A 142987-nucleotide genomic window follows, 5' to 3' on the forward strand; every position below is an offset into this window, starting at 1 on the left:
TTAGAAAATCATACACTTTCTCCAAATCCAGTTTGACCCCCATAGCTCCAGTCCGTCCTTTCATTTTGTTAAACCTTGTAATCATTTCATGAGCAATAAGAATGTTGTCCTTATAGCCCTACAAGGAGCAAAAGCCGCTTGGTTTTGAGAAATGCAAAAATCCAACAAAGGTTTTAACCATTTAATGATGATCTTAGTAATAATTTTATAACTAGCATTATACAAACTAATAGGTCTATAATTACAAACCAGCTCCGGGTTATCAATTTTTGGAATAAAGGCTATATTAGTATGATTTATAAGACATAACGTAGATCTTTGGAACTAAGGCTATATTAGTATGATTTATTAGACGTAACGTAGATTCATTTTGGAAATTTCTTTTTAATTATGCACATAACTAAATCCTTAAGTAATTCCCAACACTCTCGGAAGAAACTAGCATTGAGGCCGTCAGGACCCGAAGCTTTAAGAGCACCAATACCATTAACAGCCTCCCAGATTACATCATCTGAAACAGGGCTCACCAGACTAGCATTTTGATCACTAGAAATACAAGGTTGTATAATATCTGCTAGGTCACAGTGCTCATCAGTGGAAGGGGGCTATCGCAGGAGAACCGTTTTTTAAATCAAACACAAAAAGCTCCCGTAGCCCCTCTCCAACAGACTACCAAAAGCCATTCCCGTCTTTAACCCTTGAAATTTCATTCCTTTTCTTTCGAATAGATGCCATAGTTTGAAAGAAGCAAGAGTTTTGTATCCAAGCTGAAGCCAATTTACCCTAGCTCTTTGAGCCCAAATAATTTCCTCAGAGATCAAAACATGATTAAACTCCTCCCTTAGGCACTTTGATGTGGTCATATATTCATATATTTTCTTTGAATTTTGTATATTCAAAAGGGTTAAATGCTAAATTATATTGTTTTATTTTATAGGCATTCAATATCAGAGTTACATGAAAAATAAATGAAAAACGAGCTTTTCGGGTGCTAGAGTAATTCCAGTGGAGCTAGAGTCTAACTAAATGTGCCAATACATGTGCATTACAACAAGAATTTGAGATTGCAATAGTTTTGGATATTAAAGTGACATCGGAATTCTATTCAATGGATTTTAAGAGAGAACTTAATTTCTAGCTTTTATTATTTTCGTTTATTATTCTTTTATTTAATAAGGACTTAAAGTCCATGTGTTAGTCTTTTAATGGATTTTTCATTGGAATTTAGTAGGTTTTGGTTGGATTTCTAAGCCTTGCCGTGGGTTGTAAGGTTTTCTTATGTTTGATTTATGGGAGTTAGTCAGCCACCAAAACCAAAAATCATCATATATTGGAGGAGAAGGTTGCGGGAAGGAGGAAGAAAGCTCGATTCTTTTTTCTTTTCTAGGGCTACGATGTAGCCTGATCATGAATTCTTAATAGTCTTATGGCATTGTTATTATCATGTTTCTCTTCTTTATTGAGTATCTTTTGCTATTAGTATTGTGCTTGATTTTTATTCGGTACTTGATCACCATCCAAGTTTTAGTTAAGTTGAGTTGATGCAACTTAGGGTAGATGCCATACTTAATTTGGGTTTAGCTTCTTGCAATTGGTACCATACACACCTATTTGTAGATGCCATGCAATTAGGGTTTATGTGATTTTCCAACAATTTCCATAGAGCTTAATGAGTTCTTACTTGTTTAGATTCATCTAGATGCCATAGAGGGAGGATAGTTTTGATACAACCAGATGTCATGGCCGTTGAATAATTTAGGGAAAATCGATCATCAATATTGGGAAATTGTTTGAGTATAAGATATTAAGGGAATTAAGTAAAATTGGTTTTGGTGAATTCGGATGCCTAGGTCTTCTTTTCTTATGTTTTCCATTTAATATTACTACATTTTACTTTTTACTTTTATTTAATTTCAGTTTATTTCAAAATATCATATATTTTCCATTAAAGGTTCTTCATAATAATTTGTTTCAATTTCGTTAATAAGATTTTTAGAATCAATTCAATCTCTTTGGGATGATATCCGTGCTTATTTGCTATATTATCATATGATTCGTATACTTACGAGCACTAAAATTTGAGACTTGATGAAGTTAATTTTGGGCATCTAATTTTTGCCATGAGTTTATGGTGCTGTTGTCGGGGATCGAGTTTGATTCTATTACTCACTTATTGGATAGTTACATTTTTCTGTTGGTTTAGCTTTAATGTCAATTCTTAGTTTTTTTTTTTTTTTTTAATAATAAATCATTTCCTAAGTCTCTTGTTTAGCTTACTCATTGTTTTGTGTTTTTTAACATAAGTGGAGCCACTTTACCTTGTTGCCAATACAAATTTCAAGTTTGGAGGTGGATTGCTATCTATATCTTCACTTGCCCGTCTCCTTTAAACCCGGGAAGTACCATTGTCCTTGAGTTTTTACCTTTTTTCTTTTTTGTGTTGTTTGTCGTTTGCGTCTCCTGCCATTGAGAACAATACGTGATTTTATTTGGGAGTGAATATTTTGTTGTGTTTTACGGAGTCACAAGGAGGAGCAACATCAAACATTTTGAAATTGTGAAATGCTTCCGAGTTTTAAGCCCATACTTTTTCTTTTTTCTTTTTTTTTTTTTTCTTTTTTGCCTGATTCAATTTGGCATGGCATGTGTTTTCAATCATTGGAGTCTCAAATTAGTTCTGGTTGAATTAATTTTTTTCTATCTTCGGTTTATTTATTTTTTTATGTTTGTTGCATTTGTCATTTAATTAATTATCTAACTAAAAAATGAAAATACATAAAAATAAAAATAAAAATTTGAAAATCCAAAAACGTTTCTTTAGCCAAGCCAAATTGTGAAAACATATGTAATGATGGTTGTTTTACATGCTGTGAAGAAATGACAATCATATTTGGCTAGAAACCATTTCATAATCAAAATAGGTCATCACAGTTTGAAGTCTTTCCTTCAAAACAGAGCCCATACACCTTTTCAACAAAAGTGGGTGTCCAAGTTGCTGGGTTTTGATTATGAGATTGTGTACAAAAAAGATCTGAAAATCAAGGGGCAAATGCTCTTTCAAGAATCCGTTTTTTCTGCTATCCCACCTACTTCCCTATATCATCTAGGAACTTTACTCAATGGAAGGTGAAATTTGTAGCATCTCTTATCCTTACTTCTTTGGTTGGATGAATTTCGTAGACACATTGAAAATGATGAATGGATTGTTGAGAAAACTAAATGCGTTATCAGAATCAGAGTATGTCCCCCTTGCTAATTTGCAATATCAAGTTGATAATGGCTTTCTAAAAGATAAAGGAATGATAGTTCTTAGCCCTACTAGTCTTTGGAGAGAAAAAAAAATCTTCCATGAGCATCATAGTACACCTTTTGCAGGTCATATTGAATTTTTAAAAGACTTATAAAAGAATTTTTCGATCTTTTTATTGGCAAGGCGTAAAAAATGATATCAAGGAAATGGTGGCTGCTTGTGGTCCATATCAACAAAATAAATATGAAACACTTGCCCCTGCAAGATTATTGAATCCTTTTCTAATTCCACAAAGGGTATGGTCAGACATCTATATGGATTTTATTGTAGGGTTGCTCCCTTGTAAAGGCAAGACTACCATATTTGTGGTGGTTGATATGCTTTTGAAATATGACCATTTTATGCATCTTTCTCACCCTTACACAACATTGGCAGTGGCTCAAACTTTTGCGAACAATGTCTTCAAACTACATGGAATGCCCACTTCAATAATAAGTGATAGAGATCCTTTTTTCTCAGTGCTTTTTGGAAGGAGTTTTTCAAAGTACAAGAATCCAATCTTTGTTATAGTTTCGGCTATCATCTTTAGACAGATGGGCAGACTGAAGTTGTAAATAGATGTGTAGAGACTTATTTGAGATGTTTCTGCAGTTTACAGCCAAAACAATGGTTGAATTGCTTTCTTGCGATGAGTAGAGCTATAACACAGCCTATTACTCTGGCTCTAAGATGACTCCTGATGAAGTTGTTTATGGGCAATCACCACCACATATTCTAGTTTATGAAGCGAGGACAACTAAAGTTGATTTGGTTGATAAAAGCTTGCAAGACAGAAATCGAGTGTTGTGTCTCTTAAAGTCAAATTGAAGTTGCACAATCCAAAATGAATAGGTTGGTGCCTTATCAACAACGATCTTTAGCTTCCCACCCTTTTAATAAATTGCAACCAAGGTAATATCGCCCTTTTGAATACTTGCAACAGTTGTTTATGTTGCTTACAGGTTGAAATTACCTTCCAATTCAAAGATTCATCCAGTTTTCTATGTATCTTGGCTTAAAAAGCAATTGAGAAATTTGTGGTTCCTATTGTGCCTTTACCAGTAGTTGAAGATGAAGAGTTGGTAGAGGCAACCCTATTGGCTATTTTGAATAAAAGAGTGATGAAGCATGGAAGTGCACAAGTGCCAAAATTGTTGGTTCAGTGGAAAGGACATTCTATTGTAGATGTTACTTAAGATGGAGAGATGTTGTTCTAGAATGCAAAATGACGAACTACGAATGGCTTGATCCCTTCACAGGGTACGTAGGTAGTCTAACGAGACGGTTAGATGCAGCCATAAAAATAAACCCAAATTTAATATTTTGCAGGATTTCTTTTAACGAAAGAAATTTATTATGGTTAATAGCGTAGAGATTAACCATGACTTTATTTTGGCCTATTACAGGATTTAGCTTCCTAATCAGAAATATCAAGATGTTACAGTAAGTGAATGCCTCAAACGAGATGAGAGGGTGTTTTGTGGTTTAGAACTATTTGACCCAGTCCATGTTGTTATTCAGGAATATTCATGTAAATCACCATATTAATATCCCCATGGAGAAACACTAACCACATTCATAATGATGCAATCAATCACAGGGCGTTTGAAAGAAACCTTGCACCATAAAGTGTGCATTACATCATACTATTTCATTCATCTCTTTACGCTTCCTTTCCCATTTGTAACATAATAGGGTTACCTTAGGCAGTGTAGGAATTACAAGTCCAAACACACTTTGGTAAAGAATTTAACCTGGATTTGATTTATGTTGTCACTAATCAACTGAACACGGTTCGAAATCGTCGCTTTTCATTTATGTCAGTGGCTACCAAATAAGTGAAAACATCATCGATGATAATCTCATTCCAATTCCATTATCTCATCCAAACTAGTATACTAGACCAAGAACTTCAAGTCTCGGAAGTAATCTGGATTAATCTCATGAGATGGAAATGATCTGAGATAATGATCGAGTATGGATTCATATTGTGACATGACTTTCCTTTTCTAAGGAAGTGAATCCTATGAATTGAGTGATTTTTCGTGCTTCAGGTCGAAATAAATTGATTGGCTATCTGTTAGGGTACAAGGTCATCTAACAGGGGTGGCCAAACCGTCTAATAAGGGCAGCACACCCTTCGGGGATGTTGACTCGATGTTCATTAAGTATGTTTATCCTTGCAGGCATATTTTCAGCTAGTATATGATCTCGTCACTTTAGCTAGATCAGAGGAATGCGTTTGGAGCAACATCCTGAAAGCTAGAATACTCACACTTACTTATCACACTTGTGTGGTATGAGGATCGAGATGAGACATAGTGGGCAACGTCCCTACAAATTTGCACTGTTCTACAGGAATGTTGACGTTCTTATCTCCCCATAATAGAGGGAAGACTATCTCATCGTAGTGACAATCCGCAAAAATAAGCGGTAAAGAGACCGCATGCATGGGCTCTAAGAGAGTTAGTGTGGAGAATCGTAATCGAAAAATATTCACATCCCTCTTGGAGGACCCATATTGGTACGTCGCGGTGGAGCAACTTAGCACATGGAATGCATACCCAAATGTGTAAGTACGAAACGTCGAGTTCGTACCCAGTAACCAATTGTAACGTTGAATAGGATTGGGTGGCAATAGGCCTCAAGATGGACCAACATAATTGCATACAAAATTGCATAGCCTGAGGTAAAAATCGAAAGCTTGGTGCGTTTACCAAGGTATGGGTGATCGTTTAAATTGTGCTTTATGATCACTTTGCGAGGCTGGGGTGAACATGAGAATTCGATGTTCAATTATAAACCCAAAAGAAATGCAATACTTATAAAAAAAAAAAACCTTTGATATAAACTCTCCGGCATTGTCCAGTCTTTCTGATTTTATGGGATAATTAGGGTGATGAACCCTTAAAATTGGCCAGGGGGTTTAGTCATGATGTGTGTGGATAAACATGTGATCAGTTTGTCGATTCATTAACCAAAACGATAAGTATTTATATGGTCTGCAGTTTGGTTAGTTTAGTCCACATATATTCCCTTGAATCCACTGTGAAAAGAGGGTCTTTTTGTATCTTTGCTAGGGATGATGTAGAAAATCAATTTCCCCAACGAGCAGCTTTGGCAAAGTGTGCTTATAAGCACAACATCATTACTTCAGGCAAGGAGATGCGTCGTGGCATCGTTGTTCGACCTAAGTGTCCCAAAAGGTCATGCTATAGCAAGTAAACTGCTCAAATCACCCGGATCTAGGCTGGCCACACGTGGTGTATCCCAATCAAGAGGTAGCCCATTGGCCCTAATTTAAAGCTTTAGGCTCAGTTTTTGAGCTGGTGCAAAGATATTTCACTCTATTTTCTTCAGTAGTTTCATTTATGGTCATTGTCATCTCGAATATCCTTAAAACTCAACGACGTTCTTCCGGAACGAGGAGAATATAAAGCATCTTACATGGTAATTTAGTCTTATTCATACAACGATGAGCATGCCAATGCTCTTAATCAGGTTGGATAAAACTGAAATCATTGCTAGAGATGTGATTTAGGTATAAAGTTAGTGTCTGTAGTATTGCATTCATCTAGACAACTAACTTTCTCACATTCGTACCATCACATCTTTAATTGAATTTGGTCACATGTATTAAGAAACATGATTCAATTAACTCATATTCGAAGACAATATCGATAAGATTATCCATAACTAAAACAAACACCAAACTAGAATCCAAGAATATAGAAAAATGTTCACAAAGTAAATGGTTTACTAAGGGGATTTGGCCAACATGGCCATTCATGTCAAAATTTTGTTCTTCCAATGGTTTTTGGTGGAGCAAAATTAGTCTCACAAGTTGACTACAAGAATGGTACTCTTCAAAGACATTGGCACTGGCACGAGTAGGTGTATAACCAATGATACTTCTATCTTGGGGAATAATATCCCTTATTTTTGAAATTTTAGGTCTTAGGTGCCAAGATTTCACTTCGGGCATGATGTCACAACTTGGCAAGCCCTAATTCTACCATACGTTGTAAAAACAAACTTGAAATTGGATTGTGAGAAAGATAGACCCAGACTTAGGTTCGGTAGGCTCTAGTCGAAACTGGAAGGGTTTATTCAATAGGCTTTTGCTGAAGTAGAGGAATGCCTTTCGGTGCACCTCTATCAAAGGAGAACCTTGCCTCCATTTTATCCTTGTCGAAGCAGGGCACCACCATTCGTTGGACTAGCCGAAACTGGGTCTATACCGTTTGGTATTTCTCAACCGTATTACTGGGGGTACCTTTCTCTCACAAGTGTGGTAGTAATCAGATCCGAGAATTTGGTAAACTTTTGCTTTCTACACTACTACTTCAGGAGCGAGTTAGAATCATGGAAGGACGAGAAAAGTATTCTTCAGTCAAAATTCGATCAAATTTATATCGTACTCATTCATGGACATAATCATGGTGTGCTTTAGGAAATCCAAGAGCCATGGAATCCTCATTCGGGAGGTATTTCTATTTGTAATGCTTCAAGCATAAGTCTTCGAATGAAGATTATGGTGGAGGCTTATTCAACTCTTCCATGCCATTGTTGGGTTCAATGATTTCTTAGCTTCTTGATAGTCAAGTGGAGATTCACGTCTTGTACGGTTTCGATCAAGAAACGTCCAAATTAGTGAAATCGAATTTGTTTTGGTTCGACAATCCACTTATTGGAATGAACAAGATTGTGATTGCTGCTACGAAAATAAGATATCCATAAGCATCAAAGTTAGAACATTTGGGTTCTAAGACATGGTTTACATGAAAAATTCGAGTTTTCATGGGTGTATTGTTTTATGAAAACTTTGGGTTCCAAAGGCACTAAATTCAAAACTACAGGTTCGAGTTTAGTTATGAACTTCCGATTCATAAAAATGAGGCACCTGTAAGAACACATAATACAATATACAACGAAGTGTAGGTTGCTGTAGGAACTCAAGTGTGAGTGCTTCAGGACTACGAAAGGAAGTCAGCGTTCAAAGAAAAGAAATAAAATATTGAATCGTTAATGTCCAAAAGTGGGTTTCAGGCTAATAATTTTGAAAGTCTAATCAGATTAATGGACTGCTGCTCACTTTTAATTAATTCAATAGATCGAGACCATTTGGGGTCGATCGTAGAAACACAAATAAAATTTGTCTAGGCCCATATATGATTTAATGTTGGCTATAGGCCACACAAGAAAAATAAGGCCCAAATTGGGCTCGGGTTGAATGAATAACAAACCCAAATAAAGTTGGGTTGCGGGCTAAGGCAAGGAAATAACCTAATACTAATTTTTGGGTTGTAACAGACAACAGCCCAGCACCAAGCTGGCTACGAGCTGAATATAAATGCGAAAAATCCCAAATTTCCCTTCTTCTTCTTTTTTTCTGAATTCTAGTGGTAAAAATCCTAATTGCTTTTAAATTAATTTCAGTGCCTTGACTCACAAATTCCACATAACATAATTGTGTATTGCATGAACAAATAAATAATACACACACACACACACACACAGTTCTAAAAATCCCCACCTAGGCACTAGACGGCTGGCCACTGCCCCGATTAATGCCTAGGCGTTTGAAAATTAAGAAATGGTGCCTAGACTTGATGAGGCACCCACCTAGCGCACCTAGACCCGCCTAAGCACTCGCTTAGGCTGCGATTTACTTAGACAGAAAATAGATAACTTTCATTTTGTATTTTATTTTTTTCAACAAATTGTAAGAGAATTGCTAAATAGTTAAGTGAACACATCCTCATGTTTTCATTATGTTCCAATACTTCATAATATATATGTCATTCTATTTTGTAGTTTATGATGAAATTATATATATTTTAAGTATAAACAATAGATTTACTTAAATTCACCTAATCCACCTAGGTGCCCGCCTAGCCGCCTATCGTCTTTTAGAATCTTGCAGACATACATACATACATACATACATACATATATATATATATATATATATATATATTGACAAATATATGAACACATATGCAATATATATAATTGAAAGTAAAATATAAATATAGGGGATTCATGTATCATAGAGAATGTTTTCATGCTTCAAGGTTGATTCAAATATCTTAATTTATTTTAAAACAACTTGATTGACAGAAAATAATTGAGCCTTTAATTGTGTAGAAGAGCCTCCCCCACGATCCTTTAGTTCCTTAACTTCTGGCAAGAGCGTGCTGATAACGTATTATAGCCCTAATTTACTGAACTATAATAAGGATAGAGAGAAAGGGGGTGCAACACAGTAAAGAGAAAGAAGGAGATGTGTGTAATTGTGAGGTGTATTACCTCGCTCCATTGTGCCTTTATTTATAGTAGCAGGGAAGGTAAATTCCTTACCCTAATAGGATTACAACTTTAATAGGATAATTTCTAAATAAAACTAATGAAAAGAGATTCAAATCTTTACATTTTAATGAAAAATCATACACTAACTTTATTTAATGATAAGGACAAAAAAATAAACAAAATAAAAAAACATAAAAAAAAATCCAAATCGTGCTGACAGCTGAGCGCACGTCCCTCACCCTCCAACCAAAATCCCCCCAAAACTCCCATCAAACAACTTCACATCCCCAAAACCACCCCCCAGCTCAACTCTCTCTCTCTCTCTCTAGGGAAAAAAAAAATCTGAGAAACAAAGATGTCGAGTTGCTGTGAGATTCTAATTGCAATTTTGCTCCCTCCGCTGGGCGTTTATCTCCGGCACGGCTGTTGCACCATAGGTCCCCTTTCTTTCTCCTCCGTCTTCTTCATCTTCTGTTGGCAGATTTGATATATTAAATGGTGAAAAATTGAAATTTTGCATTGGTGGTGGGCCCAACTACTCCTAACCAACCATCAGCAAATTGCCTCTGTTTTCTTATATGGCAGACAAATTTTTGTTTGTTTTTCATTTCAATGCCTCAATTCTTGGCTATGATTTTTTATGCATTGGACATGGACATGTGAAGAGGAGAAATTTGTGTACACAGTACAAATACATCATCACGCTTATGTTTGCGACCAAAGGATAAATATATGTGTATATTTTTATGAACCGTGTCGTTAAATTTTATAAACAGTGTAGAAAGTTTCATAAACAGTGTCGTAAGTTTTCATAAACAGTAAGTTCATAAATAGTGTCTTAAGTTTCATAAATAGTGGAGAAAGTTTCATAAACAGTTTATGTGAGGATTTGCATGGGTCCTCACGTCAAATTTTATTTTAATATTTTTTTTAATATTATAATTATGTCATTTTCATTAAATTTAAGTTCTTTTGTCCTTTTTATTAAAATTTAAGGGGTTTTCATTAAAATTTAAGTCTTTTTAATTAAATAAAGTTATAGCATGGTTTTTTTTATTAAAATAAACTTAGTTCAAGTCATTTTCATGAAAGTTCTCTAATATCTAACCCTAGAGAATCTTCTAAAGATATCCCAATTATAGTAGGATTTACACAATCACAATCATAATCTAATAGGACTGCAACATTATTGTATTATTATTCTATATAAATATAAAAATTTTAAATTTTGATTTATTTTTATAGTATACTATAGGCAAAGAGTGAGATTAAAAAATTATAAAACATCAAAACTAAAAATAACAAGTAATTTAAAAATACTAGACACATTAAAAAGAATATAATAATTAATTTACAAGTGCGAAAAATGTGAAAAAATATGCAAACGCTCGTGATCGCATCCTCTACACTTTGAGGATGGGCACATCATCCTTTGAATTTTTAAAGCCATACAAACCCTCATGAATAGTATTTTTAAGCGAGTTCAGAATAAACCAATATTCCTTAGTGATTAATGAAAGTTGAAGGGTTTTCTTGTCAAAAACACGCAAGGTTTCCTCAACCTTGAAACCCAACTCCTTTGATTTTGCATATCTTTAAACATTTGATATTTTGTAGCAATGTACTAATGTTTTTTCATTAGACTCTTATTTTGGGGTATGTAATACTTAAAAGACAAATGTTGTTTTTTTGTTTTAAAGTAATATTTATGTGACAAATTATTATGTTTTCAAATTTTTGGGGGTCAAATTATGTTTTCAATTATATTATTTATTGATTTCCTTAACAGATAACGGGTCGGGTCATATTACCTAATAATATTAACGGGTCAATTTCGAGTCGGGTCAAATTATCCGTTTACTTCAACGGGTGTTACAAGACACGAACCATTAACATATCGGGTATGTTACAAAAACGACACGAACATTAAAAACATGACACGAATGTCAGGTCTAAGTTTTCCTTGCAATTAGAGTCAAGGTCGATTGAGGTCTTATCAGGACTTAGAACTTGCAAACCACTACATTACGGCTTAAACTTGCTGATTCTAGAAACAGCTAATTAAAAGGACACACTTGCAATGCAATATTAATTAGGGAAAACTAATGATAAGGGCTTGAAAACTTTGAATGTTAACCAAAAACTATGTAATAACTTTATTTAATGGTTAGGACAAAGCCCAATATTAACTCAGTCCAATTAAAATTGCCCAAACATTGAATTTCCAATTTTACCCTTATATCCTTTAACACTTGGCGTGCCCAACCCCATTTAACATTTCTCTTTCTTTTAAGATCTCTCTGCTATTCTTTACCTCCATAACCTCAAATCCTTCCATACTCAGCGTGCCCACACTCGTACACACGCATACAGAGTTAAAGAGATGGTATGCTTCTAAAAATTTTCCTTACTTGCTATCAATGGTATACTTTTGAAATTTTTTCTTGTAAATTTCAATTCTTTCTGGGAATTTGACTTATGATTTTTCTTTTGGGTCACTTGGGTTGAGTGGCATGAGTAATTTTGTACCTTTAATTACTTCTTTCCCTGATCTGGGGGCTTTATTTATCATTCATACTTTTGTAGAGCTTTAAGAGGAAGTGAGTGAGTGATTGAGTGAGGAGAGAGATAGCTTTGGTAGTGGAGAAGGAAGATTACTACTGCTACTAGTTGATTTTGCTTGATTTGGTGAAGAGAAAATGATGGGTTTTGTGGTGGTGGTGGAGGAGGAGAAGAAGGAAGGTGGGGCTTCTCAGTTTTGACTTTTGACCACAGAAAAAAAAAGATAAAATGAAGTAGGAAAATTGGGGGAGGAGGAAGGAAAAAAAGATCCCCTTTGGATCTTTATCAATTAATTCCAAATCAGAAAAGGGCTTAACAAGCATGACAGTAACAAAATAATTCACACTATTTCTGAATTGAACCAAAATAATTTATATCATTTTTTAAGTGAAAAATAAACACTATTTATGAATCTACAACAAAAATTTCACATTATTTGTGAAACTGAATCAAAATCAACACATTATTTCTAGAACTACAGAGAATAACCCACACTATTTCTGAAATTGAACTAAAATATCACACACGATTTCTGGAACTACAACAAAATAACGACATACTATTTCTGAAGCTAACTCACACTATTTTTGAAACTTAACCAAAATAATCCACATTATTTCTGGAACTACAACAAAATAACCCACGCTATTTCTAAAACTATAACAAAATAACCACACTATTTCTGAAACTTAACCAAAATAATCCACACAAATTCTGGAATTACAGCAAAATAACAACACTATTTCTGAAACTTAACCAAAATAATCCACATTATTTCTGGAACTTAAACAAAATAACTCAGACTATGTCTGGAACTACAGAAAAATAACCACACTATTTTTTAAACTTAACCAAAATAATCCACATTATGTCTGGAACTACAGTAAAATAACCCACACTATTTTTGGGAAAACAACAAAATAACCGCACTATTGCTGAAACTTAAGCAAAATAACCCACATTATTTCTAAAACTAAACCAAAATAATTCATACTATTTCTGAAACTACATCAAAATAACTCACACTACTTATGATCGGTCACTAAAATGCGTCGGGGGTTGAATTCCATCTTGCTTGTGAAATCGGGCCCAATTATCTCAAAAGTGGTCCATGCACTCCTCAAGAAATTTTTCTAGGTGACGGGTACATTTATTGAGCTTGAGTTCCCCTCTAGTTAAATGATGCCACATTTCTATATAGGAGCTAGTAGGTAGAAATATTGCTAAAATATTTAGTTTGGGTGGTTATTGTTACTTTATTAGCAAGGATGGTAAGTTAAAGAAATATAGGTGTCATTTGTGCAATTTTTAAAAAAATCTAACTAAATAAGACCCTACGCATAGAGGATTTAAAATGGCCCTTGGCCTAACAGTAATTTGAAAGTAAGAAATCAACAAGGATATGAGATTCGTACCTCTATGTTTCAGTTTTGCTTTGAGAATTTTCTGTGTTTCTTCTGCAAATGGCAATTTTGCTTTGAGAAATTCCTCATTTGTTTTGCCAATGTATGGTTTGAAAATGAGAATCCAAATTCAAATGGAATTTAATTTGACCTTTTAAGTTTTGTGAAATGGGATTTGTGATTGTGGAATTGTACGATTGCAAGTGGTCTAATATCCTAATTGATAAGGTGTTGAATTTCCACGCATATGTTCGAAAATTTCATTTTTCTAAATTATTATAGTAACTCACACCCTTTCTTTAATAATCATAATTTAAAAAAAAAATAAAAAATAAAAAATTGCACGACTTGCATGCTCTGTGCCTTAATGGTGGTTATGAAAACAGTTGTATGACTTGAATGCTCTGCCTTAATGGCAGTTAAAGAAATTGTACTACTTTGAAGTTACCGTTTGATGAAAGCGGCTGGTGCTCCGCCTTAATGGTGGTGAGATATATACGGTACATCTCAATATTTGTGAATTGGCTAAGGGATTGGTTTAGGCTCTGTTAGGGGTAATTATGAAGAAAAAAAAAATTTATTGCAAATTGGGCTTCACTTCAGCCCATGTTTTTAATGTTCGTAGAGCTATTTTATGAATAGTTTTTTTTTTTAATGATTAAATATCAAGCTTTTTGATTAAATAAAAGTTTATGATGGTTTTTTGTTAAGAAAAAGTTGGTCCAAACTTTTTTTTATTAGAGCTCCCTATTAATTAACTAGGATAGTTGATATTCAAACATATAACAAAAAAGGTAAGATACCTAAATCACTGATTCATTGTGCATGCTTTGTTTTAGAAAGCAGTATAATTTAAACTGTAAGATGAACGATGAACATATACTTGAATCAACATATAAGAGCCTAAAGAGGAAATGATGTTGATTCATCAGGCTTAGATGATAAAACAAACTCTAGTTGAAGAATCTAAATGAAAAATGATGTGATATCCAAGTGGTAACTGCGATAATGTTTATATATATCTTAACAGATCTTTTTTTGTAGGTTAAATGACTTGCTGAGTATCCTCCTTTGGACTTTCTTAACTAGGGAAATTGTGTAGCTAGTGTTGCATGGATGATGAGTCCTTAAACGTCCACTTTTCCACTTAACACATAAGGAAAGTATGTAAAAATATAGCTTTCTTAATTAGGGAAATTGTGAAGCTATAGTTGCTTGGATGATTAGTTATTAACTTGTTACAAGTACTTTGTTACATAATGCACACCATTACATGTGCAGCCAAAGACGTGATTTTTTTTAAAGCAAAACTAACTTTTTATCGATGATCAAGCAATACAATACAAAACAGCCCAGATGATATCCGGTAGCTGATCAAACAAGAAGAAAATAAGAACTCAAATAAACTGACAACTTGGTCAACTGATGTGCCATGACCTTATTGCATCGTAAGTCTTATTGTAAACACTAGCAGATATATATGCCTTGTAGCAAGGAAGCACATACATGTTTCAATCATGGGCAGAAGATAACCTTGTAGTTAGTTCTACCAGGACATGTAAATGTACTGGTTTGGTCATCCTTAGGATAACTATAAGCATCCGAGCACCGACTCTTAAAAAACTTAGAGATGTCTGTAGGGCCACAATTTCCAAAATTGCAACAATATTGATCAGTCTTGAACACAGTGCAAGGGTTGTTGCACCCTCTTGGAGCCCTTAGTTGGTTAGGGCACTGCCCATTAATATCAGCCATGCACCTAATCCCCCTAGTGCACCCACCAGACGTGGGACTAAAGTCCATAGGTGCATTAAACCCATCAACAAGAGAGATGTCAAAGAAATCCAAGTTGTTAAATTGATTAAGGGCATATTCAGCTAGGGTGTTTGGTGGTTAACCGTAGCCTTGGCATTAGAGGAGACCCCCACAATCACCAGTTTGGCATTTGCCATGTTTTGCTCCATCGAAGTTGCATCATGTCCGGCCCCAAATGTGAGCCCCTTTGGTACTGGCACTCACATCTAAGGCCTAGGATCGGCCTTTGTCGAGTTGGCGGCTACCGCCTGGCACAACAGCTGCCCATACAGTGTAGGCACAGTTGTTTTGGATGTCAAATCAAGTTGCATTGGTTGATGCAAAGAAGAGAATGGCACATAGGATGGAGAAAACTAAGAGGCTTTTAAGGAGGCTCATTGTGGGTGCTAAGCGATACCAAAATTTGTAGATTGGTTTTTTGTATGGTTGTGTTTTGAATTCTAAGGTGGCTCATGAAGTTATATAGAGTGCATTAGTAGTACATATGTGACATCAGTTTATTAGCTCAACATTTCTGCCCAGGCCCACTGCTTCAAGTTTCCACAAGAAAAATGTGAGACTTTTCCAATAAATGATAAATATCTCCAATTTACTCTTTCTATACTATATCTTTTTAGTATTACTTTTTATTGAATAAATCAAAGAAGAAGTTATGTATAAAAATTTATAAAAATGTGTACGAAAAAAAAAAAAGGTGAATTTTTGCTCACTATTTCACAAGTGGTGGTAATCGTTTCCATCATACTTATTATTATTGGATGAGTTTTAATATTTAGACTTATATCTATTTATTACATAAATTTCGAAATTTATATTCATATAACGGTAAAATTGTGACCATCACCATCACTTAAGGGCAGTGCGAAAAATATTTCTTTTGTTTTGGTAAACTAAATCAGTGAAACACGAGTTCTTAATTGTGCAATAATTGCTTAGATGAAAATGCTTCTACAGTAATGAGGAATGACTAGAAACAGATTTTTCCAAAATCAAATCTTAAAATGTAGCCAAACTTACCCAATTTGTAATCAATTGGAATATATACGCCTATTCTTTACATATTACAGAGAATTTAATTAAAAATATTAATCATAGGGTTGTAAGTTCAAAGTATTAGTTTGAATTACAATATTTTTATGTGAAGGTGTTTGGGAATCAGCTTTACCTAGTTGTTGAGGATTGTACTGATTAGAATTTGTGGTTTCTTAACTTATTATTAATTATAGGGTTGTAAGTTCAAAGTATTAGTTTGAATTACAATATTTTTATATGAAGGTGTTTGGGAATCAGCTTTACCTAGTTGTTAAAGATTGTACTGATTAGAATTGGTGGTTTCTTAACTTTCAGCCATCGTTGAGAATCCAGTCACCCTCTTCTTAATTAGTTCTCGACTTGGAGTAATGGGGTTTAGTTATACATTACTAGGCATACAATATTGAGTGGTGTGAAGCTTTCGATTGGTGTGCTCTGGCCACAAAGGTCTGGAGTAGATTGCCTTCCACCTAGGCAGACAACATTGGTGATGGTTAGGCTCAACAAGAAGCCTTTTGCCACGATCGACTTCAGAATGATCGACCTGGTTAGCCGCCTTAGCCACAGCTGGAGGGTTATTAATGGGGGGTTTATTTGGTCGAGGGCAAATCATTAGCGGGATTTCTTCGTTGTCTTCATCATGAAATGAGAGTTGTTAGTATTCGGAATCTAGTCAAAGAAAAAGTTGCCAGTAACATGATTATACCTTTTCCTCCAGAATGATCGTCGTAGCTGTCTTTGGGTCAGGGATGGAGTTCTTCTTGGCCGAGGGAGTCGTTTTCTTCGTGGTGGTAGTTACCGGGCCGGTTTCGGCGTGAGCAGGTGCCGATGCTAAAATCGCAAGCCACTTAGCAACTGGATTAACGACTGGCTCAATTGTTGGGTCTAGCTATACCGCGAATGAAGCCTCGACGACAGGAGGAGGGGGAGAAACGCTAGGAGCAGTTGCCCCCGTAATTTGACTGGAGATAACATGAATCACCCACTCTCCTTTCTTAGCCAATTTCTTGACATGTTTTTTGGGCCGAAGAGCGTCTCATGCCATTTCGGCTTCCGGGCAAGGATGTTTACTCGACGGAATCGACACAGCAGTTGCTACCCTTTTTGGAGGAGGGGCAAGTTTCTTCTTAGCCGCGGCCATCGCCACCACCTTGGCCTTCTTGATAATATGGCTATCTAGAAACATTAAACCCAGGTTAAGTTAAAAATCGAAGGAGAATAAATGAACGAGGGAAGTAGAGGGCATATACCTTGGGCCGTTTCTTTGGATTTGGAGCAAGGACTTGCTTCGGGCGACTATCAAAAAGTTTTTTCAAGATTAGTGTGAAAAAAGTCTTTGGTGTAAGCCTCCTACCACTCGACGAAGGTGTCGGCAGATTGGGATCCTAGGTTTCTTGGCCGAAGGTGAAATTTGGCACGCCGTTCAGTAAATTCCTTTTCGACTATCTCGTATTCCTTTTACGATGAGCCAGAAATGCGTTCCCGGCTTAAAAAGGAACGAGATGAAAGGAATGACAGAGGGCACCCTTAGAGATAGCCCAATTAGCGAGCTAGGAAATTGGGGTGGTAGACCTCCTAACTATCTCGCCAAGCTTCTCAGCTGTAAAACAGGTCACGATCATGAAGAATAACCCCCAGGACTCTTGATGATCAGTATCCTCAGCCGGTTCCCATGACGACTGTGGGAAAATGATGGAAGACAGGTATGTCCGGCGATAGCAGATCTGGAATTCGTCGTCAGGCAAATCTTCTAGGCTGAAGAAATATTTGAAAATTTCTTCGGCTGTGTGAGTAAGAATAAGGTGCGAAGCTAACTTCAGACCCATAGCCGCGATGGAACTAAGGTTTGGGATTTCAGACCGCAGATCGAGAAGTAGACTTGTAACCAAAGTTGGAAGACCTAGAGTGGGCCATTTTGATGGGGGTCAATTTTCCCCAAGGTCGCTTTGGCCAAACACCGGGTAAGGTTGGCAAAGACAACCGACCTAAAAGCCAGGGTGTGACCGTTAGCCAAGGCATCGGCGACAGGCATGTTCTCGGCCAAGCACTTATACGACTTGGCACAAAAAAATACTTATTGTACCAATAGAACAAGAAGGCTCTGTGTTCCATTTTCTTAAGTTCTTCCCCTTTTAAGCCGACGAAGTGGGTGATTAAAGTGTTATAATTAAAAAGTTTTTGTGCAATTTTTGCACTTCCTCTTTTGAAGGCCTTTTATCTCCCTTCATCAGAACTTTGACGGTGCGTTCCTCAAAAACTGTTTTTAGGTCCAAGTCAAACTTGTACCCGGTGAGAGAAATATCGATCGAGAGGTTAGTTGGAGAGGTGCTGAGTATGGCAGTCATGTCTAGAATCGTTTGGCCAAAGGGGCCGAGGGGGAAAACCATCATGTTGCTGGCCGAGCACCAAACGCTTAATACAACCATCACAAGCTCTTGATCTAAGCTTATCTCGATAGTCGAGAGTTTGATGGTATTGAAAATGCAGAAAGCCTTCCACTTGTCGCCGAAATATTTCTTCATCCTAATGACCCAGGCAACCCAAGCTGCGGTGGTCGAGGGCCAAACACCTTAGAGTCTGGCTGATTCCCATTTCAACCAGTCGTACCCTTGGAATAAGGGTTTTAAGCAGTGCTCCTTAAGCATTTCGATGATTGCTACTAGAACATTCTCCTTGAACAATGGGCCTAAGGTTTAGTAGGAGGCGTTTGGTTCATCTTCAAACCGGATGGTTTTGATAGTGTTTCGGTCCGTGATGTTTTGACATTTGTTGCACTCCTCGACCAACTTGTTGATGAAAGCATTGGCAGCCATTGAAGAAGGTTTCCTAGGTATTGAAGATTGGTTTTTTGGGTTTCAAGAGGAAATGGCGAAGAGATTTGATGACAAAGGGATTTAAGATTTCTAAAAGCGTAAAGGTTTGAATGAAGAGAGGTGAGTATATATAGGCATTTTGGGGGAAGATCTAACGGTTTAAAGTTTCAAATAAAGGATAAGACCAATCGGGTTTTAGTAATCATGATGAATATTCAAAGAATCCAGGTGAAAGGATTGAGAAACTCGCAAATCAAGACTGCACAACGGCGTTTGACAGTGAGTTTAATTGGGAAGAGACGTTTGAGTATCTGCACGTCTCAAAGAGACCAAAAATTCGCTGATCAAGGTTATAATGATGGCATGGGTGTTTCAGTGTCAAGTAAGGAAAACATGCTTAGAGGATGCCATGTGGTAGAGTGTCTGACAAAATTTCCATCCTGCAATCGTGCTTCATAAATGCACCTGAGTGGATGAGATATTCGGGACTTTTCGTTGTTTTCCAGAGATACGTCGAGGGTTTGATTTTACTTCTTCAAGGTTGAAACTCAGCCAAAGAATTCTAGGTGGAAGACCTCAAAAGCGAAGGGGCAATGTTTGGGCCCAAAATAATATTATTGGGCCGAGCTTAGGTTTATGTTCGGTCCAAAGCTCTTCCAAAAATACTATGGGTCGTCCAGTGGTCATAAGCCGCCTAGTCAGGTCAGCCGAGTCTTATTACAAGAAGGGTTAATCTGGGTAGGAGCAAATGAGTCGAATCCTAGTAATATAAGGAGTCTTAATGGAATAAGGATGCTGAGGATTGAGAAGTGAATGTGGCCGAATAAAGAGGTTGGTTCAAAGTCCTAATGGAGGAAAGGTTGGCCAAGATTTGTTTAGATTAGGATGAGGAATCCTAACCCAAGTATAGTTCTGGTTCGACCATGACAAGGTTGGCTGCTATAAATAAGATGGGGGTGCATCATTCTAAGCTCTCTAATTCAACACACAAATTGCCCTGTGCAAACCCTCGCTCCACGCGAAGCTTCTCAAACACCTTAAGATTTTTATTTTCTTTTTCGCCAACACATCTTCAGTTTGGATAAACAGCATTGTGAAGACAACCGGTGACACCTTTAGTTTGGATAAACAACACTATTGTCGTAGAATCAGCCGTCCACGAAGCACCTTCAGTTTCGATAAACAGCACTGCGTCGAGGCCGACTGATTACCTATCCAAGTCTCAGTTGGGAAGGATTTTCTAATCCTTATTTGCAGAGGTCATCTCATTAACCTTCTCGACAAAGTGAGGTGTTGCAGATGACTAGGCTCGACACATTGAACGTCAAGTTGTTTTATGATTGGATACTCACAAGTGAGTTTTTGAGCTCGGCATTCTGACGACCAAACCAAATTCACTATCAAGACATACATCTCTTTCGAGTACTTGTGTCCGTATAGCTAGGTACCGGTTCGACGTGCTTATACTCTTACAAATATAATCACCGTGACCGAACCCAGTATCGACGATCCGTGAACTTCGCAGAACTAGCAGCCTTGTCTTCAGGCTCCAGAACCCGAAAGACAAGACGGATTCCTTCCTCGACCGCAATTGCAAGATCAAGAAAGTCAGTAGCGTGCTCAACGCAACATCAACGCATTTTACTCCTCAGCCGAGCTCGGTCGACAAGTTGGCACGCCCAGCATCAACCAAATGACGTAGTTAGCTTATTAATTACTCGGCCTACGCGCCACGTAGGCTTGGTAGTTTTTAGGGTCAACAAATACATGCAAAATAATTTACCTACACATAATTAAATAAATATTGTTTGATTCAAAGTTAATTAAATTATAGGTAAGTTATTTGCATACGCATATATAATAAGGATTTTATCACAAATGATCCCTAATATTAACCCAACTCATCAAGATGGTCCTTAAAAATTGATCAGTGTAGCCCCTAAAATTCGGTATAGCAAATATATGTGGCCCTTTCGTCACAATTCCATAAAATAAAATAAAATCAATTATGTGCTAATGTAGCACATGACTGGGTCCAACAAGTCTAATTAATATTGCCATGTGGATTAGACATACTTAAAATAATTAAAAACAATTTTAATTTTCGGATAATTTAAAAAAAACAAAACAAAACAAAACAAAAAAAAAAAAAATGAGGTGTCATCTTCTTATCCCACCCAAGGAAGCTGCACCCTTCCGCTTTGGCTCTAAATAGGGAAACACCTGCCTGGTATCCAGAAGCCTCAAAGCCCCCAATATCGCCTCCACCCACACAATGAAGCAACACATCCCCAAAATTCAAAAATTAAATCGAAAATATAATAAAACAAATTAGAAAGTGTGCAATTACGGAAGAAAAAGCAGATTGATGGAGGAAGTACTGTCCGAATGGGCACCCCAACCTCTGTCATGAGCTATGTCGATGACGCCGATGATCAGAGGGTACTTGGGCTCCAACTGTGCAGGTCACACCCGTGCCCGACCCGGAAAGGCAAGAGATAGGACACGGAGTGGCGGAAGTTGGAGCTTGCTCGACCTCGAAGGCCATGCTCGTAGAGGCGTAAGCGACGGGTCTGCTCGGGTGATTACTCGGATGGGAAGGAAGAAGATGACAGTCATCTATTTTTATTTCTTTTTTTTGAAGTTTTTAATTATATAAATAATTTTTTTTATTATTTAAATATTTTAAATCCACATATCAATATTTAATTAGATTTGTGGCATATCAGCACATAACAGAATTTATGACGGAATTGTGATGGAAGAATCATATTGATTTGCGACATCTAATTTCAGGGACTACATTGATCGATTTTCAATTTCAATGACCATATTGATGGAGTAGGTCAATTTCAAAGACCATTTGTGAGAAAAATTCTATATAATAATATTAAAACATGCCTAACATATCTAATAATACATACAAAATAATTTAACTACATAATAAATTTATAGGCTTCAAACTTCAATAGTCCTAGACTCGTATAGTGCATGCATGCATGGTTATAATTGATGGAGGTTGCGCTTAGACTTTTCTCCATTATTAGAGGAATCGACCACCTTATATGATAAGGGTGCTTTGAATTTTCAAAGTCTCTTTTTGAAAGTCTGGACGCAACGCAAGGAGGCTGGCGAGATTTTTGGTAGAATATATTAAAGATGATATCAGTTGTTTTGATATTGGTTTTTGGAGTATATCTGGGAAAACACTTTATTGGATTGGTGATCAAGGGGACTTGGCTATAAATACAAAGCTGCAGATAACGGAAAAGCTCTCTCCAATTCAACACACAAATTGCCCTATGCAAACCTCTCAAACATCTTGAGATTTTTTTTATTTTCTTTTTCCGCCAACACACCTTCAGTTTGGATAAACAATACTGTGAAGGCAACCGGTGACATCTTCAGTTATGATAAAAAGCACTGTTGCCATAGAATCAGCAGTTCCCGGAGCACGTTCAGTTTGGATAAACAGCACTGCGTCGAGGCCAACTGGTTCTCTATCCAAGTCTCCGTCGAGAAGGATTTTCGAATCCTTATTGGCAGAGGTCATCTCAATAGTGATCTAGGCGAAGTGAGGTACTACAGGTTACTGTATTCGGCACATTGAAAGCCGAATTTGATATTGAACTTCGCAGAACTAGCAGCCTTATCTTTAGGCTCTAGAACCCGAAGGCCGAGGTGTGTTCCTTCCTCGGCCGCAGTCGCAAGATCAAGAAGTCAGCAGCGCGCTCAACGCAACATCAACAAATTTTACTCCTTGGCCGACGAGTTGGCACACCCAGTATCAACCGAATGACGTAGTTAGCTCATTAGTTACTCAGACTGCGCACCACGTAGGCTTGGTAGTTTTTAGGGTCAACAATATCTCAACAGATCTTTTTTGTAGGTTAAATGACTTGCTAAGTATCCTCCTTTGGACTTTCTTAACTAGGGAAATTGTGCAGCTAGTGTTGCTTGGATGATTAGTCCTTAAATGTCTACTTTTCCGCTTAACTACATAAAAGGAAAGCATGTAAAAATATAGCTTTCTTAATTAGGGAAATTGTGAAGCTGTAGTTGCTTGGATGATTAGTTATTAACTTGTTACAAGTACTTTGTTACATAATGCAACCTGTTACATGTGCTGCCAAAGATGTGATTTTTTTAAAGCAAAACTATAGCTCTTTATCGATGATCAAGCAATACAATACAAATAGCCCAGATGATATCCGGTAGCTGATCAAACAAGAAGAAAATAAAAACTGAAATAAACTGACAACTTTGTCAACTGATGTGCCACGACCTTATTGTGTCATATGTCGTATTGTAAACACTAGCAGATATATATGCCTTGTAGCAAGGAAGCATATACATGCTTCAATCATGGGCAGAAGACAACCTTGTAGTTAGTTCCACCAGGACATGTAAATGTACTGGTTTGGTCATCCTTAGGATAACTATAAGCATCCGGGCATCCACTCTTAAAAAACTTAGAGAAGTCTGTGGGGCCACAATTTCCAGAATTGCAACAATATTGATCAGTCTTGAACACAGTGCAAGGGTTGTTGCACCCTCCTGGAGCCCTCAGTTGGTTAGGACACTGCCCATTAATATCAGCTGTGCACCTAATCCCCCTAGTGCACCCACTAGACGTGGGACTAAAGTCCATAGGTACATTAAACCCATCAACAAGAGAGATGTCAAAGAAATCTAAGTTGTTAAATTGATTAAGGGCATATTCAGCTAGGGTGTTTGGTGGTTGACCATAGCCTTGGCATTGGAGGACACCCCCACAATCACCTGTTTGGCAGTTGCCACGTCCTGCTCCATCGAAGTTGCATCATGTCCGGCCCCAAATACGAGCCCCTTTGGTACCGGCACTCACATCTAAGGCCCAGGATTGGCCTTTGCCGAGCTGGCGGCCACCGCCTGGCACAGCAGCTGCCCATACAGTGTAGGCACAGTTGTTTTGGATGTCAAATCGAGCTGCATTGGTTGATGCAAAGAAGAGAATGGCACATAGGATGGAGAAAATTAAGAGGCTTTTAAGGAGGCTCATTGTGGGAGCTAAGCGATACCAAAATTTGTAGATTGGTTTTTTGTATGGTTGTGTTTTGAATTCTAAGGTGGCTCATGAAGTTATATAGTGCATTAGTAGTACTTATGAGACGTCGGTTTATTAGCTCAACATTTCCGCCCAGGCCCGCTGCTTTAAGTTTCCACAAGAAAAAAGTGAGAGACTTTTCCAAATATAATATGGTTTTAATCACAAATGATCTCTAAAATTGGCCCAACTCATTAAGATGGTCCTTGAAATTAAAATTTGATCAGTGTAGTCCCTGAAATTCGGTATCGCAAATCCATGTGGTCCTTCCGTCACAATTCCAAAAAATAAAATCAGTTATGTGCTAATGTGACACATGACTGGATCCCACAAGCCTAATTAATATTGCCATGTGGATTAGAAGTACTTAAAATAATTAAAAACAATTTTAATTTTTGGATAATTAAAAAAAAAAGATGACGAGTCATCTTCTTATCCCACCCAAGGAAGCTGCGCCGTTCCGCTTTGGCTCTGAATCGGGAAACACCTACCTGATATCCAAAACCCTTAAAGCCCCCAATATCGCCTCCACCCACACAATGAAGCAACACATCCCCAAAATTCAAAAATTAAATCGAAAATATAATAAAACAAATTAGAAAGTGTGAAATTACGGAAGAAAAAGTAGATTAATGGAGGAAGTACTGTCAGAATGCGCAGCCCAACCTCTGTCATGAGCTATGTCGATGCCGCCGATGATCAGAGGGTACTTGGGCTCCAACTTGTGCAGATCAAACCCGTGCCCGACCCGAAAAGGCAAGAGATAGGACACGGAGTGGCGGAAGTTAGAGCTTGGTCGACCTCGAAGGCCATGCTCGTAGAGGCGTAAGCGACGGGTATGCTCGGGTGATTACACGGATGGGAAGGAAAAAGATGATGAACAGTCATTTTTTTTCTTTCTAGTTTTTGAAGTTTTTAATTATATAAATAATTTTTTTATTATCTAAATATTTTAAATCCACATATCAATATTTAATTAGATTTTTGTGATCTAGTTATGTATCACATCAGCACATAACAAAGTTTATGACGGAATTGGGGTGGAAGGATAATAATGATTTGCAACGTCTAATTTCAGAGACTACATTGATTGATTTTCAATTTCAAAGACCATATTGATGGAGTAGGTCAATTTCAAAGACCATTTGTGATAAAAATTCTATATAATAATATTAAAACATGCCTAACATATCTAATAATACATACAAAATAATTTAACTACATAATAAATTTATAGGCTTCAAACTTCAATAGTCCTAGACTCGTATAGTGCATGCATGCATGGTTATAATTGGTGGAGGCTGCGCTTAGACTTTTCTCCATTATTAGAGGGATCGACCACCTCATATTTCTCTAGCAACTGGCGTTGATTACATGTTGGAGGGACCATAAATTTAGGCCATCGAGCGAACCTCGTTGCGTTTAAAGTGAGAATTTCTTCGATCAATTATTATGACAAGTGAGTTTTCAACACACTGCATAGTGTTTGCTCCAATTATCGCACAAGAGAGCAAAGTGTGCCACTTACATGCGCCTTCCTACTTAGGGCGCAGGATATTAGTCGTCCTTGTAGTTTCACAGAATTTTTGGGTTCTCCCCATATGGTATAAACGTTATATAGTTTAAGGCGGCCCTGTTTGGGTTTTCCTTTTTGTGTTAGTGGCAGAGTTGAAAATACATGGAAGAAATAAAGGACGAAGAAGAGTTGATGAAGGGCGGTGGGAGAGATATAGAAGAAATATTACAATAAAAGGCACACAAAATCAAAATAAAAAACCAAAATAAAAATCAAAACTTATTTTAGGTTCGAATTTAAAATACATAGAAAGATAGAATATAGGGATTTGGAGGAGAAGTGTGAGTGTCTTATTTCATTTATTAGAATCCCTATGTATAGGCGTAGCGTTTTCACTATTACATCAATGAGGAACTAAACTATTAACATATTAGATATTGGTCTAGAAATCGATAGCCACATAGTAAATGATATTTACAATACTGCTCCTTGGATGTCCACCAATTGAGCTCCATAATATATTAAAGATGATATCGGTTGTTTTGATATTGGTTTTTGGAGTATATATGGGAAAACGCTTTATTGGATTGGTGATCAAGGAGACTTGGTTATAAATACAAAGCTGCAGATAACGAAAAAGCTCTCTTCAATTCAACACACAAATTGCCCTGCGCAAACCTCTCAAACATCTTGAGATTTTTTTTATTTTCTTTTTCCGCCAACACACCTTCAGCTTGGATAAACAGCATTGTGAAGGCAACCGGTGACATCTTCAGCTTGGATAAACAGCACTGTTGCCGTAGAATCAGCAGTTCCCGGAACACCTTCAGTTTGGATAAACAGCACTGCGTCGAGGACAACTGGTTCTCTATCCAAGTCTCCGTCGAGAAGGATTTTCCAATCCTTATTGGTAGAGGTCATCTCAATAACGAACTAGGCGAAGTGAGGTGCTACAGGTTACTGCATTCGGCACATTGAAAGCTGAATTTGATATTGAACTTCGCAGAACTAGCAGCCTTATCTTTAGGCTCTAGAACTCGAACGCCGAGGCATGTTCCTTCCTCGGCCGCAGTTGCAAGATCAAGAAGTCAGCAGCGCGCACAACGCAGCATCAACAAATTTTACTCCTTAGCCGACGAGTTGGCACACCCCGTATCAACCGAATGACGTAGTTAGCTCATTAGTTACTCAGACTGCGCACCACATAGGCTTGGTAGTTTTTAGGGTCAACAATATCTCAACAGATCTTTATTTGTAGGTTAAATGACTTGCTAAGTATCCTCCTTTGGACTTTCTTAACTAGGGAAATTGTGCAACTAGTGTTGCTTGGATGATTAGTCCTTAAACATCTACTTTTCCGCTTAACTGCATAAAAGGAAAGCATGTAAAAATATAGCTTTCTTAATTAGGGAAATTGTGAAGCTATAGTTGCTTGGATGATTAGTTATTAACTTGTTACAAGTACTTTGTTACATAATGCACACCGTTACATGTGGTGCCCAAGACGTGATTTTTTTAAAAGCAAAACTATAGCTCTTTATCGATGATCAAGTAATACAATACAAAACAGCCCAGATGATATCCAGTAGCTGATCAAACAAGAAGAAATTAAAAACTGAAATAAACTGACAACTTGGTCAACTGATGTGCCACGACCTTATTGCATCGTATGTCGTATTGTAAACACTAGCAGATATATATGCCTTGTAGCAAGGAAGCATATACATGCTTCAATCATGGGCAGAAGACAACCTTGTAGTTAGTTCCACCAGGACATGTAAATGTACTGGTTTGGTCATCCTTAGGATAACTATAAGCATCCGGGCATCGACTCTTAAAAAATTTAGAGAAGTCTGTAGGGCCACAATTTCCAGAATTGCAACAATATTGATCAGTCTTGAACACAGTGCAAGGGTTGTTGCACCCTCCTGGAGCCCTCAGTTGGTTAGGACACTGCCCATTAATATCAGCCGTGCACCTAATCCCCCTAGTGCACCCACCAGACGTGGGACTAAAGTCCATAGGTACATTAAACCCATCAACAAGAGAGATGTCAAAGAAATCCAAGTTGTTAAATTGATTAAGGGCATATTCAGCTAGGGTGTTTGGTGGTTGACCGTAGCCTTGGCATTGGAGGACACCCCCACAATCACCTGTTTGGCATTTGCCACGTCCTGCTCCATCGAAGTTGCATCCTGTCCGGCCCCAAATGCGAGCCCCTTTGGTACCGGCACTCACATCTAAGGCCCAGGATTGGCCTTTGCCAAGCTGGCGGCCACCGCCTGGCACAGCAGCTGCCCATACAGTGTAGGCACAATTGTTTTGGATGTCAAATCGAGCTGCATTGGTTGATGCAAAGAAGAGAATGGCACATAGGATGGAGAAAATTAAGAGGCTTTTATGGAGACTCATTGTGGGAGCTAAGCGATACCAAAATTTGTAGATTGGTTTTTTGTATGGTTGTGTTTTGAATTCTAAGGTGGCTCATGAAGTTATATAGTGCATTAGTAGTACTTATGTGACGTCGGTTTATTAGGTCAGCATTTCCGCCAAGGCCCACTGCTTTAAGTTTCCACATGAAAAAAGTGAGAGACTTTTCCAAATATAATAAGGTTTTTATCACAAAGGATCCCTAAAATTGACCCAACTCAACAAGATGGTCCTTGGAATTAAAATTTGATCAGTGTGGTCCTTGAAATTCAGTATCGCAAATTAATGTGGTCATTCCGTCACAATTCCATAAAAAAAAATCAGTTATGTGCTAATTTGGCACATGACTGGATCCCACAAGTCTAATTAATATTGCCATGTGGATTAGAAGTACTTAAAATAATTAAAAACAATTTTAATTTTTGGATAATTAAAAAAAAAAAAGATGACGAGCCATCTTCTTATCCCACCCAAGGAAGCTGCACCCTTCCTCTTTGGCTCTAAATCGGGAAACACCTGCCTGATATCCAGAAGCCTCAAAGCCCCCAATATCGCCTCCACCCACACAATGAAGCAACACATCCCCAAAATTCAAAAATTAAATCGAAAATATAATAAAACAAATTAGAAAGTGTGAAATGACGGAAGAAAAAGCAGATTGATGGAGGAAGTACTGTCGGAATGGGCACCCCACCTCTGTCATGAGCTATGTCGATGCCGCCGATGATCAGAGGGTAATTCGGCTCCAACTGTGCAGGTCACACCCGTGCCCGACCCGGAAAGGCAAGAGATAGGACACGGAGTGGCGGAAGTTAGAGCTTGGTCAACCTCGAAGGCCATGCTCGTAGAGGCGTAAGCGACGGGTATGCTCGGGTGATTACTCGGATGGGAAGGAAGAAGATGATGAACAGTCATCTATTTTTATTTCTTTTTTTTGAAGTTTTTAATTATATAAATAATTTTTTAATTATTTAAATATTTTAAATCCACATATCAATATTTAATTAGATTTGTGGCACATCAGCACATAACAGAGTTTATGAAGGAATTGTGATAGAATGATGATATTGATTTGCGACATCCAGTTTCAGGGATTACATTGATCGATTTTCAATTTCAAGAACCATATTGATGGAGTAGGTTAATTTCAAAGACCATTTGTGATAAGAATTCTATATAATAATATCAATACATGCCTAACATATCTAATAATACATACCTAATAATTTAACTACATAATAAATTTATGGGCTTCAAACTTCAATAGTCCTAGATCGTATAGTGCATGCATGCATGGTTTTAATTGATGGAGGCTGCGCTTAGACTTTTCTCCAGTATTAGAGGGATCGACCACGTCATATTTCTCTAGCAACTGTCATTGATTACATGTTGGAGGGACCATAAATTTAGGCCATCGAGCGAACCCCGCTGCGTTCAAAGTGAGAATTTCTTCCATCAATTATTATGACAAGTGAGTTTTCAACACACTGCATAGTGTTTGCTCCAATTATCGCACAAGAGAGCAAAGGGTGCCACTAATATGCGCCTTCCTACTTAGGGCGTAGGATATTAGTCGTCCTTGTAGTTTCACAGAATTTTTGGGTTCTCCCCATATGGTATAAACGTTATATAGTTTAACGCGGCCCTGTTTCGGTTTTCCTTTTTGTGTCAGTGGCAGAGGTGAAAAAGCATGGAAGAAATAAAGGACGAAGAAGAGTTGATGAAGGGCGGTGGGAGAGATATAGAAGAACTATTACAATAAAAGGCACACAAAATCAAAATAAAAAACCAAAATAAAAATCAAAAATTATTTTAGGTTCGAATTTAAAATACATAGAAAGATAGAATATAGGGATTTGGAGGAGAAGTGTGAGTGTCTTATTTCATTTATTAGAATCCCTATATATAGGCGTAGGGTTTTCACTATTACATCAATCAGGAACTAAACTATTAACATATTAGATATTGGTTTAGAAATGGATAGCCACATAGTAAATGATATTTACAATACTGCTCCTTGGATGTCCACCAATTGAGCTCAATAAAACCTTACTTGAAAAAGCCAGTGGGACAAAACCAAAGTGAAGGAGGAAAACAATGCACAATTTTTAGAAGATATTGATTAGGTGTTGGACGCGCATAATGTTGCCATGCTAAAACCTTAACAAGAAAAAACTAGTGGGATAAAAACTTGGTTGAAGGGAAAAGAGCACAATGCGCTTATATGTCCATCGTAGCATATTGTTAAAAACTCACCCTGATTAATAACTCCGCTAGATAAGTGATTCCCCCTTATGACAGTAAGCCTTCATTTGACTTATCATAATTGTCAAGTTCGAAGTAATCTGATTTCAGTTTTCAAGAAATTGAACTTGAGTAGAACTTCATCCTGGGAAGTGTGGGAGTTTGGAGTTGACAATAGCTTTTTGTATTCTTTGGTGTTTAGGATATTCATTTGAAAACTTTGATAAAGAATTTCATGGCATTTTCATACCCTAAGAATTACTTCGAAATATAAAATCTCAAACTGTTAGTATACAATCTCCACATGCCATATTCTCACATCTAAAGTAACGCTAAATTTATAGAAATGTGGTTGCATCTACAATGAGAATATATTACAAAGTCTTATGCCATACATATATATATATATATATTTGTATGTATGTATGTATATTTAAAAAATTGGGACAACTAGTATTAGAGGGATCGACCACCTCATATAGGCTTCAAACTTCAATAGTCCTAGAAATGTGGTTGCATCTACCATGAGAATATATTACAAAGTCTTATGCCATACATATATATATATATGTATGTATGTATGTATGTATGTATGTATGTATGTATGTATGTATGTATATTTAAAAAATGGGGACAACTAGTGGCAAACCACGGATATCCACCCCTTCCGAGCCCAGATAGGCTATGGGGAATTTCACCCTGCCTGTGGCTATAGTCAAGTGGACTCTCTAGCTCGGACCATCGAGCCCAAGACCTACCATATTTTTTTTGCTTATTGGAGAGCTACAATCTGTGCCGTTACCACCAGACCACTTGATGTGGTTCTTATGCCATATTAGTGATTTTATATCATTTCATTACACACACCTCATAATAACCTTTGGGATTTAAATTATATCAATTTCACGTTTTTCAATGGCGCAAAATGGAGTTGCCTCTTTTTACTTTTGGCCAACCCCTTCACTTTGTTGACATTATTGGGAAAATGTGACTGAATAGCCATTGATGATATAAGTAGCCACTATAATAAAAATTATCGATTATCAATAATTTATTACCCAACAATATCATGTGCATGCACATGCTTAATTTATAATTATTTCATTGCTACAAGCCTTTTCAAGACTTCCACCGTCACATCTAAAACAAAAAATCTTAAGATGAATTACTTAGAGAATTGGATCATACCCTCCTATATAGATTTATTTTCAATTGACTTGAATTTTATTAATCTCAACTTATGGGGGAGTTCAAAGTTTAGAACCTATATATCTGTCATGCTTTAGGCATCCAATAGATTAATCATCATATAGTCACTCATTTATAGTTTGGAGGAGACAAATGCAAATGTATAAATGCTAAATCTCCACGTTCTTTGAAAACTATCATTCCTCCCCTTAATGTCAGAAATTGTCTCACCAAAGTGACAATCCGCAAAACTAGGGTAACTATGAGCCCATCTTAAAACAAATTGACTTGAATCTCAATTTTAACTAATGAAAATCATCTTTATGTACACAGTTACTTATTGGTTGGAAAATATACCTTAACTGAGTTGATCATGACGATGCACGTGATTAGATGCATCTCCCAAGAAGAAATTAGCAATAAATAAAATGCTTAAAGTTTGTGGTAAGCCATGAGAAGTAGCATGCTCAAAAGTAACCTCAAGTGGCATGAAATAGCCTACAATTTTGGAAAATTGCGATTGTAATAGAAAACAAATAGTATTATGACCATCTTATAGATACATCGGAATCAAATATTCCTCAATTAGTACAAATACGCTTTTAAATTCTCGAGAAGAAAATGGAGATCCAAGGTCAATTCGGACTTAGATGATCTGAGGGGTAATTAAATGTGTGCAATCCTTGCAAAGACGTGCACAATGTGTTATGTTAAGGTCTCAAAATATATCAAAGATAATCATACGCCTCTTGAGATTTTTTTTATTTTCTTTTTCCACCAACACACCTTCAGTTTGGATAAACAGCACTGTGAAGGCAATCGGTGACATCTTCAGTTTGGATAAACAACACTGTTTCCTTAGAATCAGCAGTTCTCGGAGAACCTTCAGTTTGGATAAACAGCATTGCGTCGAGGCCGACTGGTTATCTATCCAAGTCTCGGTGGAGAAGGATTTTTTAATCCTCATTGGCAAAAGTCATCTCATTATCCATCTCGGGAAAGTGAGGTGTTACAGGTTACTACATTCGACACATTGAAAGCCAAATTTGATATTGAACTTCGCAGAACTAGCAGCCTTATCTTCAGGCTCTAGAATCTAAAGGCCGAGGCGTGTTCCTTCTTCAGTCGCAGTCGCAAAATCAAGAAGTCAGCAGTGCAATCAATGTAACATCAACAAATTTTACTCCTCGACCGACGAGTAGAAACGCCCCACATTAACCGATGGATGTAGTTAGCTCATTAGTTACTCGGTATGTGCACCACGTAGGCTTGGTAGTTTTTAGGGTCAACATTTTGGCACGCCCGGCGAGACCCAGTGCTAAAACTTCGGAGTTCATGACCATTGAGACACGGTCAGTAAAAAAAGAAAATAGTCATAGGAAAGTCAATGACCGACCTGCTGGTTCAGGGCCCTGGACAAGATTTGTCACAGGCACAAAATCCCCTTATTACTGTGACACCTGAAGCTGCAAGTGCGATGCACCGAGGAAAGGAAGTTTGGAGAAAATTCTTTATTCGACCTAGAGCGAAATCAATTTGAGAATTTTGATATTAAAAGATCTCCGCTTGGAATAAAGCATCATTGGCCTCCTTCGGTTTATGGTTTGGCCATTTTTATTTCCATTTGCTAAATTATTTTCTTAACCATTCGGCCTCTTGGCCGATACTTAAGAAAATAAAGGGGGCAATGAGCATTGAGCCTTCGTACACCAAAAAACAAAAATCAAAAAACAAAAAAAAAAAGGAGACAACTTTCAGCTGTCTAGGCCGAGGCCGAGAGAATGGAAAGGATGCTATAATGACCATAGCATTGGCCGAATAAGAAAAGCGTTGGCCAATTAAAAAAAAAAAAAGTTTTGAAGTCTGTGCCCCTGAAGACTTGCTTGAAGTTGGAGGGGTACTAACAAAGCCATTAGGCCCTTTTCTTTAGGTTTTGTTAGGTGAAGTCCCCTAGAGGGTAAAATGAGGGCTCAAAAGCGCATGGCAGCTGTATTAGATGGCAGAGGAATCTAGAGAAAAGGAGTAGGGATGCCACGATAGAAGATAACAATGTCAAGTAAAAAAAATTTGGCCAAGTACAATTCTTCGGCCGAATAAAAGAAAGTTTGGTCGAACTCTCGACCCCAAAATATTTTTCCAACCTCCTAATTCTTCTCAACCTTGGTTCATGATTGCTTATCACTTCTTTTCGACCATGGGTTGTTCTTTGGTCAAAAGAAGCCATGACCATGTTCTCTCGGCAAGTTACTCAGAATCAGCACAGCAATAGGTTTCTCTCGGCCTGATAAGTAGGTGGTCGAGGTACTCCTGATTGGTTGGAGAGACATAATTTCCTTAACCATTCGGCTTACGAGCCGAAGCTTAAGGAAATTGGGAGCTATTGTTTGGACCCAATTTTACACCCTCGGCCCAAGCGATTGAGGTCGTTGAGTGAGCACAGTTCTTGACCGGCGGATAAGGAAGTTAACATATTTTGTTATTGTTAAGAGATAATATTATGGTTTTTAATCATAATAATTATCTTTATTTCGGTTTTCTTGTACAAAATAAGTGGGATTGTCATTGTCTTTAATGGGAAGCAGTAACAATAGTCTTCAGATTAACTTGGGTCTACTGGTTGTAGACTTGTTAATTGATAGGAGATCAGCAAGAGGGATTTGATATCATCTAAAGAAAATAATAGTCGTGGATAATGATGGCATAGGAAACCTAGGTAGACTAGGCTTTTGGTTTTGCTTGGTGATGGATGTGACAGATGAGTTTGAAATGATAAGGGTGCTTTGAATTTTGCAATATCTCTTGTGAAAGTCTAGACGCAACGCAAGAAGGCTAGTGAGATTTTTGGCAGAATATATTAAAGATGATATTAGTTGTTTTGATATTGTTTTTTGGAGTATATCCGGGAAAAGGCTTTATTGGATTCGTGATCAAGGAGACTTGGCTATAAATACAAAGCTACAGATAACGGAAAAGCTTTCTCCAATTCAACACACAAATTGCCCTGCACAAACCTCTCAAACATCTTGAGATTTTTTTTTATTTTATTTTTCCGCCAAAACACCTTCAATTTGGATAAACAGTACTGTGAAGGCAACCGATGACATCTTCAATTTGGATAAACGGTATTGTTGCCGTAGAATCAGCAGTTTCCAGAGCACCTTCAGTTTGGATAAACAACACTGCGTCGACGCCAACTGGTTATCTATCCAAATCTCCGTCGAGAAGGATTTTCGAATCCTTATTGGCAGAGATCATCTCAATAGCGATCTAGGCGAAGTGAGGTGCTACAGGTTACTGCATTCGGCACATTGAAAGCTGAATTTGATATTGAACTTCACAGAACTAGCAGCCTTATCTTTAGGCTCTAGAACCCGAAGGCCAAGGCGTGTTCCTTACTCGACCGCAATCGCAAGATCAAGAAGTTAGCAGCGCGCTCAACGCAACATCAACAAATTTTACTCCTCGGCCGTCGAGTTAGCACACCCCGTATCAACCAATGGACGTAATTAGCTCATTAGTTACTCAGACTGCGCACCACGTAGGCTTGGTAGTTTTTAGGGTCAACAATATCTCAACAGATCTTTTTTATAGGTTAAATGACTTACTGAGTATCCTCCTTTGGTCTTTCTTAACTAGGGAAATTGTGCAACTAGTGTTGCTTGGATGATTAGTCCTTAAATGTCTACTTTTCCGCTTAACTACATAAAAGGAAAGCATGTAAAAATATAGCTTTCTTAATTAGGGAAATTGAGAAGCTATAGTTGCCTGGATGATTAGTTATTAACTTGTTACAAGTAATTTGTTACATAATGCACACCGTTACAAGTGCTGCCAAAGACGTGATTCTTTTAAAGCAAAACTATAGTTTTTTATCGATGATCAAGCAATACAATACAAATCAACCCAGATGATATCCGGTAGCTGATCAAACAAGAAGAAAATAAAAACTGAAATAAACTGACAACTTGGTCAACTGATGTGCCACGACCTTATTGCGTCGTATATCAAATTGCAAACACTGGCAGATATATATGCCTGTAGCAAGGAAGCACATACATGCTTCAATCATGGGCAGAAGACAACATTGAAGTTAGTTCCACCAGGACATGTAAATGTACTGGTTTGGTCATCCTTAGAATAACTATAAGCATCCAGGCACCGACTCTTAAAAAACTTAAAGAAGTTTGTGGGGCCACAATTTCCAGAATTGCAACAATATTGATCAGTCTTGAACACAGTGCAAAGGTTGTTGCACCCTCCTGGAGCCCTCAGTTGGTTAGGGCACTGCCCATTAATATCATCCGTGCACCTAATCCCCCTAGTGCACCCACCAGACGTGGGACTAAAGTCCATAGGTACATTAAACCCATCAATAAGAGAGATGTCAAAGAAATCCAAGTTGTTAAATTGATTAAGGGCATATTCAGCTAGGGTGTTTGGTGGTTGACCATAGCCTTGGCATTCGAGGACACCCCACAATCACCTGTTTGGCATTTGCCACATCCTGCTCTATCAAAGTCGCATCTTATCGGCCCCAAATGTGAGCCCCCTTTGGTACTGGCACTCACATCTAAGGCCCAGGATTGGCCTTTGCCGAGCTGGCGGCCACCGCCTGGCACATCAGCTACCTATACAGTGTAGGCACAGTTGTTTTGGATGTCAAATCGAGCTGCATTGGTTGATGCAAAGAAGAGAATGACACATAGGATGGAGAAAACTAAAAGGCTTTTAGGGAGACTCATTGTGGGAGATAAGCGATACCAAAATTTGTAGATTGGTTTTTTGTATGGTTGTGTTTTGAATTCTAAGGTGGCTCATGAAGTTATATGGAGTGCATTAGTAGTACTTATGTTTGTCATCAAATGACGTCAGTTTATTAGCTCAACATTTCCGCCCAGGCCCACTCCTTCAAGTTTCCACAAGAAAAAAGTGTGAGACTTTTCCAATAAATGATAAATATCTCCAATTTTCTCTTTCTATTCTACATCTTTTCAGTACTACTTTTTATTAAATAAATCAAAGAAGAAGTTACGTATAAAAATTTATAAAAATGTGTACCAAAAAAAAGGTGAATTTTTGCACACTATTTCACAATTATTGGATGAGTTTTAATATTTAGACTTATATCTATTTATTACATAAATTTTGAAATTTATATTCATATAACGGTAGAATTGTGACCATCACCATCACTTGAAAGCAGTGCGAAAAATATTTCTTTTATTTTGGTAAACTAAATCAGTGAAACACAAGTACTTAATTGTGCAATAGTTGCTTAGATGAAAATGCTACTACAGTAATGAGGAATGACTAGAAACAGATTTTTCCAAAATCAAAGCGTAAAATGTAGACAAACCTACCCAGTTTGTAAACATTTGGAATACATACGCCTATTCTTTACATATTACAGAGAATTTAATTAAATTATTAATTATAGGGTTCTAAGTTCAAATTATTAGTTTGAATTACAATATTTTTATATGAAGGTGTTTGGGAGTCAGCTTTTCCTAGTTGTTGAAGATGGAAATGATTAGAATTGGGGTTTCTTAACTTTCAGCCATCGCCGAAAATCCTGTCACCCTCTTCTTAATTAGTTCTAGACTTGGAGTAATGGGGTTTAGTTATACATTACTACGCATACAACATTGAGTGGTACGGTTCTCTCGATTGGCGAGCTCAGGCCACAAAGATCTGGAGTGGATCTTCTTTCACCTAGGCAGACAACATTGGTGATGGTTACTACCACCGGGGAAAGGATCCTCGCTGGATCCTTTTCCTAGGAATCCCGTAATCGTGTTCATTTATCGTACATTATACGGTTTAAAATTTAAAATTTAAAATTCAAATATAAATAGTACATAATGAAAACTGATCATACGATATACGGACACGATTAATAGATCTTAAGGATCCATAAGAAAAGGATCTGACGAGAATCTTTTTCCCTACCACCGTACCACGATGGATAGCCACAGAAAAGTCTCAACGAGCAGAAATTAAATCTAAGCATCAGACTAGCCACACAATATTATTTCACTTCACGTGGATACAGATTTGATCTACTCTACCATTATTGCTAGGCTTTATAATACTACCAAGTCAAAGCCTAATTTGGTCCAAAGTGATATATCAATGCCATAGGAAAAAGTCTGTCGGTAGAAATTTGGCATATAGCCTATTCAAATGGTATAATTCTATGGTAGATGCTTTGGCATATAGCCTATTCAAATGGTATAATTCTATGGTAGAAGAAGATGATTGGTAGTGTTTTTGATTTTTAGCAAAGATTAAGGTTTGTGTGGGTGGAGATATTTCCTTTTTTTGTTTTTTCACATAATTCAAAATTAAAATGGAAGAGGAAGATAGGGTTTGTGTGGGTGTACACACCCCTCGTTAGTTCTTACCAAAATTACGGTTTGAGCAAGTGTAGATAATTTTAATTAGGGAAATTTTTTGAAATGTCATATGAACTTGTACGAATTTTTTAATTTGTCATATAAACTAAAATTTTAAGTAATTTGTCATACCAACATTTTGAAATCATTAATTTGTCATCTCTCTCTAACTCTGTTAAGTTTTCCATCTAATATAAGTCATGTGCCTCACACATGACTTGTGTTTAAGGTTATTTCGGTCATTTTAAAACCTTACTTCCATTTTATTAAGTTTCTTCTGGATATTCCAAATATGTAATGAAACACAAGTGAAAGTTTGCATTTTAGCATGTCACGAAGACATAATTTCATACGAGCTCTTTAAATGAGAAATAAGTTGACGTTTTGTGCCATAAATTAAGTTGTAGATGCATATGCGCTAAAGAAAAGTAAAAAGTTTAAGTGCTTGTACTAAAGAAAAGAAACAAACTTGTGAAAATATGTTAAAATGACCTAAATAGCTCCAAACACAAGTCATGTGAGAGGCACAACTACTTCCTTTTATTTCTCCTCCATCTTCTTCATCTTCTGGTGGCAGATTTGCTATTATTAATAGTGAAAAATTGAAATTTTGGATTGGTGGTGGGCCCAACTACTCCTAACCAACTATTAGCAAATTGCCTCTGTTTTTTATTATATGGGAGACAAATTTTTGTTTGTTTTTCATTTCAGTGCTTCAATTCTTGGCCATGATTTTTTATGCATTGGACATGGACATGTGGAGAGGAGAAATTTGTCTACACAGTACGAATACATCATCACGCTTATGTTTGCGACAAAATGATAAATATATGTGTATATTTTTATAAACAGTGTCGTTAAATTTCATAAACAATGTATAAAGTTTCATAAATAGTGTTGTAAGTTTTCATAAATAGTGTCTTAAGTTTCATAAATAGTGGAGAAAGTTTCATAAGCAGTTTAAGGATTTGCATGGATCCGCACGTTAGATTTATTTTTTAATTTTTTTTAATATTATAATTATGTCATTTTCATTAAAATTTAAGTTCTTTTGTCATTTTTATTAAAATTTAAGTCTTTTTAATTAAATAAAGTTATAGCATGGTTTTTTTGTGACATCCCACATCACCCAGGAGAGTGGATCCTGTAAGCCTTATATGTATATTCTCATTTTTACCTAGCACGAGGCCTTTTGGGAGCTCACTGGCTTAGGGTTCCATCGGAACTCCGAAGTTAAGCGGGTTCGAGCGAGAGCAATCCTATGATGGGTGACCCACTGGGAAATTCTCGTGTGAGTTCCCAAAAACAAGACCGTGAAGGTGTGGTCGGGGCCCAAAGCGAGCAATATCGTTCTACAGTGGAGTCGAGCTCTGGATGTGGTGAGGCCCCAAGCCGGGATGTGACAATTTTTATTAAAATAAACTTAGTTCAAGCCTTTTTCATGAATGTTCCCAAATATCTAACCCTAGAGAATCTTCTAATATACTAGGATTTATACAATCACAATCTTAATCTAATAGGACTGCAACATTATTGTATTATTATTCTATATAAATTTAAAAAAAAATAATTTTGAGTTATTTTTATAGTATACTATAGGCAAAGAGTGAGATTAAAAAATTATAAAACATCAAAAATAAAAATATCAAGTAATTTAAAAATACTAGACACGTTAAAAAGAATATAATAATTAATTTACAAGTGCAAAAACTGTGAAAAAAAAATGCACAACGCTCGTGATCGCATCCTCTACGCTTTGAGGATGGGTACATCGTCGTTTGAATTTTTAAAGCCATACAAACCCTCATGAATAGTATTTTAAGGGAGTTCAAAATAAACCAATATCATTTTCCTTAGTGATTAATGAAAATTGAAGGGTTTTATTGTCAAAAACATGCAAGGTTTCCTCAACCTTGAAACCCAACACCTTTGATTTTGCATATCTTTAAACATTTGGTATTTTGTAGTAATGTACTAATGTTTTTTCATTAGACTCTTATTTTGGGGTATGTAATACTTAAAAGACAAATGTTGTTTTATGTTTTAAAGTAATATTTATGTGACAAATTATTATGTTTTCAAATTTTTGGGGGTCAAATTATGTTTTTCATTTTTATTATTTATTGATTTACTTAATGGATAACGGGTCGGGTCATCTTACCTGATAATATTAACGGGTCAATTTCGAGTCGGGTCAAATTATCCGTTTACTTTAACGGGTGTTACACGACATGACCCATTAAGATATTGGGTATGTCAAACGACACGAACATTAAAAACATGACACGAATGCCAGGTCTAAGTTTTCCTTACAATTAGAGTCAAGGTCGATTGAGGTTTTATCAGGACTTAGAACTTGCAAACCACTATATTACAGCTTGAACTTGCCGATTCTAGCAACAGCTAATTAAAAGGACACACTTGCAATGCAATATTAATTAGGGAAAACTAATGATAAGGGCTTGAAAACTTTGAATGTTAACCAAAAACTATGTAATAACTTTATTTAATGGTTAGGACAAATCCCAATATTGAATCAGTCCAATTAAAATGGCCCAAACATTGAATTTCCAATTTTACATTTAAATCTTTCAACACTTGGCGCGCCCAATCCCATTTAACAATTCTCTTTGCTTTTAGATCTCTCTGCTATTCTCTGCCTCCATAACCTCAAATCCTTTTATACTCGACGTGCCCACACTCATTCATACGCATGCAGAGTTAAAGAGATGGTATGCTTCTGAAATTTTTCCTCACTTGCTATCAATGGTACGCTTCTGAAATTTTTTCTTGTAAATTTCAATTCTTTTTGGGAATTTGACTTAGGCTTTTTCTTTTGGGTCACTTGGGTTGAGTGGCATGAGTAATTTTGTACCCTTAATTGCTTCTTTCCCTGATTTGGGGGCTTTGTTTATGATTCATACTTTTGTAGAGCTTTAAGAGGAAGTGAGTGAGTGACTAAGTGAGGAGAGGGATAGCTTTGTTATTGGAGAAGGAAGATTACTACTGCTACTAGTTGATGATTTTGCTTGATTTGGTGATGAGAAAATGATGGGTTTTGTGGTGGTGGTGGTGGAGGAGAAGAAGGAAGGTGGGGCTTCTCAATTTTGACTTTTGACCATAGAAAAAAGAGATGAAATGAAGTAGGAAAATTAGGGGAGGAGGAAGGAAAAAGAGATCCCCTTTGGATCTTTATCAATTAATTCCAAATCAGAAAAGGGCTTAACAAGCATGACAGTAACAAAATAATTCATACTATTTCTGAACTGAACCAAAATAATTTACATTATTTCTGAATTGAAAAATAAACACTATTTATGAATCTACAACAAAAATTACACATTATTTGGGAAAATGAATCAAACTCAACACGTTATTTCTAGAACTACAGAGAATAACCCACACTATTTCTGAAATTGAACTAAAATATCACACACTATTTATGGAACTACAACAAAATAACCATAGACTATTTCTGAAGCTATAGCAAAATAACTCACACTATTTTTGAAACTTAACCAAAATAATCCACATTATTTCTGGAACTACAACAAAATAATCCACACTATTTATGAAACTATAACAAAATAACCACACTATTTCTGAAACTTAACCAAAATAATCCACACTAATTCTGGAACTACAGCAAAATAACAACACTATTTCTGAAACTTAACCAAAATAATCCACATTATTTCTGGAACTTAACCAAAATAACTCAGACTATGTCTGGAACTACGGCAAAATAACCACACTATTTTTTAAACTTAACCAAAATAATCCACATTATTTCTGGAACTACAGCAAAATAACCCACACTATTTTTGGAAAAACAACAAAATAACCGCCCTATTTCTGAAACTTAAGCAAAATCACCCACATTATTTCTAAAACTAAACCAAAATAATTCAGACTATTTCTGAAACTACAGTAAAATAACTCACAATACTTATGATCGGTCACTAAAATGATTTGGGGATCAAATTCCATCTTCCTTGTAAAATCGGGCCCAATTATCTCAAATTCCATCTTCCTTAATGGTGGTGATGAAAACGGTTGTATGACTTGAATGCTCTGCCTTAATGGCAGTTAAAGAATTTGTACTAGTTCAAAGTTACTGTTTGATGAAAGCAGTTGGTGCTCCGCCTTAATGGCGGTGAGATTTATATGGTACATCTTAATATTTGTGAATTGGCTAAGGATTGGTTTAGGCTCTGTTAGGGGTAATTATAGAAAAAAATAATTTTATTGCGGGTTGGGCTTCACTTCAGCCCATGTTTTTAATGTTTGTATGGCTATTTTATGAATAGTTTTGTTTTTATGATTAAATATCAAGTCCTTTTGATTAAATAAAAGTTTATGATGGTTTTTGGTTAAAAAAAAGTTGGTCCAAACTTTTTTTATTAAAGCTCCCTATTAATTAACTAGGATAGTTGGCATTCAAACATACAACAAAAAAGGTAAAATACCTAAATCACTAATTCACTATGCATGCTTTATTTTAGAACGCAGTATAATTTAAACTGTAAGATGAACGATGAACATATACTTGAATCAACGTATAAGAGCCTAAAGATGAAATGATGTTGAGGCTTAGAGATAAAACAAACTCTAGTTGAAGAATCTAAATGAAAACTGATGTGATATCCAAGTGGTAAATGCGATAATGTTTATATATATCTCAACAGATCTTTTTTGTAGGTTAAATGACTTGCTGAGTATCCTCCTTTGGACTTTCTTAACTAGGGAAATTGTGTAGCTAGTGTTGCTTGGATGATTAGTCCTTAAACGTCTACTTTTCGGCTTAACTACATAAAAGGAAAGTACGTAAAAATATAACTTTCTTAATTAGGGAAATTGTGAAGCTATAGTTGCTTGGATGATTAGTTATTAACTTGTTACAAGTACTTTGGTACATAATGCACACCATTACATGTGCTGCCAAAGTCGTAATTTTATTTAAAGCAAAACGATAGCTTTATATCAATGATTAAGCAATACAATATAAAACAGCCCGGATGATATCCGGTAGCTGGCCAACGGATGTGCCACGACATTATTGCATCACAAACCTATTGTTCGTATACTTTATTGTAAAAACTAGTAGCGAAGGAAACATATATATGCTTCAATCAAGGGCAGAAGACAACCTTGTAGTTAGTTCCAGTAGGACATGTAAATGTACTGGTTGGGTCATCCTTAGGGTAACTATAAGCATCCGGGCACCGACTCTTAAAAAACCTAGAGAAGTCTGTAGGGCCACAAGTTCCAGAATTGCAACAATATTGATCAGTCTTGAACACGGTGCAAGGATTGTTGCACCCTCCTGGAGCCTTCAGTTGGTCAGGGCACTGCCCGTTAATATCAGCCGTGCACCTAATCCCCTTAGTGCACCCACCAGACGTGGGACTAAAGTCCATAGGTACATTAAACCCATCAACAAGAGAAATGTCAAAGAAATCCAAGTTGTTATATTGATTAAGGGCATATTCAGCTAGGGTGTTTGGTGGTTGACCATAGCCTTGGCATTCGAGGACACCCCCACAATCACCTGTTTGGCATTGGCCACGTCCTGCTCCATCGAAGTTGCATCCCGTCCGAGCCCAAATGCGAGCCCCTGTGGTACCAGCACTCACATCTATGGCCCAGGATTGGCCTCCGTCGAGCTGGCGGCCACCACCTGGCACAGCAGCTGCCCATACAGTGTAGGGACAGTTGTTTTGAATGTCAAATCGAGCTGCATTAGCTGATGCAAAGAAAAGAATGGCACATAGGATGGAGAAAAGTAAGAGGCTTTTAAGGGGGCTCATTGTGGGAGCTAAGCGATACCAAAATTTGTAGATTGGTTTTTGTGTTGGTGTGTTTTAAATTCTAAGGTGGGTCATGAAGTTAAATAGAGCATTGGTAGCACTTACGTTCCTCACCAAATTCAACATTTCCGCCTAAATTATAGGCGGCCCGATTCTTCTAGTTTCCACAAGGAAAAAAAGTAAGAGAGACTTTTCAAAGAAATGATAAAATATCTCCACTTTTGTCTTCTACGCAATATCGTTTTAGTATTACTTACTTTTTTATTGAATAAATCAAGGAAGAAGTTATGCATAAAAATTAAAAGGAATGAGTAGAAAAAGAGTGCATTTTTGCTCATCATTCATTGAGTGTTGGTAATGGTTCATGTCCTATTTGTTAGTATTGAATGAGTTCAAATTTTTAGATTTATGCTATCTACTATAAATTTTTAAATTTAAATTCATTCAGTAGTAATAAATAGGTTGATGAACATCACCGTCACTTGATTGTTATAAGCAAAAATATTTCCTTTGTTTTGGTAAAATAAATCAATCGCATACGAGCACTTCATTGTGCAATAGTTTCTTCAATGAAAATGCTACTACATTAATGAGTAATGACGAGAAAAAGATATGTTCAAAATTAACGCATAAAATGTAGCTAAACCTATCCAGTTCATAACAGTTTGAATAAGATAATACTAGGTAGATCAAATTTTTAAACTAAATTTACAAATTAAATGATGTGCCACCAATAGGAAATAAACATGTTAACAAACACTTGATTAATAATCCAATCATCAACAACTAAAACGTTCAGTTTACTAAGTTTGGTTTAAAAATTTGGTCTACCTAGCATTACATGTTGAAATATATACACCTTTTCCTTACAGATTAAAGAGAATTTAGTTAAATTTTAATTACAGGGTTCTAAGTTCACACTATTAGTTTCAGTTACAGTATTCTTATTCGGATATGCTATCCACACACCCTTTTTTACTTCTCACACACCTCTTGTTAATTTTTGTCCGTTGATTTTCTTCAATTCATCTGATCCGACGGCCAAAAACAAAAAATGTGTGGGAGAAGTAAAAAAGAGTGTGTGAATATCACATCCCTTCTTATTTGATGGTGTTTGGGATCAACTATTGCTAGTTTTAGGAAACTTTTGACGCTCTCACGAAAATCTTAGATTGAAATCTTATTAATTTGAATACTTTGATTAAAAGATAAATATTAAATTTCAGTATTAATTAATAATTTTTAACTTAAAATAATTTCTAACTTAAAATAATTTCATAGATTGTCACAAAATAACTAATTATTTCATAAAGAAATACACAAACAACTTTGTTTTAGAGGGACAAAATTTGTCCACATATTCACACAGGAGACCCATCAGCTAAATGAATTCACAAAATTTCTGGAAACGCACGCGCCCCATAACCTCTAGAAGGACCACGTGCAGGCCCACGATATTTTAAAAAATAATAATAAAATGCAGTGTACAACATTAAGAAATTTCGGAAGTGAGAGATCTATTGTAACGACCCAAAATTATAGAAAAAATATTCTCGAAGCAAGATTCAGTGGTAGACCAAAAACAATGTCATGGTTAATTAATATTCTATAAATTATAATAAATTTAATTCGATTATTTTATGGATGCATCTAACCTTCTTGTTAGACTACTTACATACTCTCAAACGGGATCAAGCTATTTGTATTTCACCGTCAATTAAACAATTTTCTAAAATCTTCAAATGGTGATCATTTACGATATTAAACTCAAACAATTGAATCACATCAAACAAATATCAAATATAATTTCAAAACGTCGAAATTAACTTTAAAAGGCAACATTGAGTTTCTACCTTTCGACCAAAAAATAAAAAAATAAAAATAAAAATAAAAATAAAAATAAAAATAAAAAAGAGGCAATGTGGCCACTGGCCACGCGCCATCTTAGGCGGCGAATTCCGACCAACTTCAAAAATTATCAAATTTTACAAACATGTAGAGCTCAATGAGGGAAACATTTTGCATACCTTGGCCGAAGTCCAATTCGGCTTGGAAACACCTGAAATGGCCATCAATTTGTCAACCATCAAATTGGGTGAGCTTCGATTCATCTAACCCGTCGCTCCACCGCCCCCAAACTGGTTTGGGGTTTGTTCCTGGGCCTAAGAGGAGCCTTTTGGTGGTGGTGATCGAAGGGAACACTTCAGAAATGGTGGATCACCGACGAAGGACCATCACACCCACCGGTGCGGTTCTTTATGAAACTGAGGCCAAATTGACTTGGGTTTTGGATGAAAATGGTAAAGGAAGGGATGCTAGGTCTACTCTAGGTGGTGAGTGGGTTCAATTCGTCAAAAACCCATCATGAAAGGCGTCGTAAATCATGGATGTCGTTGGGTCGGGTAGCGGGTTAAAGGGAAGGAACTTAGTCAGCCGGTTCTTCATTTCTCCCATTTCCCTCCTTTTTCTCCTCTCCCATTGGGCAGCCACTCCCTTCCTCCCTCATTTCTCCTCTCATCTCTCCATCCTAGCCATACACATGGAACCCAGATCACTACTCCAGCAAATCTGGAGCCTTCCAAATTAATGGTCAAATCACCATTTTACCCTTACCTTTGTCCGTTTATATCTCCTTCGTTATAACTCCGTTTCACAAACGGTTTTCGCCTACGTGCTTGTGGGATCGAGCTCTATCCAAATATGCCAAGAAATACAATGAAGCATATAAGGATAAAATATGTCCTCGTATAATTATGTTTACCCAACTATGGGCATTTTTGCCTTTTTAACTTATCAAACAAGTATACTCCGTAACATAAATGTGTCGTAACCACGAATACGACTATAAAATACTTAATTTAATAATAAAATCCAAGAATAAGATTTCACCTTTCCCCACTTGAATTTCATAACCATAAATCAATTTATTTCCCAATTTCCTCCCCATATTCCTAAACATGAATATCTAATTCATCTATCTAAAATTTTTCAAGGTATTACATTCAACCCCCATTAAAATAAATCTCGTCCCCGAGATTTAAACCACTGAATAATGGAAAGGGATTTAAAACCCATCCCACCATTTCATTTATATCGAACAAAATCATGACCTCAGTCTATGATTTTGTTCAAGCTCGAAAATAAATCAATAAATAAATCCGCATGGATTTCACACAAATTCAAATTTCCAGCCACAATTATTGGAATTTCCAACCACAATCAACATTGCCTATACCAATATCAGAATTTTCAACCATAATCACCAATGGCAAAACCAATACCATAATTTATGGCCATAATCAACATTGGCAAAACAAATATAAGAGATTTTAGCAATAAGCATCATTGGCTAAACCATTTACCATCATTGGCTATACATAGCTGTTACCATGATTCTCTCTCAAAACTGGTGTATAGAATAATCCAACCTGATGACCGATCCCGCGGCCGATTATCCTCACTGCAATTTTACAACAACGTGAAGTAGGGTAACGAGAGTGTCCATTTACTTCCTACAGCACATATCCAAGTACCCTCCCTATGGACTATAGGTACAAGTTCGTCTGTGTAGACCTCCAGAGGTTTAGGGGATCAAAACCCAAGGCAGCGCACGGTGCCCCTCACTCTTAGTGCCACTCAATCTAGGAGTGTCCATTTCACAGCTATACCACATAGACTATCCCGCAGGAGTAGCCCGTTTGTATAACACCCTCTGAAGGTTTAGGGGATCGAAACCCAAGGGAACCACACAGTCCCTTTCACTCTCAGGTCGTCAAAATCATCCATGAACGTTACACTCACAACCACACACGTGAGTGATTCACAATATATATATATATATATATATATATATATACATATATACATATATATATCTATGTGTGTGTGTGTGTGCGCGCATTTCACATAAATACCTCATTATTCGTAAAACTTAATAAATAATGCAATAACATTGCAATTATATTTCAAACCATCAAGAACACAAGAATATATTTGCTTTCATTCTCCTGCCAGTGAGAGATTCACAATACATATGTTTTTCACATAAATGCCACTTTAATCATATGATTTATGAAATAATGCAATATCAATGCAAATCATAATTAGCATCAACAAAACTCAATAATATCACATATTGTAAAGTAAAATCGTTTGCTCCGATACCATTTTGTAACGAACCAAAATTATAGAAAAATTACTTGGAAGCAAAATGTAGTGGTAGACCAAAAACAATGTCATGGTTAATTAATACTCTATAAACCACAATAAATTTAATTCAGTCATTTTATGGTTGCACCTAACTTTCTTGTTAGACTGCCTACGTACCCTCATTTAAATTGAAAAACCTCTAGTACATCCACTTCCCTATAATCGAATAACAAAGCATAATAAGCTTTTTCCGGAATACAAAAATTCCAAATATGTAAATTTTCTAAATTCTTACCAATCGTAGCTAAAGCATCAGCTATGGGTTAACTTCCCTATAAACATCACAACAATCGGACTTCAGGAAATGAAGCAACGAGCCATTTAACATCCTCCAGTGTGGATATTCCAAGGAGTTAGCCGTAAGTATATATACAAAATATTACGTTTCTAACACTAAATAGATTTATTTAAATAATTTTTAATTATAAAATTTAGTATACTGACATGTAAATATTTTATTATTGAAACAATGATGTAAATTAAAAATTAAAAAAGATTAAAGTTCAATTAATGAAATAGAAAAATGAAGTATTGAAACTAGTTTATTATTACACAAGTTACAACATTAAAATATATTGAAAGATATTAACCGGATGGTAATGCTGACCGTGGAAAAAATGCACCCAAGAAAACGTAAGAATGGTCTCAACCATTATTGTAAGGTCTTAAAAGACTACCAAGCCAAGTCTTCCATTATTGCTAGGTATTAGGAGACTACCAAGTCAAGTCTTCCTTTTTAGGTCCAAACTAACATATCAATGCCATAGAAAATAGTTTGTCGGTAGAACTTTGGCATATAGTCTAATCAAGTGGTATAATTTCATGAGACAAATTCAAATAGAAATTATAAACAAGGGTCCATGTAAACACAACAAATCAAAAAAAGGATGGGCCTCCAATGTAGAAAATATGGAAGAGAATGCTTTGTGGAAAATATGGAAGAGAATGTTTTTTCTCATTAATTTTTCTCTACAAGATTACAAGGATATATATACATGATACAAATGTGTAGGTAGGACAAGGTAGCCGTCTTAGTGTGTAGGTAGGATAAGGTAGGACAGCTGTAGAGGACAAGGTAGCCGTCCTAGTGTGTAGGTAGGACGGTTGTAGGCTGTAGGAGGTAGGACAAGGTAGGACGGTTGTAGGCTGTAGGACGGCTAGTGTGTAGGTAGGACAAGGTAGGACGGCTTGATGGATGTAAGACGGTTTATTCTTCCAATAATAATATTATATACAATTACACAAGGATTTTAACCATATTCCTTATTTGTCTAACATCCAAGACAATAACAAAACAACCCAACCCAAAGGTTGAGCCAGAAAAAGAAAAGCATAGAACACAGCACAGACCAAACCCTAGTCGCTAGGTTCCCTTACCGCCACCAAAGCACGCCCCAACGACCACGAACCAACTTCCCATCATATGCTAGAAGCGAAAGCCAACCAAGCCCCAACAGAAAGAAGAGAAGTTGTCATCCTCAATCAAACTCCACAAAGAACTGATCTGTCGCCACCAATGGTAGAAAACCAGGAAGGATGTCAGTGGAAACCGCTAACAATAGTGCCGAGACAGACAGACAAGTGGAAGGTGACTGTGCGAACACCCGAGCTAAAGCTCTACGCATATTCCGATAAAGCCGTTGAATACGGGGAAACAAGGTGGAAGCAAATCAAATTGAAAGTGAAATTGAGACAGCCCAAACCCATGTGGGAGAGAAAGAAGAGGAAAACAATGGACACGTAGAGGGGAAAGGCAGTGGGGAGAAGAATAAAAGGGAGATCGGAAAAGGAATTTTCTGATCGGGGCAAGGAACGGTTAAAATGGAAGCATAAGGACTGGGAAATAAAGGGGAAAAACATAAAAAAGCAAAAGGAAAGGGGCTGCCACCAACCTTGGCCGAAGGTAAGGTGAACGGCTAGACTGGAAGCTGGAATTGGAAGCACTCACACACAGCGAGAAAAGCTCTCACTCAGAAATTAGATCGGTGCAATGATAGTGTTTTTGGTCTTCACGTAATTAAAGATCAGAAAGGAAGAGGAAGATAGTTTGTGTGGGTTTTACACATACATGGGCGGAGCCGCTAAGGTGGGATGTAGCCCGGAGAGGTTTTTTTGTAAGAGTAGTGTATCTACACACTCATTTTTATTTCTCACACATTTTTCTTAGTTTTCGATATTCGGATTAAATGAATAAGAGTATGTGAATAGCATTATCCTTTTTCAAACTCATGCTTTAATGACTTATGTTAATGCATGTAGCCTATATATAGCCTATATAGCCCCCTCAATTCCAATATGGGTTATTATTTCATGTATATTTAGTAGAGGATAGGTAATAAATAATACTTTTTATGCTACAAGTAATAAATTAGTTCTATCTTCCCTCCCCCTTCTATCCTATTCGTTAAAGAAAAATATCATTTACCTTATGAGATTTAGCCTTCGTAGTTCGTACTTCTTACTCAAGAAAAGAAAAAGAATTTTCTTTTAGTTCGCAATTAAATCCCTATCTCTGCAATTCTTTACTTTTTGTTGCAATTTTCCAATGAATGCAACCTTTGATATGTTCTTAATCGCTTTATTTACTTATTCTTGGTTTATTTAGCAGGTTAATTATTTATATGGTCCTTGAAGTTGTCGGTTAGGGTTATAATTTCAAGAATTGTTTATATTCTATTGCCTTTTTTTTATATTGATTAAAAATAAATAAATATGTGATTTTATGGTACTAATTTCAGCTAGCCCATCCAAAAAAAAAAATCCTAGCTTCGCCATTGTACACATACCCCTCTTTAATTCTTAGCAAAATTAGGGTTTGTTTGGATGAAAATAATCTTAATTGGTGTCGAATTCATCATCAAGAAGATTCGAATTTATTATTTATCACTTATAAATACTATTAAATTAGAATATTAAGAGACAAAATTCATTTTCCTTAGTGTGTTAGACAAACTTTTGTCGTGGATATACCTGGGTAATAGTGCTCTTTGCCCCTTGAACTTTCGACAGATGGTAATCAAGTCATTTCATCATATAGGAAACTAAAATGAAAAAAAAAAAAAAAAAAAAAAAAAAAAAAACTACTACCAATATAAAGGCCTCACACAACATGCGCACAAAACTGAATTTGCACCAAAGCCCTTAAATTTTCATTGCACTCAAAACCATTGCATACATAAAAACCTTTAATTACTACTTATTAGCGAACTCCATGTCTCACGAGATAGAGGAAAAACTAATTTCAAGGGCAAGTAAAGGTACTTTTTGGATTATCCTTGAGATAACTATAAGCATCCCTACACCGATCTATAAAATACTTTGGACAAATTTGTAGGTCCGTAGCTCCCAGAATCGCAACACTAGTCCGTTTTAAACACAATACAAGGGTTGTGACACCCACCTGGAGCCCTCAACTGATTTGGGCACTGCGTGTTAATATCTTGAGCACATTTGATACCCTTGTGTACCCATTTTCCGTCGGACTCAATTCCATCGTAAAATTGAAACCATCTACGAGTGAAATGTCAAAAAAGTCCATGTTGCCGAATTGGTTTAGGGCATACTTGACTAGGGTGTTTTGGGGTGAACCATAAGCTTTTCATTGTAGGAGTCATCCACAATCACTAGTTTGGCATTTTCCAGGACCTGAGTTATCGAAGGCGAAGTTGGTTCGGGCCTAATTAAATTTGCGTCATTGTTGTTCCCGGGTTCACGTTTAGGGTCCAAGTTTCTCCACAGTTGAGTTGCCTACCACTATTAGGCACTGCAGCTGCCCAGACGTGTAGGGGCAGTTGTTGTGGACAACAAAGCTTGCTGCTTGGGACAAGGTAAAGTAGAAAGAGATAAGAAGGAGAAGGAAGTATTGAATGGAACTCATTTTTGGGGTTTTAGTTTTCTAGTACCGTTTGATGTTGGGGATTTTAGGGGGTTTATATAGACTTCCAATATAATGAGTAGATAAGGGTGGTGCTTGTAGAAGCCTATATGCGTTCAAAGATGCTTCTCGTAGACTTCAAACTCTCCATATCGACTCAATGGTTGTTGGAAGTTCAGGTCAGCCATTACTCACAAGGTTTTATGTTTTGGTCATTCAACCATCTCAGGTCAACACACGGTATCAAAGCAGGTTATTCTTTCGACACGTCTTGTGTTCAATTTATCGACTCGAATTTACCTCCTTAAGTTGTGCTTTTGATAGTGAATGACTAGGCCTTCAAAATTAAAGTTCATCTGGCCCTAGTGAATGAATGTTAACCAAGCTCTTGAAAAGTTGTATTAGCTCCAGTATAATACTTGACCAGTTCCAAATGTAGGAATTGGTTTCTTGTGACACTGAGTGTGGCCACTCATAAGGGTGCATGTTGGAGAATAGGAGGTCGGCCTGGAGTATGATACTTTGGGCATGGAGAGGTTTCCCACCTTGTTCATTTCTCCCATGTCGGCAAGGATAACGCCCATATTTTTCTCTAGGCTGGCCTAGCCTTCTATTCTCATCTTTTCCGTCTACTAGCTCCTTCGGGGGAGTATAGATATATGAATACTTGGCAAAGGACGTGCTTAGCTAGGTAGAAAACAAAACTAAGTTGTATCTGTTTTCTACAAACGGTGCCAAACTGTTAACACTCAAAATTGGGAGGTCAACAAAAGACATGTATAGTCAACCTTTGATGGGGCTCGGTGACACACCCCGACTTGGAATGTCCACCTGGACTCTGAATCAAGCTATGTTGGCCGACACCAGGAGGGTAACAAAGCCATAAAGTTTAGCAATGTGGAAAATGTGAGTAAATTTAAACCTAAAAGTGCCTAAATGCAAGAGTGCGCATGTAAGCAGAAATGAACCCATTTCACATGTGATGTCAGAGTATAAGTTTAGTAAAATTAGAATAAGAATTATACCATCGCGAGTGGTCTCCTATACCAACATTTTGCCAAAGATCCTCGTTGACACAAAAGCTCTGCCCCTAAAACCTGGGCAGGCGAAGAATAAGGGTGAGTGGGCCTAAAAATAAAGTTTTGAAAAACTTTTTTGAAAATGTAATAACCCCTCGCCGTAAAATAAGTATAGTTTCCAAATATATATCTACATATAGCATGAAAACACTTACCATAAACATTAATACCTCAGAAATACAGTAAGTCATAATATTTCACATATAAAACATATAATATTGGGTGCTCATCGACATATGCTGGCATACAAGTTCATACAGAGATATTCTGATATGAACAGGACTGGGTGTAATAGTGATCTACGATCTAGTACTACAATCACGTGAAGACTGGCGCTATGCGCATCACATATGAGTCCTAATTGCCTATAGCAATCTAAGGAATGGCACCTACAATCTATCCAAAGTTAGCATATGGTACAATATGAACATACATGTGAAACCTAGCCCTGGTCTGGTCAAGTACAAACACCAATGTAACACACAATGAGCAGATAATGTAAATATGATCAAACAACTGTAAATCAATAATTCTAACCGACATAATATTATTCAATAAAATATTAATCATGGTTGTAAATAAAATCCCATGGTAGTATGCATACATGTGCATCCCGTAGGATTTAGGAAAATTTCGTAAATTCTGTCATTCCTCTAATTCTTATAAACGTTAGTCTAATCTAGGCATACATAGAAAATTCTTTAAAAAATATATAGGTGGAAACTAAATAAATATATAAAATTTAAAAGCAAAGACCTACTCACAAATCATGTTGTTAGGTCGAACCCACCTTGTGAAGTGAGGTGTTACAGAATTATTGGGCTCGGCACATTGAACGCCGAGTTGTTTATGATTGGATATTCGTAAGTAAGTTTTAGAGTTTGACATTATGACGGCCGAACCACATTCACCATCAAGACATACATCTCTTTGAGTATTTGTGTCCGTATAGCTTGGTAGTAGTTCGACATCCTTATACTCTTATGAATATAATCACCGTGACCGAACCCGGTGCCATCTATCCGTGAACTTCGCAAAATTAGCAGCCTTGTCTTCAAGCTCGAGAACCCGAAGGCTGAGACATGTTCCTTCCTCGGCCGCAGTTGCAAGATTAAGAAGTCAGTAGCGCTGAGCTAACGAGTTGGCACGCCCTGCACACAACCGAGGGACGTAGTTAGTTTATTAATTACTCGGCCTGCGTGCCACGTAGGCTTAGTAGTTTTTAGGGTCAACTAGTAGAAATATGATTTTTCATTAAAAGTGAAAATTTTGGTGTTTCATTAAAAGTGAAAATTTTGGTGTTTCGTTAAAACCCCTTTTTCATTTTCTCTACATACCCATATATAGCCCATAACTGTACAACGACCCATATCCAAATCAAGCGCCGAGAGCCCATCTCAAAACTTCCAACGCAATCTAACTTGCTCAAAACGCTACAATTTCAAACACAAAACGCTTACCGCTCGATTGATCCTCTGCTTCTTAAAGCTTCCAACGTAAGCTTCTTCATCTCCAAAACCGCTCAAATAAATACAAACCAACGCACTCACAGTCTCTGTCACTCAAAATCTCACTTCTCACTTCTTCTCCCACTGAGTGAGAACAACCGACTCCGTTCCACCGACTCACTGAGTCGCTCACTCGGAATCGAATGCTCTCGGCTTTCCCGCCAAATTCCTGCACTGCATTCCCACCGACGCTTACTCAGACGAGGTCAGTGATCTTTCTTGTTTCTGTTGTTTTTACAATTCGTGTAATTGAATCGGTGCTCTGTTTGGTTGGTGAGAAAATGCGGGAAAATTACGAGAAATGTTGTAAATTTCATACCCACTGTTAGTACTGAATTTCTGGAAATTGTGAAATCAATTTGGTGCTTTCGATTTTCCTTCAGTTATTTGGTTTTCTCAGGAACCAAACAGAATGTTGAATTGTATCGGATAATCAAAATTTCCACTTTACCTGATTTAGTGCTTGCTTTCTGCTTGCACTATGTTGAGTTTTCTCAGGAAATTTGATTTTTCCGAGAGATTATGACGAAAATCAATAGGAAGCATCCAGAGGATGCCGGTATCGGTTCACACGAGAAAATGGGTTTCCTTTTTCAAGCATTATATGAAGCTGAATACTGTTCAGATTCCCCCTTTCCGAAGCCAAGCTCAATTCACTGGTATATGGTTTCACATTTCATTTCAATTAACGTTTTTATTTGAAGGGGGAATATGTATGATAGATAGTGCATGATTCATCATATTGGAAAATGCGGGGAAATTAGGGTCCATTCCTTGGCTACGCATTATCGCAATTGAGTTCATTTTTTCTCCGGTACTCAAATTTTTCGGTCTGTGGTTTGACATTGCTCAATTTGTTGTATTAGGAGAACCACTGGTCCAACAAGACGGTCAGCAAAAAGCTGGACAGCGGAAGAGGTCAGTGATAGATATCTTAGTTTGCTAATTGATAGTAATTGTATGGTGGTTTAGTCTCAGTGCAGGTTTTCTTTATGTATCTTCTGCTAGAATTCGCAGCTTCTCAAAAGCTTATCTCTTTATTAATCAGTTGAACTTTGGTTGACAGGATAATCTTCTAGGAGAGTTAGTCACAAAGTTCAACAGGAGCAGTTGGAAGAAAATAGGTGGGCATGCCAATTTCTCCTGTTTGCTTTCGAAAATCAGCTTTTAGTTTCGTGCGAGTTGATAACAAATATGGTAACTAGTATAACTTTATGTCTGCACATGAATGTTTTGAGAGCTTAGGCATGGGATTCGTACTGATATAGGCTTCGGAGCATTGGTGGTGATGGATTCTAGACTTGTTTTGTGTACCTTGCATTGTTAGAATTTAAACATCACTTTCCATTTGAAGGTTAATTATAGAGGCAGGTTCTTCTTTTGTTCATTAAGATTATTTTCTTATTTCTGCAGCTGCAGGTCTCCCGGGGCGCACAGATATTCAGTGCCTGCAACGCTGGAAAAAGGTTTTAAATCCAGAAGTCGTCAAGGGAGCCTGGACAAAGGAGGTGCAAAAAGTTATTCTTGCATGTTTTTTTATCAATGCAGAACAATGTTTTGCTGCAGGGTAAACTGATATGTGACTGGTCCTTTCCCCTTTCTTATTTTTCTTTTTCTTTGGATTTCAGGAAGATGATTGCATTATCAAGCAAGTCGAAAAACATGGTGCCAAAAGATGGTCTGTTATAGCTAAGTTCCTACCAGGTCGAATAGGCAAACAATGCCGAGAAAGGTACATGACCATGATTTTTACTCGGTGTGTCAAACTGTTGGCATCAAATGGTTGACATCCTCTGTCTTCTGTAATTGTTAGCTTTCAATTATACTGTAACCCCTTCCCTTTAGTGCAGATAATATCGCTTGTTTAAAAAAAAAAAAAAAAATTGTACTTTAACCGTTCAGCTTTGCACTTACTGGTTTACAGATTAATGAAGATAATAACTATTTTCAGGTGGCACAATCACTTATGCCCGGCAATTAATAGAGATGCATGGACAAAAGACGAGGAGCAGATTATTGCTTACTACCATCAGTTGTACGGTAACAAGTGGGCAGAAATAGCAAGATTTCTACCGGGGAGGTATGCAATTGATAGTTGATAGAATTGAAGTTTTGTTTTGGATTTCTTATATATATTTGGTTAAACTATGGCTGGTTCGGAACATGAATATATCTGTGGTTTTTCGCCTGTCAGTTATGGTGTATGATGTAAATGGGGGAAAGTCTGGATTGCTCCTCTTTGATAGCGATTATTATACGACAAACTATTCTACTTCATTAATTGTTCAAATTCAGATTTCTGAAATGCATGTGTACTTTTTTGCTGCTGAAACAAAGCTCGGGAAAATACGCTATACAATGTTTATTTATAGATATTGGTTCCTTCTGTTGAATGCATCTCATATCCATTGAAATTGGCAGGACCGACAATGCAATTAAAAATTTCTGGAATTGCACGTTGAAGAGGAAATTCAATTCATACTCACCTAATGGCTGTGAAGTGGATATGCAATCTGATGTCTTAAGTGGTGAGGCAAGAACAGATCGTCTCGAGGTTGAAGAAGATGGACAGATTTCTGACTCTCTGGTCTCACTCAATCATCTAACGGAAACGCAGATTAGTGACAATACCTGTTCTACTGAGTTGACTCTTGGATTTTCTTACAGTCATGACATTTGTTCGGAATGGAAATCTGTCAAAGTGCAGAAGCGCAGGTCTACGGAGAGACGAGCAAGCAGTTTAGTAAATCCACAAATTGCCACTCCATTTGCTTTCATGGAGGCATCCACTTGTACCAAATCGAACTGCATTCCTCCTACTAGGCCACCTTGCTATTCGACTCCCCGAAGCCTTGCGCAGAACACCTCTGTTAGCAGTGGCAGTCCGGGGTCTAGATTGAAGAACTTAGCATTGAGTTTCAAAAACACTCCTTCCATCATAAGAAAGAAAAGCTCCAGAAGGACTGATCCTAATAACTTCCCTGATGTCAACAGCTCAAAGGCATGCTCCACGTTGAGTAGTACTAGTGACGGAGGAGGTACCAACAGCAGCGACTTTGCAAACGGGAAGTTTGGTTCATTTTCTTTCCGTCATAGGCCTCAAAATTCAGCGGCTGTTAAATCTCTAGGACGGCGCCTAGAACGCGAATTCGATGCAGAAAAGGATTCGGGTAGTGATCAACGTGGCCATGCACTCTCTGCATATGCGTCTCCAGATGTCGGTTTTGGTGCATAACCTGTTTTTTATTCTACCCGTATGTAATGGGAATTGGTCAAAGTGTAGTCATTGCAGACCTTTTACCAGGTTATCTGCAATTTCCATTGCCCAAAATGAAGGAATCCTTTTCTTTCACCTTATCTTGGATCTTAATAACTCTCATCACATTGAAGCCCTAGCATTTTTGCAAATTAATAGGCTCTTGCAAATCTTTCATTAGATCACAAGGTGGAGTCTCTCTCCTTCAAATTTCTCTTCTGTCCAACCTTCCTCTATTTAAACGATCACGATTAAACCATGTCAAAAATGAAAATTAATGAATCCAACTCATTGTGGTCCTAATAATGAAAAAACTCCGACTTATGACATTTGAACCATGATATGAAATGGGTTCAATAAAACTAGTAAAACATAAATAGAATTTCTAAAATAGTAAAAACTAAACAAGCGGTGCAATATGTGACTCGCCCAAGACAATATTTCAGGATGTGCAGTATCTCGTTGGACAACTACTATGTTGTCATCCCCACCCATTACTTATCTTCTAAGCAGTAACGAAGGATTAATTGAGATCAATTAATAAAATTAGACATACATAATTAAATAAATATTTAATTTTTTTTTATATAGTATATATATATATATATATATATGCAAGATAAATTAAGATTACAAAATATTTATTATGATAATAAAACTCTATTAGTTCAGTTTTAATTATTTAGAATCATCCTCATCCACTTCGAAAATATTTAATCATTTAGGATTATCATCATCCAATTCAAAAAGATTAAATATTATTTAATTATTTAAAATTATCCTCATCCAATTCGGAAAATATTTAATCATTTAGGATTATCGTCATCCAATTCAAAAAGATTAAATATTATTTAATTATTTAAAATTATCCTCATCCAATTCGAAAATATTTAATCATTTAGGATTATCATCATCCAATTCGAAAGGATTAAGATACCGGTATCGTATTCGACAAGTTAAGTTATTTTATTCGTTACAATCTCTACAAAAAAATATCGCTTTCAAAACAAAAAATAAAACAAAAATAGAAAATAAAAAACAAAAACCTCAACAAAAAGAAAATTACCGCACTGCACGTCAAATAGGGACCCGCAGGAGATGACGCAGTCCGACGCGTCCACCGCAATCCGGTCGCTCAGTCTCCCTACACCCCAATAGAAAGAGACCGTGTAGGCCACGCTCTCCACTGCGCGTGCAACGTCCAGTGACCGGCCCTAACAGAAAAGGGAAAATCGCGCCAAAGGAAACGAAGAAACAAACTTCCTTCTACTGCTGAAGAACTTCCCCTTTTGGGTTTTTCTGCAAATCATCGAAATCCGCGATTTCAATTATTTGATGCTTATCCGGATTTATCCTAATCCTCAAACAGCCGAATTCCATTTTTTATTATAAATAATTCAAATTCTGCACTCAGCAATCCAATTCGATACGCACTTCACTTTCTTATCCGGGTTCCCAAACAACCTCCTTGATTCGCTCTCAATCCGTTTCCATTTTTCAACTCTCTTTCTCTCTGCTTTCTTTCTCTGAGCCGCAGAAAGCAGAAGCAGCATGGGGTCTATGGAGCAGACGATTCTGGTGACCGGCGGCGCGGGGTTCATAGGGAGCCACACGGTGGTTCAGCTGCTCGAGGCGGGGTTTAGGGTTTCCGTCATTGATAATCTCGATAACTCCGTTGCTGAAGCTGTTGATCGCGTCAGGGACTTGGTCGGCCCCAAGCTCTCTCAGAAACTTCACTTTCAGCTGGTAATTCTAGCTTTGGATTACTCTGTTTGGTTGCCGAGAAAATTAGGGAAATGAAACGGAAAATAATTTTGAACTTTTTTGCTGTTCTGTTCTTGTTAGTGTGTTAGTGTCGGTTGGATGACGAGATCTCTTTTATGCTTAGTAGACTAGCTGCCTTAGCTTTGCATCGCTCCGTTTGGTTCCCAAGAAAATTAGGGAAATCAGGACTGGAGAAGGAAAATTTTGGCTTGTTAACTCTCTTTTTCTGATTTAGTCAACTGTTTAGGCTCGGTTGGATTATGACTGATCACTTTAGATATTAAAATGACAGAGCTAGAGAAAAATCAGCTTTTCTATCAATTTTCAGTGAACTTTTGCCCTGTTTGGTTCCTGAGAAAGCCTGTCAAACTGATTTCTTGGTTTCTTTGGTGTTATTCTCACTAATCAAATTGGCAATATCTGTGTGCAGGGTGATCTCAGAAATAAGGACGATTTGGAGAAGCTGTTTTCTCAAACGAAGTCAGTAATTTTTTTATTAGCATCTAAGTATGTCATTATAATGTTTAGGTATTGACATTTCTGCTGGATAACGTGACAGGTTTGATGCTGTAATCCACTTTGCTGGCCTAAAAGCTGTAGGAGAAAGCGTTGCACACCCGCACCGTTATTATGATAACAATTTGGTTGGAACTATTAATCTTTACGCGGTCATGGCGAAATACAATTGTAAAAAGGTTTGCTTCTGTTTTCTCAGTTCTGCAGTGGAGCCTCAAATTAGGTTGCGATATTTTGTTTCCCTTATGTTAGGATCAGTGTATAACCAACCACAAGAAACCAATGGAACTTGGATTCGTGTTTTAAATGCACGTTATGTCTGCATGTGAGTGCTAGATAGATAGATTGGCGACTGTTTTTTCGCAGTCTCTAGTGCCCTATAAAACTAAATAGAAGCAAGCACAAAATATATTACGAACAGAAGAGCACTGCGGTTTTGAATTATTGGCCTTGCCATTTAGAGTAAAGAAGCGCATGGTGTTTGCTAACCGGATGAATATGATGTTTTCTGAGTGTAGATGGTTTTTTCATCATCTGCAACTGTGTATGGACAACCTGAAAAAATTCCATGTGTTGAGGATTTCAACCTTGTAGCTTTGAATCCATATGGCCGTACCAAGGTATACACCATGTCTTTCTCCCGCAATTGTTGCATTCTCGTTTCGAGTTAAAACTGGCATAAAAGGGATGCAGCCTGTCTTCTCTAACATCAAATTTACTCTTACTAGCTTTTCCTTGAAGAAATTGCTCGAGATATGCATAATGCAGACCCAGATTGGCAAATTATTCTGCTGAGGTACTTCAATCCTGTCGGGGCTCATGAGAGTGGGAAAATTGGTGAAGATCCCAAAGGTATCCCAAACAACCTCATGCCGTACATACAGCAAGTAGCTGTTGGAAGATTGCCTGAGCTTAATGTCTTTGGTCATGATTATCCCACCAAGGATGGTACTGCGGTATGTAAAATCCATTAAGATTTTCCTTTCTTTAAGACAATTGGGCAGGAGTGGTAAGAATTCACTTAGTTGTTTATTGACCTCCATCTACTACGAGTCCTCTGTTTAATCGAGTTAGCTTGGTCTGCATATGTTCCACTCATAGCATCGTCTTTAATCATGCCGCTGATGCACAAATTTCTTGTTCACCATATGTAATCAGGTAAATCCTAATTACCAGTTTCATTTTACTTTTCATTTTTTAACAGATCCGAGACTACATCCATGTTATGGACTTAGCAGATGGTCATATTGCTGCCCTTCAGAAGCTTTTTACAACAGAGAATATAGGTGATTGATCTAAATTCAACATTTATTTATACGAAATATACTTGCTGTCCCCTGCTGGTAGTTTTTCATCAGCATCCCAAGTTTCTAAATCAATCTATCGTGTAAGTTTATTTGGAATTGGGGTGTTTTAAAGATAATTTCATGTCTTAGGTTGTGCTGTCTACAATCTCGGAACTGGACAAGGTACATCGGTGCTTGAAATGGTTTCTGGTTTCGAGAAAGCTTCTGGCAAGGTGATTGTTCGTCTCCTTCAAAATCTATCCCTTCTCGCTCTCACGCACACATTAAATGTGCGATACTGAAGTACTTCTCGATTGTGTGTACCAGAAAATTCCTATCAAACTATGTCCGAGGAGGCCAGGAGATGCTACTGCTGTTTATGCTTCAACAGAGAAAGCTGAAAGGGAACTCGGGTGGAAGTATGTACATTTCAATCTATTCGTTTTTCACATGTATTCTTCACGATTTTTTGTTGCCTGTACGATGCATCCCATTTGTATACATATAACTCATGTTGAACTAGGTTGACTATCTATCATCGTGGAACTGCATAATTCTCTCCGCTAATCTGATGTCGGTTTCAGGGCAAAATACGGAATAGAGGAGATGTGCAGGGACCAATGGAAGTGGGCAGTAAACAATCCTCACGGTTACAAGTCGAAGTATTGAAGGCGTTGGCATGTATATACGCGCGGCAGCACACCGAAGTTCAGTCCGAAATTGGACGGAAGAAGATCCTGCGCTTGATATGAATAATTTCCACACTGCCTAAAAGAAGTGTAGTTGGGAAACATCAACATATGTTTCTAAATCAATGTGTTCTTCCTTGTTTTTCTTTTTATTAGAGAGAAAAAAAAGGTAGTGGGAATAAATTCCTCTGGCAAAATATAGATATTATAAACATCGAAAAAGAAAAAGTTTTTTTTTTTTTTTTGGCAAAAGAAAAAGAAAAAGTTTAAATGGTAGGATTGTGATGGGTCAAAATCTCCTAGGAGAATTGGAGAAACGTACGGGTTTGGTAAAGTTTGAACAATTATTGAACGTTAGACTGAAGACCTTTATGTTTTTGTCATAGATTGAAGACAGTATTTTGTGTTGCAGGATTACGATACGTCAAAAATTCTATTACTTTAATTAAAAAAATGTATTTATGATTCTTTTCGAGTCATCATTCCGGAAAATCACTAGCGTAGACAAATGGAGGTTAGCATTGTGGAGCGAGGTTGACATACGGTACGATTGAAGAACATATTCATCATAAAAGTAAAGTTCTAATTTAGTTTCTGAACTATCATCAAATGAAAATTCAGTCCTTAAATTATTTTTCAGTAAATAAGTTCTTAAATTTATTAAAAATTACTAATTTCATTCCTACTGTTATATTCAAAGTTATTTTATCAAATTTTTTGTCAACTCACTTAACACATTTTAGAGAGTAATACTGTCATTTTCTTGTCTATAAGCTCTTAACATTTCATATAAGTTGCGAATTTAATTTTTAATTTACCCTCTAAAGTTAACTTCATACATTATTTCTTTATAATAAAATTACCCATCTACCCTCCAATGTGTATGTGTATCACATGCAAATAACGTAACTTAAATTGACGAAAAATTGAATAAAATAGTTTCGAATCTAATATTATGAATGTAATTGACAGATTTTTATAATTCAATAACTAATTTTTCTAAAACAAAAAAGAAAGTTTAAGGACTTAATTTTCACTCAAGTGATAATTTAGGGACTAAATTGGCAATTCATCCTAAAAGTAGATGTGTTTTGCTCACGCAATAGTGACTTTTGAGTTTTTGGTCTCAGTCAATAGTTGAATGCCTTTTTCTTTTTTTTATTTTGAAAAAAAATATATTACTAAACCGTAATACTAAATAGTTGGAATGCGGTTTTAATATGAAGAAAATATAAAACAAAAAGTTGCAGAATAATTCCATGTTTAATCAGAGGGACCTCTGGCCTCTTAATCAGTGGCTAATGTAATTTAAGTGGAGATTGAAAGTGAATTAGATGTTGTAGGGACCCAGAAAACATCATAAAAAGAAATTAAAAATATAATTTAAGAAACAAGGTTGAATTTAGAGGTGGCTACGTGTTACACTGTCTGTCTATTCTTCACAAACAAGTATGATTAATTAGGATTAGGATGTATTAGGATTAAGGATCCGATCTCTTGCGTCCTCTGCTATTCCGAGCAATACTTAGATAGGATTGGGTTTTATTTTAGGGATAGGATTGAACTGACAGGGATAGGTTACATAATTTATGTGTGGTTGGACCACATAATCCATCATAGTTTTTTATTTCAGATTTGTAACCAATCTATTCCGTGTTAAATTTTTCTCACCAAGCATAGACTGGGCTACAAGTCCAATTTAATTGGAAATCAATCATCTTATCCTGCCCACCAAACGGGGTCTTAGAGTATAGGCCTCATACTTTATATATTTCCAATCTTTGTTTATGATATTTGATCTGTTAGGAAGAATTGTCATCGTGCAATCATGTAATACAATTAGTCCACCTGTTATATCACAGGTGGATGACAATTTTATGATTTAGAATATAGTACTAATAACAAATTCATGTGTGTATGATTATGAATAGATTAATTATACTACGTGAACATATTTCACTAAACAAACAATAATTTTTATCTTCTTATTTATAGACATTTTTAATTTATTTGGGCATCTATGTTTGGTAGTTAGTCTCTAATAATTATTGTGTTTTCAAATGCTCACCTAATAAAACACATAAAAAACGATTTTAGGTGTTTATTGTTTTTTTTTTTTGGATATTGGACTGTAATTTTTATTACCAATAACACATAATTACAAGAGATAGGCTCGCATACAACGCAAACACAACAACAAAAGTAGACAACAAAACCAAGCCCAACATAAAACAGAACAAAAAAAAAAAAAAAAAAAAAAAAAAAAAACCAAAACCAAAACCAAACAGCTTGCATCTTCTACCGCAGCATCCTCCGTTGTTACCACCATATGAAGGACCTCCAGACTCGAACCAGTTGCCAGAAAGCAAGCCAAATCGAGCCCTTAAAGTGGCTAAAAAGAAGGCTTCAACAACTGCCAAAGTGCTAAAAAACCAGCATGGACAAAAGGAAAGAAAAGGAAAACAAGAGGAGCAAGGGGCTACCACCAACCCTAATCATAGCCAGGATGAATGGCAGTGAGGAGAAGAACAGAAGTTGGAGATGCACTCACATGCAGGCGGTGAGAAGAACTTTCACGAAGGAAAGAAGAACTCTCACGAAGGAGAGAACGTGGTGCTTTGGTCTTACTTGATACCATGTCAAATCATCGAGTCCAATGACAACTTCTACATCTCTCTATTTTGAATTGGCTCTTTATTTTTATATTATATATATATATATATATATATATATAACTACATACTTATATCAAGTGCATCCTTTCCACCTATAATATTTGTCCACAAAGTCATTGTTCACTACCTTATAATAGGATCTTTTCCGAATTCTCTTTGTAGGGATTCAGATGATCGAATCGTGTCCGTTCATCGTACATCGTGCAGTTAGAAATTATTTAAAATTTAAAATTTAAAATTGAATATAAATAGTATCTAACGAAAACTGACCACAAGATATATGATGAACAGATACAATTGATTGATCCCCGGATCCTTACAAAGAGAATTTGGAGATGATCCTTGTCCTTGCAACAAAGCTTTGGAGAGGCACTGTGTAAATTAAAAAAAAATAAAAAAAAATAAAAAAAAACAAAGAAGAAGAAGAAGAAGAAGAAGTCAAACAAACAACGTAAGAATGTCTTACACTTCTTATAATGATTAAGAATGTATATCGGATAGATTTGTATTTGTAAAACGAAAGTTTCTAATCCAATTGTGTTGAAGAAAATTATACGGAAATATTTAAAATAAGAACGTGAGGTCACACGTCATAAAAAGCAAAGTTTTAAAATACATTAGGCGTTAGTTAGGCAGCATGTTGGGGCCTATGTAGATTTAAGTAAATCTATTATATTTCGTGTATATAAGTGTCTTTTTATACTTACAATATATATAATTTCATCATAAACTACAAAATAGAATGATGAAATATTGGAACATAATGAAAACATGGGGAACAAACATATTATGTGTGTTCATTTAAGTACACAACAAGTCCCTAATAATTTATTGTAAAAAATAAAATGCAAAATGAAAGTTATCTATTTTCTGTCTAAATGAGTCACAACCTAGGCGGGTGCCTAGGCTGGTCTGGACAGACTAGGCGGGTGCCTAGGCGGTCTAGGAGCCATTTTTTAATTTTCAAACGTCTAAGCATTAATTGGGATAGTAGCCAACTGTCTAGCCTAGACAAAACTTAAAAGACGTTAGACGGAAATTTTTAGAATAGTGATAAAAAGCACCACAATTCCATAATTACAAACTTAGCAAAAAAAAAATTTGATATAAACCTATCTTTTGAAATCTATATTTTCTCTTTCAACCTTTTCAAATCCCTCTCATTCTTTCTCATATTTTTTACATTTGTCTTTTCAACTCCTCTCTTTCAGCATATTATTATTTAAAATATATTATCTTCATAGTTTAATTTTAAGTGACAATTAAATGCAAATAAGATAATATCAATATACTTGATTTTTTACGAGATTCTTTTTTTCTCTCTTTCACTTAATGAAAGAGAAACTTTTTAAAAGCGACAAGCACGTTGTGGTAAGCAAAGAATGGCACACGGTAAAGATTATAACATGTGAACTAAGAGAGCCCATACGGAAAAGGAGGTAGATTGTCTTTCATTTCTTTCTATTTTATGCGATCACGGTTAAGTTATGTAAATATTTTATATTGATTTTTTTAATAGAGATAATAAGACAAAAAGTAATAGGAATATAAAATATTAACGTAATTTAACCGTGACCGTACAAATATAAGCAGATGGAAAGAGAATCCAAGCAGGAGGGCAGACAATAATGCTTTTGAACTACACGTGGAAAGTAATTCTACGCTCAGATGCGCATTAAATGAGGCAAATGTGATCTTAATAAATTTGTACTTCAGAAGTGGCGTCTCAATTAAAATTACATAGCAAACAGCTTGATGTAATTCACGGGCCATAAAAAAGCATCAGATAAACAAATTAGTCCAGAAATATTTGATAGGTAATTCGAATTTAAGACATCTTGTGGAAAAATGAAAAACAAATTATTATTTGGGCTTCGGATAATTTTGAAAATAAAATAAAAGAAAATAAACAATGCTTATTCCTCTTCATTCTTGGCCAATAACCATGTTTTTTGGACTCAAAAGAAGGATTTGGATCCTCACCAGATTCTCTCCATAAGGATCCTAAAGATCAACGAACACGAATCATTTATAAAAAATAGTGAGTCATAATTTTTTTCTTTTTTATATTTTTTATACAAAATAATAATATTTTATACGATTTTTTATCAACAATCCGCGTTCACGAGGATCCAAATCCCTCAAAGAATTCTTGTCCAGAGCAGACGATTAGGGTTACCGACACGTATGAGACATCTCTGTATTTGGAAAAAAAGAAAATAAATAAATAAAATAATAATAATAATAAGAAAAGAAAAAGAAAAAGAAAAACGAAGGAATGGGAGAAGCTTCTGGAAAAGACGTTAGAAGAAGAACCTACCACTCACACCCTCTCACAGCCTCCCTACTTCTTCTCGCTCCTTCCTTCCAATCCGCTCCAAATCACTTTACCTCCCTTTCTCTCTCTTCTCCGTGGGCCCCACAGTTCTTTTTCCCATGAAACAATAAAAAAAAGTTATTGTTTATTATTTTCTTTCCCTTTCCTTCTCGAACCCACGAATACGCCCTTTTCCCTTCTTCCTCCTACCATTTACTCCTCCTGCGGAACCTTCTAGAAACAACAAAAGCGAAATCCTCTCCCTCTCGCCCTCTCCTCCCTCTCCCTCTCCCTCTCCCTCTGAGCTGCTGCTTCCCGTACTGCCTGCTGCAACAAGATCGATCGAGTTGGCTTTCGTGTCCAATCTAACTTTTCTGTTCGGTTGGTGGGAAAATCCCTACTCTCTGTTCATCCCCAAACCTTTAAATCCACGCTTTGAAGGTAATACACGCCGGCTCCTTGATTTAATTCCTTTTTTTTTTTATTGAATTTTCCATTTCCAATACCTAGAAATCTAATTACACAAAAAATAATAGGAAGTAAAATTTCGTATCTCCAGAAATTTTTGTTTTCTAATCCTCCGCGGTTTCTCGGTAACCAAACGGAGCGTTAAATAATTTTAATTAAATAAAATAACGTTTATTTATTTATTTATTTGTTTGTTGAACGGATTTTTGATATATCAGTTGCTATTAGAGCCCAGATCTGAGAAGCCAAAGGCGAAAAAAACCATGTCCTCGTTGCCGGCCGAGCAGAACGGCGACTCGGCGCCTGCTGGAAGCGGTGGCGGCGGAGGAGATTCGCAGAGATCGCTTCCGACGCCGTTTTTGACCAAAACATATCAGCTGGTTGACGATCCATCCGTCGATGATTTAATATCGTGGAGCGAGGATGGATCGGCGTTCATCGTCTGGCGACCTGCCGAATTCGCCAGAGATTTGCTTCCCAAGTACTTCAAACACAACAATTTCTCCAGTTTCGTTCGCCAGCTCAACACTTACGTAAGCCTCCCTCACTTTCCCTCTTTTTCTCCCAGCCAAACAGGGATTCTTTTCTCGGCAACCGAACAGGATTGAGTCACTTCAGATTTACGGTTTCCTAATCTATTTTGCGATTGGATTTTGTAGGGATTCCGGAAAGTCGTGCCGGATCGATGGGAGTTCGCAAACGATTTCTTCAAGAAAGGCGAGAAAGGACTTCTCCGGGAGATTCAGCGCCGGAAAATCTCTCCATCGGTGTCGGCGGCAGCTACGGTTGTTCCGCCAGCGATGGCGGCGATATCGGCGTTGGCTCCCCGGGTGTCTCCGTCTAACTCCGGCGACGAGCAAGTGATCTCGTCGAATTCGTCTCCGGTGGCGGCTCCGGCAATGTTGGCGAGCCGAATCAGGAGCTCCACCTCCACGTCGGACGTTCTAGAAGAAAACGAGCGGCTGAGGAAAGAGAACATGCATCTGAGTCACGAGTTGACTCAGCTCCGCGGGTTATGTAATAACATATTGGCGTTGATGACGAACTACGCGTCTGGTCAGTTAGAGAGCGGTGGCGGAGGAGGAGGAGGAGGAGTAGTGGATGACGGTAGGACTTTAGAGCTGTCGCCGGTGAAAGAGGCTGAGCCTGCTGCAGAAGACGCCGGTTGCAACGGAGCGAACGCGGAGGCTTCCGGGGCGGAAGAGGAGGAGGAGGAAGAAGAGGAGGAGATGAGGCCAAGGTTGTTCGGGGTTTCGATCGGGGTGAAGCGCGTGAGGAGAGACGAAGACGAAGAGGAACAGCATCGGGAAGGCTCCGAGGGGGCGAAGCAAGAGCCGTCGGATGGGAGCTTGAAGCGCGATTGTGACGCCACGTGGCTGGAGCTCGGAAAGTGATTGAAAATGATCAGATGACGTAGGCGATTGTTGTTTATGGAAGCCGACAATGGAAGCGTGGACAGCAACGCACGGGGAGGAATGTGAGCACGTGCGAGATAATAACTGGGATGGCGCCACGTGGATGGAAAAGATAAGAACCGAAACCCGGGACGGTGTCGTATGGGCGGGAATGAGATCGCGTGATGACATATGAAGCGCGCCAGAGGACGGAAAGAAGACGGTCCCAAATGCTGAGGTTTTTATAGGTGGTGCTTCGTACATTATTTTTTTTACTTTTTGTACTCTTTTTACAATTTACTACCGTTTTATGAAATGAATTGAAAAAGATGGAGGAAAATTTAAGAAGCGTTTGAGGAAAATGAAGAAAAAAAGAAGTTGAAGATTTGCGTCATTTGAATTGCTTTGCTTGCAATTTGTAGTCAAAGACATTTACCAAACAAAAATGCATAGGGGGAGGAAGGAATTGACTCCTTCAACGTATAAGAAATCTGAGCTTTTATACGTTCATTTGAAATGCCTCCTGTAATTCAATTTTAATATTGTTTATTTTTTTCCTGAAATGAAAATGTGGTCATTTGCATTGTGGAAATTTAAAAATAAGGTTTTAACGAAACATTTTCGGTATTGTTCATTTTTAACGAAAAAGACATTTTTATTTTAAAAAGTCATTTATGATACTATTCACTTACAACATTCTTTTGTCTTTTTAATTAAAACTTAAAGTTTTTAAGTCATATTCATTATTTTTTCTATTTATTAAAATTAACCAAAATTTAGAGCTTATATAAAATTATAATCGTCGTTTGAAGTTTATGATAATTATAACTAAAACTAATATGAAAGTACTAATACATTTTTAATCCATCAAATTTTATTGTTTGAAGTCCTTGGATGTCCCCTCCTTTCATTTATTTTCTTTGAATTACAAGTGTAGTGCGGTATTGTTTATTGTGTCCGCTGAGTACCCTGCCCATCTATTTCCTTTTAATCTTGGAATTGATGTGCCATTTGCTTTATTGGTTACCTCTTTTTATTTTTAATAAGTTGCATGAGCACCTCTAGCAATGGGGATGAGGTCTTGAAGGCAGAAGCTGCTGCCAAGGTTTTTAAAAACACTAGGCACTAGTCGAGCGGTGGACTAGGGTCTAGCATTTAGGTGGACTGGGTGGATTTAAGGTTTAAAAAGTTTACTGAATGTGCTCTGAAATGTATAGGCTCATTCTCGTTCCCTAGGCAATAAGGATAGAGTTAACAACAACTCATCGGTTGAGATCCAACTCCAATTATCAGCATTTAAAGCGTTCATTGATTTTGCCGATAACTAGCTTTTCGGAAAGGGGCGAGCTAGTGCAAAGAGCTATTGGCTGTTCACAGTAAAAAACAGGAGGAAGTTCATAACTTTTCACTCATTAGGGGTATATTACTACTTTCATATCAAATTTTGGTTATAATTATCATAAACTTAAAATGGTGACTATAATTTCTTGTGGGGTTCATTTTTTTAGTTGTTTTTCCAAATTTCTCCAAAATTATTTGTGGTCATTTGGGGAAAAAAATTGGGGTTCTTGGGAGTGAATTTCTGGTGGAAAAATCGAGGGATCGAGTTTTTAGTGTGTAGGAATTGGTCAGTGGGGCTTTACGAACTGGGCCAAAAGCAATCAAATCTTCAATGAAAGTTAGCCGTTTGGCGATAGAGAGAATAAGATGCCGAGGAAGAACGGACAAGGTAGCCATCAAGTCGTCTGTGACTCAATCGAGTACGATTGTTCTAATAAAAACGAAATTCAAAGAATAAAAACACGAATAAATTATTAGAAATGGACTTTGATACGGCAAGGCCATATATATGGACTTCGAAAACCATGACCCTCCACGTTTTCATACTTCATGTAGAAAATGGTTATTTTTCTTCATTATCTACCTAGCATTATCTTTTTATGAAATATATGTAATTAGGCTCGAATTCCGGAGTGGTTCGATGCCTCAACAGAGAAGGATGAACAACCACAACCCAATGACCAAGTAATAATTATGTTTGGTGGACTGGTTGAGATAGGTTGTGACCAAATAAAATGAATTTGAGTCTCGTTCCTTATTTGTTGTGTCAAAATGTGAGATGGATAAGACTAAACATGATAGGTTATGAATCCCCAAAAGGAAGGATTATCTAACATATTCTTATACATGAACTACAAGTTTATCTTACAAGTTCATGCCTATCCAATCTCATCCTTAAAATCAATCATATCCAGCCGACCAAACGGGCGAGTCCTTTAGCTCGGAATTCGACCAATTCTCATCACTAAATGGCACCTCAAAAACTCTACACCAACTAGTTGTTGCGCCAAAAAATCATTTACGTTGTTAATATTGCAGAACCACCAATAAGGCCCCTGCTGATTCCACTAGATAAAAGCACGTAATTATAGTGTGATCATCGACAACTTGTGCGTAATTTGTCTGGCATCTTTGGATCCAAAACAAGAAGGGCTTCCAAAACCACAAGATACAACGACTGCGTAATTCGGTGTTCAAGAAGGGCTTGATGGTAAGTGATGAGTTGATTTTATACTATATGCTATTACCTATTCTTGGTATATTTTGATTATTATTTTGGTGAGATTTTGATGTTTTGCTAATATAGAACACGCGAACTTGTTTTGAGCAAAAAGTAATCAAACAGTAGAATTTTTGAGTGATTCCAATTGAAGTGGGTTCGTGAATCTGTCAAGAAGGTTATGTCAAAATTTCATAATTTTATCCCAAAACATCTGATTGTGGCGAATTAATTTATGCCTAGCGTTCAATGCTGGCATATTGGACTGTAGAGCTTATTTGTGACTTTTGAGCTGGAAGATGATGGATTTTGGAATTGGGCTCGTCTTGGAACTTAAATAGGAGGCCCTAATCTTTAATTCGAGTCGTTTTGGGCTTATTTTGGAGCCCTGAAGGTCTAAAAACGTGGCTATCTCTTTGATGGGCAAATTTCCTAGTCATAATAGGAATGTAATTTCTAGTTATCTTTTTATTATTTTATTTCCTAGTTTTTAGAAAACCTTTTCTATGAGGGTTTTAATTTAGAGTAGTATAAATAAGGCTACTTAGCCATTAGGTTTTTTTTTTTTTTTTTTTTTTTTTTTTTTGGTTCCCCCCGGGGTGGGGGGGGGGGGTGTGGGTTGGGGGTGAGGCATGCATTATTTTGGAGAATTTCAGACCTTTTACTTACAAGGTGTTTTCAATCATTTTCTAGTTAATATATTTTCTTTAGTTTTTATAGTTGTTTGTAGCTAATTTTCTTTTGATAGGGCGAAGCCACGAGCCTTAGCATGAATATGTGGTTTTATTAATTTGCTTATTAATTGAGGCATACTTGCTTTGAATTATTAATCACTACAATTAAACTATCTAATTGTCTTAGTGATTTGTGACCATTAGGGTTTTTAGACAAGTAATTTGATGCAATTTTTGTTGGAACATCACCCTGAAATTGAGGAGGGGCTTCTTGTGATTAGTAATTGTAAGTTCACTTAAGCCAAACATCACGCTCTTAAGGGTTGCATGGTTTTTCAAAAGGTTTTCACAAAGTTTAATGAGTCTTGCATATTTATATTTGATTTGAACATCACAGACGGGTTGCATGTTAAATATATGTTTTCGCTTGAACATCACGAGGAAAATATGCATTAGGAAAACCTAACCTTCAAAGCATGTATGTAGAAATTCATAAGTAATTGGTAAAATTGCATAGGATTGTTAATGGTGACGGCAAAACCCTAATGTCTAAATTGTTTTCCAAAGCCTTTGTCTTTTGCTTTCTTTACTTTGTCAATTATTTAATTATTTTTATTTAAAATCGTTTTTATTATTTTAAATTCCAAAATCAACCTTTTCAAAATTTTGTTCTAAATAATTAGCCAAGGATTAGTTTAAATACAAATTATTCATTCAATCCTAGTGGAAAAACGACTTTGCTTGAGCTGCTATACTACGATAACTTTGTACTCTTGCAAGTATTTTTAAGTGTTTTTATCCCTACTTTTGTAGGCGGTAAAAATCCTATCAGTAGGTCACAGTTGAACATCATGGAGCTTATCAAGTATTTTCGCAATATTGGGCAACTCAACTAGTGTCTTCTTAAACGGATGCAACATCCACAAGAAGAATGACAAGACTTCCATTGCGCTTCTAGCAGATTAATCTTGTACATCTTATCATTTCCGATTGAAGGCGTAAAACCTTCTACTTGAACTATCACTTGTCTTCTAGTAATAAAGTCTTTCATCGTGGTCAACTCCACGACTTACCACACCAAAACCAATAACATCTTCCCTGAAAACTATCCGTCGGTGATCGACCCTATGAGATCTTGGGGAAGATTCGATCAGTTATGCATGATGCATCAGAGATCTGCGTAAGGGTGTCGAAAACTTAACTAAAAGTTAAGGTACAAGGAACGGTGCAGCAGCAGAGAGTGCAGATAGCAACACTACCAGTAATCTAGTAGTAGCCATGTGACCCAGCAGCTTTGTATCTCTGTTGATATCCATGATTCACAAAACAGCACCAAAAGTGAAGAATTTATTCTCCCAAGTTTTGAAAATAACACAACGAAATTCTCTTGATCCGATCCGTCGGCTATGATCCAATACTCAATAACTCAGTGTGTGACTTGTTCTTCATCATATATGTTTATGTTTTGTAATGTTGCATTGGAAGAAATCAAACCCGGAGATCGTATACTGTTGAAAACATGAAATTACTGTTGAGAAAAAAGCAGTAAACCTACAACTATAATTAGCACTGACTTGGACTCCTAGGTTATTGGACCTATAATGTATCCTCTATGAGTTGGGACAATATTTACATGTAATAAAAGCCCACCTTTTAGTTATCGTCCTAATGAGTTTGGGTCAAATCTATATTATGACATGTTTACTTATATGTGTTGGGGCCCAAAAATGTCACACTAATTTAACCAAGTCTCAAGGTCCAATTGTCATGTAAAGCCTATACTTAAGCCCAAATACATGCCAAGGCACGAGAATGAGGAATATATTTACAAACATGCCACGCCATGGTGATTAAGTTGGATACTCACGCCATGCTCATGCCTACTCATCATGCCATGCTTCCTCATGCTAATCATTGTCATGCTAAGCCTATGTCACATATATGGGGCTTGTCAAGTGGATTGCAGTGTGGATGTTTATGCAAGGTTATTGGGCCTACATGGAATCGGGGTCATGGAAAACTTTGGGTTGCTTGGGGACCCAAAGATCTAAGCCCATACCCTTTGTATTTTAGGCATGCAACATTGAGAGAGAATTAGCCTAGTTTACCTCTTTTCCTAGCAAGCCAACTCCCTTAGTTATGATGAAACTAGATTCTTGCATTACATGCATGTTAAGCCTAGCAAGTCAGGCATTTAATGCTGACTTTCCCTTCCTAGCATGTACAGACAACCAATGTGAGAAAGCCATGAGGCGCGCTACCAGAAGTAGTATGTGGATGACCACCCTGGGAAAGCCATGTCTCAGAAAGAAGCAAACGGCAAGTCTTAATAGTGCATCTATCTTACACCAAAAGGTGAATAATATAACAGCTAAGGAAAGGAAGGGAAGACCAAGCCACAAACGGAGAATCCTTTGAAGCCTAGAGAGTTACCCTTCATCTACAAAAGGAGATGCAGAGTAACACAGGGTGAGAGATATATCGTAGTGAGAGAGAACCACCTAGGATGAATCCTAGAGAGTTCTATTTAGCTCAGAAGCACACTCCAAGCCTTATGACTCACCATTCACGAAACCTTAGTAATTCCCATAGCTATCCATCAAACATCTCAACCATTAAAAGCCTTACTATCACCCTGGGAAAGCTCAAATCATGCAGCTAAGAATGTCATGTGTTGATGCAAATTTGATAAAAATTCACCTGCAAAACAATCAACACCTTTGATCCAAGGACCTAAGCCTCACGCGCCCACGGGGTGTGGGGGGGGGGGGGGGGGTTAGGCTAATGGATCTCCAATGCCTAAGTTTCTCTAAGAAGAGTAAAGTGTTTAGGGCTAGCAAAGGCTTACTGAAATTTGGTAGAATATGGGGTATATATAGGGGAGTGACCGGCCATGGTGTTAGGGTTTTACCCTACACATGGCGGCATCCTATTGGTCAAGGTTTATTGAGAAATATTCTCAAGATATTAAATAGGAAATAATATCTTGAGATAATGGAGTAATTATCTCTAATTGATTTAAATTAGGATTACTTACTTGAATGAAGTCAATCTTCAATTGGAAATGTATTAAAGATAAGATTTGGGTAATTAATCATTATATTTAATACTTTGACTTTTCCTTGCCAAGGGCAGGTGAGCTGTGGGCCTTCAGGGGTGTGAGCTGTGCGTGAGAGTATATGAGGAGTCTACCCATTTATTGAGGGCAATCTTGTATTTCTTAGGCAAAAGTCCATGTGTCACCTCTAGAATTTTTGGGATTATTTTAGGCTCCACAAATGCCCCCACACTTGTTGGGCTATACGTAGGAAAATGGCAGTAGGTGAAGAAAGCCCAAGTTGCATGGGCTTGTAGAGTTGTTTCCCAATTTGAACTAGATATCCTTCTTTGACTTGAAGATAGACTCTTTTAGGAAAAGGAAACCAATTGCCCCCAATACCTATTTAATTCTGCCTTAAGCAAGGGATTAAATAAATTTGGAGAACAATCTTCATTCCAACAAGGAAGAGAGAAACTAGAGGAAATTTGTTCCCCTTCCCCTAGCTCCCTTCTTTTCTTGCCCTTGCAAAAAGTCATTTCTCGTTGTTGTTCTTCTTCTCCGCATCGCACCAAGGTAAGAAAAAAGTAATTTTCTTTGTATTCTTAGGTGACGCTGTCGCATGGCAGCCGTTGAGGTGATACAGCACATCAGCTGGCAGGGGCCAAGAGTTGGCTCAGCGTGGGTCAAGGAGGTAGCGTGGCAAAGGCCACGGCTTAGGCTGCTCAACTCAGCTGAAACCAAAGGCAGCTGCACAGTTGGGGCTGCAACTTAAGGCGCTGGGGCACAATGCATAGTGAACCACCAGGCTCGAGCTCTTTCTGGGGGCTTGAATCTGACATAGGCCAATCAGGCATGCTAGATGGTGTAGAACAGCTAAGGTCTCGCCATAGGTTGCTCGATGCCTCAAGCAAAGGTGATTATGAGTTGGCGAGGTGAACGGCGCATTGAGCGCGAAGCTTGGCGAGCTGCGAGGCTCTAGCCTTTTTAGATTTTGACTTGGCATGGGCAAAGTATGTCGAGGTAGGCTCGAGTTTGCTATACCGTGGAGGACAGAAAGGAAAGAGGCATGAGGTGCCATATTTCTTGCTTATGACCTGGGCCACAAGTCGGGCTTCATGAGCCATGAATTGCATGGCTGAGGCCATAACTTGGGCACAAGGCGCTGTGCTTGGCAGGTTGGACACAAGCTCGTTCTGCTAAAAAGAGAAAGATGTCGGCTGAGGTCTATATGGGTCAGGCATTATCTAGGGAGAAGAGTTTGTCGTTCATCTGACTTTTCCCAAGGTGACGAAAATGATCATTGAGCCTAAGCCTGTGAAACCTGTTACTCCAAAGGTAGCCACGACCATTGCTGAGAAAATTGCCCAACGAAAAATTTCGATGGTGCCCATAGTGTCTAGGTTTGTGTCAAAGCGTGCCTCATAAGCTAAGTCTGGTTTGACTTCTGATAGGCTTGCCGCTATGAAGAACGGGAAGGTGGATTATGTTGATAAGGTGGCGTCTGGGCCTGTTTTTCATTCCGTTGCAACTGATTCGTCTATTGAGAAAGGGAAGTTTGCTCTCACGGGCAGTTGTGAGAGATTCACCGAGTTTGAAGTTGGGAAGTTTCTCAAGATTAGTGCGCTTCTGAAGGCTGACTTACTTAAGGATGTCAATGCATGCGCCAAGTTTATTGATGGAGTTGGGAAAGTTATCGGCTCAAACTCTTTTGCGAAATGTCTTGCCTATAGGAGAAAGTCTTCCCTGATTGCTATAATGCATAAGACTTTGATGTTAGCAGCTGAGTCTATGAGCGTCGATCAGGATGCTATCAAGTGTGCTAAAGAGGCCGAAGTGGGGTTAACAGCTTAGCTTCGCTCTGTTTTGAAAAGATCGAAAAGCTCGAATTTGAACTCGCCATTTTGAAGAAGTCTGATGTCTCTGCCCCCAATTTTATGCCGCTGGATACCGTTCATCATGAGGTCGTCTATTTGAAGGGTAAGCTTAGTGCGACTCAAGCAATGTTAGAAGCTGCAGAGAATGAAGTTAATTGTGTTGCACCGGTGGTCAAGGACCTTGAGCGTGTCAATTCGGAGCTACGATTTGCTTGTTTTGCCAAAGACGATGAGCTTGTCTTCATGCATGTTGAAGTGTCTCGTCTCAAGGATGTTGCCGGTAAGCTTGAGTCCAAGGAAGTGGATATACAAGGTACATTTTCTGTTAGCGATAACCTAAAAAATGAACTAGGTAAGCTGCATGATGCTCACACTAGGCTTGTTGAAGAGAATGTGTAGCTGGATAATGAAAAGGTAGGCCATGAAGTGGCGTTTGCTTCTTATCAGGCTGATTTCTACAAGCTTGGCTATGTAGACCATCTTCAGGGTAGGCTGTCAGATTATGAGTTTTTCAAGAATGACTTCAAGACTTTTATCCATTTCTCAAGTTGATTTGCTTCACTTCTCGTTTGAGGCTGCCTTTGGTGGAGCAACTAAGGGTTAAGCAGTTTAAGCAGGAGCGGCTGAGGATGGGCTAATAGAAACTTTGGCTGCTGAGAGCTTAGTAGTCAAGGGTCTAGTGGTTACACAAGCTGCCGATGAGTAATCTTTTTGCTTAGACTTAGGAATTTTCTTCTTTTCCTTTTCATTTTGCTTTATTTGAACTTTGTTGGCATTCAAACCGGTTTATCAATTTGCCGAAAATTTAATAAACAGATTTCCTTGCTTTGCTTTGCTTCATCCTTCTATTTTGCCATGTTTTTTTGCAGAATTTTACCGTAGGTTAGGCTGTTGGGTGAGCTGCCTCAATGAAGCAATCAATCCCACGTCGTCACTTAGGTTTTAGTCTCGGCTTTGATGCTCAATGAGCTTTACCTGCATGAGGAAAAAATGCAAGATTTCTAACTTATAGAGTTAGCGGTCAAACTTTTAGCCTGCGAAGAAAGCAGACAAGTTTGCGTAGCTGCTATAGTCATGAATCTCATCTTTAGCAGCTGCATGAGCCTTGGCCCTCCCGGGGCTTGTTGCGAAATTTTTAACTTATAGGGCTAGCAGCCGGACACCTTTTTCTTGTAGAAAGCAGAGGAATCCACGTAGCCACTATAATTGTACATTTCGGCTTTAGCTCTTGCAAAACTTCATCGTAGACCGTTGGCCAGAAGTGTTGCTTTTAAATAAGCAAATGGGACTGTGTTGTCATAATATGTGTAAGTCTCGGCTTACAGATTGCCTAGGGCTACCAGCCATTAGGTCGTCAGCCGGGTGTCTTACTTACAAAAGCAAATAACATGCATGACCACTTTAGGTGTTGGCCCTGGCTCTCAGAGGCATTTTAGGCTTAAGGTGTAGGCGAAATCGCGCCTCAGAGGCAATATCCTTCCAAGCTGCTGGTCTCTTGATCTTTTAAGCTGCACGTAGCTCGATACGGATCTCTTGGGCATTAATTGTAATTGATTCTGTAAGTCGCTTAACTAGTATTACAACACTTTAGAGTAGAGTTACATTCATTAAAACTTGCACGTCGAGGACGGACCATCTAGTCACACGGATTCTTTAGTGGGTAGGGATCCTGCACTTAGTGTCTTTTCTAGTTAGAGACCCGAGCTCCCGCTGAACTGAATCCTTCAGTCGACTAAGTCTTTTTTGGAAAAAGTCTATTGTGGCCAATTTTGGGAGCAGTCTGACATAGGTAGTCAATGCATTCAGGGGAAACTGAGTAGTTGCAAAACCCATCCACATCTAGATATTCCATAGCAGTTTACTTTCTCGCACTGGAGAGCAAACCCAGATGGGTGTTGGGGAATTAGTTTACCCCCTCGCACTGAAAAGTATACCCAGATAGGTGTTGAGGAATTAGTTAACCCTTTCGCATTGGAAAGCAGACCCATATGAGGTTTTGAGCTAAGAACCTTCAGGTCGTCACAAGGCAATAGGCAGCGGAGATGTGGTCCTGAGAAGGATATGTGAACGAGAATGTCGTTCCATATGCAATATTGTGCTGCCTTCATTTGGAGCTTTCTGGACTCCAATCTTTCTGCAAGCAGCATTCTGTTGACTATGTAGTCGATGATGAGATCCTGCTAACTCAGAGTTGTATTACCACCTTGACTGTTGGTTCCTCATCTATGCTCGGCTTCTCCAAGTACTTGACCAGAATAGAGTGCTTAAGTTAATGGTCTAAAGCAGAGCTTAGGCTTGTTAGTGCGTATGTGTGGGCATTTTTTGCTCGTGGAACCTAAGTAAGTGTGTACGCCTATAACGTCACCAGCTGCTCTCGTACCTTCTCGAGGTATCGGGCCATCCTTGGATGTTTTGTTGCGTGCTCCCCTAAGGTTTGGTTGGTGATCAATTGGAAATCAGAATAGATTGCGAGCTTCTTCATTGCTAGGTCTTTAACCAATCAGAGACCTGCTAGTAGGGCTTCATACTCTACTCCGTTGTTTGATGCTTTGAAGCTTAGAGTGTTCGCCTGCTCGAGCATCGAACCGTCTGGGGTAGTGAGAACTAGGCCTACTCTCTATCCCTAGTAGTTGGATAATTTGTCGACGTGAAAACATAAAAAATCTCCTACAGGTGGGGTTGTTGTGGCTATGGTGTGCTTGGCTGCCTTTAAAGCGTTTCTAGGCCAAGTTGATGTGCTCATCGGAACATTTGCCAGTTTTCGCGCCTTTAATGTCGTGCGTCTAGATTGTGCAAAATATTGCGTCATGACGATGAATGTGTACGTTTAAAGGTACGGCTTAAGCTTCCCGATTGCAACAACTACCGCCAAAATCAAAGTTTTGTTTTTCAGGTATCTGATTTCTACATCAATGAAAGCTTTTGAACTGTGGAATACAGGTGGTCGGGCCCCTAGCTCTTTTTCATATAAGGAGTTCATTGCTGCTTCATATACCACCATATAGATGCATAGATCATCTACTGCTTCCGGCTTGGACAGTTAGAAATGTGATGTCAGGTACTTCTACAAGTCTTGGATTGATTTATTGCATTTCTTGTCCTATTTGTCTTTTTACACCCTATTGATTGCCTTAAAAAAGGCCTTGTATCGGTCAGTGGATCGCGAGAGGAAACATTTAAGTACAGTTGCTCGCCAGGTCAGACCTTGGATCTCCTTTAGAGTAGTAGAGGACTTTATATCTAAGATCGTTCTGATCTTCTTTAGATGTGCACCTGACAGGGTTAAGCTTTGTCAGTGGTTTCCATGCATAAGAATCCACCCAGCTGCTTTATTACGAGTCTTTATGCTGACTTGCTAGTCTGCGTTGCTCTTCTGCATGTCATGCGTGTTTATGCCATAATCGCGGTGTATGTGGTTCATCCTGGGCTACTCGTCATCGCGCTTGACGAAGACTACCAGTAGAACTCGAGTTGGACTACTTTCACGCTCTTCTCTATTTGTCATGTGGCTGCATACTTCGGTGCCTCACAAGAGGATCTTCTTATGGGCCTAACCTTGTATGGACGCTTCGCTTGGAATGTCCTGAGTGTTCATCGGAGTATAGGCCCAACCTTGAATGCATATTGATTAGTGACCCAAGTCAAGAATGAACGATTCTCTGCACATTGAGGTGGAAAATGACGTTTTTTTAGGGTCCAAACGAGAGTGCACATTACTTGAACACACGGTTTGTGGTGGGCTGAGTGACTCTTTGCCGGGACATCACTAGAACGAGTCACGTTCTTCCACCATTGTCATGCTTTGGGACACTTCGTCTAGGGTGCACTGCATCTCATGCACTTAATAAGTTGGTTCACCAAGGTGGTTTGTTACTCGATGGTGCTTGTCAAATTGGCAACCTGCTGGGGCAGGTGGTGCTCGTCACTTAGATTGGAAGAATATGGATAATAAGCGTCTTTATGTGTAGTGGAAGAGTAGTGGACTGCAGTTACAAAATAGGCATTCCTACTAAAAAGCAGGGTGAAAATAACCTTGGGTCTATCGTGAGACCGATGGCCGGAATGTGAATCGCCAGAAGTGGCCTCGAATTAGACTCGATTGTTGGCCGGTTCGCTAGCCGGCCAACCCGACTAAGTGGTCGGAGTATGCGTGGGGGCATCCAAGGGTGGCCCGTGGGCCGGCTGACGTTGGGCCGCAACTTGCTCCTTGCCAGCTTAGGCTTAGTTAACAGCGAGCTGGGCCTAGGCCACCTACCCGTGGGCTGCTTTTATTGACTGGGCCAACTTTGTTGGGCTCATATGGGCCTGTTGTACAGCTAGGCTTGCTATTGTAATGGGTTGGGCCTCCTTGCCTAGGCCTGCTATGATAGTTGCCAAGTATTGAGCCTTTTGCTCGTGGGCTAAGAAATGGACCTAGGCCTCCTGCCCAGGGTTTTGAGGGCTAGGGCGCTACAAGGGCAGTGGTGCCGGTATTTGGGCCGTGGCCTGGCGACCTTGCAGTGGTTGTTGGGTCGCGGTGGTGGCAGTGGGGCTCCTCCCGCACATTGCATTAAGCCTTGAGGATCGCCGTCTTAGGGCTATGTCATCGTCTCCACTCTCTAGTCCGATCCTTGTACTTATAGGGTTTCGTTCGTCGTGGTTTTTGAATTTTCTACCATTCCTTTCTCCAGGGATTAATTAAGAAACTTTTCTAGGAAAAATTAATTGATACGGCGTGTGAGAAATTCAACATAACAAAAAATTCAAGAAACCAAATGCAAGAGGCTTATTCGAGTATTTAAATCAGCTCTCAATGAAAGCACCAATTTGTGGATAAAAATTTTCGTCGTCTTTAGCTTTGATGAAAATGCACCTGTAAAACAATCAACACTTTTGATCAAAGACCTAAGCCTCACGCGCCCACGAGGTAAGGGGGTTAGGCCAATGGATCTTCCATGCCTAAATTAGTTTATCTGAGAAGAGTAAAATGTTTAGGGTTTTTAGGGGTAGCAAAAGCTTACCTAAATTTGATAGAATGTGGGGTATATATAGGGGAGTGGCTAGCCATGGTGTTAGGGATTTACCTTACACATGGCGGCTTCTTGTCCAAGGTTTATGGAGAAGTATTCTCAAGATATTAAATATGAAATAATATCTTGAGATAATAGAATAATTATCCCTAATTGATTTAAATTGGGATTACTTACTTGAACGGAGTCAATCTTTGTTCGCAAAACAAAGATAATTAAACTTAAACATTAAAAACAAAGATAGAATACACCTAGAAACACTCCATGTGGCTCTTCCTTCCTTCCTTGCTGCGCACAATGGGGATTTATGTGAATTTAGGCTTTTGAGGTGTGGTGGATGGTGTTGTGTGAAATTGTGGTAGAGGGTGATGGTTTATGAGTGTTGCGGCATCATGTATTTATAGGGTGAAGGGAAGGCACGAAATTGGGCTGAAAAGGAAAGGAATTAGGGCTCCAAATCATCAAAGAACAAGGACACTTTTAATCAGATTCCAAGGAGGACAAGGAATGGTCCTTGTGGCAGATTCTAGAACTTCTAGAAGGGTTACATGTGGCATAAACTTAGGGCACGAAAATAGGGCTTCTAGAACCTGATATTTAGGTGATTTAATGTGAAAAAAGAGTCCTCTTTGAAGCTAAAATTAAGGTAGGAAAAGATTAGGATAGGATAAGATAAGATAAGGTTGGATAAGGTTTGGATAAGATAAGGTAATTTGGATAATATTCCCTCTTTGTGGCTGATTCCTTATCCTCCAAGTCTTTGATTTAATTCTTCCAGATGTTAAGCACATTCCTAGCCTCTTTTGATCTTCAATTTCGTCCATCCACCTTGCTCCATGCATATGCAATCCATTCCAAGCCAAAAACTGCTATAAAATGCTCAAAGTTGCACTTGTTTGCCAACTTTGTCAATTGAACCTGAAAACACACGAAAATAGCTTAAAACACTCTAACAAGTAGAAATTAGATATGTAAATGCAAGAAAACAAGTTAACTAAGTCGCATAAATATGCTTCTATCAAATTAATCCTTATCTTTAATACTTTGACTTTTCCTTGCCAAGGGTAGATAAGATGTGGGTAGTCGTATTCAGCTGCTGGGACCTTCAGGGGTGTGAGCTGCGCGTGGAGGAGCTTGCCCATTTATTGAGGGCAATCTTGTCTTTCTTGGGCAAAAGTACATGTGTTGCATCTAGAATTTTTGGGATTATTTTAGGCTCCACACCATGCAACCATGCAAATCCCTTCTCTCTCATTTTAAACTGATAATCTTCTAATTTCTACACCATGCTTCGCTTGAGCAAGTCATTATCTAGATCATTCATGTTATCTTCAAGCCATTGATGTTACCGGGGTATTTCCTAAGACAAGCTAACTCTTTCGAGATATTTAGGGTTGAGACAGGACGGAGATTTGGGTTTTTGAACTTATTGGCCCAGCCCATTAGATGTTGTCGTTGGCTGGGTTAGGATGGGATAAGGGATATGAAAAAGAGGAGGTTGCAACTGCTGTTTAAAAAAAATTAAAAAAAAAAAGAAAAAGGATCAACTAGTAACTTCGACATGGTAAATTACTTTTTGGGAGGTCGGGAAGACTTATATAAGCATTTCAACTTTTCCTGGACACCATCTTGTGATTTTCTAGCGGCTTGAATCAAACGCAAGACGTACCGTGTAGAATACGGGCCTGAAATTCATCCCCAATCACTGAGCCACGGCTGCTGCTTCTCTCCCCCATTTTTTCATCAGTTTTACTTTTTATTTTAGGGTTTTTGTTCTCTTCATCTATGGAGAACTAATCTTCCTAGCTATGGATGGGAGGGAAATTTATATTGCGATTATGTAGTTTTATTATTTTGATTCTATTCTAGAGTTTCAATGTTAATTTTACATTGTGGATGTTCAATGGAATTTTTTTATTTATTCTATTTTCGAATTGATGAATATCGGTTATGATTCATAGGTTCAATCATGTTTTTCCTATAGTTTTGTTTTAACATTCATGCTTTTCGTGAATGGAATAAATTAGTAGATTGGTACGACTTCAGTGAAGTAATTTCTTAATATTTTGTTGTTATATGTAAAAATTATATTTGTGATTATTCCTATAAGGAATTGAATGGGTGTTTAGTTTTGAATATCTACAATGAAAATTACTTTTCAAGTAGAAATGGAGAAAACTTGACTGCCACTCATTGTTTGTATCTCAGTTGAGTTTAAAAAGCAATCAAAATAGTGAAACTGCATGGTTGTATGTAGGTGGAACCATGATGCATTAATGTTTCTTCTAATTGTTGAATGTTTCTTCTATAATTGTTGAATGTTTCTTCTAGAAGCTACATTTCATTTAGTATTGTTCTTTATTTCAATTTCTATAAATTTTGCATTGTTTTTCTACGTTCTTTAAAGAATTCGACACTCAGATCCTTTGAGTTTATACAGCTACGCGACACATGCACTTGCCACTTGGGTTAGCAAGCACAACTAAAACAAACGAATAGATTAAAGTTGGTACGGCCAACAGTGACACACTTGAAATGCCATACATTCATTAGAGATAGCCTCGGCCTTCGAATGACACCGAGTCTACCACGATCGTGGGAAAATTATGACTCCAACAGGATTTGTTCTTTAAAGTCAACACATTCTATCGAGCACGTCATGTGTGAACGTTTCCTACAAATGCTGCAACTGGGACCAATCTAGTGCTTTTCCTAGTGAACTTCTGTTTTTATTTATTTTATTTTTATTTGGAACCAAGAAAAATTTGGTAAAATTTGGATTTGGATTCCATCCAGAATTTTTTTTTGGAGAATCTTAAAAAAAAATACATTTTATCTGTTTATCGTATATTATGCGATTATAAATCATTTTGATATTTTTTATTTAAAATTAAACACAAACAATAAATAACGAAAACTGACCGTACAATATACGATAAACAAATAGAATATGCAAATCCGAAAAGGATCCTTGATATGATTTTTACCATCTACAAAAATAGGGATAAAAACACATGAAATATTTGCAAGAATACAAGGGTGTTGTAGTATAGATGCTCATGCAAGGTCGTTCTTCTCAAATACTATTTGGATAATTTATATATAAAAAATACCTAATTCAATACTTAAAATTAAAAGTTGAGAAAAGAGATTTTAGACTTGAGTAATATTAAAAACGAATTTTAATTAAAAACAAATATGACAAACGAAAAGAGTTTTAAATACTAATTTATAAAAGCACTAGGTTCCACCATCACCTAGCAATCCTATGTATTTTTACCAATTATTTATGAACTACACATGCCACTTTGAAGGTTGGGTTTTCCTAATTTATATTCTACTTGGATCCTTCAACATAGAACGTATATTTAACATGCAACCCATCTGGACGTTCAGATCAAATCTGAACATGAGAGACTTATTATGCTTTATGAAAACCCCTTGAAAAACCATGCAACCTTTAAGACGTGGTGTTCATCTTAAGTGAAATTACAATTATTAATCACAAGAAGTCAGCATCAATTTCAGGGAACCTTCCAACCAAAATTACATCAAATTACTTTTCTAAATATCCTAATGGTGATCAGGCATTAAGACAATTAGATAGTTTTAATCACGGTGATCAATAATTCAAAGTATGCATGCAATCAATCATAAGCAATTAAATAAATATTACATATTCATGCTAAGGCTCAAGGCTTCGCCTAGCAAAAGGAATCAGTTACGCATATTCATATTTAAAATCATAGAAAATATTATTAAGAAAATGATTGAAAACACCTTAAAGTAGAAAATCTCCAAGAACCCTGGCAATCACTCTTTGTCTCCAAAGTAGCATAAAAGAAAGCGTAGTCCCAAACTAGGGTTGACCAAAACCTTAAATATCTCCCTCAAAGCCAGCCACACAAACCCTAGGAACCAAGTCTTTTATTTCCACTAGGAAGCTAACTAATAATAAAATATATTAAAACATAAAGTCCGAATTAAACTAGGAGAAACTGCACAGAAAATGTCCAGTCACGTTTTAGCCTCAAATCTCCTTCAAATCCAGCCCATGATAGCTTATTTTGAAGATCATGATGTTCTGAACACATCTCCAGAAGGCCACAAATTCATCCGAGGTCATCTTGGACTCCAAAAATGCAATTCAAGCCCAAAATGTCACTATTCCAGCACTGCAGTGGTTCGGTATGGGATACCATACCAAAACTAGTATCCCGAATCCCAAACCAAAATTTTTTGGGACGGGAATTTGAAGACCAATCCCAAACCAAATTTTCGGGAATCCCGAAATATTTTCGGGATTTTGGGACAAATCGGGAATCCCAAATTGAAATATGAAATTATGAATTGTTCTTCAAATATATAATTCAAGAACACATTCATGAACTAGGAATTTCATTTCATTCACACTACCATTTAATTGAACACTGGCATGCCTGACTATTTTTATCGTAGTCAAAATTCAAATTAATTAAACCCTTTTTGCAATCTGTTGAGAGACAAAAGAATCAAGTCTTTTGAAATCATCAGCCATGGCAGCAGCAATAATAAAATCCACATGAATATCAAACAGAACATGAAAAATATGCAAGGTGTAGGTCATTCCAGGTTGCAGAGCATGAATTAGAAACTACTAGTATCAATTATAAAAGAATAATATATATATATATATATGTATAAATATATATATATATATATATATATAATAATTAACATTATATATTTTCGGTTCGGTATGGGATTCCCGAAATATTGAGAAGCCAATCCCGAATCCCATACTGAAATTTTGGGATCGGTTCGGGATAGCATCCCGAAAATTTTGGGAATTTCGGTTTGGGAAATTTTTGGTTTGGGATCGGGATTTTTTCGGTTCGGTTTGGAATTTTTGGGAATTTTTTCCACCCCTAACTGCACATTGCTCCTTTATTTTATCATCAGAAAATAACCGTTGGGTAGAAAAATATGATATTTTGATAGGATCAAGCTAAGTGACTCACTATCATCCGCCAACTAGAATTACTCCAAAATTCGTCCACTTGACCATGTTTTGCTCCAAAAGAAGTCGAAAGTCCTATATTGAAAATATAATTCAAAGTATCAAAATTCTCCCAAAATATTAACCAAAACATATTAAAAATAGGATAAAATATATAATGTGAAATTGACTCATCAATCCTCATATATAATATTTATAAGAGTTGCTTTCTGACGTGTCTTGTTATTTGTATATTTGTGCCGACCACTAACTTCTACAATTTAGCATGTAATTTTCGTGCACGACCTAATTTATGAAACTAAGTGGATTCGTTAAAAGACTTGGATCAAATAAGTAACACTTGTACCACTTCCAACAATTATTATAACTTTTGAATCTATAACAAATTCTCTATTGATTTTTCTGCAGACTGATAAACCTTCCCAGTTCCCACCATGCAATTGCGTTGCAAATTAATTTGCATGGAAAAATGCTCATCTCAGCAGACCAGAGACGGCGAGCTATCTGTAACCACTAATTAATTAAAACAACAGGAATAATGTGTATGACAAAACGACTTTCACACCCCGCCGTATGCTGCTCGACAACTTTGTGGAAAAACAAATCAAAAGAAAAGAAAAAGATCATTCGTAATTAATATTCATATATGTATCTGAGTCTATGAGTCAGGAGTTTTGGAGTATTGACTAAGGGCTGGTTTGGTATTGCTGTGCTTTGAAAGAAAATTGATTCTGTTGTGCTGTGAGAATAAGCAGATGTGAAATAAAGCAGCAGAATATTTGGTAAACTTTTTTGTAAAAGTGCTTTTGAAAAAAAAAGTAGTATTATAGTGTTTGATAAACTTTTATGTAAAACATATGTGAAAAAAAAAGCTGGTTTTTCAAAGGTGGGTTTTGCAGCTTTGTGTTTTTTGCTTTTTTTCACCCAAAATTGTGAAAAAAAAACATGAAGTTGAATGTTTACCAAACATAAAAAAGCTTCCAGCTTTTTTTGATAGCCACTTTTTTTCAAAATCACCTTGACTTATTTTTCATGAGTGCATGAATGCACCAACTGCTGCTAGAGACGTCTGTGCTATGCTTGTAGTGATATTGTGTGTTTGGGATGTTAATTAGACCATCTCCAATCAAAGGGTATTTGGTCAATATTAGCCTTGAAATTGAACAAAATAATCTCCAACCAAAGAGCATTTACAAATGGGCGTACTCGGGGCTTAAATCAGCCCCCAAAAGGCCTAAAAAGTGTCACCCCTAAGCACTTAAGCCATCTCCAATTGACCCGGCCAAAGAGCCATAGGGCTAAAAATAGCTCGAAATGACACGAAAATGGTCTACAACCAAGGGCTAGACCAAAGGGCCATAGGGCTAAAAATAGCTTGAAATGATACAAAAATGGTCTCCAACCGAGGGCTAGGCCAAAGAGCTTGTGGGCCCCACCGAGCCAAAAAACTGAAATCAAGCCAGCAGGCTGGCCTCATCTAGCCTACCAGTCAGCCCTCTCCCAACCCAACAATTCAAATGCAATGGTAACTTGGCATCAACATGATGCCAGCTAGCAACAGCTAGCTGACGTCATAGTGACACCATGTTACTGTTGCATTTGATTTTTTTTTTTTTCAGACAAATTTTTTTTCCTATAAATACTTAAGCCATTCCTACACCATTTCTCACATAATTTTCACCATTCATACTATCTTACCTCATTTTACTTCAATTCTTCATATTCTATTCTCTTACCTCTTCCAATAATATTTCCTTCAATTTTTTCAATAATTCTCAAATTTCCACATCTGCAATGAAAGGAAGGGCTTGGACCCGAAAAGAATATGAAGATCTTTGCAAAGCTTATAGATGGGTCTCAAAAGATAGTGTCAAGGGGAGTTCTCAAACAAGTGAAGGTGTTTGGACTTGTACGTCCAAAAAGTACTATGAGTTCTACGAAGTCACCACTCCACCGAATCCCCGAAACCATGAAAGTTGTTCTTCAAGATGGAAAAAACATCTTCAACCAAGTTTGAATAAATGGCACCAAGCAGTGTTAAACACCCAAAGCAGACATGACAGCGGAGCCAATTATTACAACGAAGTAAGTGTTTTCACAAGTTATTTTAAATATTTAATTATATTACATTTAATTTCATAAATTCATTTCGTTTAATTTTTGTAATTATATTTTCTAGATACACCAAGCGGAGGAATTGTATATGGATGACATGAAAAAACCCTTTAGTTGTCACGGTTGTTGGAAAATTTGTAAGGGGTGGGTGTTATTTCAAGATCCACCTCAAGAAAGATTTGGTCCTACTCTGGTGTTCGGAAATGTTTCCTCAAATGCAGTTGGGGATGAACAAGGATCTCCTATCATTCAAGAAATAAGGGTAGAAAATCCATCTCCGGATGAATCTTCCATACCTAGGCCTACAGGACAAAACAAGGCCCAAAAATTGAAGGAAAATGGCAAGGCAAAGAATGATTTAGCCTTTCGAGAGGAAATGACGTCTTCATTGCGATTAATGGTGGAGCAAAATGCCTTTGCCACGGAAGAAAGGAAGCATAGGCACGAAGAACGGGCAAAACAAATACAAGAAGAGATGGCTAATAGGAACATGCAAAGGAACACTTCGGAGTACACTCCAATGAGTAAGGCATGTTTTGATAGGAAAAAGAGGGAAATTATGGCCCAACAGGAGTTGTTTATATCCAACTATACTCCTACAATGGTGGATGAAGATGACGATTATAGTCTTTAAAATGAAGTTGTTGTAGCCTTTAATATTTAAGTTGTAGTTTTTAAATTTAAATTGTTGTACTCTTTAAATTAAACAATATCAAACAACATGAAACTTAAACAACATTAAACAAACACAATCTCCACCCTAATATTACTTAGGGGAGTTATTCAAACTTAAACAACATTAAACAAAACATTTAACAACATAAAACTTAAACGCCTACTCCATGGTTCTTTTGGCCCAAAGATGTGCAACAAGATCCTGTTCTAGGTACTTGAATATGGCACGCGAATGTGTCATCCCATGGTGTCTCATGTACTCATTTAAAGAGATATTACCAGTTCTTGGATCCAAAAGCAAATTAGGCCCATCATATATTTTCACACAAGCCCTCATTAACCCATTTAGAGTATCTTGGTCGTCATCAAACTCTCCATCAATATAGCCATCTCACTCATCCTCCACAATCATGTTGTGTAATATGAAGCACGACATCATGATGGAGTTCAATTTATCTTGACTTCACCCTCTTGATATTTCCGATATGCTTCTTGGTGTAAGTTAAACCACCTTTGGGCATCATCCACGGGTTTGCAATTGCTTGGACCAGTGTCGCCCACTTTGGGTAGATGGCAACTGCCAAGTAATACCCCATATTGTACTGACGCTCATTGATATAGTAGTCAAGTTAAGGTGATTTACCCTCCGTTAGGTTATTAAAGAGGGGTGAACGCCTGAGTATTGTAATGTCATTTTGGGATCCTAGGACTCCAAAGAAAGCATGCTAGATCTATGTGTCAAACGAGGCAACCGCCTCTAACACAATAGTTGGCTTTCTAGATCTTTCGCTAAATCCTCATTGCCATCCGGTGGGATAGTTCTTCCACTGCCAATGCATGCAATTTAATGACCTTATCATGCTTGGAAAGCCACAGTCTTCAGCTTTGCAAATAAGCTGAGCCAGATATGCTTGATTTGGTTCACGGAGGTATCCTCTTTGTAAATTTGAACAATAATTCAGCAAGATTATCAAGGCATGTAGACTCAAATATACCATATGTATTATCCATCTCATCAGCTGGGGAGACATAGGCCAGCATTCGAAGTGCAATAGTAACCTTTTGATGAAGTGAGAAACCAGGGCCGCCTGCTATATCCATCTTCTGTCGAAAGTATGGATTGATATGTTGGACATCATGAAGTAAACACTCAAAGACATGACACCTCATCCAAAAGCGACGTCTGAAATCCTTTTCTGTGTACACTGAGTTGGAGTTGAAGTAGTTATTCATCAGAGTCTCATACGCCATCTCTTTATTTTGTGGTTTGTAAGAGTGACCAACAATAGAGCCATCCCATTGAGGTTGTTCTTCAGTTTCCTCACACACCATGACCTCAGCCATTGCTGCCATATATGTTGTGTTACGCCATGCTTCATCATCTTCATTGGACTCCTCATATTCTCGTCTCATTTGTGCCCATTTATCTTCCAATTTAGAATTGGATGAGGACCCCTGGATGGAATACGAAGAGGATCCAAAGTTGGAATTCATTGCAAACTTGAATTGAAAAAGATATTTGAGAGGGCAAAAATGAAGATGTGTGAATTCTACCCCAATATTCAGCCAATTTATTAACATTAGAAGCTGAAGATGAGAAATGCCACTTATATAAGAATCCTATCTAAAATTTGCACAACCAATTACATCTCGACACATGGTACTTGAAATCATATTTGAAAAATTATTCAGATTACATAAAGATAAGAAATCTGGAGAGTTACTCACTTTAGTGACATGTGGCACTCGAAATTCTATCCGAAAAATTATTGAGATTACATAAAGATAAGAAATCTAGAGAGTTACTCACGTTAGCGACACGTGTTACTCGAAATCCTATCCAAAAAATTATTAAGATTGTATAAAGATAAGAAATCCGGAGACTTATTCATTTGGCGACAAGTGCCACTCAAAATATGTTCGAAAACCATATTTTAATATGGTAGTTTAATTTAAGTAACCATATTAATTCAATTGAAATAATAAATTATGTTTAGTCTATGGCCCTTTGGCCCCCTCGGTTGAAGATGGTATAAAATATGGTATGACACTGTTCATTAAAATATAATTTCTTACAGAACTACAGGGCTAGAGGAAACCATTTGGCCATCCTTCCATTGGAGATGGCCTTAGGCATTTCTTTTTGAGCTTTTTAGTTAATGACATGGTGAAAAGGTAATTGGGCATGCTAAAAAGTAATAAAAATACAAAGAGAATAATATTTAGCCAATATGGTTAAAGACGGAAAAAATTAGTTTGTTACTATTCCTTAAAAAATTATATTTTTTAGGCCTATGTGGCCCTCCATAGTTGGAGATTGCCTTAGTAGTGTATCTGATTCAAGTTTTCGATATTAGAGTGATAGTGTTTGGTGCTTGGAGTGGAATGTCAGGAGGTTTGGTAAGGCTGGGCAAACAAAGGCATGGAATAAGAACCTCTTGAGGGAGGAAATAGAGGAGAGGTCAAGATTTGAGATGATGCTACTTGAAAGAGCATTTTACCATTCGAAGACCTAAAAAAGATTCAATTGGTCCTCTAGAAGAGTCGAATTTAATACATCTTACTTATAAAAAGAAAGAAATACTACTAGCTAGATTGTATTATTAAGTGGCGTCTTATTTATTATATTTACTAAGATTGGAAATGTACTCTTATGTTATGATTGAGAGACGTAAAAACAACGATTAGGACACTTTCGCTATTGACCGCGTGTGTATAGGATGAAAACATCAAAACAAGCACAAAAACCTCTCACTCAAGTTGACTTGACAAGCGGGAAAATTCCATTGTTTTGCTTTCCTCAGTGTGAGCAAGTCTGAGTCATACATTGCTGCACATGCCTTAAATTTCCATATCTATTTCCCCCACAAGGAAACTGCACTGTAAGAAGCCTTGAAGCTCCCAATAATTCTCTCCTCTTAAATATTTATCCACCTCCCTTACCAAATAAATATATACAGCTTGCTACACACACACCCATATATTATTTATAGACACCCTCCAAGTCCAATATATATAAGATCTCAATATATATAACATATATATATATATATATATTTATATATTGTATATGTATATGTCACCATGTTGAAGCAGCACAACCACCAGTCACTGATGAAGATGGAGATCACAGTGCTATCAGCCCAAGGTCTGAAGACCTCATCTCCCTCTCTATTCTCCAACAAAATCAGACCCTTCATCACCCTCACCACTCTTCAGCCCACTATTGCTCCGCCATGCACACCCAAAACCAACGGTGATCGCACCCTCCACGTGTACAAAACAAGGGTGGATGATCAAGGAGGCGTCAACCCTACGTGGGGAGACAAATTTCATGTCCCTATTGATACAACTTTCTTCAACAACGGGTATTCTTGCATATGTCTCCAGCTCTTCACCAAGAGGCTCATAATGGGCCGGGTTCAGCTGGGTTGGTGCCAAATCCCGGCCAATGATATTGGGTTCCCGCCGGCTAGTTCGGCACGGTTCTTGAGTTACCGGCTACGGGCTAGGGACGGTTCCAGGACTAATGGGATTGTGAACCTTTCTGTGAAGTTGGAGAATTTGGGTCCGGTCAACGATCACCAGCCTTTAAACTCAATGACTGCACCGGCTTTTGGTATGTGTGGCACAGTCATTGGTACGCCGGTCACAACCCTACTGCCACCCTTGGGTGAGTGCTCTGTGAGTCGGAGAGGTCGGAGAGGTCACATGGGTTTTGGTTGTAAAGAGGCAGATGGCTGGGACCATGTCAATAATTTGCACTAAAACCACACACTTGGATGAACCCAACACGTCTTTACTTTGGTCGCGTTTAGTTGTTAGGTTTTTTGGGAATGTAACTTTTATGTCTACTTTCTGGAGATGAGATGAGAAATTATTATTACCTTGTTTGGAAACGAAGAAAAATATGATGAGCTTAATTTATTTATAAGTTCATGTAAATTTTTTTTTTTTTTCTTTTTTCTAACAACGAGAAATGAAGATTTGAACTTGGATTACAAGCTAGTTGATAAAACAATGTTGTTTATTTCAAATGTTTTGAAAAAATGCATTCCTATGTTTAGCAAGTGGAAATTGATTTGGTATAAATTTAGTTTCACTTGAAATGAAATTTGGAAAAATCAAAAGGAGCATGCAATAAAATATTAGAGTACTAAATCTATTTTGAGAGCTCTATATAAAATTCATATTTCCACAGTATTTCTTAGGTTATAGCGCAAGGATTCACTTCCTTGAGCTAGCTTATTACTCTAGAACATTACGCTAAACCGAGATTCTATATTTGATTTCTCGTTTTCCCAATATTTTTATATTAAAAAGAATCTCACTTTCGACAAAGAAATATATTGTTGTGTTTTTTCCTGGTGGAGAAGCTAGAGGTACACATCAAAATGCCCAATGTCGTGAAAAGATTGATACTTGAATCAAATCAATGACGAGAGTGAGGAGAACTTTCTTGCAATTTTCTTTCTAGTAAGTAGTAGTGGTTGAGACGTTAGAAAAACAAAAACAGCCACTAGTTGTCTAGTATTTCCAAATGTAAAGACTAAAAGCTCGTCAAATCCAAGCAATTGACTTTCACTACATTGGCAATTCATCTTGGGTGGTGCAATCCACACTCATTTTTACTTCTTATATACACCTCTTAATTTTGCTCATAGTACAAAAAAAAAAGCTGACAAAAATTAACAAAAGTGTATAGAAGATAAAAAAAAAAAGTGTAAAAATAGCACCACCCTTTATCTTTCCTCATTGGATAAGATCCATGACAACTTTAGAGATTGGTGGGTTTAACTTACTATCATTTTAATCCCCCAATCCTATCATTTTGTTTAATTGATTTGATTGTGATAGGGCATCTAACTCGCAACCATATTTAGGGGTGGACAAACTGGCTGGACCCCCAGTCGGGGCGGGTCCAGAAATTCTATAAACAATGGAACAGGGCAGGTTCCGAAAATATCCCCGTGTTATTTCGCCTCTCGTCAATTTCGGTCTATTCTTACGTGACGAGAGGCAAAAGAATAAAGGGATACGTCTTTGTTCAGGTCAAGTATATTTCATAAACAATTGACTTGTGATCATTTTCTTCGTATCGTTACTCAACAAAACTTGGTTTATACGAACGCGTGTTACGTGTTGCAATATAAACAAACTGAGTAACAACACTACAGTAGTTACGATCACACCAAAAAATTATTCCGTGTTCTGATATAGCAGCCCTTTTTAAGTGCCATACAAAAGTAGACATTGGGATTTATGCCTTGTTACGACCTTGATGTGCACGACTGTAATTTGCAAGCACATTTCTTACTAACTTGTGATAACACATTTCTACACAATCAAGTGAACTTTCTTTCGAAAGCAGTTTGTTTATATATATATAATTTACCGTGTAAATGCCCTGGCAACACCCATGTACAGAAGGCACCTTAAGAACGCCAGGGCAACAACGAAAACGATGTGCTGTTGTCAGTCACTACTACGCCGACAAGATCAATGACAACTGCCATGCCTACTCTACAACAGCAAACAACATCAACAATGACAATATAGAAGACCTGCAGTGTGTCGAGGGCGAAGCTTTGCATTTGTTTACCCTCCAGCAGGACGTCTAAAGCCTGCTTTTGAGTTCAGTGCCAAGCTTTGCATATGATTACACTCAAGTCTCGAGCACGAATTTGTATGTAATTCTGCAGCGTGCCCAAGCATAAGTCCATGACGAGAAGAATTTTAAACTTCCCCTTGATCCTGGCTGCTACTCTTCAAGATATTGTACTTGCAGAGAGGACAGGTAGCGTTGATAAAAAGCCACTTGTCAATGCAGGAACAGTGAAAATGGTGGCCACAAGGAAGTTGCCTCAGTTCCACTCCGTCGTCATAAGAAGAAAGGCAGATGCAGCACTCCTGTAAATTGCAATGATCATCTAACTGATGTGAGAAGAATTTTTTGAACAGTCCATTTGTGACACGAATACAAAACAAAACCAACTTTATGACAGCTGACGTAGACAAAATCCTCGTTGCTAAAAGAACGCAAGAGAGTAAACAAGACTATAAGTCAAAAATCAAGAGCAACTTACCGCATCCTCCTGAGAAAGAACATGTTCAATAGGTGAATCTGTACCACATTCAGTCATTACTCCTCCACCTTGTCCATCGCCGGCAACTTTCTCATTACCAACTTTTCTGAATTTGAATTTTGGAAGCTGTTCGATGTCTTCCTTAGATGCTCCATCCTGCTTCAATAGCAGGTCACACAAACATAATACGGGGACAAGAAGAATGCCATTGATATTAATGCTAAGAGCTAATAGCTACACTTCAGTAAATTAATAATTCAAATTACTTCCAAGTTTTAGTTAATACAAAAATCAAGCACATTCCCATCAAATTTTTGTCAGGCCCAATAAATTTGATGCAACTAAAAGAGAGTCAGAAAATTTAATAAATGAAACAAATTAGTATAATATTAATAAATCTTTCATCCCCAAAGTGCTCCAAGAGAAACTACTATGCATCAAGTTTGGTAAACCTCATATATCAATAGAAAGAAGAGATCTATGAATCTTAATAGTTACATAGGGTGCTTCACGGAGACACCAAGAAATTCAACCATCTATGATTAGTATCAAATTCTAAGAAGGATATACCCGATAATTTCTAAGGTGATGAAAGTTAACAGTTAATGAAAGAAAGGAATGGTTTAATTTAGTGCAAACTGTTTTACCAACACGGGAACTTGCCCGTTATTTTGAGCTGATAAAGGCTATCCACAAACTTTCTTCTATACAAAACATCAGAACTGAACTTTCCAACCCACCCCACATAAAGTTATGCTAAACCGGAAGCAAGCCCATACAATTGGGTCCCATTTTAGAGTCCAAATTCTCCAACTAAAAATCTTAATACATCGAAATTTCTGTTCACATTAACAAGATTCAACTAATTTTTGTTATTATCAAATATTTGGTAAATAAAGTTTGCTATCGCAGAATTATATAGAACGTGTCAGGTTTCGCTTTCATTTGTCAAGCCTCTAGTCTAGTACTTATAAACCAGTACTACAGCAATATTCACCTAACTTACGGAGTGGTAATGATAGAAAACACCAATAGTTATGAACATGAAAACCAACACAGCCCCACACACAGAAAAGAGAGATAACTGGGCATGAGAACTACCTGATCTGCGACAGCATATAAAAGTGCAATAATGCACGGAAGACAGCAACAAACCGCGATACCAATGATGCAAGCCAGCGCAACACAGAAAACGACAAAAAACACATCAAAACCCAGGAAAATTATACATAGCCTGCAGACAAAGCCACATTGCCATAGTTAAGAGTTTATAATTGATTTCAAATAGATGGATGAGAGTGTTAGAGTGAGAGAGAGAAAGAGAGAGCCCAAACCAGTAAAGCTGCGGGGAGGCGTTTGCTAAGGATTGACCACCTGCCGATACCCAATAGAACCCAATGATCCACCAGATAAACGAAAACATTGTATTTGCAGATTCCAGGTGTTTAGCAACGCTGCTGAAAGATACAAGCAAAAACAATGAGAAGATATGAAATTACGATAAACGTAACAAATAACAGCATATGTCATTAACTTTTCACACAGTACTGGCTCCAAATATAACAGCATCCTACAATCCCAGTACAAAACCAGTTCAATCATCAATAACCGATTCTAACAGACAGGTAGCATACAAAATTTCAGATTTATAGAGCTTCAAACGAGAGAAAACCGGTGCCATCAGCAATCCGTAAACGCAAAAAGACTCATTTAACTAATTCTCTACTCTACATCATAATTTCGCATAAATACCGATCCCTCTATTGGTTTCAAAGAGATTGGGACCACAATGCCAAAGACAGCAAAAACAATGCCAAGGACAGCAAAAACATTAGTAAAAGTAAATACCGATCATAATTTCATCATAATTTAGCATTAGTAAAAGTAACTTTTACTAAGAATCAAATGGCATGAACAACAATGCCAAAGACAGCAAAAACATTATAAAAATAAAAAATAAAAAAAATATCACCATTATTCCAGCAACATTTGCGCATTCGAATCATAAATTGCAGCAACTAACAGCAACCCACAAACAAACATTACAATTGCGAAGCACAGCTAACGTTGTTACCTGGTACCCTCCTCAGTCATATGATCAGCCAACGACACGTACTGCGATGACAAATCCCCCTCTCTCGACCCAGAACCCAAATTCCCAACACTCCTCACCCCTTCCTCCGCAGAATTCACCCCCGAAAACCGGCTTCTCTGCTGGGACTGCCGCCTCCGAAACTCGACGCAAACACAAACCATATGCACCACGCACTGCACAGCGTACCCCACGATCCACAGTCTCAGGGGCACATTCGGCAATTCGTCCCGGCTCAGAACCAGGACCGTCAGCGCCACGACGACGAAGGCGAAGTTCCAGATGATGTCGAGAACCACCACCGGCTTGGAGTACGCCCAATCACTCTGCCTCTCCTCCAATTGCTCTGCCGCGGTCTCGCGGACCAGCATCGACGGCTCGCGCATGAGGCGGCGGCTGCTGGCCTGGCGAAGAAACCGCGCGGCCTGCTGCAGGCTCTGTCGGCGCACCAATCGCTGGCGCCCCGAGTTCGAATCGTCAGACGACCAGCCCGAGTTGGTCAACAACGGCGTCGTGTCGACGATGTTCTCCGCAGATCGGTTTGGCGAGGCCATTTCGGTTTCGAATCAGAATTTGGGGATGTTTAGTTTCTTGCGAGGTCGTCGAATGGAATGCCCTGACTCGGTGAGTTGAATCGGCTCAACCCATGCGGATCTCCGAAACGGTGCGTTTTGAGCGGGAGCTCTGATCGTTCTTTGGCGGTGAGAACGATGATGGAGAAAAGACAAACGCCGACGATGACGATAACGTCGTTCGAATACGGACACGGCTTTGGAATTTTAACTCCGTTTTCTTGGTTTATTTGACCAGTGCTTGGTAAAATTGATTTGACCATACCGTACACGTTTCGTTTGGTATTTACAGTTTAACTCGAATTATTTCTTTTTTTTTTTGTTTTTTTTTTTTTTTGTTTTTGTAATGGTTCTTTTGTAAAATAACACAATATTTTGATGAGGAAAATAAATTGAGAATTTAGAAAAAATTCATAATTTATGTATTAAGTGGCTGCCACCATCACTATGGATGCCACCACCATCAAATATTGTTGTCTTTCTGTCGCTGCTGTCACCATCCACTATTATAACAATCGTCTCCATGATTAACTTTAAGAAAATAAAATTTCGTCATTTTAATTCTATTATTTTATTATTCTAAGTAATTTTAAAATTTTTCATTGGTTATTTTATATTTCTAAGTCATTTCAAAATTTCTCATAGAGACATAATGTAAAAGCATAGGAAGTTACCAAAATGGTTCCACTTCCACCCACATGTAAATTCATGGGTATATAAGTGCATTCTTAATGGAAAAATGCAAATAAGACTTTCTCAAAACAAAACTCTCTGCAACCTTATGTTTTGGGCACAAGTTTTTATAATGTTGGCACGAAAATTGTGCCAAAAATATAAAGTGACGGAGAGTCCATAAATAATTCTATTTTTTAAAGTCTCCTTAACATTTCTCTTCTTAACGAATAGAGAACTTAACTTACATCCCATCCAAACATGGACACAGTGCAAAACATTTCCTTGTGTAGCATATGCAAAAGTTGATACAACTAAAAAAAAAAAAAACCTCCAACATAATCTTCATCATATTCGGTCGGAATGTTTTGATGTCCACTAGGGAATTGATCCTCTCCGGATCTCCTCATTAGGCATCCCATAAATCAAGTGATACCAACCATTCATCAAAAATTGTATGATCACAATTTTTTCTTTTTTATATTTTTCATGCAAAACTAGGCTGCATTACTGTTGAAAATATAAAAAAGAAAAAAAAAACTTTGGCCATACAATTTGTGATGAGCGGTTGATGTCACTTGATCCTCGAGATCCCCAGTGAGGAGATCTAAAGAGGATCTAATTCCATCCACTAATAAATATAATGGTGCTAAAAATCATGTGTCACTTAACTCCCTGTCGCACAAACAAGTGTGTGAAGCATGGGAGGGGGGTGGGATGCCTCTTGAATGCATGTACTACGCATTGATCAGAGCAGCGGTGATCGGTTGAGGTTTCTTGGACAAGTTGGTGTATGATTTTGATGGAGTTCATGGGATCGGATTGAATATTAATTGTATAATGTAGACGAATTAGTTGTGCTGTAAAGTTGTAATTCAGACAATTATTTACTGACTTGATAATTTACAATTTTTATGATTGCAAATATGTTTCATATGGATCTTCAACTTTCTGCGGATTTTGATGTTTCTTTTCTCTATATTAGTAGTCCAATTAACTTACCCAAATCGCCATTACGTTAATTCTTTGGAAGGTGGGCGTCGAGGTCGTGAGGCGTAACAGTGGCTGAGGCGCAGTCCTTGCGAAGAAGATGACCAGCTGCATTTCGTAATACAACACTGCGTCTCACTGACACCTCATTACCCTCACATTTCTCTGATAAAATAAAGTCAAAATTTAATTAAAAAAAATAAAATCATGTATGTCTCTACTACCGTCACCATTATTATCACTATCACCACTTCACTACCATCACAACTATCACCGCCACCCCACATCACCACATTCTCATCTATCATCTTTGACACCACTACCCCCACCACCATCGTTGCCACTATCATATTGGCCTCACCATCACAACCATTTTTGACACCATTACCACCCTCAACGTTCACATCTTGATTCTCTTGATTACATTGTTGGTTTCGCAACTAGGCGTACCAAGAAATGTGATTCAATTCATATGCAATTTAATGTGATAATTCTTGAGTGATTGAATTGTTTTTTATTTTATTTTTCTTTTGATTTTCAGTTCAACGATGTCATAGAGAACGAAGGAGACGCCATCAATAGAGTTACAGATTTGGGTGTCTTCAGCAGAACTAATCTTAGTTTTGAACTTTGTATAGTTTTGGACATAAAATGCTACCTGGAATCGCGTACCAACATCTCCGATTCTTGTCATGTAATATATGAATGAAAATAACACTCTTTGGCTATGCCATACCAAAATTTCAATTTTGTTAACTTTTGTTCCTTAAACATAATTTGTAAGGAACATCTAAACACATGGATCGAATATATGTATGTAACACTACTCTCTGCCGCATATATTTTTGAGACATTCCACATGTTAAACAAAGTTTCAAACCCCACAACAACATGTTGATACCTAAAAGTATATACTACAACAAATAATCATAATCAAAATACAAAACCATCTCAAAAAGTCAGAACTATCGAATTCGAATCTTATAAATACTCCAATTTCAACCTAATTTATTTTCGAAAGTTTTTAACCAAATTTTTAGGTTTAGAATAAGAAAGTTAGCTTGACTAAAAAAAAAAAAAAGAGAGAAAGAATAGGCTGAGGCTTTCTGGAACTCTCTCTCTCTCTTTTTATCATTTTGAGAGACCTTCCCTCTATTTTAGGGTGATTCTCACCGATCTGTGTGAGTGGTTTCCAATCGAGTCCAATTCCGGTGCCGCTGATCCTAGCTACGGCTGAGATCGATGGGTTTTCTTTTGTTTCTTTCTTTCTTTTTTTCTCTTCTCCTATCCGTTGTTTTTCCCCTGGTTTTCTTGGCTGATTTGCCTTCTTATCTCCCCTTTGATGTCACTTATCCATATTCATCCAATTTTCGAGCTTTAGTCACAGTTTGCAGCGATTTGTTGCGGTCTTCCGAGTTGGTGAGTATAGATCTGGTGCTTCCAGTGGGTTGGGTGTTCATCGCACCACCACATTCTCTTTGCTATTTGCCTTTGTTGGCAGTGTTGCTTGTGGAATCCCACAAGGTTCTTTCAATTGGTTGCGGGTTCTTTGTTGTCTGTAGCTATGCTAGGAGTGAAGCTTGGGATTAAATGCTGGTATTGATGATGCAAGGATTAATTAGGCATAAGAATTTGTGTGGATCGACATGCACGGCTGCTATTTTGGTGGTTCCAGTGATGGTTATGACTGAGGATGCAGCGAAACTGGCTGTTTAAAGTTTTCCTTGTTTCGGTCTCAACTTTTGGTTGTTTGTATTTTTTGTTTTTGGGCCCTTTTGTTGTAAATTTTGGTCCTTTGTGTTGTAAAGTTTTGTTGTTGGTAATTAGGGGTGGGCATTTGTGTGGGTCAACCAACCAACCCATCTAACATTAATTGGGTTGGGTCGGTTAGAAAGCCCAAAAAATTATTCTCGGGTTTAAACCCGACCACCCGAAGTCATGGCTAATCTTACATGGGTTGCAATATTACAAAACTGTCAAAACCCGACCACCCGAATATAGATATATGTTAGCCCATTTACATGATTTCTTCTCTCAATTACTCAATCTCCTTTTTTCGTCCAACCCTCAGACACAAGTTCATAAATTAAGCTGTTGGAAAATCATGCAAGATTCAATTTCATCCCTGATTATTCTCTATGGCCTCTTCGAGATTGATCCCTCATCTTCTCTCAATCTATAAAAACCCTATAATTTTATTGTTTTTCTCTACGCCACTACATCCCTCCGCTCATCAGTGCCTCTTCCTCCACTGGTGGATAGTGGTAAGAACAAAAAACCAAGTAGGAAAATGTCCACAGTGTGGGATCACTTCACCAAAGTTGATGGTGGTGAATCTTTTGATCCCAATGACCCTAGAGCTACTTGTAACTACGACAAGAAGAGGTATGCTTGTGATACTAAGAAGTATGAGACCTCTAGTCTGTGGAATCATTTGTCTAACCAATGTAAAAGGTATCCTCATAAGGTTGAGGACAAAAAACAAAAAATCCTTAGCTTTGGGAGAAAGATGGTAGCCTTATGGCAGTTGGCTTTAGTAAGGAAGCTTGTAGGGTTGGGTTAACCAAGATGGTAGTTCTTGACGAGCTACCCTTTAGCTTTGTTGAGAATGAAGGGTTTAAGCTTTTTTGTGGTATTAGTTCCCCCAAAATGTACCCATCTCTCACGCAAAACTATTGCGAGAGATGTGTTTCAATTATATTTGGATGAGATGAGACTTTTGAAAAATGTGTTGACCATAAATGCACAAAGAGTTTGTCTTACCATTGATTGTTGGACATCTGCACAAAACATTAGTTATATGGTTTTAACTGCTCACTTTGTTGATTGTGATTGGAATTTGCATGAGCACATATTGAATTTTTGCCCTGTACCAAATCACAAAGGGGAAACAATTAGGAAACTGATTGAATCCTATTTGATTGAATGGGAAATAGAAAATGTGTTCACTATAACTGTTGATAATGCTTCAGCAAATGATCAGGATGTTAATTATGTGAAAAGAAACTGAAAATTTGGAAAATTGATGTTCTTGTTCTTGATGGTGTGTACATGCATTTATGATGTAGTGCTCATATTGTGAATCTGATTGTGTCTGAGGGGTTAAAGGAATTGCATGAATCTATATTGAGAATTGGATTCGCTTTCAGGTATGTGAGGTCTTCGCCTTCAAGGCTAAAGAAGTTTAAGGAATGTGAGGATCGTGTGAAAATAGAGTCTAAGGGTCTTGTGGTTTTAGATGTACCAACAAGGTAGAATTCCACCTATTTAATGTTGGTTGTTGCCCCAAAAAGCATTTGAAGGGCTGGAGGAAGATGATGGACATTTTATTACTTACTTTATACACGGTGAGCAAGAAAAGGGTATATTCCTCCTACAAGTGATGATTGGGATAATGCATCAAATTTTGTTAGGTTTTTGAAAACCTTTTATGATGTGATACTCAAGTTCAGTGGATCTTTAACTGTGACTTCCAATATTGCATTTCATGAGATGTGCTCAATACAACAAGAATTAACAGTCCTTAGTAGCAGTGGTGATCATTTGGTGCAAAAAATGGCCATTAGTATGAAATCCAATTAAGACAAATATTAGGGTTCTGTGGGAAATGTCAATAAGCTGCTGATTATTTCAATGGTGCTTGATCCAAGATTTAAATCGGATTATGTTTCATTTTGCTTCAGTTTTGTATACGGTGCAGATGAAGTGACTAAATTGACTAATGGTATTAAAGATGTGTTAGTGCAGCTTTATGACTTTTATTTGAAGTCTAATGAACAAGCTCCCCAAGCTCCTAATGTTGGTTCATCTAGTAGCAGTGCGCCAATGGAAGCTGCTGATAGTAGTTCTATTGAAGATGCAAGGTTGTCTTAATTTCTAAAGATAAGAAAACAGAGAAATAGAGGTGAGTTAAGAAGTGAGGTGGATAGGTTCTTACTGGAACCTCATGAGAATCCAATGGATAAGCAATTTAAATGCTTGAAATGGTGGAAGGTTCACTAGGAAAAATATCTAATTTTAGCTAAGATTGCAAGGGATGTGTTTGCAATACTGGTAATCTGCCTTTAGCACTGAATGGCGTATTCTTGATGATTATAGGAGTTCCCTGACTCCTAAGATGGTAAAGGCACTGATTTGCACTCAAAACTAATTAAAGGTACCTCCTATCTTTTCAGAAGTTGAATCATCATCCATTGAGGAGATGGAAATCCATGAGCATATAATATCAGGTAACAAACTATTTAAACTTGTATTTGGTTTTCATTTTTCAATTAAATACTTTCTGACTTGTTTTATTTTAATTTATATATGTTCTGTAGAGCTTTCAGTTGCCTCCACATCTGAAATGGATACTGTTGATTAGTATATGGTCAATTTAAGGTACTTTGCAATTTCTATGAACTAATCAATGTAAACTTCTATCCAAATTCTAATGCTTTGTGTTGTTATTCATGGTTTACTAATGATTTAATAAACGTTTGGAATCCATTGTAGGCTTACAACCCCTTTTGAATGCTTTTGACCTTTGACTTTGGGAATAAATTCGTAGTTATTGTCAAAATGTTGCTGATGGTCGTCAACCTTTGCTGCTCAAAGCTCATGGATACTGCTACTATCTTAAAGCTTTTCATTATGTTTAAGTTTTGAATTTTATTATAATTTTGGGATTATATGTCAATTTATGTTTAGCTTTGGATTTTATTAAGATTATAGAATTGTTAAGTTGATTTTCTTTTATGGTTGAAGTTTGGAATGCGGATTTTAAGTTTAATAATAAAGTATTTGAGATTTCAAGTTCATTTTTGTTAAGGAAATTTAGATTTACACGATTGAATGATTTTAATGTTTGTTTGTGAAGAATAATAAAATTGTTATTAAAAAAATATTATGAAGCCCAAACCGATAAACCTGCCTAACCCAACCCGCATAACAATGGGTTGGTTGGGTTGGGTTACATGTTTGAACGGCTGAAAATGGATTCTAAAAATCACTATCCGAACTCATTGGGTCAGCCAAAGGATTGAGCCAAAAAATAAAATATATATAAAAAAAAAAAAAAGAAAAAAAAAAAGAAGAAAGGTGGGGTTGGATATGTAAATATCAAAAGCTCAGGCCCTACAAACAAATAAATAGGACCTTCTCCAAGCCCTTCGAAATAAACAGCAGCAGGGCAATTTTCCCTCCAAATCGAAGCAAGAAGGCAAAAAGAGGGCTGTTCGGGAGAGGGTTTTCAGTTCCAGTCCATCTTCTTCGTGAGCCGCCACGACCTCTCCTTCTCTGTCGCAGCCATCAGCAGACGGCAGCAGCAATGGCGTTGTCTTCTTCTTCGTCAGCCTACGACATGCCGTGGGTGGAGAAGTACAGGCCCACCAAGGTCGCCGACATTGTGGGCAACGAAGACGCCGTGTCCAGAATCCAGGTCATCGCTCGCGACGGCAACATGCCCAACCTCATCTTAGCCGTACGTTTCTTTCTCGCTCATTTCTGCACCCAATCCAACGTTTTCAATTTTACTAAAACCCTAAACCCTAGCGGAATGTCAAATTTGTAGCTTGATTATGTGGATTTATTCTTTGTAATTTTGTGTTGTGGTCTGTGATTTGTGTATTCGTTGAGGCAGTGGTCGCTTTTCGTGGAGGTAAATTCGAATGAGCATTGTAGTTTTGAAGTTTTGGACTATCATCTGGGCTCAGTTTGGTTTTAGGATATGAGGAGAGGAATGGGGCTTTTTTATTTGGTAGACAATTTGATAAATTATGCAACATAATTGGCATTTGTAGAATTGAAGTTGAAAAGTTTGAGAGAAGATTGGTTAAAGGCGATTCATTGTGTTGGATGCTTGTGTTCTCAGGTTCCATGGGTATTCGTAAGTTTGAAATTGGGGAAATTATTGTTGCCTGTTCAACAAGAACAGTGACGACTTATAGGAATTTGAAATTTCTGTCTGGTTAACTAGAATTTGGATCAATTTGACGAATTGTTAATATTACGCAGAGTGGAAGTGAGGTACATGCTAGAAGCAACTTCAGTTTGGTATCAAATTTTACGTCAACAGAAACTTTGGGATCTTATGCTTAGAAGAGAGGTGAAAGTGTAAAAACTATTGGCCCGTTTAATAACCATTTTGATTTTTAGTTTTTTAGTTTTTATTTTTGTGCTTGAGATAGAGAGAAGCGGTATGGGAGAATGATGAATAAAGAAGGATGAAGGGAGGTGGTGGGAGGGAGGAGGGAGAAATGAAGGAGATTATTTTGAAAACAGAGACTTGAAAGTGAAAACAACACAAAAGTGTTCTCTGTTTTGGTTTTTAGTTTTCATGTTATATGTCACTCCATCCCCTTTTGCGTTTTTTCCACCATCATCCTTCACACTCTTCATTCCTCCTTTCTCCTATTACTTTTCCTCTATCTATAGCACAAAAGGTGAACACAAAAAACTTATAACAAAATGGTTATCAAAATGTTCCGTATGGCATTGTGAAAGATTTCCTCAATACTGAGCTATTAAACTTATTTGAGGGGTGGTGTTTTGTGTTTAGGGTTATTGGTGAACTAAGCGGGAAGGTTATAGTTGCTTAAATTTACTTAACCTATGCCTTGACTGATCACTGTTTATTGTTTTCAGGGTCCTCCTGGAACTGGTAAGACCACTAGCATACTGGCTCTTGCACATGAGCTTTTGGGACCAAACTATAAGGAGGCTGTTTTAGAGCTGAATGCATCAGATGACAGGTGAGTACGTAAAATGGTCTTGATGGAATTCAGTTTCTAAACTGTGATTGGGATTTATCATGAACTTTTTTACTGTCGGTTCTTCTTTAGGGGAATCGATGTTGTGAGGAACAAAATTAAAATGTTTGCTCAAAAGAAAGTTACACTGCCTTCCGGACGCCATAAAGTTGTCATATTGGATGAAGCTGACAGGTAACCCTGGTGATATTCTCCATGAAATCAATCTGAAAACTTCAAATTGCTCTTATCCATCTGCCTATGTGTTATAAGTTTTAACTTTTGGTGCATGGCTGTTCATCCTTTTGTCTGTTTCTTTCATCACAGAAAAAACATTTATCTCTCTATTTTATTTGATGCTACAACATTGTTATTTGCATTACTTCGTTTAATTATTAATTTTTGGGTTTGGCTCTGGGTGTCGGAAATACTCTGGGTGTGTATTGTACACAATTCAGCATGACATCTGGAGCACAACAAGCTTTGAGGCGAACAATGGAAATATATTCAAATTCTACTCGTTTCGCTCTTGCGTGCAATACATCTTCCAAAATCATTGAGCCTATTCAGAGTAGATGTGCCCTTGTCCGGTTTTCTAGATTGACTGATGAGGAGATACTTGGTCGCCTAATGATTGTCGTTCAAGCTGAGAAGGTAAAGAAATTTCTTGACATTGTATGTAATGTCATTTCTGCATACTGTCATTATTTATCTTCAAACGTAGAGAAGTATTTGTGCAACTTTACTTAACTATTAGGTTGTATTAATTCTTTTTAATCTATCTACACTAGTTTATTATTGAGGGCATATTATGTTTTCTCTGTCAAAGCTTTAGCTTCTGCGGTGATTCCATCTTATTTATTTCCCCGTCTATTCAGCTTTATTTCTTTTCCTCATTACGTCTGGAGCTTTAAATGCTAACCTTGCTAAGCTATTTTGTTTATCGGAAGGCTGTTCATTTACTCAATAAAATGACATTTGCATGTCGTCCGTAATCCTTTCCTCTGTCAGTGTGTCTCACTTGCAGCACAACATGGTAACATGTGTTTTTCAATGCATTTGTGCTATCATTGCCTAGAGATTGGAAAAAAAACCCTTGCAACCAGTTTCTTATCTTTCTAATTTCTAGTAGTCTTAATATTGGTTTTTAGGTTGACATTTGAATTAGCCTCTTAAACTCTAGGGTTGCAACCGGTGTTTCAGAAGATATTTAATAATTGTGCCTCCAGATGAAGCTTAATAAGCATCTCTTTGCTTGGGCTTCGATGTTTTTATTTCCTAGGAATTCTACCAACTTCCGAGAACATATAGGTCACTTGTTGAGATTCACTATAATTTGAGCCTTTCCATCCAATGATCAAAAGTTGTTTCACAATCAACCATTGCCATGTATAAATTATATTTGAAATTTGGGTGGTGTATGATTCATCTGCGTTTTCTGTAAATGAAGGTTCCATATGTTCCAGAAGGTCTTGAAGCCATTATTTTCACCGCTGATGGTGATATGAGGCAGGCACTGAATAACTTGCAAGCTACAAACAGTGGATTCCGGTTTGTGAACCAAGAAAATGTTTTCAAGGTCATACTTACAAAATACCCTCAAATATTCTATTGTTTTGTATGTTCTTTGGTAGTCCTAAAGGATTTGCTTTGGTTTACAGGTCTGTGACCAGCCTCACCCATTGCATGTAAAGAATATGGTGCGCAACATACTGGAAGGGAAATTTGATGATGCTTGTTCGGGTCTCAAGCAGCTCTACGATCTGGGTTACTCCCCAACAGACATAATCACAACCTTTTTCCGTATCATAAAAAACTATGATATGGCTGAGTTTTTGAAATTGGAGTTCATGAAGGTACATATGCACACTATGCAGAGATTTCCCTCTCATTATTTCTGAGATCTTGTGTTTTGACAAGTCTTTTACTCGTGCGAGTTTGCAGGAAACTGGATTTGCTCACATGAGAATCTGTGATGGAGTTGGCTCGTACCTTCAGATGTGTGGTCTTCTGGCTAAGCTTTCCCTAGTTCGTGAAACCGCGAAGGAAACATAAAAAAAGAAAGTCGTATTAATTACAAGTAGAACCTGAGACTTTTCGATGGTGAATATTTGTATTGTACTGTGGTTTCGATTCAGAAATCGTTTTGTTTTGTCGGGAGAAATGGATTATGTGCAAGTTCTTTGTGTTTGTCTAGAATTGCCAAGCACACTATTAAGTAATGGAAATTTGAAACATGATATTCAGTTTCCTTCCAAGGTATACATGTTACAAGCTACAAAATACTTGTTTCTCGTATAATTTAATGAACAAATTCTAGACAAAATGTGAAGTTCAAGAAGCCATTAGTTATTTTTTTGGTAGCGGAAGAAATCGAACTTTGAACCTAGCTTAAACCTAATTCGTCCCTTCACTCACCTCACCAATTGGGCAATACCCTGAGCCCCGAGGGATTGACTATTGTGTACGTAGAAGCGTGCTAGAGACAGTTGTTTACACGTATGTGAACTATTGAACCGTCTAATGTCTATGCACGCTTCTACATACGTATGCCGGCTGAGCCTCAAAACTGCAAAATTAAAGTTATAAAACAGCCCAGTGCTTCCTAAACGGTGTCGTCTTGGGCGGGGGAAACAGCGAGCGCCTATGGCAGTTGACGTTAAATTGGGTACCCGAGGCATTAGGGTTTTAGAGTTTGGACAGGTCGAAGATTTTAGCAGAGGAGAGCGAGCAGCAGCAGGGGCGGCGCAGACATCAGCGGCACAGAAGCAGCGGAGGAGCAGCCATGGTTCTGAAGACGGAGCTCTGCCGTTTCAGCGGCGACAAGATTTACCCGGGAAAGGGAATCCGATTCATCCGCTCCGATTCCCAGGTCTTCCTCTTCGCCAATTCCAAATGCAAGAGGTACTTCCACAACCGCCTCAAGCCTTCCAAGCTCACCTGGACCGCCATGTACCGGAAGCAACACAAGAAGGTAGAACCCTAACATCCGTGAAACGCTGCGTTTTGGTTTGAATCGTTGATTTGTTTGATGGATGAATGAGGGATATTATCGTAAGCTCATCTGTCTCTGATGTGATTTGCTGTTTAGGACATTGCTGCTGAATCTGTGAAGAAGAAGCGCCGCTCGACCAAGAAGCCCTATTCGAGGTCCATTGTTGGTGCCACATTGGAAGTTATCCAGAAGCGAAGGACCGAAAAGTCCGAAGTTCGTGACGCTGCCCGTGAGGCTGCTCTTCGGTATGTTTAATTGAATGAATTATTTTAATAAAAATGGATTCTGGGTTTTGTTCAACTTGTCCTTTGTTGGTTCATTCACATCTCTGGCTTATATATAAATTGAATCAAATGATTAAGATTTTGAAAATTAGGGTTTTGTTGTGGTAGGCTAACTATGCGTTATGAATTGAATCAATTGATCAAAGGGCAATTTGGAAATGATTCTGCAAACTTCTGCTCATAAGCACTTTTGTTAGAAGCATACGAACATTTTAATCACAAATACCAGTGCCAAGAAAAACACCGCATTTAGAATTCAATAGCACTTTCTGCTAGTGGTGTTTTTGGTATCCAGAAGCGCTTTTTGCCTTACCAAAGCATTCCCAGACACACTCTAAGTTGATCAATTATTGGTTTTGTTCAACATGCACTGTTGCTCTTTCATATTTATGTGTATTTGTTAAAAATTCAATCAATTGATTAGGACGAGAAATTCAGTTTTGGGTTTTGTTCAACAAGGACACTGTTAGCTCATTTAAATCTGCACGTGTGAATTTGGCAGTGAAATTAAGGAGAGGATTAAGAAGACCAAGGATGAGAAGAAGGCGAAGAAGGCCGAATTGGTGTCCAAGTCAAAGGGCCAGTCCAAGGGAAATGTGCCCAAGGCTGCTGCTCCCAAGGCCGCCAAGCTTGGAGGTGGTGGTGGAAAGCGATGAGTTTTCTTCCTCTTCCTATCTTAACAATTTACTCAACTTGTTTTCCTCTGACAATTTAAGTCTTTTCTGGTTTGCATTTTTGTATGGATTAATATTTGCATTGTTGGCCACTACAATTTTGGATCTTCCTGTTGGGTTTCAATTGTATCACTGAAAGTTTTGTCATTTTTATTATCATACCTTGAACGTAACAAGTTGTCATTCCAATTAAGTCCTAGATGTCAAATGTAAACCTGCAAACGGGTCGTTTTTATGGGGTTTGGGTCAGTCTCAAACCAAACTGTTAAGTCAACGGGTCACCCAAACTAACCCATTAAACTAACGGATCACTCAAACCCAACTCTTAAGCTAATGGGTGGTAGGCATGGGTGGTAACACTTTTCAAGGGATGGAGAGGTTTTTGGCAAAAGTACGGTGGATGAAAGAGGATGATGAGTTAGTTTGGATAAACGGGTAGGGTACAAATTGTCAGCTCTACTCAAACGAGGCCTTAGAGAAAATATTGTTGCTTTGTTACATGGCAATATATTATTTAATTGAAACAAATGATCATCGTGGCTGCGTTTTGATTAAAACAAATTAAAACCTTCATTTACGTCTGAAACCCAAAGTTTACTGACTGCCAATTCTTTGAGGGGTGTGATATCCACACACCCTATTTTACTTCTCATACACGTTTTTAATTTTCGACCGTCAGATCGGATGAATTGAAGAAGATCAACGGACATAAATTATCAAAGGGTGTGTGAGAAGTAAAATGGAGTGTGTGGATAGCACACCCCATATTTGATTCTAGTTAGGGCTGGTTTGATATTGTTGTGCTTTGAAAAAAGATGTTTCTGCTATGCTGTGAGAATAAGCAGCAGAGTGTTTGGTAAACTTTTTTTGTAAAAGTGCTTTTGGAAAAAAAAGAGTAGTATGAAAGTGTTTGGTAAACTTTTATGTAAAGCAGTTGTAACTGTGTGAAATGACCAAAAAATGTATAATACTAGATGTGCTATTAATTTAATTTTCTTAACAAATAAAGATAAATTACTAAATATATTTTATTTTTAAAAGAAAAATATTTATAAACTTTATCTTAAATATTAATTAGTATGACAAAATACTTCAGTTGAAATATTTTATATTGAATAGCTAGGATTCATTAGTTCAATATTGTTAATGTACTTGAAAGTAGTCTAATTAGATGCATTTATCAAACCTGCCGCTATAATTGATTAGAATACCTAGTTCAAGGAGATATGTGACAAAGTAAGCATCACAAAACACTAAATTCAATAACCTATAAATTCGTCACATATCATATATGTGAGCTATAATTGATTAGAATACCTGGTTCAAGGAGATATGTGACAAAGTAAGTGTCACAAAACATGAAATTCAATAACCTATAAATTTGTCACATATCATATATGTGAGTGACACTGAAATCGTCACTTATTCCTTTGATATGTTGTGTAATGTGCATCACATTTGTCAAAATCCAATACCTATTTGCTTCTAGTGTGTGATGAACCAACTACCACATAATCCTTGTTCATAATTTGGAATTAGAACTGATAACAGATGTAATGTAATACTTTAGTTAATCACATTTTCATTAATCAAGAATTTAATCATATAAGTTGAATACATGCACCAAGTGAAGTCTCAAAAATAACATAAACATCCTAGACGCTAACAAGTCGAATACACCTCTAGACACATTGAAAAAGTCTACCTATACATTTTGTCTACCCTTGATTTGCAGCTAAAAAAAACCTTCAATTGTGGATAACATCTTCATCCTCCTTTTGCAAACCCATTGAGCTCTCAACTCTCTGTTCTTCTTTTGCACAAGTCGTACATGACATGCAAAAGAACAGTTAGTTAAATAGTTGTCCAATTTGATTTTGAAACATCTCATGCATCAAGTGATGGAAGAAAGATATATCTAATGAAATGTGAAATCACATATAATTGCATCAAATACAATTGCATTATCGAACATGATATCTGGTTTACTCTGTGCACCTTCAAAGTGGACGAATTGGGGCCAATCAGTCTGTCCCGCCGTTTTACAAATCGTTCCTGCACTCAATAGAAAAAATTGGAATGCTTAACCTAAAGCATCAAACAAATGTTCACATCATCTTAGTGCTAAAACTAGGCCGTGCAACAAAACGAATTGGGTTCCTTGCTCTTCTGTCGGGCTGATATGTCCAGACATATATTTAGAGCAACATCATCACTGCACCAACTCAGGAACACATAATCCAAACAATTAAACTACTTAGATTTAGAGCAACATAATCCTAAATATATAATCCAGACATATATTTAGAGCAACACCATCGTTGCCAATGAAACCCTAAGAACTGAAATTGCTTCATGGATCTCATGATAATAATTAGAACCTTAATTCAAACCCCAAAACTGAAATTTAGATAATTAATTCAAACACCAAAACTGCAATTGCTTCAACGATGGAAGAGAGAGAGAGAGAGAGAGAGTTATGTTTACCTAATCGATGAGATCGAGCCTATGTTCGCCTTAGTTCGTTGGTTGCCAAATAAACCCTGTTTCAGAAAACCCCAAAAAAATCGGTTCATCATCCTGTTAGCTCCTAGAACCAAACCCTAAATTAAAATTAAACTACAAAAATAGAAGCAAACTGAGAAAGTAGCCAAACCCTAACCTAACTAAATTAAATTAATTAATTACAACAAATATATTCAAGCAAATGGAGTACCTGGTTGCTTGGTATGTGGCATTGAGACTGACGGAGAGAGGAAGATGAGCAGCGGCAGGCAACAGAGGGAAGAGGGTGTGCGGAGAGAGTGTTTTGCGAGAGAGAAGAGTCTGAGAGTGTGAGGAATCAGGTGAAATGAGAAAAGAGAAAGGAGGGCAATATTGGCAAATTGAAAAATTCATCAACAAGTTACCGTAGCTCCGCGTTTTTCACTTGTTAAGCCGCTTTTTGCAGCTTCCACTTTTTAGCTTTTTTTCATCTAAAACTTAAGAAAAAAAAAGCTGATTTGGTGTGTTTACCAAACACTAAAAACTCTCTCAACTTGTTTTCATAACGGTTTTTTTAAAATCACCTCAATCCCAAGCTGGAACTTAGTAAGAGAGATCTTGAACTAAGAAATAAATTCTACAAACTAAAAAAAAGCATATCCTGAGCAATTTCAATAATCGTTCATTGATATTCCTAGTACAGTAGATGTAGTTATGTAGTCATGGAAATTGGGGATCTAATTAAAGTGGGGCCGAAAGATTAAAAGGAAAAGTTGAGTGGCTTTGCACGTGGAAAGTTCAATATTTTTTTAATTCAAACCTTCGTTAATTATTGCATTGCGAGATACTTTTGTAAGTAATTGTTTACTCGTGCATAAACGACATAACCATGAGAGTTACTGGTGAAAAAAGTCCTACAGACCTCAGGTTAGGTGGCAAGAAACACTGGGTTTAAATTTCCGTGTAAGCAACAAAAGCTAGGGTTTGCTGAAAAAAGTAGCAGCTTTGACATGGCATGGCTCGTGGTCGTGGATGAACTATTCTTATCTATAAAATTCTAATTCAATCAAATAAAGCACCCCTTCCCTAACTCCTTAATTAAATACTGTAAATTAACTAGTTAATTACATTTTAATTAACTTGCCAAGCTGAACAATCAAAAGACACACAAGAATGGCAATGCACCGATGGCAAAGAAAACAAAAAACGAATAGCATGTAGCTTCTAAGCAACTGCATGTGTCTAACTTCATCCAACCTCTTCCAAATCCAACAACCCAAATTAACTAACATGATATAGCTGTGTGATACAGGTACATCGTGTGACGTCTCGTGTCAATGAAAAAAAAGACACGTGCATCAATTTACACATGTCTTTATTTCATTGACATGAAAGATCACCGTAAAAGTGTGTGTGTGTATCATATAAGTCAATCTCCCAAAAGCCATCGTTTGGTACATATTTGGATATACATACACGCATACGGCTGGCATACGCGTAAGTTTTGCTCATGCATTGTTCTCTGTCCAGATGTAATGTCCCCTTCGTTCATGCTCTGATATTCAACACACACCAAAGCGCACCTTACCCATAATTTATGCCTTCTCCTCATGTCCTTTTCACCACCAAATTCACCATCCACATATTCAGATTCAAGGTGGTTTAAGGAGGGAATTTAATTCGTTAATTACCACATTATTGCATTCTGCATATTTATTGAGAATAAAAATATGTGTGAAGATGTCGTTTTTTAACGTAACTTGAATCTTCATTCTAGGTCAGTCTCTTCTCATCTTCTTGGTGTTTATATTCAGAATGACATCGTTTTAGAATTGTCAAAGAAATGGGCCAAATGTCCACTTCCAACAACACTAATATTGTCCTCAATTTGGTAATTACCACATGCACAATCTATCAGGTGTGAGGTTTTATCACAAAAGGCTTCAGTATTAGTTGGAGTGAGGTTAAGATATTTAAACTCTTCTTTTCTCAGAGATACGGTTGATGTGGAATATTTTAACACGTCCCCTCATGTGGAATCCGATTAGTGGATCATATGTGGGAGATCCACACATTGGCAACCACGTGAAGCCAAGGGGACTGACTGTACATGCGGGGCTAAGGGACCCACCATCATCACGTAGGGCCTAGGGGACTCGCCTATCGCGTGACAATACAGATCCATTCCCTAACTCTGATACCATGTAGAAATTATCAGAGAGACGGGCCAAAAGTCCACTTCCAACAACTTTGGTACTTATTTTAGTTTAAAAAAAAAAAATTGAAAACTAAAAAATAAAAACTCAAAACCAAAATTTGAAAACTAGAGAAAGTAGTTTCACTTCTCTCTCTCTCTCTTTTTTTTTTTTTTTTCCAAATAAAAAGTAAAACGAAATGGTTATCAAAAAAACTTTTGATTGAATAAATAAAAACCCAAATTTTATGATATTTTGGTAGTCTAATAATCATGTTGATCCATTAATTTGTTGAAATAATATCATTTCTTTGTTTCTTATTTTGATTTTATGATGAAATGGATGTTGCATCGGCAGGTAAGTGGGTAGGTTGTTCTTGTTTAACTGATGCTATGTTGTTGTCATGTTGACTAACTTCTCCAAACAATCAAACAAACTAAGGAATAAACATTTGGCTTTGACATTGTAAACCTTTCTACAACTTGCAATGCAACCAGCTGTTACATACACAGTTGACTTTACTAATTAAACAACTTGGTTAACAGAATGAGTCATTATTTATAATTAGTTAATAAAAATTATACTAGTGCTGACACAGCCAACCAAAACGAAATGTTTAATTTTTATTTTGTATTGTGCAAGAATTAGGGTTAGCAATTTCTTACACGACACGAAAATAAAAGGTTTTTTGTCAACCTATTAACGATTTGGATCGTTATCGGATAACCCGTTAACGTGTTGGGTCATTATCGGGTTAACCGTTAAGAACCCGACAAGATATTGTGTGCCAGATCTAGAAATTAGGCATGACAATTTCTTACATGACCCGTTAACTCGACACAAAATTAAATGACATAACCCGTTAACGAATTAGATCATTTTGGGTCACCTATTAAGAACCTAATACGTTATCGGGTTTGACAGGACACGACACGACTGGTTAAGATAACAAGTATAGCACGAAAGCAATAAACACGACCCGTTTTCTAGCCTAACAATAATACAACCAAAGAATTTTCAATATACTTAAAAGACGAACTAGTATACCACGTGTTATAATACAAGTGTCTCGACACTCAAAAATATATATTATCTCAACTTATATTATGACACTTGATGCACATTCTTGTGCTTCATGTACATTAAAAATACTATATATCTCTTTTGAATACAACACAATACTAAGATTACAAAGATTTTTTTGGCACGAGCAAATACAACTTTAGAAGCTTACGTTTTTAACTTTTTAGTCACATCTAAATTCGTGTTGTTTATTTATAAGAGCAACTCCACCATTACAAAAGCTCCCTAGGGCAAGTAACTATTGAACTGCCTTAATGAACAGTAATTGCCTTAATGAACAGTAATTGTCTTTTGCATCTTCACCCCTACATTGAACAGCCATGGCAATAGGCAATAAAATATTAGTATTTTTTATTTTATAAAATAATACAAAATAATTTTATTTGTAATTTTGGATAAGATTTTTATTCGTTCTCATTACGCCATGTGTCATTATTTGAGAAGACAATTTTTGGTGACAGATTTCAATAAGATATTTATCCAATGTTGTCATGCCACGTGTCAGTACCTTTTCAGAATCGTTGAGGATAGATTTCCTATAAGATTTTTAACCAATCACGCCGCGCCATGTGTCACAATATGAAGACAATATTTGAGGATAGATTTCGATCAGATTTTTAACGAATGACGGCATGCCACGTGGCATTATTTACAACCTAATCCTTTCTTTTTCCTCCATATAACCCACCACCAAAACCATAAATCACACACCAAAATCAAAATCTCTATCATTATTCACAGTTTATGCTTCCTTCTTCACCAAAATCAAAATTTGTATCATTATTCATAGTTGCTGCTTCCTTCTTACAATGTCTTCTTCTTCAAGGATGTTTTGGAAAATCGAGGAGCAAGAGAAAGAATTGTTTAAACAAGGGGAAGAAATGTTCAATCTCCTGGTGGCCCAAAATGAGATGGAAGACGAAGAGGATAAGGAGCGTAGAAGGATAAATGACGAAGCAAGAAACCAAAGAGCCTCACATTCCCGTCGAGTCATCCAAACTGTGGCTCAGAACTGCAGGCCCAGCCGTTCCGCAAACCTTGATTGAAGCAGGCAACGACGAGGTACGGATCTCTTGGACAATTATTTTGTTCGTAACAATGCATTCCCTGATACGTACTTTAGACGTCGTTTTAGAATGGAACGACATTTGTTCAACAAAATCATGATTGATGTTTGCAACCATGATTCTTACTTTGTGCACAATAAGGATGCTTTTGGTGTTATAGGTCTCATTCCTGAGCAAAAAATTACTGCTGTCTTGCGGATGCTTGCATATGGAGCATCTACAGACCAAGTTGATGAGATAACGAGGATGGGGAAATCAACCTTTCTTGAGTCCCTGATGAGGTTTTACTCCGTAATCGAATCTATCTACACCGTAGAGTACCTCCGGAGATCTACTGAGATGGACTTGCAAATGCTTCTGAAAAAGGCCGAGATGCGATGTTTTCCTGGGATGATTGGAAGCATCGACTATATGCACTGGACCTGAAAAAATTGTCCAAGTGCATGGCAAGGAGTTTATGGGGACAGAAAAGGATTGGCACTAGCTTGTGCCAAGGCGTTTTATAATAATATATTGTTACCTGATCCGCTAAATTTTCTCCACTTCAAAGATTAGCACTAGCTTGTCCCAAGGCGTCTCTCCAAAGACTAAACGATTGGCTCAGTATTCTCCAATGATTGGACATCGATTCTTTGGTTCTTTTCCCACCAATTTTCTCAAGATAATTGGTATGAATAAGACTCACATTTCTCGCAACTGCATCTCATTACCTGTAATCGGATCATGAGTAACTTTAACCCAGTTAGAACACAACGTAACATCTTCAAGAAGCGTCTAATTCGTACCTGCATCATTAGTCATTTTGTTGGAAAACAATTGGATTGAAACTTTGAGAGAAAGATTGGAATATGGTTGAAAGTATTTGAGAAAATATGAAATTGTGGTTGAAACTTTGAGAAAATATGAAATTGTGGTTGAAATTTTAAGAAAATATGAAATTATGGTTGAAACTTTGAGAAAATATGGTTGAAAGTATTTGAGAGAAAGATTGGAATAAGGTAGAAGATAATGAGAATGTATTTATAGAAAAGTAAAATAAATTTTTTTTTTAATTTCAAATTTTTTATTAATTTTTAACATTTTTATTAATTTTTATATTAACTTAATTAATTTCTGCCATCAGATTAAAAAAATTTTGAAATCCAACCCTCCAGATTGTGCCACGTGGCACAACGGTAACTTTTCAGATTTTTTAAATGTTAATTCTTTTTCTATTTTTTTTAGGTGAATAACGTGAATCGTTGACCTCAAATCCAACAGCTGAAATTAATGAAGGTTTGAATTTTTTCTTTTACTGTTGGAAATCCAACGGTCCACAAAAAGTAACTGTTGAAATCCAACAAACATGGAGCTGCCACGTGGCCTCCAACGGTAACATTACGCACGCCTGCACCGCGAGCCCCAACACCTTAAACATGTTTGGGACACGCCACGCACGCGTGTTATGATTGCACTTGACTTAAAAAATAATAAAACGTGGCTGACGTCAGCATTGCATCACCCCCACATCAGGCTCTCGGGCCAGTGATTCTCGCTCAGGCCCACTCCTGCGCAATTGCCCACATGGGTTGGACATGATTGCTGGGGCTGTTGCCCCTTGTTTTGGAGCCGATCCATCGGGCAATGGAGCATAGTGGAGTTGCTCTAAGTAAGAAGAGCCTTCTCACTTTACCAGGAGTGTTGTGACCAAGTAACATTTTGTCATGTTACAATTTACATGACTTATATTTTACATGCACAATATGTGATGAATATCTTCATGAATATAAATTTACATCGAAAACATTAAAAAATAAATTATTATATCTTATTTATATTGAATGGTTTCATTCTTAATTGCATTGAAGATTTTTGTGATAAAATTCAATATTGATCGGTTTTGCAGGTGGTTAAGTTGAGACAACATCGGTATAATTAGTAGTGAATCATTGATTCAACTTTGAAATCTTGATGAAAAAGTTGAGCCCTCTAGCCGTATTGTTTACTAGTGATCCAATATGACATAAGTGACAGAAGACTATAAATGAATCGAATACTCAACCACGTAGTGTTCCGGTCCATGGTTTCATGTAAAACTCTCCTTAAATGGGGTTAATATATTGGTCTCTCGAGGGTTTGAAATATTTGTTACAAGATTGCAGTGGTTGTTGATTCACAACTATAAACTCACAATTAGATAAGGTGGGCAATCCAAATATGTGAGTAGTAAAAGTTGCTTCTTTTTTCTCCTTACATGATGCCCCAAAACAGGATTCTCAAAATAGACTCATAGCAAAGAAATTTGGAGATTGAGCTCAATTAGTAGATGGTTTAAACTTTTTCTTTTTTGGACGTGAGCTGGTTTAACTTATTTATTTCCCAACTTTTAAAAACAAATTTAGGCATATGATGTTTTATTACAGTGATAGAAAGTAATCTTATCTATGTACCTTGATGCGGGTTTGATTCCCATTAATTCTCCTTTCTTTTAGTAATTAATTATTTAACCCACTAACATTATCGCTCTATAAAAAATTTTTAGATTAAATAATAAAATAAGTACTAAAGAAAAGAACTTATGTGACAACCCGTCCCGAATGTGTATATTACTTTATCCTCGAGAGTAAGGAAATGACTTAATTGCCCTTGGACATTGAGATGTGTTGTGTGTAATATGTTTTTGGTTGCGGTCCAATTCCTAATTTTCCTATACTTTTGGAACTAGTTAGGACTTAGGTTTTATTTTCTTTTGTTTTTGGTTGGTGACCCACTAAGACCACACACATACACCCAAACCTCTCTGTTGACCCTCTCTCTCCTTCTCTCGGATTTCATCCGTTGTAGGATTCGGCAGGCCCGTAAAAAAGAATTGGGATACTTCCCCCAAAAAACCAAGGGAGGCGGCAGCCCCCACCTCCGCAGCCGTACAAGTTGTACGGTCACTCTTCAAACTAGCTTCATCTTACACGGATCAACTTCGAGGAGGTTGCTTTTGTGTTCTTTGTGAGCTTAGGAGCTCATCTATACCCTTAGTTCGACGTGAGAGCTTGTAAAACTCGAAAACCAGAGAACCCAGTTTTGGGTTACTGTTCATGCAGTCGTGATCGTGGACTTTTCTTCAAGTTTTAAGGTTCTAGGGAGCTTTAGGACGTCTTCACGAAGCTCGGGGAGTAATTTTGAAGTGTTTTGGACGTCGGGAAGCTCGAGTTCATCGAGTTGCAGAGGTTGCCGGAGTGTTCGAGGTTTCTTCGACGAGATCCCATGGGATTTAAGTCCTAAAAGTGGTAAGGTTTTGTTCTACTCGTTGTAAGCTTCATTTTGGTGAAATTTTCATAATTTTGGTTGAGAAATGAAGAAGATATCGAAGTTCTAAGTTTTTCCAGTTTCCAGCGACGCAGAAGGCGACCGGCGGCGGCTTCGGCGAGGATCACCGGAGAAGACAAAGAATATTCCGTCAACTTTGATGGAATATACTAACGGTGTTACTAACGACGTCATGTATATTTAACGGTATATTCCATTTTTGGACAGAATATTCCCTAACGCAATTAGGGTTTCCATACGTGTGCCAGGCACGTGCCTGCGCGTGGCCGGCGCGTGGGTGGTCAGAAAATTTTTCTAAAAATATGGGGATGTTCGTGGTATTGAGTAGATCACGCTGGTATATTCAAACACCCCATTTGAGCAATGTATGAGAAGTTATTAGCTAGTTTCGTTTATGTGCTTTAAGTTAACGTTTATATAGTTGTTTCGCATATAGGTGAGACCTATCCTCAAGACGAGCGTAGTCAATCGAGGCTTGAGGGCTACAACCTTTCCACATACCAGTGAATGGGTTTTTGGTTTTCAGTATATACTTATATACTTGCTATTTCCCAGAAAATGTGTTTAAATGAAATTATGTTTGAAATGCCATGCTTATTGATTTATGCTTAGACTATGAATTTGTATGATATGCGCATATTGTGATTTGACGCGGTGGACGCTCAGGTAAGTACCAGGTGAGTTGTAGATTGTTTATGTGAATTGATGATTATGTGAGATGTGTTAAGAGCTCATAAACCTGCACCCCGGTGTTAGTGCTCCCGACCGTGGTTAGGGCATAGTCCTTCACGTGATGTTCACCTCCCGCACCATACGCTCACTTTGGATCCAAGTTAGGTGCATAGTCCTGTCATACAGACCATTATAGGTGGTTCCAACTCGTAGGTGACCCGCGATTATTCGCACAGTCTTCACGTGATCGTAGCACTTGAGCGTATTTATTTACACCTAGTCCTGTCATACAGACCACTTTAGGTGGTTTCGACTTGTGTGCATGTATATTTGTTGAGATGTGGATTTGAGCCATATAGGTCACGTTAAATGACTCCGCCTAGATGGATAAGCTCTAGATTCAGCCGTACAGGTCACGTTAGGTGACTCTGGTTGACATATTATTTGCATTGATTATATCACCTGGCTTACATATTTTTATGCTGAGATATTCGACATGGCATATTTGTGAATTTTGCTATTCTAAGTATGGTTGTGGTACAGATATGTACTCTATTTTCTGGGAAATTATACAGGTTTTACGGCGAGGGATTACTATCTTTGATAACTGAAATGGTTTTGAAAAGCTTTGTTTTTGCCCACTCACACTTTCTGTTTTGCGCCCATCCAGGTTCTAGTTTGGAGTGCTTTTTGGTGGCTTGCGAGGAATCCATGGTAGCCCTGACAGATTATCACCATTGTAGGATTACCTTTGGTGTTGTATAATTAGTATTCATCCTGCTAGACTGTACTTAGGCTACTTATGCTCTAGTTGTGAATTTACACTTATTTTGTCTTGCACTTATTCTTATTTAGTGCTCTAGTTATTTTGGTTTTTATTTATTCACATTTTTATATTGTTATTGCTTCCGCATTGTGCACCTGGCTACGTCACCCTCACGTGACGGCCAATATGCCTTGATTTCGGTCGGGGTGTGTCAGTTTGGTATCAGAGTCTAGGTTTGGCAGTCCTGCATATTTTGTGAATATTCTAATTATTTGGTGTCTTCTGTCATAACTATACCGCCTCATAGAAAGCCATGTCGTTCAGCTTAGCCTAGTTTCCTTGATATAGCTCAGTTAGAGGAAGCTATAGCCCATGCGATTCAGTCTTCGCTTCTCTCTCCTCAGAGGACTCATTTGGAGATTATGCATAACTTAAAGTTGGGTAAGTTTGAGGGTCATGAAGGAGCAGAGTGGTGGCTCGATCATCTCGAAAAGACTTTTCGAGTGATGTAAAGTAAAGGGAATCTTCCTTCTGAAAGGTGGGTAGAGATGACTACATGGTTCTTAGGTAAAGAACTAGCATCCTGGTGGGAACATGAGGCTTATCATTTGACCCTAGAGGAAATTGCTGATTGGGAAGTGTTTAAACAGTTGTTTTAGAAAAAGGTTTATTCCCCCTGAGTATATTGATCATAAGAAGCAAGAATTTACTTAATTGAGATAGGGGAAAATGATGGCAAATGAGTATTATAGGAGATTCACTGACTTGTCTCGTTATCATCCGGATGTTGCTGTTAATCCAGTTGAGGTGCTTCATCGTTTCAGATTGGGTACTAAGAAGAAGTCGTGTTCTATGGCGACCATTACTCATTGTGCTTCTTACCGGGAATTCTATGAGATTTTGTTGAGGATTGAGGATTCAGATAATATGCCAAGTGAGAGTGAAGAGGAAGAAGAAGAGGATGGCAATCAGAAGAAAGATGATAAAGGTAAAGGTCAATCATCTCAAGGACCTCGCAAGACTCAGAGCTTTAAGCGAAGTGGAGCTAGTTCCAGTTCTTTTAGCAGGGGTTTTAGCACCACTGGTCAAAGAAGAGGTGGTAGATTTTTTGGGGGTTCTAGATTCCAAAGACAGGGGGATGCTAGTAGATGAAGGGCTCCGTTGTGTCGCAGATATAACAATAGACATTTTGGGAAGTGTATGAGAGGCAGCAGTGGATGTTTTACTTATGGTCAAATAGGGCATAAAGCTATAAATTGTCCTCAGAATCAGCAGAGGCCTCAGCAGCCTTCCTTGCCACCATCAGCGTCGATCCAGCAAGTTCCAAGGTCTAGTAGTTATGGTCAGATGGGTCGTGGTGGTGCTTACCATTATTACGGTGACGTTGTTCCTTATGCTTCAGGGTAGTATCGGTATTCCGAGGATCCTTATTATCAGAGTGGGTATCCTCAGTATTCTGGAGGTTATATGCTATATTTTCCCATTCTAGCTGGTGGATCTCAGTGGTTCCAGGGTGGATAGCCCCAGCAAGTGGAGATTGCTTTTAGTAGTGCAGGATCTTCGAGGCAACCTAGTCAGCCAAGTTAAGGCCGTGGTGTGTAGGGGCGAAATAATCAAGCTAGTAGAGGTCGTGGGGGACGACAACAAGCCCAGGGACATATTAACAATATCTCTCTGTAGGATGCTCAGAATCATCCGAACTTGATCATGGGTACGTTAAACATTCTTGGTCACTTTGCTAGAGTTTTAATTGATTGTGGTGCTATGTATTTTGTCATTTCTCGTACATTTGCTTAAGTGACGCAACCTCATCCTACACCTCTAGGGTATGATTTAGAGTTTGTATGCTTAGAGGAGAAAGATATTATGTTGATTGTGTATATCCCGAATGTCCAGTGATGGTGGAGGATATAGTTATGCCAGCTAACCTTATCCCATTAGATATTGTTGATTTTGATGTGATTTTGGGCACATATTGGTTGCATTATAATCGTGCCAATATAGATTGCTATAGGAAAACAGTTACTTTCCATCGTCCTGGATTACCTGAGGTTACTTTTGTGGGTGAGCAGAGTTGAGTGAGGCATGGTGTTATTTCTGCCATAAGAGCAAAAATGTTGTTATCAAAAGGTTGCCAATGATATTTAGCTCATGTGGTGTTGAATGATGTTGCTTCTAGTAGTGTGGAGGATGTAAAAGTAGTCAAGCATTTTCCTGATGTATTCCCTGATGATTTACCTGGATTGCTGCCAGACCAAGATGTGGAATTCACTATTGATTTGCTTCCAGGTACGAATCCTATATCTTTGACTCCTTATCAAATGGCTCATGCTAAATTGAGGGAATTGAAGATTCAATTGCAGGAATTAGTTGATAAAGGTTTTATTCGGCTTAGTACTTCACCCTGGGGAGCTCCAGTGTTATTTGTGATAAAGAAAGACGGGACTTTGAGCCTATGCATTGATTATAGGCAATTAAATTGGATAACAATTAAAAACCGTTATCCATTGCCGCGTATAGATGATTTATTTGATCAGCTTCGAGGTGTCTGCGTATTTTCTAAGATTGATTTGAGGTCTGGTTACTATCAGTTGAAGATTAAAAGTGAGGATGTTCCTAAGACGACTTTTAGGACTCGATATGGTCATTATGAGTTTCTTGTGATGCCATTCGGATTGACTAATACACCTGCAGCTTTTATGGATTTGATGAATCAAGTATTCCAGCCATATTTAGACAGGTTTGTCATTGTCTTTATTGACGATATTCTGGTATACTCTAAGTCTAAATCAGAGCATGTTCGACACCTCACTTTGGTGTTGAAGAGATTGAGGGAAAACCAATTGTATGCTAAGTTTAGCAAATGCCAATTTTGGTTAGATCAAGTGGCATTTTTGTCGCACAAGGTATTCTAGTGGACCCTTAAAAGGTAGCAGTCGTTGAGAATTGGGAGCAGCCACGAACTGTCACGGAAGTATGAAGTTTCCTTAGTCTAGCAGGTTATTATTGACAATTTGTTAAAGATTTTTCAGTTATTGCTTTACCACTGATAAGGATAGCTAGAAATGATGTTAAATTTGAGTAGGATGATAATTGTGAGCAGAGCTTCCAACAATTGAAGTATTGTCTCACTCATGCACCTGTTTTGGCGCTCCCAGATAATAGTAGTAATTTCGAGATCTACAGTGATGCTTCCTTGAATGGTTTGGGATGTGTGTTGATGCAACATGGTAAGGTGATTGCTTATGCTTCACGACAATTAAAGCCACATGAGATGAATTACCCTCCTCATGATCTGGAATTAGCAACCATTATCTTTGCTTTTAAGATTTAGAGACATTATCTTTATGGTGAAAAATGTAAGATTTATACGGATCATAAAAGTCTCTAGTATCTTTTTACTCAGAAGGATCTTAATCTTTGGCAGCGAAGGTGGATTGAGTTGCTAAGTGATTATGATTGCACGATTGAGTATCACCCTGGTCGTGCAAATGTGGTGGCTGATGCACTTAGTAGGAAGACTCCAGTTAGACTTATGCTTTATATGCTTGTCATATTCCTCTTCTTGCTGATTTGAGGTCTACTGGAGTGAAGTTAGGGGTGGAAGCTCGAGAAAAAGCTTTACTTGCTAATTTCCAAGTTAGACCAATTTTAATTGATCGTGTGCTCGAGGCTTAGATGAATGATAAAGAAATCTAGGAGTTAATTGAAGCAAGAACTCAGGGGAAAAAGAAAAATCTCAGACTTCGGGAGACTGATGGCATGCTTATGCAGGAGAACAAAATGTACGTGCCAAATAATGCGGAATTAAAGAAAGAAATTTTGGATGAAGCACACTGTTTGGCTTATGCAATGCATCTTAGAGGTACTAAAATGTATCATACCATTCGACCATTTTATTATTGGCTGGGTATGAAAAGAGAAATTGCTGAGTATGTGAGTAGGTGTGCCATTTGTCAACAGGTTAAAGCTGAAAGGAAGAAGCCTTTTGGGTTGATTCAGCCACTTCTCATTCCACAGTAGAAATGGGAAAACATTATTATGGATTTTGTGTACAAGCTTCCTCGTACACATAATGGTTATGACAGCATTTGGGTGATAGTTGATCGGCTTACTAAGTCAGCACATTTTATTCCAGTGAGCGAGAAGTATTCATTAAGCCGATTAGCTGAACTATTTATATTGAATATTGTGAAGTATCATGGAGTTCCAGTTAGTATTATCTCGGATCGTGATCCCAGGTTTACTTCTAAATTCTGGGTAGCATTCCAGGAAGCTCTTGGTTCAAGGTTACTTTACAGTACATCATATCATTCTCAGACATATGGACAATCAGAAAGGACTATTCAGACGTTAGAGGATATGCTGAGATCTTCAGTTTTACAGTTTGGTGACGCTTGTGATAGGAGCTATTTATGCTACTTAGTTATGTTGTTTCCTTACATTTAGTTAGCTAATTACTACTTATTATAGTGTTTTAAGCTATTTTCGTGTGTTTATAGGTCCTAATGACAAAGTTGGCAAGAAAAGGCAGTTTTGGGCCTTTTAGAGCAGTTTTGGGCTTATTATGGATAGCTTATATATGGAGCAAGGTGGATGGACGAATTTGGGAGTCAAAAGAGGCTAGGAACATGCTACAAATCAGATGAGACAAGTTTAAGACAAAAAAGATAAGGAAAGAGCAAGAAATATGGAAACTTATCCTAACAACCTTATCTTATCCAAACCTTATCCTATTTTATTCTAGTCTAATCTTGTTCCACCTTAATTCTAGCTGCAAGTGGATCTAAAAACATGATTTCTAGAAGCCTTATCTGACCCTAAAAGGGTGCCGCACCCTTCCCCCTTTTATTTCTTCTAGAAGAGCCAAAATCAGCCACAAAACACCTTGTTTCTAGAAGGCCCAAGCTTTGGCAAATTTCCCTAATCTTTTTCCTCTTGGATTTTGATTTAAATTGGCCATTTTCCTCTTGGATTTGGATTGTATAAGTCCATATCAGAAATTTATTGGGCTATGACTTAATTTCCAAGCCTTGCTGCACCCAAGGAACCCTAATCACTTGTTTCTGCTAAGTTTAACCCTAACTCTGATTTCCTAGGGTTTTGCCGTGCTATATATATATATATATATATATATATATATATATATATATATATATGTATGTATGTATATATCTTAATGTGCCGCACCCCCTTACACACCCTATGCAGCCATTCACCCTTCCATTGATTCACTCATTCACACCACACACCATACATTCAGAAATTCACCTTGTGCCGCAAACCTAGGGAGAAGAAGGAGTTGCCGTGCTTCTATAGGAGAAAGACAACCTTGTGCCGCAAGAAATCTGCATCCATTGGAGACTTTCAGAGTTTTTTCTTCCCTCGATTCGTTTCCATGTTTATTTTAATTTGCTTTTCAATTGTTATGAACATGTGTGACTAAGTTTTTCTTAGTTAGAGGTGAATTCAAAGCCATGGACTTATGTTTTATATGAATTGATTTCCTCTAGTTTTGTTTCTTGAATTGTGAATCCAATTTACTTAACTAATTTATTGAGAACTAGTTCTTGTGTGTTGATTAAGGATGCATACTTAGTTTTCATACATGAATTTGATGTTAGAATATAAGGGAATTTCACCTAATCGTTACGAACTTATATTCACAAGTAGTAAAAATCACTAGTCATGATTGTGTTAAGTAAATTCTAGGCAAGAGTATCATGCAGTTCATAGTTATGAATGCCTAGTCAATGCTTATGGTTTTCAAAAAGCTTAATGATCTTTGATTGTATCTCTATTATGCGGTTCATGTAGGGAACTTGATAAGAATAATTTAGTTGTCGATGCGTATTCCATCCAATTCAATGAAACTAGGAAAATCTGAAAGTTAATTTGTGCTTCTCACAATTAATTTGGGGCATTGTCATTCATGGTTTAAAGGGATAAAATCTGGAAATCAATTTGTGTTACATATGTGCATGTGTGGAGAAGGACTCTCTAACTAGCCTTTTACCCATTCAATTCACTTAATTTAGTGTCTAATCTGCTTAATTTACAATCTGCCTAATTTAATTAATTTCGTCCAAATCAATTCCCCCTTTTATTAAGTGTGTTAGATTAGTTAGAAAAGTATTTGAATCTGTCCAAATTAGTGTTTTGAGTCTAAGTTAGTTAAAATTCGTCCAAACAACTCCATAGAGTCAGTTTTGAGTCTTTTTAATTGTTTATTGCTGTTTTGAGTGTTTTAAGTTAGTGTTAAGTCTATAGAGTCTAGTTTTGTGTTTTTTAATCTTATTTGAGTTGATTAGCATCCCTAGTTAGTCTCTGGTTTAGAACGATCCCTACTTGCATATATACTACAATTGTCACAAATAGGGTTTAATTTGTATGTCAGGTTAATTTTCATATCAGCTTGGCATAAACGGTTGGATTTGATGGAATTTGCCTACAACAGCAGCTCTCATTCAAGTATTGGTATGTTACCATTTGAGGCACTTTATGGCAGATCTTGTCGTACACCTTTGTGTTGGTCTGAGGTTGGCGAAAGGGTTTTGGAAGGCCCTGAGATAGTGGAGGAGACTACTCAGAATATTCAGGTAATTAAGTCTAACCTGAAAGCGGCCCAAGATTGACAGAAGAGCTTAGCAGATAAACATGTCACTGACAGGGTGTATAAAGTGGGTGATTGGGTATTTTTAAAGCTTTCGCCATGGAAAGGTGTGGTACGGTTCGGGAAGAAAGGTAAGCTAAGTCCTAGGTACATCGGACCATATGTGATCACCAAGAGAGTCGGTGAAGTTGCTTACAGGCTTGAGTTGCCTTCAGAGTTGTCTAAAGTGCATGATGTGTTCCATGTTTCCATGCTTCGTCATTATGTTTCAGATCCGTTGCATCTGATACCTCATCAACCTTTGGAAATTAATCCAGATTTGATTTATGATGAGGAGCCAGTGACTATTCTGGATTGGAAAGATAAAGTTCTGAGGAATAAGATCATGCGTTTAGTGAAAGTTATGTGGAGAAATCACTCGGTGGAGGAAGCTACCTGGGAGACAGAGAAGCGTATGAAAGAGATGTATCCACACTTTTTTTGTGATTATTAGAGGTTTGTTTGTTGTTGTGTGAATTTCAGCGATGAAATTTTCTTAAGGGGGTAGGTTGTGATAGCTCGTCCTGAAGGTGTATATTATTTTATCCTCGAGAGTAAGGAAATGACTTAATTGCCCTTGGACGTTGAGATGTATTATGTGTAATATGTTTTTGGTTGTGGTCCAATTCCTAATTTTCCAATACTTTTGGAACTAGTTAGAACTTAGGTTTGATTTTCTTTTGTTTTTGGTTGGTGACCCACTAAAACCACACACATACACCTAAACCTCTCTGTTGACCCTCTCTCTCTAATTCTCTCGGATTTCATCTGTTGTCTGTATAAGTTGTACGGTTACTCTTCAAACTAGCTTCATCTTACACGAATCAATGTCGAGGAGGTTGCTTTTGTGTTCTTTGTGAGCTCAGGAGCCCATCCATACCCTTAGTTCGACGTGAAAGCTCGTAAAACTCGAAAACCAGATAACCTAGTTTTGGGTTACTATTCATGCAGTCGTGATCGTGGACTTTTCTTCAAGTTTTAAGGTTCTAGGGAACTTTAGGATGTCTTCACGAAGCACGGGGAGTAATTTTGAAGTGTTTTGGACGTCGAGAAGCTCGAGTTCATCGAGTTGTAGAGGTTGCCGAAGTGTTCGAGGTTTCTTCGGCGAGATCCCGTTGGATTTAAGTCCTAAAAGTGGTAAGGTTTTGTTCTACTCGTTGTAAGCTTCATTATGGTGAAATTTTTCATGAATTTTGGTAGAGAAATGAAGAAGATATCAAAGTTCTAAGTTTTTCCAATTTTCGAAGACGCAGACGGCGCCCGACGACAACTTTGGCGAGGATCACCGGAGAAGACGAAGAATATTCTGTCAACTTTGATGGAATATACTAACGGTGTTACTAACGACGTCAAGTATATTTAACGGTATATTCCTTTTTTGAACGGAATATTCCCTAATGCCGTTAGGGTTTCCGTACGTGTGTCAGGCATGTGCCTACGTGTGGCCGGCGCGTGAAGGCGCGTGGGTGGTTGGAAAAGTTTTCTAAAAATATAGGGATGTTCGTGGTGTTGAGTAGATCATGTTGGTATATTCAAACACCCCATTTGAGCAATGTCTGAGAAGTTATTAGCTAGTTTCATTTATGTGCTTTAAATTAACGTTTATATAGTTGTTTTGCATATAGGTGCGACCTATCCTCAAGACGAGCGTAGTCAATCGAGGCTTGGGGGCTACGACCCTTCCACATACTAGTGAGTGGGTTTTTGGTTTTCAGTATATACTTATATACTTGCTATTTTCCCAGAAAATGTGTTTAAATGAAATTATGTTTGAAATGCCATGCCTATTGATTTATGCTTAGACTATGAATTTGTATGATATGCGCATATTGTGATTTTGACGCGGTGGATGCTCAGGTAAGTACCAGGTGAGTTGTAGATTGTTTATGTGAATTGATGATTATGTGAGATGTGTTGAGAGCTCATAAACCTGCACCCCGGTATTAGTGCTCTAGACCGTGGTTAGGGCACAGTCCTTCACATGATGTTCACTTCCCGCACCATCGCTCACCGTGGATCCAAGTTAGGTGCACAGTCCTATCGTACAGACCACTATAGGTGGTTCCAACTCGTAGGTAACCCACGATTATTCACATAGTCTTCACATGATCGTAGCACTTGAGCGTATTTATTTACACCTAGTCCTGTCGTACAGACCACTTTAGGTGGTTTCGACTCGTGTGCAGGTATATTGGTTAAGATGTGGATTTCAGCCATACAGGTCACGTTAGGTGACTCCGGCTAGATGGATGAGCTCTAGATTCAGCTGTACAGGTTAGGTGACTTCGGTTGACATATCATTTACATTGATTATATCACCTGGCTTACATATTTTTGTGCTGAGATATTCGACATGGCATATTTGTGAATTTTACTATTTTGAGCATGGTTGTGGTACATATATGTACTCTATTTTCTGAAAAATTATACAGGTTTTACGGCGAGGGGCTACTATCTTTGATAAATGAAATGGTTTTGAAAAGCTTTGTTTTTGCCCACTCACTCTTTCTGTTTTGCGCCCGTCCAGGTTCTAGTTTGGAGTACTTTTTGCTGGCTTGTGAGGAATCCACGGCATCTCTGACAGATTATCATCATTATAGGATTACCTTTGGTGTTTTATAATTAGTATTCGTCCTACTGGACTGTACTAAGGCTACTTATGCTCTGGTTGTGAATTTACACTTATTTCATCTTGCACTTATTCTTATTTAGTGCTCTAGTTATTTTGGTTTTTATTTATTCTTATTTTTATATTATTATTGCTTCCCCACTGTGCACCTGGCTACATCACCCTCACGTGACGGCCAGCACGCCGTGATTTTGATCGGGGTGTGTCAGATTAGCTTAGAAAAGTTGCATAATTTTTTTTGTAGCCTTTATAGGGAATTATGCTTCATGCTTTATCATCTTTTGAAAAATGCTAAGGAAACTCTCTCAAAAGTATAATTCTTTATAAACAATTTTCATGCAACATTATAAAACATTGTACTAAAAACATAAGATAGCAGAAAGTTCATGAAAAGTCACATTTGAGAGAGAGAGTCTCCCTAGCATTCCTCTTACCTTTTAAGAAAGATGTTGTAATCAAATATGCAGAACCAAATATAAAGTTAGGGTTGGATTCTCGAGTAAACATTTAAATAAAAAGAAGGTTTTTAACAAATCATGTCGTTATTGAGTTACCTGTTAAGAACCCGTTATCTTATCTTAACGGGTTTGACACGATACAATCCGTTAAGATAATGAATATGACACGAAAACAACAAACACGACCTTTTTTTAGTATAACAAGAATACAATGAGAGATTTTTCAATGTACTTAAAAACGAGCTAGTACACCACATGTTATGCAAGTGTGAGGATACTCAAAAATATATATTATCTCTATTTTTATTGTGACACATAGTATACTCCATAAAAATATTCTATAGAATACAACACAACATTAAGATTACAAAGATTTCCTCGGCACGAGCAATTACAACTTTAGCAGCATGGGTCTTTTACTTTTTAGTCACTATCTAAATTCGTGCTGTTTATCTAAGGAGAGCTTTCTCACTTAATTTGCATGTAGTGTTGTAACCAAGTAATATTTTATCATGTTACAATTTACAAGACTTTATATTATACATTCACAATACATGATGAATATGTAGACGAATATAGTTCTACATCGAAAACATTACAAAATAAATTATTTTATTTCATTTATATTGAATAGTTCTACTTTTAATTGCATTAAAGACTTTTGTCATAGAACTTAATACTGGCCGATTGTGCATGTCGTTAAGTTGAAAAACGATATAATTAGTAGTGAGTCATTGGTTAAACTCTGAAATCTCGATGAAAAAAATTGAGGCCTCTAATCTTGTTGTTTGCTAGTGATGTAATATGACATAAGTGAGAAAAACTATAAATAAAACGAATTCACTATCACGCGATGTTCTCCTCCATCGTTTCACGGAAAACTCTCCATAAATGGGGTTAATGTGGGTTTGAAATATTTGTTATTGATATGATAGTCAAGATTGCAGCGGTTGTTGAGTCACAACTGCAAACTCACAATTAGATAAGGTGGGCAATCCAATTATCTTGATGGTAAAAGTTGCTTCTCTTTTCTCCTTACATGATGCCCAAAAAAGGACTCTGAAATAGACTCATAGGAAGTAAATTTGGAGACTGAGCACAATAAGTAGAGGGTTAAAACTTTTATTTCCGACGTGAGATGGTTTAACTTATTTATTTTTCCTATTTTAAAAAACAAATTTAGGCAAATGGTGTTTTGGTGTAGTGACAGAAAGTAACCATACATATGCACCTTGATGCAGATTCGATTCTCACCAATTCTTACCTTAATAATTAACTATTTAACTCACTAATAATATTGCTTGATTAAAAAAATAAGATTAGATTAAATAATAAAATAAGTAATGAAGAAAAGAAATTAGCTTAGAAAAGTTGCATAAATTTTTTGTTGCCTTTATAGGGAATATGCTTCATGCTTTATTACCTTTTAAGAAAGATGCTGTAATCAAAACGTGCTGAACCAAATGATGAAATTAGGGTTGGAATCTCAGGTAAAAGTTTAAACAAAAAGAAGGTAGGTAATCTAAACTAAAACTATATTTGGTTTAGATTATGTTATTTGTGAATTTTCCCTTTAACTCCATTTGTTCTGTTGCAAGAATTGCTGAGTCATTGCCATTTGGTCGAGAGATTTTTTATTGTGATCGGAATACAGGTAGTATACCGCATATTTTTATAAAGTAGTAGAAAATTTTAATATTTAAATTATTAACTTTTTAACACATATATCATACCATTTATATAGTGACACGTAATATACCATCTTTTGTTTCGGTGACAAAAAATCTCTCCATATGGCCAAACAAATTTGCAATTCTGATGTGTTGCTGCTTTTGCATTCTACGTTTTATTAATACAAACGAAAGCGTTGTTGAGTTAAATATTTAGTCAACAATTATTAAAGAGAAAAAAATTTGTGAAGATCAAACGCGCATCAATACGTATAAACATAATCCTTTTTCGTAACTTCAAGTTTAATAACACGTGGAGGCATTATCCTTTTCACTCATATTTTTTAGATTGGACATCACCATATGGTGTTTTCCATACACAAAATTATTTATTGGGCATGACATTGAGGAATCAATTTAATGGAAGTTCTCTTTCAGTCCCTCTAATCAATTAAGCAAAGACTAAGAGTGTGATTTGGAGTTTTGGACTAATATGACAACTTTTTTTATTCCTTGGCCATTGCCATTTTCTTTTGCCCTTTACATGTTTGGAAATTGGAGTTCACTAGAACTAATAATTTAGTTTAATTTCTTAAAAAAATATTCACATCACTTTTTTATAGGAAAAAGGAAAGTTTTTTTTTTTTTTTTGAAAATTTTGACAGTATGGATTTAAGCAACTGGCCATTGCCTCAATTAATTTTTAGGCGTTTGAAAATTAAGAAATGACGTCTTGTTCGTTTAGCACTCACCTAGATCGTGATTCTCATTTAAATAGAAAATAGATAATTTTCATTAAATTGTAAAAGACTTGTTTAATACTTGGATGCACTCATTATATGCTTATTCCCATGTTTTCAATATGTTCCAAAACTTATATTTTTTTTTACCAAAAAATTTATAATCTATATTTCATTCTATTCTGCAATTTATGCATCCCAATACAATTATGTATTACTTTTAAGTATTTTTTAACAAACAATATTATCTGCACTAAGGGGAGGGTTGGGTTAGCCTCACAATGAGTTAGCTACAATATGGTTCAAATTCGCCTTTGGCGAAAATCGAACATGAGACCTATCATTTTCAAGTGAAGAAGAATATCACTAGACTGTAGTACTAGGTGGTGTATTATTTTTGAGTATTAAGTAGACATTTATATTTACATGTTACATAATAATTAATAATCTGCCTAGGGTCAAGCCTTAGTCTGCCTAGGCACTAGATCTTAGTCTGATGCTCGACTATCTCAAAGCGCCTTTTAGAACTCCTAAGTGAGAGATGTGGTTTTCTTTTTTTCTTTTTCTTTTTTTTTTAAATTATTTTTGTTTGTTTTTTGACGTATTTATACATATTTAATTTATTTGTTTTTAAAATTCAGTTAATATATAAAGACTTAAAATTTTAATTTAATGGATATTTGGTTGATTTGGAAAGTTAATAACGGCACCGCCTAACATACAAATATTTAATAGACGGACAACCCAGAAGAGAGAGAGAGGGTGAGGAAGGAGAGAGAAAGCTACCATTTTACATTACTTCTTCTTCTTTCGGCTGTTAAATCTACAACCCTCTCTCTCTTCTGCTTCCAATTCCTTTCGCTTCATCGAAAAAACACGTCTTCCCCTCGCTTCCAAGTTACTTCTCAAATCTCTGCTCCCCAATTCCTCCTTCCTCTGAAAATATATACCTCCGAATCCACCCAAAAACGAGACGCCTTTCTCACTCTACAAGCCCAAAGTTTCACACTTTCCAGAGAGAGAGACAGAAAGGAGAGAGAGAGAGAGAAACAGAATCTGAACAATCGAAACAATGGCTGATCCAGAACGAGGACCGCCAGCAAAACCCAGACCCACCAATTACAATTACAACTCCAACCAGTACTACGTGGGAACATCCGAAACCCAATGGACATCGTGGCTGATTCCTATGTTCGTGGTGGCCAATGTTGTTGTCTTCATCGTCGCCATGTCCATCAACAACTGCCCAAAACACAATCTTGGTTTCGACGACAAGTGCGTGGCCAAGTTTCTCGGTCGGTTTTCGTTCGAGCCTCTCAGGGAGAACCCTCTGTTCGGTCCTTCTTCTGATACGTGAGCTCTCTGACTTTATCCATCTCTCAATTTCTGATTTTTTTATTGCGAGTTTTTGTTGGTTTTGTGTTTTGACTGCCTTATTGATTTGGGATTCTGGGTTTTTGTGGAATTTGATTAAGATTTGGAAGTGGGCTAATTTTACTGTTTCTTGTTGGATGTGCATGGATTTATTAGAATTTTACTGTTTTTCCTCAAAATTCTATATTTTCGACCACATTTTCATCGTTATTTTCGTTGAAGGCTAGCGATTTCGAAATATTCTTCGATATGTTCATAAATTGGATTTGTCAGTATTATGCAAAGTTCGATTTTTAAAACCTTGGTTATATGTTGTCCATTATGTTAGTAAGCAATTGTCAGTGCTTTCGTTTTTCGGCTTTTGTTTTTTTATTTTGTTTTGTCTTTTAAATTTGTGAGGGGCTATTTTTCAAATCATGCTATGTGCATCCTGATTTGTTGTTTGTTAAATGTTAATGTTGCTTTTAAATGTCAATCCAAATTCGTATTAATGTGGATTTGGTCCGACTCTAATTTATTGGTTCTCCTAATTAATTGGTTCATACGTTGGTTGGATTTGTCAACTTCATTTTTCGTATTCTAGCCGTCTTTGGTTTAGTTGTAGGTGAAAAACTGTTGATTAATCCACTAAGTTTGTGTCACGACAATTTATCCTTCAGGACTCGGAAGAATGACCCTTTTGTGATTTAAAGAAAGAATATTGAACTCGTTGAATGTAAAAAGTTCGGAAAGATTAATCTGCGGTGTTATAGTTAAGGGACCAATAGTGTTTATCTGCATCTTAATTTAGAAGTTTTCTTTTGTGCTTGTTGTACTTTAATGGAAATGGCCTTCTGGTGTTTCTCGACGGGCAAATACTATGTCTTTCTTCCTTTTCAGATTGCATTATCTGAGTTACCTGCTTTTGCAGATTGGAAAAATTGGGAGCTCTTGTATGGTCCAAGGTTGTACATGGGCATCAAGGATGGAGACTTTTCACTTGTATGTGGTTGCATGCTGGTGTCATCCATTTGCTTGCAAACATGCTCAGCTTGGTCTTTATTGGCATCCGTCTTGAGCAGCAGTTTGGGTTTGGTATGCCATTTTTCATCCAAGTCGTCATATACGTGAAATATGGCAAATCAACTATTTGTTCTCTTCCATGTTGATAATTGTCTAGATACTTGTCGGTTTCTTATTAATGTATTTCTTTTTACGTCTTTTCGTGATGTTTTTGTTTCGTTCTGACATAAATTTTATGTTTGAATGATCTGGGCAGTACGCGTGGGGATAATCTACCTGTTGTCTGGATTTGGTGGGAGCATATTATCTGCCCTTTTCATTCAGAACAATATTTCTGTTGGTGCTTCTGGCGCTTTGTTTGGACTTCTTGGAGCTATGTTATCAGAGCTTATTACTAACTGGAGTATATACACAAATAAGGTTTGTCCAAAGTTTTACAGTTCTATCAAGTGAAGTTGATATTCTGTGAAAGGTTTTGATGCTTGTATTTGTGTCATGGCTTCGTGTTAAATTTTGAATGTTTCATAGTCATTGAAATTTCACCTCTCTTCGTCTTCCAGGCTGCGGCACTATTGACGCTTATAGTCATTATCGCCATTAACTTAGCTGTTGGGATTCTTCCTCATGTTGACAACTTCGCCCACATTGGAGGATTCTTGAGTGGCTTTCTCCTTGGCTTTATTTTTCTACTTCGTCCCCAGTTTGGATGGATAGAGTCTCGGAATCTTCCAGCCAATGCTCGTGTTAAATCCAAGCACAAGCCTTACCAATATGTTCTCGTGTTGGTTGCCTCTGCCTTACTGATTGCCGGGTAAGCTTGTTGCCGGAATTTTAATTCATTGTTTGAATTTTCGTATACAATTCATCTTTCTTGTATCGGATGAGTTTAAGTATACGTCTTGGCATACAGGAGGCATCTTTTGAGATGATTAATGATCGATTTTCTTGTTAAACGCAGATTAACTACAGGATTGGTGTTACTGTTCAAAGGAGATAGCTTAAACAAGCACTGCAGTTGGTGCCATTACCTAAGCTGCGTGCCAACATCAAAATGGAAATGCGGGAACTGATACGAGGAGTGTCGTCCTGTGTGTCTGACTTGTTCATCTCGTTTCCTATTCTTTTCTTCTTTGTGTGATGATATGTGTTTCTTTCTTTCAATGGGAGCTTTCAGTCCACTAATGTACATGCGTAGAACGACATGATTATGAGATGCTCTAGCCTTGCTTTGGAACATTGGGATACTAATGTATATTTGATACAGGTTACGGACGATATCGTGTCCCGTTATATACTGAGATTTGTTTCACGATGGATTTTCTCCTCCTTGTGCGCTTGAGTAGCTTTTTCTTTACCAAATTAATATTCGTCCATTATGGTGTGGATGATTGAGGACTTGTATTTACACAAGAAAGGATTACCAAGTACACTACGGAGGATGGTCTTATTCAAAATTGGAGAAGAATTTCTCCGAAAAGAAAATAATTGGCAATGTGCCCGGAAATGGGGTTCAATATATAGAGCATGGCCGGTCCCCTTTTGGAGAAAAGGTGGCCGGCCCTTTGGGGTATTTTTGGTGTGTAATGGGTGATAATTTGTGTAATGGGTGATTAATTGGTATAATGGGTGATTTAAGTGGTGATTAATGGATTAATTAGGAAATAAATCCGTTAATTAACCAATTAACCTAATTTTTATGGAATGTTTTGAACGCTATGGAATGATTACTTTGTAGAGAATATGGAATGAGGAATGATGAAATAATTTTGAATTTGTTACCTTCTTTGGGCACTTTTGACTTGGTTGAGAGATGATTGCCTGCTACTCGCACGTAGGAATCCCAGTATGCATCAAGGGTATTTTTGTCCTCCTTTATCCAAAAATTCATGTGTCACCTTATGATTATTTTTGGCTCCACAAGCCCCATGGCCCAAATTCGGAAATTTGTTTTTGATTTCTTTATCACAACTTCGTTCATGAAAGGTGAAAATAAATAGATATCAGACCTAATATAAATTCTTTATCATCAGGTGATTGAAAGAAGGAAACTCTTATCCTTAAAAACACACACATGTTTGCTAAAACAAAGAAAAAAGTAAAATACAACGTAAAAGAAAAGGGAAAGAACAAGAAAAAGAGGAGCAATATTCCTTGACGGAATACTCTAGTCCAAGGTTGGTGTCATTTTCTTACAATGTTTATCATCAAGTATCGTATCACCTCATTCTCCCTCAGTGTGACTATGTTTGCAAGATCGTCTTTTATCGTTACTCCAAGCTTGAAATCCATCGCCCGCTAGGAATGTGAGGATGAAGTGGATCCAAACTAATCCACTCATTATCTTTTGTGTGTATCTCAAGACCATGTGTATTTTGATGAAGTTTGATGGCAAAAGTTTGGTCCGTATGACTGGTCCTTTTACCGCAAGGTCGTTTTCGATCCACATAACAGTGCAGGTCGGGAAGAGACCACGAAGGCCCAATTAAAGTCGAAGCCTAGAGAAGATTAAGAAGCCCAAGGTCCACGGGAGTTTCGAACGATCATCAGTTCAGTCTAACTAGGCTACATAATGTACTTTTTGACTGCCAGGGACACGTGGAAAGGCTGATAACTTTATGACACAAGATTTTAGGAGTAGGCTTACTCAAACACTAATCAGAGTATGTGTCAATCAACAATCAAAAGCTAAAGTCTAGGATGAGACACAAAGGCGGTTGGGGCATTGTGCGGAGTGACATGGTTAATTAATTGAGGCCGAGCAGGTCACTCGTCATACACTGATCTAAAAGGGCGAGCAATCCTGACTGAGCAAACGTCACTTCACCGCTGAATATCGACTGATGGTTAAAAAAGTTGTCAGCACGTTAATCGATGCAGGTGGCACATTAAATGCTAGACGGTGAGATCAAGTGAGCCGAAGGCTGTCTGGGTTCATTGAGGGCCTATATAAAAGGGTGAGAACCTCTTGTAAGGGGTCAGACAACTAAAACTCTTAGCCGAGTGCTACTTGTAACCCTTGAAATCAATTTAATTCGAACAACACATTGGAGGTAGCCCAATGCTGAGAGGTGAACCGCTTAAATTTTGAATTCATTTCATTTTAGTTCTATCCCAAGCCCACCAGTGACGGAGCCAGGAATTTAGATTAGGAGGGGCCTTTAACTCATAAAAAAAAAAAAATTAGACAAAAAATATAGCAATACAACTAATGAGAGAAAATTAAAGGTTCCTTTTTTGTGTTGGCTTGTAAAATTTTAATCAAACAAGACTAATAGATCTTTAACATGTATGAAAAATTTAGTATTAAAATAATTATATCATAAAAACAAAACTTGTTACAAGATTAACAATAAAGTTAACATTAATTTCAAACAAAAATTTAATATCATGGCTCAATACAATTATTATGAGATTTTTCTTCAACATAAATTAACCTTGTTTTGTATCAACTAACCAAAAAACAATTGCTGATAAAGAACTTACCCCTGACATGCAGGAACACAAAAACCCCTTCAACCACCGAATAGCACATTCTTTAGTTACAAAACCAATAGATAAGGTATATAAACTAATATTTCAAGATAGACTCGTGCCCATCTTGGTCTCCATGTGGCTCCACCACTAAAGCCCACCAAGGGTTAATTGTTTTAATTTGTTAACCTGCAAGATTTAAGTGTTAACAGTTTGGCATCGTCTGTGAAAAACGCATACAATTTGGTTATGTTTTCTACCACGCTATCTTAGACACATTTTGAGATCGTACCCAACTGAGCAAAATATATTGGGTTTCTGGGCATATTATTGGGATAAATTTTAGTTGAATATTTAAATATGCAGCAAAAATTAACAAATAACATACAATATGTTATCTCAATTATATATCTGATTAGTTGTAATTGACAAAGCAACAAATTAAGATGTTGGAGAGATTAACTTACTTGAATCTAGTCACGTGCATGCAGCTTGATTGGATCATCCCTATCCTTGCAATTTTCCTCTTCATGATTGATCACGTGATGCTCCCCAAATGTTGAGCCTCTAAGAGTATCCACATTGATAAATCTAACAATCAATGATTGAGTGATTGATTTAAATGTGCTAGCAATATCTCTCACTTAGATCAATATAGAATGGGAGGCACACAAAGTGTATTTGGCTTAAGGGTTTTTCTGTCTTTTCTCTAATAAACAAAATTGAACAACTTTTACATTGTGTGTATGAGAAAAACACGAGTATTTTATAGACTCCTTGATGCACCCCTACGCTACACTTCCCCTAGGGTTTGGCGCCTTAGGCTTTATGCCATGTGCCAAGCCCACTTACTTACCCACTATTGGTTTGTGAACTTGGACTCCTTTTAATAAAATAAAGCCTAATGCCTATTTAGTTAAGATAATGTCCAATATGCCCAAATAATTAATACAATATAATTAACAATTGATTATATCTTATCATCATTCATATAATGTTACTAGAACTTATCATATGTGTGTGACCTCTTAGGTTCTAACTAAAGACCGCATTGAAATTAATTAGTGAATTTATTTAATTTCACAAACCATGAGTGACACCTAGCAGCAAATCATGGCTCTACTCGAATTAGTAGAAGTATACGCGAACAAGTCATGGTCTTTTTTCGAACCTTGATTGTAGTTACAATGCAATTCTGTTCTTTTATCATCTATATCTTGATCAAAATTTATGTGATATGGATTTATGTCAAATCACATGTTGTAATCAATGATCACCATGATGCATCTCATGTTGACGCAATTCTTACAAACATAGCTTGATCAACAAGTACTTTGGCAGAAGATTTCTGAAATGAATCTTTAAGTGGCTTCAAGGAATATCTCCTTCTATTGAATAACTACCAGCAGGTAATAAATTTCTTATTGCGCATTCATGTATCTTCATACTCATACACATAAACCCGAATATCACAGTATTGGGCCATGCGCTGTCATTGAGGGCTTTAAAGTGAAATCAAAGTTCATATCTACAAATATAAGTTACCTATGATGTCTTAGGACTAAGAAGTATTTGCATACTACAACTAGAAACTTTGTATCATTGGACATGTGGTAAGCATCCATACGTTTAAGCTTTTTGGATGGTCAGTGTTCAACGAACTTTACACGGACAAGCACCTGTATATCCATCACGTGTCCAACAAGTGTAGAATAAGACCATGCTAACCTTAATACTATATACACCTGTCTTTCCAAACAGTTAATGTCCCGTTGATTGTCCTAATGGCTAGGAACTTTATTTAAGAACTAAGTGACTATGAAATACAAGTAACCCCGCCTTAACCTTATTTAGGACATTGCTTCCATACCTTAAATCTTATGGACTCATTCATAGAATATTATCTCTATAATATAAAGCCAAACTCATGAATGAATAAATCTTGCCCATTTATATATTAATTAATATGAAGTTGCTACTTAATAACTAATATTATGAAATTGGCGTTTAGGGCACAACTCCAACAAAATGACCAGTATGAGGATGAGAGTTAAGACCATTTATAGCAGGCCAAAAGCAACCAGCTATAGAAAAATATGAGAAGAGAAGGCCAGGCTCGCCAGCATGGAAGAAAAGATGAATGATATACTTGCCGGTGTTGGAGAAATGGATGAGGTAAGAAACCTCACCTCATCCATGTTCAAAACGCCTTGCTCCAAGAGAAACATACTAACCTCCTAGAGCAAATTACTTAGACCAACGAAAAGATCAAGAGCATATCCCGACTGGGGGTTGATCTTCCTAAAAACCTAACGAATGCAGGTCCTCCCACCACCAGAGGACGTCGAGAATAGAAGTGAAGATGTTTGTGAATACATAAATAGAAAAGGGTCACAAGCCGCTGAGCAGGCAACCAAGGGTCTGACCGAGAATCTACATGACCGCTATGACT

The 142987-nt window shown here is 37.3% G+C and overlaps 11 protein-coding genes, 1 long non-coding RNA gene and 5 pseudogenes across 17 annotated transcripts in view; 9 read left to right on the forward strand and 8 right to left on the reverse strand.

Annotated features, from left to right (window-relative positions):
- Positions 1-14886: 14886 nt before the first annotated feature.
- LOC137723807 (thaumatin-like protein) lies at positions 14887-15759 on the reverse strand (annotated as a pseudogene).
- A 7282-nt stretch (positions 15760-23041) lies between these two features.
- Positions 23042-24312, reverse strand: LOC137723412 (protein P21-like; annotated as a pseudogene).
- Positions 24313-27213: 2901 nt separating this feature from the next.
- On the reverse strand, positions 27214-28278 carry LOC137722890 (protein P21-like). Its single transcript, XM_068462002.1, has one exon. It carries the CDS (start codon positions 28238-28240, stop codon positions 27563-27565), a length of 678 nt encoding a protein of 225 aa, XP_068318103.1. The 5' UTR covers positions 28241-28278; the 3' UTR covers positions 27214-27562.
- A 7477-nt stretch (positions 28279-35755) lies between these two features.
- Positions 35756-36588, reverse strand: LOC137723795 (thaumatin-like protein; annotated as a pseudogene).
- Positions 36589-43085: 6497 nt separating this feature from the next.
- Positions 43086-43937, reverse strand: LOC137722945 (protein P21-like). Its single transcript, XM_068462077.1, has one exon. It carries the CDS (start codon positions 43893-43895, stop codon positions 43218-43220), a length of 678 nt encoding a protein of 225 aa, XP_068318178.1. The 5' UTR covers positions 43896-43937; the 3' UTR covers positions 43086-43217.
- Positions 43938-51345: 7408 nt separating this feature from the next.
- On the reverse strand, positions 51346-51981 carry LOC137721924 (thaumatin-like protein; annotated as a pseudogene).
- A 3106-nt stretch (positions 51982-55087) lies between these two features.
- LOC137722434 (transcription factor MYB3R-3-like) lies at positions 55088-58052 on the forward strand. Its single transcript, XM_068461437.1, has 7 exons — positions 55088-55224; positions 55432-55483; positions 55632-55689; positions 55979-56073; positions 56194-56297; positions 56517-56645; positions 56987-58052. The coding sequence occupies exons 1-7, from the start codon at positions 55088-55090 to the stop codon at positions 57798-57800; spliced, it is 1389 nt and encodes a 462-aa protein (XP_068317538.1). The 3' UTR covers positions 57801-58052.
- A 1180-nt stretch (positions 58053-59232) lies between these two features.
- LOC137722435 (bifunctional UDP-glucose 4-epimerase and UDP-xylose 4-epimerase 1-like) lies at positions 59233-62541 on the forward strand. Its single transcript, XM_068461439.1, has 9 exons — positions 59233-59567; positions 60016-60065; positions 60145-60280; positions 60620-60721; positions 60830-61057; positions 61306-61387; positions 61538-61620; positions 61715-61806; positions 61972-62541. Exons 1-9 carry the CDS (start codon positions 59373-59375, stop codon positions 62054-62056), a joined length of 1053 nt encoding a protein of 350 aa, XP_068317540.1. The 5' UTR covers positions 59233-59372; the 3' UTR covers positions 62057-62541.
- Positions 62542-67146: 4605 nt separating this feature from the next.
- LOC137722906 (heat stress transcription factor B-2b) lies at positions 67147-69313 on the forward strand. 3 transcript variants are annotated; one of them, XM_068462025.1, is made up of 3 exons: positions 67147-67509; positions 67772-68069; positions 68196-69313. In XM_068462025.1, the coding sequence occupies exons 2-3, from the start codon at positions 67800-67802 to the stop codon at positions 68928-68930; spliced, it is 1005 nt and encodes a 334-aa protein (XP_068318126.1). In that variant the 5' UTR covers positions 67147-67509; positions 67772-67799; the 3' UTR covers positions 68931-69313. The 3 variants fall into 3 exon arrangements, with proteins under 3 accessions (XP_068318126.1, XP_068318125.1, XP_068318124.1); XM_068462024.1 differs by having other exon boundaries at positions 67148-67509; positions 67765-68069; XM_068462023.1 differs by having other exon boundaries at positions 67149-67509; positions 67755-68069.
- A 19567-nt stretch (positions 69314-88880) lies between these two features.
- Positions 88881-89835, forward strand: LOC137721925 (uncharacterized). The gene is made up of 2 exons (XM_068460944.1): positions 88881-89171; positions 89266-89835. Exons 1-2 carry the CDS (start codon positions 88881-88883, stop codon positions 89833-89835), a joined length of 861 nt encoding a protein of 286 aa, XP_068317045.1.
- Positions 89836-92697: 2862 nt separating this feature from the next.
- Positions 92698-93832, forward strand: LOC137723573 (BON1-associated protein 2-like; annotated as a pseudogene).
- Positions 93833-95193: 1361 nt separating this feature from the next.
- On the reverse strand, positions 95194-98968 carry LOC137722797 (E3 ubiquitin-protein ligase At1g12760-like). Of its 4 annotated transcripts, none has more exons than XM_068461891.1 (5): positions 98037-98968; positions 97297-97416; positions 97064-97196; positions 95963-96121; positions 95194-95786 (listed from the first exon to the last, which is right to left on the reverse strand). In XM_068461891.1, exons 1-5 carry the CDS (start codon positions 98606-98608, stop codon positions 95613-95615), a joined length of 1158 nt encoding a protein of 385 aa, XP_068317992.1. In that variant the 5' UTR covers positions 98609-98968; the 3' UTR covers positions 95194-95612. The 4 variants fall into 4 exon arrangements, with proteins under 4 accessions (XP_068317992.1, XP_068317990.1, XP_068317993.1 ...); XM_068461889.1 differs by having other exon boundaries at positions 97297-97419; positions 98037-98966; XM_068461892.1 differs by having other exon boundaries at positions 95963-96118; positions 98037-98964.
- A 6495-nt stretch (positions 98969-105463) lies between these two features.
- On the forward strand, positions 105464-109274 carry LOC137723390 (replication factor C subunit 2). Its single transcript, XM_068462583.1, has 7 exons — positions 105464-105749; positions 106913-107019; positions 107110-107211; positions 107475-107670; positions 108467-108595; positions 108678-108872; positions 108961-109274. The coding sequence occupies exons 1-7, from the start codon at positions 105597-105599 to the stop codon at positions 109069-109071; spliced, it is 993 nt and encodes a 330-aa protein (XP_068318684.1). The 5' UTR covers positions 105464-105596; the 3' UTR covers positions 109072-109274.
- Positions 109275-109693: 419 nt separating this feature from the next.
- LOC137722766 (large ribosomal subunit protein eL24z-like) lies at positions 109694-111142 on the forward strand. Its single transcript, XM_068461849.1, has 3 exons — positions 109694-109990; positions 110108-110256; positions 110798-111142. The coding sequence occupies exons 1-3, from the start codon at positions 109802-109804 to the stop codon at positions 110949-110951; spliced, it is 492 nt and encodes a 163-aa protein (XP_068317950.1). The 5' UTR covers positions 109694-109801; the 3' UTR covers positions 110952-111142.
- Positions 111143-124437: 13295 nt separating this feature from the next.
- LOC137721926 (uncharacterized) lies at positions 124438-129645 on the forward strand. The gene is made up of 7 exons (XM_068460945.1): positions 124438-124603; positions 124688-125256; positions 125643-125774; positions 125967-126065; positions 126737-126828; positions 129048-129138; positions 129244-129645. The coding sequence occupies exons 1-7, from the start codon at positions 124438-124440 to the stop codon at positions 129643-129645; spliced, it is 1551 nt and encodes a 516-aa protein (XP_068317046.1).
- Positions 129646-135442: 5797 nt separating this feature from the next.
- On the forward strand, positions 135443-138387 carry LOC137722872 (RHOMBOID-like protein 2). Its single transcript, XM_068461978.1, has 5 exons — positions 135443-136041; positions 136973-137136; positions 137321-137484; positions 137625-137875; positions 138023-138387. The coding sequence occupies exons 1-5, from the start codon at positions 135761-135763 to the stop codon at positions 138132-138134; spliced, it is 972 nt and encodes a 323-aa protein (XP_068318079.1). The 5' UTR covers positions 135443-135760; the 3' UTR covers positions 138135-138387.
- Positions 138388-140406: 2019 nt separating this feature from the next.
- The window catches only part of LOC137723811 (uncharacterized), a 4310-nt gene continuing 1729 nt past the window's right edge, over positions 140407-142987 (reverse strand). Inside the window, exons 2-3 of the long non-coding RNA XR_011066972.1 lie at positions 141003-141126; positions 140407-140724 (exon numbers count right to left, since the gene is read on the reverse strand). This is a non-coding gene — a long non-coding RNA (uncharacterized lncRNA). The remainder of the gene's footprint in view (positions 140725-141002; positions 141127-142987) is intronic.

The sequence above is a fragment of the Pyrus communis genome, chromosome 17 (assembly GCF_963583255.1).
Source record: "Pyrus communis chromosome 17, drPyrComm1.1, whole genome shotgun sequence".
NCBI classification, from domain to species: domain Eukaryota; kingdom Viridiplantae; phylum Streptophyta; class Magnoliopsida; order Rosales; family Rosaceae; genus Pyrus; species Pyrus communis.

Coding starts and splice junctions, on each gene's coding strand:
- LOC137722890 (XM_068462002.1), bottom strand. CDS start 28,240: ATGAGTCTCCATAAAAGCCTCTTAATTTTCTCCATCCTATGTGCCATT.
- LOC137722945 (XM_068462077.1), bottom strand. CDS start 43,895: ATGAGCCCCCTTAAAAGCCTCTTACTTTTCTCCATCCTATGTGCCATT.
- LOC137722434 (XM_068461437.1), top strand. CDS start 55,088: ATGACGAAAATCAATAGGAAGCATCCAGAGGATGCCGGTATCGGTTCA. Junction 56,074..56,193: donor AGGGAGCCTGGACAAAGGAG/GTGCAAAAAGTT, acceptor TTTGGATTTCAG/GAAGATGATTGCATTATCAA. Junction 56,646..56,986: donor GCAAGATTTCTACCGGGGAG/GTATGCAATTGA, acceptor TGAAATTGGCAG/GACCGACAATGCAATTAAAA.
- LOC137722435 (XM_068461439.1), top strand. CDS start 59,373: ATGGGGTCTATGGAGCAGACGATTCTGGTGACCGGCGGCGCGGGGTTC. Junction 60,066..60,144: donor AAGCTGTTTTCTCAAACGAA/GTCAGTAATTTT, acceptor ATAACGTGACAG/GTTTGATGCTGTAATCCACT. Junction 61,058..61,305: donor CCACCAAGGATGGTACTGCG/GTATGTAAAATC, acceptor ATTTTTTAACAG/ATCCGAGACTACATCCATGT.
- LOC137722906 (XM_068462025.1), top strand. CDS start 67,800: ATGTCCTCGTTGCCGGCCGAGCAGAACGGCGACTCGGCGCCTGCTGGA. Junction 68,070..68,195: donor TTCGCCAGCTCAACACTTAC/GTAAGCCTCCCT, acceptor TGGATTTTGTAG/GGATTCCGGAAAGTCGTGCC.
- LOC137721925 (XM_068460944.1), top strand. CDS start 88,881: ATGAAAGGAAGGGCTTGGACCCGAAAAGAATATGAAGATCTTTGCAAA. Junction 89,172..89,265: donor GAGCCAATTATTACAACGAA/GTAAGTGTTTTC, acceptor TATATTTTCTAG/ATACACCAAGCGGAGGAATT.
- LOC137722797 (XM_068461889.1), bottom strand. CDS start 98,608: ATGGCCTCGCCAAACCGATCTGCGGAGAACATCGTCGACACGACGCCG. Junction 96,122..97,063: donor TATATGCTGTCGCAGATCAG/GTAGTTCTCATG, acceptor CTGCTATTGAAG/CAGGATGGAGCATCTAAGGA. Junction 95,787..95,962: donor TTCTTTCTCAGGAGGATGCG/GTAAGTTGCTCT, acceptor TGCAATTTACAG/GAGTGCTGCATCTGCCTTTC.
- LOC137723390 (XM_068462583.1), top strand. CDS start 105,597: ATGGCGTTGTCTTCTTCTTCGTCAGCCTACGACATGCCGTGGGTGGAG. Junction 105,750..106,912: donor TGCCCAACCTCATCTTAGCC/GTACGTTTCTTT, acceptor TATTGTTTTCAG/GGTCCTCCTGGAACTGGTAA. Junction 107,671..108,466: donor TTGTCGTTCAAGCTGAGAAG/GTAAAGAAATTT, acceptor CTGTAAATGAAG/GTTCCATATGTTCCAGAAGG.
- LOC137722766 (XM_068461849.1), top strand. CDS start 109,802: ATGGTTCTGAAGACGGAGCTCTGCCGTTTCAGCGGCGACAAGATTTAC. Junction 109,991..110,107: donor ACCGGAAGCAACACAAGAAG/GTAGAACCCTAA, acceptor TTTGCTGTTTAG/GACATTGCTGCTGAATCTGT. Junction 110,257..110,797: donor GCCCGTGAGGCTGCTCTTCG/GTATGTTTAATT, acceptor TGAATTTGGCAG/TGAAATTAAGGAGAGGATTA.
- LOC137721926 (XM_068460945.1), top strand. CDS start 124,438: ATGGTGGAGGATATAGTTATGCCAGCTAACCTTATCCCATTAGATATT. Junction 125,775..125,966: donor TGTTGATGCAACATGGTAAG/GTGATTGCTTAT, acceptor AATCTTTGGCAG/CGAAGGTGGATTGAGTTGCT. Junction 126,829..129,047: donor CAGGAAGCTCTTGGTTCAAG/GTTACTTTACAG, acceptor ACTTTATGGCAG/ATCTTGTCGTACACCTTTGT.
- LOC137722872 (XM_068461978.1), top strand. CDS start 135,761: ATGGCTGATCCAGAACGAGGACCGCCAGCAAAACCCAGACCCACCAAT. Junction 137,137..137,320: donor TGAGCAGCAGTTTGGGTTTG/GTATGCCATTTT, acceptor TGATCTGGGCAG/TACGCGTGGGGATAATCTAC. Junction 137,485..137,624: donor GGAGTATATACACAAATAAG/GTTTGTCCAAAG, acceptor TTCGTCTTCCAG/GCTGCGGCACTATTGACGCT.